Here is a 142,452-nt window from a genome sequence, read left to right as displayed (position 1 = left end):
TAGAACGAGAAGCTATATGTAAAGTTTAATTCAGATGGTATCAAAACCTTCAGAAGTGTCATTTATGGCACTTTGAACACAATAGGATTGCAAGTAGAATGGCACTTCGATTAAGTTTTAAACCATTTATGTTACCCTTTTTCGTTCCAAGTTTTTCAGATCCTCAAAGTCAATATATTGGTAATATGAAAGCATATAAAGATGCTTGATTGGATTCCCCTTTTTTCAACTTTGCAATTAAGAGTTGGAACGAGCTTAAAGAAATCAGAGCATATCTAATCCTCTACGCAACATTGTTTCCATTTATATAAACCCTGTTAAAGCCATCTATGATAGACATGTCAAGTTTTAATATCAAGTAGAATGTGAAGCTATATGTAAAGTTCAATTCAGATGGCATCAAAGACGTATAGGATGCATCATTTTCAACATTGTGATCCAGATTTTACAGACTTATATGCAATACATACATGTATGGATAAGCAAAGAGTTGAAAACTAAGAGCACCACACAGGAGCACTTGATTATAAGCATACACTTTAAGCGAAGAAGCATAACCCATAATATATGGCTAGCATGAGGAAAATAATTTACTTATGCATCATGATGCAGCGTCAACAATAATTATGCACTACAATTATACAGTATTTCCACTTGCATGGACCCAAATCTGTGGTGAAACAACTAGCAGCATCCATAAGATGGCTTCATTGAGAAACTTATGCGGTGTTGACAGATAAAATAAGAAATGGCGTTCCCAAATTTAAGCTAGTGAAAGTATATTAATGGATATTTCATTGAACAAACTCTAATTAAATTCAATCCCAGTGACATTATTAAGAAAGTTATAGTCAGGCAGTGGATCCCATGCCACTATATCCAAGTGTTTTCTTTTGAAACCAGCAAAATTTATCCACAAACTGAAAGCCATCATGATGAAACACCATGAACAAGACAAGGGAGTGGAGAACATCAACACCCTAAGTTTTTTTGCAATTTCAAATCTATCTGTTGTATAAAATAATGAACAACGAGGTGAATATATATACTTTTGCTGATGGTAGATCAAGTGGGATATACTTTTGGGCTATTCATGGCTGTCATGTTCTAGGAATTGTCAATAGTTGCCACATTATTATGAGGTGGGAAAATTACAGAACAGTAAGAAGGTCGGCTTAAGTGCTGCCGTAAGGAGCTCTCAGGCATGTAAGGAGATAGCAGTAGCAGTCAGCATGTTGAGGTGAATGTTTCGGAAAAGTAGAGTTTGACGGACTATATACAAAGGAAATTGTATAAAAAATAGAATTGATATTTATTGATGATGGTATGTCCAATAATATTAAAGAAGCCTAGGTCAGGAAACTGAGTGAAGAGATCAAAAAGAAAGGGAGAATCTAATGGAGAACTTTTTTTTTGATGGGAATTTAAAAAGGTGCTTGTTCGCCCGATGATGCCTGTAGGCAGTAGCAGGCGCATGGTGCAGCGGCCCGTTATTGTTCCACCATTGAAAGCGGGCAGTGATCGTGGCTCTGTGAAGCCAGCCTCACATGGTCCCGTCATCTTAAGGAGTGGCACGATCTACGCTTAAATCTAATGGAAACCTGAATGGCAGTCAAGGTTGTTAACGAAAGAAATAACAGCGAATGAAACTTTGATGCAAATGAATTGTGAAGGATCCACAATATCCAATCCAAATAGAAACAACATTGCTTGTTAGTACTGTCATTGTTAAACGTTGTAAACCAGTTGCCACATCAAGAATAGCATCTATTATATGTTAATGCTCATTTACCAAATCAAGATACTAGGGTAAATAACATAAAACAATGTGACTTTTTGACACTTGTATTGCACCTGTAGTATACTGGAAATAGAAACATGTTGAAACAAGCAAAACCAATGAAAACCATCTATATGATAAGAATATGTTATTAAATACGTATCTTCCTTCAACCACCCCAGAAAATATATATTCCAAAAAGATGCAATTAATAGTTTATGTATCCTAGTAGAACAAGAACAAATGGCTCATAAAGACATACCTCAGATTGGCCTTGTAAAGATGCAAGCAAATCTTTCACAGAAGGGTCATTAGGATCGACACCTGGAAGCTGTAAGAGTGAAATAGTCATTATATGCTGCCGGTAAACCATAACACTACAGAACTGAGATTTAACAATCATAGAAATTCAAGTAAATGCTATACCGAATTTAGGATAGATGAAACAAATGACTGGTCCTCCAGAACCTTGCTCATCTCAGACTGGGTTGGTGAGTCTTTTGCATTATCCTGAACAGACATTTGAAGGGCTGCAAACAGAGCAGTGCATGCATCAGAATCATAACACTGCAATTAGATCTAAAGGAGATAAAGTTTGTTAAGTAGTAAGGAAGCAAAAATGTGCAATTATGATAAGGAACCAAGTTTTTAAATGCAGAACAAAGATATCATAGTATTATTCCAATCATGGTCAGTGTTGTCAAAGGTGTTGTAGGCCTCCTAGGTACTCATGCGAGGCAAGGAAGCCCTTGAGTGCCTCAATAGTCATGCGACGTGAGTTTGCTAAGTCAATGCCTAGCCAAGTGCCTAGGACAAAGTGTGAGTGTTGGGCAAGCGCCTCTCCAATATCCAGCAGTATACATCCTATCCCTTTTTGGCTCATTCTTTTAGAAGCTTATTAGTTTTATTTTGAGGCTTATTTTGGTCTATTGGCATTTTTATAAATAAATGGCTACTCTACCATGTTCAATGATTTGTATTTTTTTAAAGTTGTCGTGTTCATCAAACATGTTTTAGGAAGTGATATTTTGCTACCATGTTTGAATTTTGAAGCTACTAAAGATATCCAGTGATTTATGTTTGCCGACTTTTGAGGGAAGTGGTATTTTGATGTGATACTTTGAAAGTTGTGAAAACACGACATGTAATGTACAAGACAATTATGTTTTTTTGATGTTGAAACTTGAATAACTAATCTTTTAATACCTGTATAATCTTCAGATACATACGTAGTTATTTCTAATACATTTATTGAACTTCAATTAAATTAGTGCCTCATGTTTTTCGAGCAAATGCATTTTTGTGCCTAGTGCCTCGAGCAATATAGGAGCCCTATCACCTTAAGTGCCCCTTTTTCTATTCACAACCTTGATCATGATAATGAGGTATGACTTGGTCATTTCTCTAGATAACTAGTGAATCTTTACTAGCAAAAGAGGTTATATTATATGAGTAGCCATATAAGGTACATAAAGGGGTCTCCATGAACTCCAAATCAACAAAGGCAACATGATTTCCTATGAATACATCATCTCTAATCACATCTTAGTGAGCAAAAGGAGTCCACCATCTTGCTTCTTTTCTAAGGCCTTGTTTGGTCACAGAATTGGGGGATATCCCCCCCACTTCCCGCACTTATTCTACCAAACAACATTCTTATTCCCCACTTATATCATCCCAGCTGTTATCCCTCTTCTCCATTTATGTCATAAGCCAATTTCAGCCCTAGGCTTAGATAGGCTTATTCTGCAGGACTAGGATCCATCCAATTACCATATTACCACTCGAATTATTCTTTTGCCCCTATTTACTCTCTAAATATACAACAAAGTGGGAGGGCAATTTTTGTCCTTGCGATAAAATCCAAGTCATCATGAAATACGATGCACATTATATGCACTTTATTCCCTGCACTTATTTCCTCCACTTATCCCTCCAACCAGCCGCTAAAAAGCTCCTATCCTCAGAATAAGTCCGTCCCATGAACAGTACCCAGATAACTTTTTTCTCATTCCCCCAAAATTTATTCCACAACCAAATGCTATCTAACGGTATGAACCAATGTGATTTCACGATGGTATGGATAGGCGCCAGACTATACATGGGCCAAAAATGCTTAAGCAAGCATAGAGTAGACTGCTATTCACATATATGATGCACAAAGACAGATGTATGCATGCAAATGTGTATATGTGTATACGTATCTTTCATCTTTGAGGTGTAACAGACTGGACTTCAAAGAGATATGATATTGTACTACAAAAGAATAGAATAAGTTAAATTAAAGTATCAAACAAGTGACTCCAAGAGGTCTTTACTCAAATATGTAAACCAAGTTCCACCCTCGAACAAGTTGCGAACTAAGTAACCTCCTCATCAATCTCTACAATTTGGGCTAAGACTACAATGAGAAATGAAGCTACTATTAGACCTGTCACAGCATTTAACTTTAGACAGTCATAATGAACTTTTAGTGAAAGATTTTTTCCAAATAAATATAATACAAATACCTGAAGCTGATATCAGAGCATATAATATATTATTAACTGAAATTCTGGCTTATCTAAAGTTAAAGAGAAAGTTTCCATTACATGATTTGACCAGCACATTAATTTCAGTGGCTTAATCTAAAGTTAAAGAGAAAATTAACTTTGAATTTAATTAGTTTGCTGCTTCTTACAAGGAAAAAAGGGGGGCTATTCAGTTAAAATGTTCAGGCATTCAGATAAACAAGTGATAATAGCATTCCTGTCATAGATTATGAGATTTTTTTAGCATTTAGATTTTTTAGGTAACTTAAATAAAGAATGTTCAACAAAAGCAAGAAAACATATGCCTAATCTTGCTGTTCATAAATGAATTGTTAGAGCAACAACAAAACAAACCAAGTGCTAATTCATGGTCATCTGCGGTAGCCTCTGACATATCAGTATCTGCCACAGCCACATTAGTGGACTTAGGGTCATCCATCGACATTGCAAGAGCCTGCTCTAGCAAGGCAGCCTCATCATCCTGTTACCACAAGAAGTACATTTGATATCTACAGTTGCTAGAATTGTTAGTGGAATAATATAATAATTATAAAAAATAAATATACTACACAGAGAATCATGCTTGCATATATTAAAATACTGATGAAAGCAAATTTTGGTTTAAATTCATCAATAATCCATGATAACATATAAGTATGCATATACAGCCCGTAAAGGAGAACTACAACATCATATGTCAGTGCTCCTGACACATTTAATCCATTTAACACTATTAATTCTGTATAACAAGCATTATATTTCACAATGGAACAACATCTACATATGGCCCCTTGAATAATCGACATCTTGAATAAACACTCATATTGAGTGTTCTTGGAGATTCAGCTTCCCGACAGATGAACTTCTAAAGGATGTTCTCTTGTAATGTGCACTCATGACTCTTAAGGTTCAGGGACGGAATAATCTGGAGCAACCCGACAGAGCACCTTCTTACTAAACGTTTGGACAGACAATGCCAATTCAGGTGCTTCCTCTAAAATAAGACCACTTCTTTTGTTATCTTAGAACAATGTAAAACAGTCGATATCTAAAAAAGATTCTCAGCATTGCTTTTGCTTCGTGTGTAGGGTACTGAAAGAATAAAAAGTTTATAAGCTACTTTTCTTTTCATTTTAATCAATATTACGCAACAATATTCAGAACCAAATAGTACACCTATGATCCAAGATTGCATAACAAGAGCAATACCAACCACAAAAGATACCATAAAAAGGGAGCCTTGTTCAAACTAGTTGTCCTCAGATTTACAAATCCTCATTTACCATGCATTCCTATTGAATGCTTTTCCCAATGTTATTTCAAGGTTTTCAGTATCCTTTCTTGTAACTTCCATCCATATTATTTTAAGTCTTCCCCTCATCCTAAGTTTTTTAAAATGATTAATGTACCCACTCCTTACTGGAGCTTCCTCATATCCTTGTTCTACATTCCGTGCCACATAAATCAATAATCCATCACTTTGTCCTTAATTTGCACACTTCTTATAGATCCTTCAACATACTCATTTCTCACTTAGTCCTCAATTTGGACAAGTCCTATAGCTTCTTTAAAGTGAACTAGAATAAAGGACTTCAAATGGAGCTTTTGTGTTGAGAAGTGGGAATTGAAATGTATGTTTGAACAGTTTGTAATATAGGTCGGTGCAAGAACAAGCTATGAAGGCCAATTTTGGGTCAGAAATGTAATATGAAGGTTGAAAGAGGGAAAAAAAAAGATAAAGGTAAATGATTATAAACTAGGGTCTTTGAGAGGTCACAATGTGTTAAGATAAAAGATGAAGGGGAGAAGTTCAATACAAATAAGAAATTATAAAGACAAGTGCCAATTTAGCCAGGCACCGCATATAGTGTTGAAGGAGCTGCATCTTCAAAACATACTTGCAAAGTTAGACCTTCAATAACTATATGATATTACTCAAAATTTTCAGCTGGTAATAATTAATGAGTACCCTAAGGTACATTCTAATGGACCACTTGCAAATTTAGAAGTACAAGATATAAAGAAAGAGAAAGTCCACTCCCCCAAGGATACGAGAAAAACTTCAAACATAAATACCCTTTCACAAGGATGACATAAAAGAGAATGAAGGAAAAAAAATAAATACATTGCAGGACTTAAATACCAAAGAATCCTCTAGACCTTCTAAACTAAATTCTAATAACTAATTCAAAACTTATATTTAAGTCGATTTATTTTAGATACTAATTCTACTTTATATAGGTTTTCTAAATCCAAAAATTACAATAAAGTCAAAATAAAATTTTGAATACTTCTTCAACTCAAACTTAAAAGGTAAAACCAGCGAAATCAAAACAATACTAATGCATCTACAATACCCACAACCAATTAGTAATAATACTAGTAAATGTTTTTACATCATCAACATGGGCCACCTTATAATTTGCCTCTACCATGAATGATCAAATTCCCTTCTTTCTTATCGCATTATACGGGTCATCAATTAATTGTTTGCTGATCCACGTAACAAGCACTCCATGAAGAATCAACACTTCCACCAATTGTCTCTCATTCTCCCTCCTTTTAATCCCATGGGATATTTAAAGCTAAAATCACTCACATGCAAGGTTGGCACTACCAATACTAGGACCGTACAACAAAACATGGTATGTACGCTCCATTGTGCTAATCAAGCACCAATACACCCTTTTCTCATGATAGCAACGCAATGACACCAAAATATTTAATGAAGCAAGCATTGAAACACCAAAAACTTGGAAGACCAAAGTGCCTTAAAGCACATCTCATCACTAGCCTAACATGAATCTCTACATCATGATGAGAGGACACTATGGAGCTGCTCGACCATCAACCACTCTGATGACAACAAATCCACCAAGCCATCAACCCTTGCAACCTTGCCCGTTGGTAAATACAGCAGATGGTAGTAAATACCATGGACAACAATAGCCAGCACCAATAATAACACCAGCCAAGGATAAAGGAGAGTGGAAATGAAAAAAAGGGAAGAAAAAGCCTGAAAGCATTTCATCAAATAGGCAAAGGCATACTCAACAGCCATCCCATAGAACAATAACCACACCCCACCACCATACACAAGGCATCCACCCTAGACACCCAACCGGGCCAAAAAAAAAGGCATGCTGCACAGCCAAGCCACTGCATGCTGCATGCACAGCCACAACCTCCACAGTGATGCCAAGGAAGAGAAGACCCCTGAAGACACGGGACTAGTGGGCCCCCAAACCCTAATCCACTTGCTCCCATAAAGAGAAGCCACCAAATGAGAAAAAGGGCAGGGGTCAAGACACCCAAGCAAATCGGCATTTGCTGGTCAGTACTGCCCCAAACCAGGTAGAACTGATTGATTCCACTCAATCCAACCAGGTTCAGCTATGGGACCAGATTGGAAGGTCATTTCGTCCTTGTTCCTCGCTAGGTCGGTAAAGCGTGAGGTGTTCCACCCATCTCAAGATGGTTCAACCAACCTTCACACATGCACAACTCCAAATAACTTCCTGACTCAAAAAAAAAGGGATACAAATGAATACACTCCCAATAAAATTGAAATCTGGTGGAAAGAGCAGGAATGCAATTGCATAGTGTTGTTTCAGCATTAAATGCAGATGAAAGTTAAAACAAAATCTCAAACTTAGATGTCTTTTGGGGTGGTTCTATATCCAGTGGATATATTTTCTATTCATGATCATGTAGGAAAATTATGGGTGGCAAAAGATCAGGTCCATGTCGAGTTTGGGTTGGACATCATATTGAGGTTGCACAGAGCTTGGATCCAACTTGGAAAACAAATTTCCGAAAATTTTTAGGACAAGGACCTGGCCTGCTTTAAAAAATGTCAATCTGGAAGTAGCCCAGTTTGACTAACTTGCTAAAAACTAAGTGGACCTACTAGTTAAAGAAAAAGAAATAGCAACCCCTCCTTGTCTCCTACCCCTTTACTTTGTTCCACTGATCCAAAGAGAGCCTAAACCAAATCCATCTCCCACCTTCCATAAAAATATAGTAATACATTGAAAAAATCCAGTCTCCTCCCAACTATCTAGGGTCAGCACACCTTTTCTCAAAAAAAAAAAACCAAAATTATCATAAAATCCAAGATGGTTAGGGATGTACAATGGAACTGAGAAGGGTTCTATAGTATAGAGAGAAGGCTTGTAATTTAGAGGCATCCACCACGAGTTGGATTTCAAATGTTGTTATTCCACAAGCCAAGTTGAACTTTAGTGATGATGCTCACTCAAATGCCCCTTTTTTCTGTCATATCCATGAACATGCCTCCCCCTCTTTTTATTTCCTCTCTCAATGGCCATGGGAGGAAAGCAAAGAGGGATATTAGGGATTGTGTGTGAGAGAGAGAAAGCTAAAAAGGGAAAGGAGTTTAGGAACTAGCTCAGTTGGTCATCTAAAGGATATCTCAAATCTCAAGCGAGAAGGCTATGTTAAAGGGTGGATGGAGCAAAGTCTAGTAATTTTTAACTTCTCTTGCCCCAAGTTGTCCAAAAATATAGACCTGGACCCAACAAGAACTTAAATTTAGATAGATGATCACATTTGGAGCCAAATTCCAGACAAAGGGATGATTCTTTTGAGCTATTATTTCTCAGATTAGAATGGGTCAGACAGAGCATCAGACAAAAAATTGCAACTCCTGAGGAAACTAAGATGTAAATGAATAAAATGCTAAAGATCAGCTACCTTCCCAAAGTGTCTTACTTCTGATTTTTGGAAATAAAAAATGGTCAAAGAAGAATGTCAAGAGTCCTAAGGTTCAAAGAACTAATATCAGGGAGTTATATAATATAATGGAACCATCATAACGTGATAAACAAACTAGGATGAATAAAAAAAATATCTATAAAACAAATTTAACAATTTATAACCCTACACATTTAATTAAGTAGTCATCTAAATTCAATATGTTTGTATATTATAGTGAAAACAATGAAGAAAGTATTTGAATGCACTAGGGAGTAGAGACTAGAAAGCTTCATAATTACTTAAAATGAACTTTTAAACAAATGAAGTTCAAAGTAAATACATATTCATGGTACAAAATACCAATATACTTTATGAACTTATATGTGAGCACTGACTCAGCTTAAAAAAGTTACACAATAGAACCTATATTTTACAATATTCAAACTTTTCTTGGCTACACTTATTTTCTTTTTTTCTTTTTTTGCAAACTTTTGGTGATTCTTATGCTGGAAATCCGATGTTTGGACCATAACTAGTGAAACCATTGATATCACAAAGACTGTAAATTCACAAGCCCAACCAAAACCAAAAAGGAAAAAAAAAGATTTTTCAAACATTTAATTGTCATAAATAGGACTAACATGTCAGGAGGGAAAACAACAATAGGAATTGTGGATTTCCACCACATGCACAATATGTCATGATATAATTTTCTAAACCCTTTAATCAGATGATTAGCACAATATAGAAACATTAGAGATGCATAGGCTACTTCCATATTTAGTCAGAAAAGGCAGGAAAGGAAACAAACTGTCAGATTATGTCTTTTATCATCAACTGCAGGTACTGAGCTACTGTTTGGCTCCGCCATAGTTGCATCGTGAGAGCTTGAAGCCTGTTCCCCTCCTTTTTCTTGTTTAGCAGCATCCTCTGCAGCCTTTTTAGCAGCAGCTTCTTGCCTTGCCCTCTCCTCTTCCATCGAAACCCTAAGTGCAAGAGCCAACTCAGGATCTATGTTAGGATCCACTCCAAAATCAAATCCAGATAAGCCACCAGCTGCAGCCGCAGCAGCAGCAGCAGCAAAACCACTTCCACCATCCCCATCTCCTGTAAAGACTGGTGTGCTGCAAAACAATAAATAAATGAGATAACTTGGGCATGATTCATGGATCTTAAGTTGTATCATGGACTTCTGGAAATTTTAGTTATACCTTATAAGTACATCAGAGAGAGCATTTGGTCCAGGTGGGACATGAACTATGTGACTGCTGTCATTATTGTTTACAGCAGCAAGAAGGGCCTCCAGTTTTTCAGGTTTGCCATCATCAGATTCTCCAAAATCAACAATATCAAGAGAAACACTGTTCTTCTTCAACTTTCTTCCAATTGCCTCCAATGTCTTCTTATCATATTTAATTGGACTAATACATGAAAGGTTTGACAAGAAAATCATAAATCCATATAATCATGCAAGTGCAAAAACACATCTTGACCATACTGTACCTTCCAGCAAATACTATGATCCTTTGTTGCTGCTTCTTATTTTGGCGGTGTTTAAGAGCCAACTGAGCAACCTGGATCCCAGCAGTCAAGTTCATCTCACCGCCAATTTCCAACCCTGCATACAGAAAGCAATCAACATACATGCCATGACATATGAGAAGTTAGTCAAATAGTATAACAAGAAGATGAATCTCTGCTTTACACCAAGCAGAGCTTAGGCTATTCTGCCTAGCATGTTTTGCCATTATAGATCTCAAGTTTCAACCCAGAATACAAAACAGGTAGTAATTGTTAGCATGTATATCTCTTAATATCTCTTCAGTCATGTGTTTTTCTGAAAGAACTCTAATAAAAATTTTAAGAGCAGGGAAAATAACCTATTGATTTTCAAGATGAACTTCAAAGAGTTGAAGATATCGGTGAACTGACATTTTAAAAATGAAAATTTTAGAAAACACTCTCAAATAAGAAATAGACTTTCTACATTGAAAAAGACAAATACACATATTAGCATGTATATACAAATAGAATATATGATTTGGTCATCATAAATAATACATGAGTGGAAAGCAACATGTTGAATTGCCATCAGTTGGCCATTCTGAATAGGAAACAAAGCCAAAATCTGATTGCATAGCCTCCTATCCATGGATGCCCTCTATGAGGATCATGGATGACCAATAGCTATGGCTCTAAGGTATAAATTGTAGCATCAAGGATTCAACAATTTAAATTGTAACATCATGATGAGGAAGAAAGGAATGCTAATCAAGTATTCTTGCCTACACCTTTAGCATAATGAAAGTATGAGGAAAAAGGATAATCTAATGATTAAGAAGAAATGAAATTTGTCATGCCATAACACAGCCCATAAGGCCATAACCATAACATTACACCAGCAGGTACCATAAACATGCTCAGATAACAGCTAGCTTATGTATAATGATTACATACACATCTAAAGCCATGATGTTCAAAAGAGTCAGGGCAACTTTGAATGAGCACAGAAAATTGCAGCCTCCATAGATTAAAATGAAAGCTCCAGGTAATCTATAATCTGTGGAAGAACTTTAACATGTTCTCCTTATTTTTCTTTAGTTTTCATCAGTATAATATTCATTATACGTAGTACTGGAGTAAATTTCCTATGTTTTCATTAACCATATGCAAAACAATTTGTCCATTTTTCCTTCTTTATGTTCCAAGACTTCTTATCAAGAGCCACTGGAAACAGGAAACTTTAAAAAAAAAAGCAATCATCATGAAACAGATAACAAGAACAGTGCAGGGATATATGTCCTATAATCCTTGCTTAAATTGCAGGATAAGTGCGTTTGTAATCCACCAAAATACCACTCAAAAGAGTGTTTCTTCAAACAAAAAGATGTGACTTTCTGCGGTGCCTTCATCTCCAATATTCCAAAATTCCTGAAGCTTCAGTTCACCAAATAGTTTATAGTGTAAAAAAGCGTGGAATAGCTAGATCGGAGAATCAATCTAATCCTAAAAGAAGCAAAAGCGGACTATCCAAATTACAATCTACTACTTGAATGATAAAATAGTTATTATGAAGAAATTGGGGTTCGTTTAAACAGAAAGTTTATCATAAATAAAGAGATGCAACGCTAAAAAAGAATAAATTTTGCAAAGAAAAATTCTACCATGCATGCAAGCTAGGATCTTTCCAAGATCACTGGTTGGAGTGACTAGAACACGGACCCCCTTGCCTGCCATCGTCAGGACGCCCACTGTATTCTCCGGATTAGACTGTAGGATCGGACATATATAATACATAAGAAGAAGAAGGCATATAATCTAAAACCCTAATAGTAGACCAATCCAATGAAAAAAAAGAAAAAAAATACACCCCTAGAATCCATAATTTCAAGCGTTGGTTTGGAGTAAAGATGGAGGCGAGATCGAGGGAAAGGTGAGTAATTACCTGCGTTTTAGCCCCGCATATGAGATTGACGGCGTCGGCTTGGGCTTGGAATCGGGTGGGCGAGTAGTCCCCATTCCGCATCCACTCCGAATTATCGATACAGATCATCGTCGCCTGGGAGAAACAAGAAAACGACTAGGTTTCAGCGAAACCCTAAAGATCCGACGAAATTATGCACACCGAGAGGAACGGAAAGAAAAAAGAAGGGAGGAAGAAGGAAGGGACCCAGAGGGAGAGATGTGACCTCAAGAACCATGGCGACAAGGCGAGATGGAGATCGAAGAAGAAATCGCGATGGAGGGAGGAGGGGAGGTCGGGAGAGAGATTTCAAGAATTTTTGCTTGCGATCGAGACAGCCTACGACGGTACTAGTTGGAGCAAGGAATAGATGTCCAGTCTGCCGCACGTCTACTTTGGTAAAGACAAATAAGAATACGACGCGTGGCTAAAGTTTAGATGTGCACGCCGGCCCGCATCAATGTAAAATAAATAAATAAAAAATATGTGCGTAAAATTATGATTTGCATATATGCTTTTATAAAATATTTATTTTATATGTACAATATATTTATATATTTATATATATATATATATATATATATATATATATATATATACACCAAATAGCATCATTAAAAAATAAATAATTTAAATTTAAAATAACTGAAATATTCTTACAGAAAGATACGCAAAAAAAAAAAATATAAAGATATGCATATAAATAGTAACTTTGTAAGAGTATTCATACAATTACAGATATTTAGAATGGTATACAAGTAAAAAATAATAAAAAATGATCAAAATTCAGTAAAAATAATTCATTTTTTTAATAAAAAAGATGGTAAATAATGATTAACATTATCGTATCACATGATCTCATGTTAATATCAACTATTATAAAATGAATTATGTTGCTTGTACGAAATTCTCGCTTCAAGAACAACAACAACTTAATATTTACAAATTACTAAAAAATATTTTACCAATCTGAGCATCTATAATTAATTTAAATATGATATGCTTGAACTTTTTTTAAAAAAATAAAGAATATATAGATGTCATAGATTCAATAATGATAATTATATTAAAATCAAATGAAGAATAGCATTACCAAAATGATCGTCTAATATTCTATTTTTGACTTGTCGATCTAGCTGAATCATAAAAGACTTACCAAGTTCCAGCCGAGTTTTGATCTTTTTTTAATTTTTTTTGAATATATATCCTTCTAAATATGAAAAATTGTATAAATATCTTTATAAGGTTGCTATTTACATGTATGCCCTTATAATTTTTTCTACATATCTATCCGTAAGGGTATTTCAGTTATTTTAGTTTTAAGTCATTTATTTTTTAAGGACATTAGATGGTATAAGTACATATATATATATATATATATATATATAAAAAGTAAAAAAGAAGAATATACATGCAAATAGTAATTTAATAAGCGTATTCATAGAATGCACCCCCACTCAAAAACTTTGATGTACTTTACATTTGATGCATCTTGAAGGTATAACGTTGTTGATGTTGCGCCAACGCACGCACTGTATCTGGCTCAGCGCACGCACTGTATCTGGCTCATCCGATTAACGTAAGAGGATTGAATGAACCTACATAGATGATTTTGACTTCCATATGTCCATGCCTAAAGTCCACGCCTGAAGGAATAAAAGCTTTGGTTAATGCTGATGCTGTCGAATCTGTTTTCTTAGAATCTAGCTCTCTTTTTCTTTTTTCTTTTTTGTTTTTGGGGGTCGTTGGACCCCAGATGCATTGGGGGAAAAATAGACTACATAGTAACATGAGCATCGCACGTATCATCGTGTGCACATTTCTCTTAATAAAATCAGTACTGATTAGATTAGAGTACTTTGAACTGCAGTAACCATTGTTTTGATACACCTTGGACAGCCGAACCATTTTGTAGGACGTAGCCACGTAGGTGAAGCATTTTTGGTTAAACAGGCCGCAAAGAAATATCAGAAGTTCCTTTGTAATCTTGTGCATGCAAGATTCTCCAGTGAATAAAAGTGAAGAAAACTTGGAATCTAGGAATATGTATACGAAGATGGTGGAACATGGAATGGAAGCACAAAACTCAAACAAAATATACCACAGTGCAAGCGAGCAAAACACAAACAAGCCATCACAACAAGAGACTCCATGACAGTGGCTTGCAGAGGCGGTTCGCTCCTGGAAAAAGAACCTGAAATATGGGGAAGCTCTCCGAGGAAGACATAACAGCTCTTCGAGGAAAGGTATAGCATCACAAACCCTACAAGGTATGCTGAATTGGCCATGGATTCAATAAACAATCCAGATGCAACCAGAACTGGAGCAAATAAAGCATACAAGAAGCAACTTCACCATCAAAAGATGTCATATTATCAGAAGAAATATGATTACATTACTTGTACAGCTGAGGAACAATCAATTTAGGTATCATGCAAGCGCTGATGATTTGGAGGCAAAAGATGTGCATGCAATTAGTTAACCTTCCTGGTGGCAGCAGAGCGCTTATTGCTCATGTCATCTCCATGAAATGACATTCTCAGGATTATACAGAAGGGTGAGAAGCAGATCATTATGCAACAAATGGAGTTCTGTCGTTAAGGAAGGCTCTACGATTTCTACTGACAGGGAGAAGTACATAAACCTCATGGACCTCCTGCTTACACGCTTCCCCTTTATCCCTGTCTATGGCATAGCACACATAAATGGTATCAATAACGTTATCCAACACATGAACAAAGTAACACAACACCACCATGAGCAGCAACCATGCAAGGGCTGCAACAAGATACGTTTCAACCCCGAGAGCACTAACAGCTTTCAAAATCGCATAAACCTGTTTCAAGACAATATACTGATATTCATCAGAACATAAAACAGAAATCCTTGGATTTCTGATTCACAAAATTTCACCAAATTTAGTTACATAACAGCATCTAACAAATGTGTGTTATTCATAACACCAAGAGAAACAAAAATCTTATGAAGGTGGATATGTTTTTTACTGGCAGTTTATTAATGTTCCAGTTTTAATATCTTGGCTCTTAGAAGAAGGCTGCTACAGAACAATTGTTATCAGACACTCCAGAAATAAAAAACTATAACCCACATGCTTAAATTTCTTGCATAGACAATAGATCTCAATATGGCATGTGTCATGATATAGGGAAGAAACATTGTTAAAAGGATCGCACTCTCATCACACGCACACACACCCCACCGTAAACAATCAAACGGAAATGTCTATCTCGTTATGTGAATATATACATTAACTTGCTAGTATTCTTTTATAACAATGAATACCCAGAAGTTCCTAGATTCAAATTCTTTGGAAGTCCATGTATCGCTCAGGAATGAAACATTTTAAAGTTAATTTTGCCATTAGACAGAGATTAATGAGTATTAAAAAGCAATGAGCAATAATTATAAATTTTCAAAAGCTAAATTTGTATTGGTGGAGTTCTTCAATGCTCCAGAACTATAAAGGATGACAAAACAGCTATGTAGGGATCACAGCCTAGGCATTTCTTAGTTTACCTAACGAAAAATGTTCTGGTTTGGGAAGATTCTTGCTATCATAAGATGAGTGTAACAAGGATGAGAATGCCAAATGAACATGACGTAAAAAATAAGACAAGATACAGACTAGATTTGTGCTGCAATGTTTTCAGTCTAAAATGGAATGAGCTGTGGTCTACACAGAGCCCATCAAAACATGGTTTCTTGCAAAAGTTAATCCACCAGAATGCAATTGCATGAAGTTTTCAAATAAATATAAGTTTATTTGTCCCTTTGTCCAGACTGTAACATCTTTCTTTTCAGCACACTAACAGATTTCTAGATTGAGAGTCAGAAAGACCTTTCTGAATGGAATGAGAATTTTTTTATCTGCTCCATCCTTGGTTCTTCGCATAAACAATCACGAAAACAATGTTACACATGATTAGAACACTGGATGCCCATAATCTCAACAAAACCATGCCCATGCCATCAAGCCTTCTCCCAACATTATCTAGAAGTTATATTCTAACTATAACTAAAGCCCCTTAGCTATTTACATGGAAAGAGTTTTAGCAAATTTTACACAATTTTCTAGCATATTTTGTGATAGAGTTTTAAATTATAGGTGTGCTTCCAATCCTCATCATCCTATAGCTTTTCAAATCCTTACAAACCTTTTTGCCGGAAGAGTTTCTTTCAATCTTTCCAGTTTCTTGTGAAACATCTAGTGAGTATGAAGGTTGACCAGTCTTGACCTTACAGAATGACATACAGTAAGGTTCCTTCATGACTTTAAACATAATATTAGGAGACATAAGGCTTGCCTCTGTTCAAGTTGTAATATCTCTCTCTTATGCCCCAAGTTTAATTGTTTAAGTGACCAAGGGATCTTGTGATAGAAGCGTGGAATCTTTAGGTGTCGCACAGCTCTCTAACAGCACGAACATCCTCTTGATGCCCAACGCCATAACCTCTATCCTTGGCCTTATCCTCTTAGTAAGAACTCTCAGCTTGGTGTATAAGTTTCATGGTACCAATTTGATTTATCTTCCTATAGTTGAGACATGTACAAGGTACAGGGAGATTAATAGATAGGATTATCAGTGTTTTAAGGGATTTATAGGTCTGCTATCCAGAAATTTGTCCTCCAATGGATCTAGACATATCTACAGAATTTGGGTAAAGAAGGGCGAAGAAAGGGGTTTCTTGGGACTATGATTAGTAGGAAACTAGGTTAAATTAGGGGAGGGGTGCAGGGGGGTGTTTAATTTTGGACTAAGAGCCAAGAAACAGCAGGACGTAAGAAAAAATAGAGAGGAAGAAGCGTGATATAGGGAAAAGAGAAAAGGGTAAAAGAGAAGCTAAAAATAAGCAGACATTACAAGGAGATGAAAGCTGGCTGAAGATGGCCCTTTCACTTCTTCCTTGCCTGGATAATGGAAAACTAGTCCCCTTTCTGACCAACCTCTGCACTTCTATAGAATTGATAGCTATAAAATATGGAGGATAAGTCAAAAAAGATTATAGACAAATGCCACTAATTTTCTCCCAAATTCTTGCAAAGGAAGAAAGAAATCTAAATTCATAAAAGCTAAATACGTCCCTTTAGTTTCTTGCTGAAGATTCCAAAAATTTCCATGATAGCATCCAAAGGATGTTATGCTGTCAACCACAAACATTAGACCATTTCTGGAAGAGGTGGGGGGAGGCCTGATCCAAGGATTACGAATGGATGCTAAATTAAAAAACTAAGGAGATTTTTGAAAATGCAAGCTCATGAATCAGTAGAATCAATTGTATGCAGAATCCAATTTCAATGAGATTTTGAACAAAATTGCAATCCATCCAAAGCATCTCAGTGTAAAACTAGACTATACATCTTTGTCCCAAAAATGTTCCACTAAAGACAACCACTAAACCTAGAGAGAGATAGCTGGGTGATAGCCTTGTTCACAGTAAAGATAATTTTCTAATTAGATGAAATATTATGGCCTAAATGTAAACACTTCATCCATCATAGGTATATGCATTATTTGTTGCTGACTGCAGACAGAAACTGAAGTTGTGAGATTTATGAAAAATAAATTTACAGGTTTCACATACCGCTATAGCATACAATGCTGAGAGAACAAAAATAATTCCAGCCAGTATGCGTGTGGAGACTGTCTCAACAAAAACAGCAGAAAGAAGATTTCGTTTTAGAAGCTCATATGTCATCTTAGAAGAAGAACAGTAACCTTCACCCATTATTGCAGCAAAATTTATGGTAAACTTGTTAACAAAGTCAAATGCTGACAGCAAGAAATTAGCACAGCACTTGAGCACTAGATTCACAAATCCTGGAGCTACATCTTCTTGCTTTGCACTATCTACAACAGCACGGACAACACGGATAGCACCCATTACCATTCCAGAAAAACATACTGTACCAAAGGAGGGACCAAAAGCATTCCTGCATATATTAGGAAAATAATCAAGAACAGCAATGAAATGTTTCCATGAAAGTATCCATGTATAAATATATTAAACCATTAATTTGAAGAGCAATAAAGAAAAGCTGAGGTTTCTGTTTGACAACATCTGCGACCCAGGTTCTACATCCAGGTCCTGGACCTAGTATCGGTCAGGGACCGGGTTGGGACTGGTATCATCCTGACACTTGGGCCAGGTTGGCATCTTGATAATTCACTGGGTACCTTTTTTTCTTATTTTTTCCGGTTGTTTGTTGTTTTTTTAATGTTTGTTTAGAGGGTTTTTAGGGTTTGCTTGTCATAATTTAGGATTAGGGTAGGTTTTCGGAGCCAATGATTGGATTTATGGTGCCCATACTGATGCCAATTTCATATTAGGTTTATGGTGTCACACAAAGATGTAATAGGCTATTGTATGATTATGAGTGTTAGCTTTGCCTTGTGAATTTGTTGTAAAAAAAGTGGTTAGTTTGACTCATGAAAAAATAAAAATTCTGATTTTAGATATTCTTCTTTCAACAGCTATATAATTTTATAATAAAAGCAAAGTAAGTATTGGTTCTCTACTTTCAAACCTTGCATGTACAAAAGATACATAATGGAGAAAAGAAGCTAAGTTTGTTCAGTGACTAAGTTAGATTACCAACCTTTTTAGGTTTTCAAATATTTTCTGGCCTCTAAATTTTTTCTAGAAGAATATTAGAACAAACCATAAAACAGAATAAAATTGTCACAGAAAATAGAATCATGAGTGCATATTATATTCCAGATCTAAATTTGAAAAATGTACAATACTCATTATCAAGTGAAAGCAAACAACCCCATAATCCATAATCATCACAATCAAGCCTTACTGCCTTACCAAATTATTTGGGAATCATCTTTATATCCTCATTCACCAATCTTTCCCATAAGCTTACTCCAACCAGTGTTACTGCTCCATCAATGCTAGTGTAGGCCGTCCTCTCCCTTCTCTAGACACTTCAACATAGATTCAAACACCTGTCACTATCAAGGACTCATCACTGCAACTCCTATGCCTCTAATATATGTTCTTAGCTCTGTCCTTCCTAGTTTTACCATTCTTCTACATCAACAATTTCATTTGTTCCATGTTCATCTTGTTCTCTCATCCTTCTTATTGCCCAATATTATAAAGCATACAGCAATATGGTCATATCCTTCTTATTGCCCAATCTTATTGCCAAGGAACACATCAGTCACATAACACACAATAAGCATCTCTCCACTTTATCCGCCTAGCTCTAACTCTATTGAATGCATTAGTCTATCTTGCCACTATGTTTTTACAATAAATCCAAGAAAGCAAAATCCTACTGCCACGTAGTATGTCTTGGCCAGTAACTAAGACCTCATTTTCATTTGTAGTCCATTGGATTTCATTCCATAAACTATATTTTGGCTTTACTGACTTTTAAGGCCCTCATTTTCAAAGATTTTACTCCATATTTCCAAAAGAACCACATCCTATTCTCATCCATATCATCTGAAAATAACACAACCTATAATATATTTTCCAAAAAAATAGCAGTAAGTTCATCTGCAAACTGATAACAAAGTTGTATATCTGGTCCATTAATTTTCATGAAGGCCTGACTCTGTATGTATTTATGTATGTACATATCTATGTATGTATGTGCATATCTATGTATATATGCACATGTGCCCATTTAAAGCGCATTCCAACTGAACAGTCAAATCTCATCCGCTTCTCATTAATCACATAATAATAACAAACTTTCCTGAATATTATCAATAAGTTCAACTAGGGATAGACTAAGGATACATAATATATCGCTAATCCTCGGCGTAAACTCACGGTGACTAAAATTGACTTTTCTCTCATCGTAACCACTAGCAACTGTCACTGCCTTAAAATACATGCCATCAACAATTTCAATGTATCATTTACTCTCAACTTACTTCCTCAATTCCCACCAAAATGCATCTCACGATACTCCATCATATGTTTTCTCCAAGTTGATAAACATGTCTAGGTTTTATGCTTCTCCCAAAAACTTCCCATCTATTACCAAAGCAAAAAGATAGGCCCCATTAGTTATCTGCCAAACATAAGGCCATATTCACTCTCCTTTAGTTTGTTATTATATTTGTTAATTCTTTGTTCTTTCTCTCTTTCCCATAATTCCCCATATTTTGTTAATAGTTGGTACAAATTTATGAATCAACTTAAAGGTCAGCAGCATGCAAGCAAATGAAAACTAGGGCATGGATTAGGTCCTGCTTCTATACAGATAACTAGTTTGTTAGTCGAGCTCATGAGCTCACAAACGCAATATCTTGACTCTTGACCAAATAATCAAAACTAATCACCAATCTACCAAAAAACAGATGCATCCTGAACAAGGGAAATTCCTGCATAAAGCAGCCAGTGTAAACAGCCACCATTAGTTCTAAAATGCTTTCTTTCACTTCAGGAGGTGCATGCTTGAACCTATTAAAGGTTCTACTTCAAGATAGCAGAACAAAAGATAGAAAAAGGGCCACCAAGGTGGTAGCTCAGTTGGAACGGGGCGTTTGCTTCCAACCAAGTGGTTACAGGTTCGAAATGCGCGGGCGTCGATTAAATTCAGGGACTGGATGCCCCACGCTTGGACACGGAGTCTGGAAGCGCTACTGGTCGGCTGGTAGCCTTGGTGGTGCTAAGTGTGACGTACTCACATGGTAGGTTCGTGCCAGAGCCCAGAAAGGTAACCGAGCCGGCCCACGGGTGGGAAGGGTATGAGTAAAACCGGTCGGGGTGCCCAACACACGGTCATTTCTGCCCGCATCGAATATTCTTCTGGCGGGGTGGGGGCCCAGTGGGGGTTGCTATGCGGGGTGGGCTCCCCCCTTCCCCTTTTCTTTAAGCAGAAAAAAAAAAAAAAAAGACAGAAAAGGGATAAGAACATCACCTTAAAGAGCTCCTTATGCTCCGGCTAGGCTTGGACCCCTCCTTCGAGAAATACCACTGTGCGATCGTCCCACTAATGACATACACCTGTGCCTCCACCATTACAGCTACTGACCACACCATCGTGATGATCGCCAGTGCAAAGTAAGCCGGAACCCACCCATCCTGCCTCCACACGCACAAATAATACTCCCCCCCACTGGCTCCCTCCTTCACCTTGGGCACCACCTTCCCGTTCCACGTGGAAAACACCAAGAACACCACGACTGGGGCAAAGTAGACCAGGAGGCCGAGCCCCAGCGCGGGAAGCACGGCGAGCAGGCTCATGTTGCCGGCGAGGGCGGCGGCGGCGATCCGGACGATCCGGACGGTCAGCTCGACGCGGTGCCAGTTGGCGACGATGATCCAGAGGATGATGGCAATGAGGAGGAAGATGAAGATAAGGGCGAGGATGCGGTAGGCAAGGGGAAAGGAGTGGCGGCAGCCGTGGCTGAGGGCGCAGGCGGCGAACCAGTAGACATTGACAAAAGCCGGGATGAGGATGAAGAAGGGAAGGGCTGCGTACACCAACTGTTTGGCGTAATGTCGGAGGAGCCAGAGGACGGCGAGGGCGATAGGGCCGGCGAGGAGGAGGGTGACGACGAGAGTCCAGCTGAGATCCTTCAAGAAAGGGGAAGAAGAGGAGGAGGAGAAGGAGAGGGAGTTGGAGGAAGACAGGACGCAGGAGGAGGTGGCCGGGTCGAAGACGAATGAGGAGGCGCGGGAGGCGGCGGGGTTGCGGCGGGCGACGGCGACGAGGCCGAGGGCGATGGTAGAGAGGGAGAGGAGGAGGAAGAGGACGAGAGCGGGGAGGTCGCGGAGGGGGCGGGGGCCGTGCTGGTAATTGATCGGGGGGTAACTCTCGTCGGCGGCGGCGGAGAGGAGGGGCTGGGAGGCGGAGGAGGGGTCGTATAGGATAGACGGCTTGGACTCGTCGCCGCTTCCCATAAGACGGGGCGGATTGTATGGACGGCTTGGTGATCTCTGGGGCGGTGGGTCCCGACCAACGATGAAGGGTCGGAGGGCCCGGGTTGGGTGATGAGCAAAAAGAGACGGCGATGTGCGATGGCGGAAATAGGCCTGCGAAAATTAGGCGTGTGCAACAAACCAACAGAATCAATCCAGAGCTGTAACGGGTGAAAAAATAAAGGGTTTGAATACGGTTCTTCGGCAGCCTGCATAAATACTGCAGGTTAATCATCCCCAAATCAAGCATAATCCTTAAGGAACGTTTAGTATAGGTGATCATCCCAGGATCAAGAATGATGTAAATGGAAGTGATGAGATCACCGCATTTAGTTGCACCACAATGATCCTACGTTGTGGTGATTCTAAATTACCTCTACTCCTCAAATCACCGTCCAACTCGGTGATGGAATATCCGTCCTTAAGATCCGAAATCCAATAACACCCTAGAACAGTGGTTCTAAGTTAAAAGTTAAAGACAAAAATACCTTTTAATTTAGCAGAAAAATTGATATGTCAATATACCATCAATATATTATGACAATGTTTATATATATATAATATTATGTTGGCATTATATATTATATTACGATTATCCAACAAGGCAGCATGTGATTGGAACAACAAGTCGTGGTTCGTGTGTTCACATGGGGCTGGACCAATCATGGGGAATCATTTTCCTTCACCAATCACGGCTATTACGCCTTGCAGTTTTGGCTCCCGTTACAGTCCATGAGAGAAGACCTTTTGAGCCATCCAAGGTATGATGTGCTCGCGAAAGCTAGAAATGCTGCAGCTTGTCTTTTGCAAATCAGGATTAATAACGAAGAAGGTCCAGTTCTAGGCTCCTTGATGTATGATCGACACCCCTGATCTCAAAGGGAAAGGGTTGTGAAAAAATATTCTTTGCTGCAAATCAGGAGACAAGAATGGGATGATGGAGTCTGCTATCAGGTACGAATAAAATGAAAACAAAGGTCGTGGTAAGAGTTAGGTTAAAAAAGTTACTAGTGCCATGATTTGAGTGGAAGTCGTCATCGGCCAGAGACAATCGCAGTGTTCCCATTACAAAAAAGTAACGGCTGAGCCAAAGGAGGACCTCTTGGATCAGCAACACAAACCTCCAAGGCATTTTCAAAAATAATGACATAAGACTCCAATATAAGATATTGGAAAGGAGTTATCAGGGAATTGACTCTTGCAGTATGTTCTCTCACGGGAAAGACCTGGAATCTTGCAATATGGAGCAGGTCTCCATGCATGGAGGCATTCCCAAATCTTACTCTTAAGTGCCAACATGGAGAGGAAGATGAGCTTTAATGACTAAGCCGCAGGCTCATTTGATCAGAGCGAGACAAGAGGTGTAACCTCGAGAGCAGTTTGAACTTGGATCCATTTGTATTTCAGTTTAGAGCGCTAAATCTTTAATTATTTATAATGGAGCTCGAGCATTTATTTCTCGATAAGTTTATAAGAGCAGCATGGGAAGGATTGAAGGATGCTGTTTGCCAGTTGAATGCCAGTAGAATATGATTGGAAGGGGATTCATTAACAGCCATTAATTGGATTAACAGCCCTCGGTTGTGTTCGGTTAGTCACCATCCTATTCTAAAAGACATCTGGATCTTGGAGAGAATCCTCCAACTATTCCATGCTAATCACATCTCACAAGGAAGCCAAGCTGAGACTGGCTGGCTGATACAGGAACAGAGGAAGATTACTTGTCTTCACAGGACAAGCAACCTCGTTATCATTATTTGTGCATGCTGATAACTTTCGTTGTTCTTTCTTGCCATTTTGAGTTCTTGAGATTTCAAATCCAAATCAGACAAAAAAAAAAAAGAAGAAGAAGAAGAAGAAAAATTCCTTGCTTAAGAAACTTGAAATGTACGACGATGACTCGAACTGATCATCATTTTGAACCAAACATCATCCATTCTAGTAATGGTTCCTGACTCAAATCCAAACTCAGCATAGATAGCATGATCTCTATTGTGGTTGAAATCTGACCTGAGAGTGACCACGCCGGAAAGAAGCTAAGGAGACGCCGGCCGGGATGGAGAAGAGGGCTACCTCCAATGCTCCGGGGTGCCTCCGAGAAGACGCCGGCTGGGACGGAGAAGAAGGGCCACCTTCTGCGCTCCGAGGTACTTGCACAGAGCCTTGGCCGGGGATTCCGACTAAGGCCCTTCGATAGCTAAGTTAGCCGGGCCTTTTTGTGGAGAGAAGAGTTTTCTGAGTGCCTTTGATGGCCTCTTGTAGCTCAAAATAGCTCGTAGAAGCTTAAGAATGCCTTTAAAAGCTTGTCCAGGCTTATCCAAACTTACTGAGGGCTTTTTCCTACCCCTTTTTTTATACGGTGAGGGTTTCAGCTGTTACTTGAAGTCTCGGGCCGATTTGTGATTGATGGGCCATTAGCTGGAGGCGGCGTGTTGGCAGGTGCGGCAAGATATGACCCTTGGCAGGTGTGGCAGAATATGACCCTTGACAGCAAGCATGGCTGGGACAACAAAGTGTTGTCCTTGGTTGGCACGTCATGGCATGGCCAACAAGTAATGGTTCATAGAAGGGGGCTGGCTAGGCTGAGGTGTTCGGCCATGTGTGCGAGCGTGGGCGTGCGTGCAGGTATGGCTGCGGGCGAGGTCGGGCAGGCTTGGATGCCGCGACATATGCTTGACAAAGTCGGCTTGGGCCTCTGGCCGAGGTCCGCTGGCTCTTGGCGGGGCTGAAGTCTACCTCTCCGGCCGACTCGGCCAGAATTGGATGACTCCATGCCGGAATGGGATGATCCATTTTGTCTCCCATCAATCTCTTTTTCGTTTTTCTTTCCCTTCTTTTCCTACTTTTTTGTGGAATGCAATTAGATGCATCGGCTATGAAATATCATGGGCATCTTGAGAGCTTTGTAGACTCTGTTCTAAATCAAGCGAGTGCGAATTACTTAATATCTCGTATTTCATGCATGCACTGCATCGAACTCGTGCAAGGGCTGGAACAAACTCTAGAAGGTGTCATGCAGCCTAACGATGAAGTATTTTGATCGTTGTACCGGACATGTTGGATCAAATCCAGCCCTGGTCGAGATCAGAGAAGAGTTCAGGTGGATTGAGATTTGAGAGGATTGCTAATGGGTATATGATCCTTAAATGCACGCATATATAATAATCAAATATAAATTTCTTAGGTAAAAAAAAACATTTGCTGGAGCATTATGAGCTTTAACAATCATGGATTTTAGGTGTGCTAACATGATTGAATTTAATGTGCAAATTCAACTCTGATCTCAGTATCAAAATAATACAAAAATTCCCAGCATTTGGAACAACAACTGGGGCTTAGCATGGCAATTGGACAAACTGTCAAAGATCCTTGCAGTCCCTCATGCACCATAAACATATCTACTTTATCCTAATCAGTGCTACTGAATTCGGATTAGGTTGTATCTTTTGCACGAAAGAATGATTAATTTTTTTTCATGATATCAACTGTTGGAACCCACACATGTCTCAAAGCATTCCAAACTTTTCCTTTCATCCATCGATATAGATCTTGAAGCGGCTACTACATGATCCAACAATCGACATCGACGTCGCAAAAGAAGATGAATCATTCCTTACCATGAAAGATACAACCTGAACACATTAAATTCAAGAATAGCACTATACATATTCTTAGCTGATATTTGTTTCAATATTATTTTATTTCTATAGACGTACATATGTGAATCAACTTAACACGAGCACTACAGCTCTTCTCGAGGTTTCTTCACGGCAAACCCATTCTCTACCCATGCGGCATACCCACCTCCCATGTTCTGAACATGCTTGAAACCCTGCAATTTAATTGAAAACACCACCTCAATTTCATATAAAAAACAAAACCATGCATCTCCACTCCAAAAGAATGGCCATGTCTGCTAGCACCACAGAGCTAAGGGTTGAAAGTAAAGTAACCATTTTTTTTTTCCCTTTCTGGTTCAAGCTGAACCTGATTGTATTCTTTACTAAAATCCACGGCAGTTCTATAGATTTGGCTTAGTTTTCTAGCCAAATTACAAGGTCATTGGATCTATAATAGATTAGAACAGCCATATAGATTAAATTATATATGGTTAGCAGATCAATTTACTCTATAGTGAAGGAGAAAGAGCAACAAGCTTGACCTAGTTTACCTCAGTGTGGAGGTTCTTAGCACAAATTAAGGTATAACAAATGAAAAGGAGAATTACATCAAAAAAAAAAAACAAATTAAAAGGAGATAACCTATAAATGTAGACACAATTTTCTTAGGCTATCTTTTTTTTTTCTTCTTGTTCTCTTTTTTTTTTTAATAAAAAAAAGGGAAGAGGGGGTGAGAAGAATCTCACCTGCTTAGCAACCTTCACTGAGCTCCCTCCCCACTGGAGAGTGTTCGATGCGGGTGGAATATTTTTTACTCATACTCTCTTCATCTGTGGCAGAGCCCCACCTGCTATCTCCGTATGAATACATCACACCAGCACCGCCTAAATAATGGCACGACTTCACCAGATAGGAGGGCATCCGGTCCCCACATTTAATCGACGCCCACGGGTTTCAAATCTGGGCCACTCCGGTTGAAATCAAAGCTCCATTCTCACCGTGCTACTACCTCAGTAATTTAGGCTATCTTTATGGTAGCTTACTCTTCAGATTTTTAGTAATCACATTAAAATACGGTGTCTTTCATCTAGTGGTATAATAAAGTCTAGACATGGCTCTTAGCTTTCTCTGTAACTTCTTATTTATTTCAATGCTTTTGCTTTTATTTCGCTCCTTCATTACCGAAATCTGTAAGAAGAAGGGAAGAAACCACTCACAGCGTCGAGAAGATCCACAGCAGCTTGGAGGGACCGCACTCCGCTTAGACATCCCTATTCAGGAAGAAGGAAAAAAAATTATTTTCACATGAAAGGAGAAAAGGGAAATAAAAGAGAGGAAAAATTGAAGATGAGCTACCACAACTATGTGATCATCCTTATCGCAAACCAACGAGACCTGCTCCACGAACTTGAGATTTTTCTCCTTTCCTGATCCACGTTACCACAATTTCAATGGCATGAAAGAAATCGATTCCAAGGAAAAGAAATTAGCAGAGGCTTACCTTGTGGGGTGAAGAAGAGATAGGGGACGTTTATGGCGTTCTCCAAATGGCCCTTGTTGAACTCCTCGACCGTCCTAATGAATTAGTAAAAACAAATTGAAGATTAGAATAAGGGGGAAGAAGGAAAGGCGAAGGGAGAAGAGAGGAAAGCGCACCTGACGTCCAGGTAGCGGTGGCCGGAGTACACGAGGCGTTTCGCGGCGTGGACGTCCACGGTCGCAATTGCTTCCGAGCTACCAGAAAGAGGCGGCCACAGGAAAAGAAGAAACAAGGCGATAACATTACAAGAACAAAACCATTTCAACGCCCAATGAGAAGCCATGGCCTTCTATTCTTTAAAGCTGGTGAATTAGAGATTAGAAAAAAAATAGAGGGGAAATTGGGAGGGAGAGTGAGGAGAGAAAAAAAGATTAGAGGGAATTAATTTGGTTACCTTAAAATGGGACTCGTCGAGGGATCAAAGTAGAAGGAAGAGGAGGCGAGAATCGGAGGGCGGAGGAGGGAGGGTCTGTGGGTGCCGCCGGTGGTTTTCCAGGCTCTGGTTTTCCTCTCCAACGGCGCCGACGGGGATAGAAAGGTCCCCCGATTCCATATTTCCGTATCATTTTTCTACGAGCAAGAAGGAGAGGTTTTCCCCATACGTGACCTGAAGTGGGAATTGTAACATATCAACTTCCAATTGAACGCGAGGCGCGACATCTGTCCAGTATTTTTCTTGTACGGACGTAATGAGCGATGGCACGCAACACCATTTATATTTTTAAAAATAAAAAAAATAATATAATTTAGAATTATTTCATTCTAAACTTATAATAATTTTAATTTATTTACATAATTTTTTTAATAATAACTTCTGATATTAGTCGTGTTAGAATGATGCTGGTGTTGCATGCAAAATGGCAAAAATTTTGGGCCTAAAAAAGAAGCACTACCACTGACGTGGTAGCTCAGAGAAATTGGCTTTTACTTCCACCCATGTGGTTCGAATTCGAAACGTGCGGGCGCCAATTAAATACGGAGACCGGATGCCTCTTGCTCAGATACGTGGGATGGGAGGGCTTATTGGTCCGTTGATAGCATCAGTGGTGCCGGGTGTGATGTACTCACACAGAGGTTCGAATCGGAGCCTAGAGGAGTAACCAAGCTGGACCACGGATGGGGAGAGTATCAATAAAAACGGCCGGCATGCCCAACACACGGTCAGTTCTACCAACATCGAACATTCTCCTAGCCGGATGGGAGCCGGGTGGAAGTTGCTACGCGGGGGTGAGCTTGTTCCTTCCTTCCCTCCTTGCCTTTTCGCCTAAAAAAAAAAACTCTAAAATTTTAAAAATATTTGAATTATATATATGTATATAATTTTTTAATTAAAAAATTGATATGTATTAATAGAGCACCAGCGAGATAGAGGAAATACATGTAAAATCTTAGTGGTGGCTACGAGACCTGATGCACTTTAGACTATGGAAACCGATGCCATAAATGGTGCTCAGCTGGTCTTATTCTGCCTTCCAAAGCAAGTTCAACAACAATATTCGGCAAGCAAACAAGAAAAGCTGTTCTCGTGCATGGTCAAATAAGTATTTCTATGGAGAAGCCCTGAATATTCAACATCACCATCATTATTCAAGCATTTTGTGATCAAATTAATGCAGGATTGGCTATGTCATACTTACAGAAAAAACATAGCTAATTAAGGATATACAAGTGTTCGGGAAACATATTTAAGGAACAAATTCAATTTGGTTGCTCCAAAATTATGATACACGTATTTGCAAACAGTGTGAAAACCAGGTTGTACTCAACATACTTCGGATATATCTATAACTAATGCGAGAGATTTGTTCAAACTAATCCTTTGCTGAAAGCACTAGAATTGAGAAAAAAAGAAAGGAGGAGACAATATTGGATTGGGCAAGATCTCATTAGAAGTGTATTATATATCCTTTTAATTATATATAGACCTCTTTTATGTCACAGTATATAAGATAAAAAAATAACAAACGATGGTGTCTGGACGCACACCAAGAGATTAAGACTCACTATAGCATAAGAGAAAAATAAAATATTAACAAAGAGTAAAGGTGTGTTTTAGCATGCATCCATGCACAAAAAGAGAACAAAATCAAGCCAACAAGAGGAATAGCTTTTGCTTAATTGGTTGACTAAAATTTAACTTATTTATAGAATTACCCTTACCTCAAAATACTCCAAGGAAAACAAGTAGAAACCAATTTCTCATTAATTTATATATACTCTTTATACATGCTTTTCTTTTATAGTTTCCACAACTAACATCCTTCGTCATTCTTTCCTGTTTTCCACTTTGCGGACTCTAGTTGTTCTCCCCGGTAGACTGAAGACCAAACATAGCCACCCGACTTCCATTTCTCTGCGTCAAATATATTTGTTACACAATTAGGTTGGTGTGTGGAAGCATTGCCAAACATCGACTTAAGCCTGACTCATCATGTAATACTCGTCAAAATCATTTTATACCGTGTCGAGACGGTGGTTAAGTGATACCGCTTGGAGGAGTCAATGACCTGCAATTTTTGGTCGTAAGATATTTCTAGATTTGGTACGCGTGAAACCGCGTCTAACTTTAGGTGGTTTAGGGTGGTGAATTTTTTTTTTTTTTTTTTTTTTTGGTATGTGTGTGTGTTTCAGTCGGATACACCATACTATTCTAATATGAGTACATTCAAAAAAATCAGAATAAAGAAGTGATGCAAAGGAGAGATGGAGCGAACTTTTAGCTCTTACAAAGCTAGCAGCTGAAATGCTGCACAACAAATGAGGCGACCCAATCAACTGCGTTGTTCATTTTATGATAAGCATGAGTAATCTGTAAAGCCACAGATGTTCCATAGCCGTGAGTGCTCATCTCCTACTCTCATACATACCTGGATCTATCTAATCATAGTAGCCGAATCTCTTTCTAGATGGTTGGATTTGAATGGAGAAAAAATTATCAGTATTTTTTGGTCAATCAAGACTTTCCATATGCTAAACTGAGATGGTTTCATTTAATTTTATTTTTTTGAATTTTTTGCATAGATATCCTTCTAAATATCGAATTTTGCATAAATACCATTTCAAAATTGATATTTGCATGTATATCCTCATAAAACTTTGTTATTGTATAAATGCCCCTAATATAACAATTGTTTTAACAGTGTTAAGAAAAAATATATTTATATTAATTAAAAATAAAATTAAAAAAAATTATGCTATTGTCCCTATCTTTTTATACTATCGGGATCGCGATCTATTTCCATATTTATCCATTAAGGATATTTTAGTCATTTTAATTTAAAACCGTTAATTTTTTAGCGTCATTAGATAGCATTGGTATACATGCAAAAACAAAAATAAAAATAGAATAGAATAGCAAAACAAGTATTTTACGAAGATATACATACAAATATCAATTTTAGAAAGGTATTCATGTGAAATCTAATATTTAGAAGGATATTCATGCAAAAAACTCTTTATTTTTTATTGGCTCGTTGTTTTTTTGGAGCGACTTTTCGTTTTATTCACTATATTCTCATCTCATTATTCATATTTTTTCATTTTTGATATCGTTTTATTTTTATTTATTTATTTTTATATGCGCAATGCGCACGCCAGTTTTCTAGATGATGTAAGGCTCCCGTTATTTAACCACCAAAGTGGAATCAACAAAACAGAAGCAAGCCAACCCGAGAAATTAAAAGACCAAAAAAGGGCAGGTCAACCGGAGAAGTTCCGCATGGCAGTCTGCCCTCCCACTCCTCGCCGTCATCATCCCCAGCCCCTCTCACCGTCGCCTCATCATCCCCTGCCCCTCTCGCCGACGCCGCGATCAGAAAAGCCCAAGGCCCGGCCCGACGTCCCAAGCTACCAGGCCAGATGGGGCTCCAGTCTAGCTAATTATGGTCATATGTGGGGCTTAGCCTGGGCCGAACCCGGCCCGGCCTGCCTGATAAGCAGGTCTAGTAGCGGACGTACCGTCTCTGCAATATCGGAGGTAAGGGCAGAGACTCCCATAAAAGGTTTATCACAATACAAAAAAAAAAAGAAGAAGAAAAAGAGGAGGAAGAAGAAGATTACAACAAACAGTCATTTTATACAGTCACTGTATGCTGACATCATAAAAATAGGTTACATGCTAAAAGCAGAGATCAATTCAGTGCCAGTTCCCGAGCAGCTCCGTATCAGCTCAACACCCCCTCATGCTCATCAAAAACCAAACACGCGAGTGAGACACATCCGCGTCAGAACACAGCTAAACACCGAGTACTCTCAGAAGGGTACACGAGAATACAGAAGATGCACAAATGGGTAGAAGGATTAACAAATGAGAGCATGACGAGGCAAACATGACAAGAAGCATGAAACAGATGGTTGGAAAGGACAGTTGATTGCTCCCAGCTTTTGCCTGCATTGCATTGTCCATAGAGAAGTGCATGCTCTAGATTCATATGCACACCCCTCGGATCTTACAGAAGGCACGAAATTCCATGAAGACATTCGAAGCGGAAGCGTAAGCTGCCAATCTTATTCCACTTACAGATGCAACACGAGTAGAAGATGGATAACTCGTAAATAGTTGCCAAACTTATTCCATCACTCAGCCCAATGCAAGTTGATTTGCTTAAAATCAAGTAGCCTATTCTCCCGAGCTCATTTCATGCTTGCAAATTGGGCAGAACGTTCCCCATTTCGTCAGCCATGAGTCCACACAAACTGCATGGAAATCTGTGAAGGAATTTATGAGTTAATGTTGACAAGTGGGGAAAAAGATGCAAATCGCATCCTCCATGATTAATAAGCTTAAAATAGTCACCTGCGTCTGGCTTCATGTAACCAAATTCAAATGCAGAAAGTAATTTTGCCAGGTCCTTATCATCAGGAACACAGGTTTTAACTAGTTAATACTCAGGAATTAAAAGATATTAACCGTTCCAAGGTTTGAAGAACACACGCTATTTTACAATTCACCATGCAGGGAACATCACATTTGACTTCAAGTGACAGTAGAATCTAAAAGTATAAGCTCTGGTGACAGCCCAAGAATCAAACATTCTAAAGTTGTCATGTTGCGGTTATAAATGCCAAGATTCTTGTCCAAAGAAGCATCTGGTTTTCAAGTGCACACAAGCCCCTCGGTTGTCATCCAACAACAGAATTAGCAATCAAGTAATGGTTCAACTAAAACAAGTATAACTTTTCATTGAATAGATTAAAACTAAATATGCGAATCCAGCTTACCATGAAGACAGGGAAGAACCCTCAGTCTCTCTCCATCTCTGTAATCCTCAAGACAAATGGCACAAGTTTCTGCCATGCGCTTGCTATTGACATAGGAACTTTTGAATGTGAAAGAAGGAAGTAGTTCCACTGCCTGTCTGTTCATACTAGGAGGCCGCTTATGGGCTCCATGCCTTAGAAGCCGACAATTTCGAGCAAAGAGAAATGCTGCAAGAACTGATACTATGACAACAAGTGAGACAAAAGAAATCACCAACACTGTTCCAGCAGTCTCATCCATAGAAGAACCTATACAACATTCTCCTTCTTCACCTCGAGCAAATTTCTTTAGTGTCTCACCTGCCATCTTTGAAACAAATACTGCATGTATATAAATGCCCGTGGAGTCCCCGATCACTACAGCCAAAAAACAAATGATTAATTGACAGTGTAAAAGAGGGACAAGAAACTGCACAAGAGACAAAAGTGTGCAGCATTATGAATGGACTAAAAGATGATATGGATCTGCCATAGTTGTCACAGTAGCAGTATAGGGCAAGCAGGTATTGGGATTGTTATATCAACCCAAGCAAGTGGAGCAAAAGCCTAGGATAAATTTAGCCTACAAGGTTGACAATAAAGTCAAGCATAAAATCCACATATAGATTCGCTTCAAGTCAACCAAACCCTCCTTGAACTAATCTACAAATATGGCAAACCAACTACTTCCTGACATCACAATCTGGCCAAGACTTAGGATTGAATGCCAAGCCCATCTCAATGATATATCCTTCATGAAGCATGAAGAATAAATTAAGTATATTAATCGTAATAACCAATTACACAGTCGATATATACATGGATTTGACATCGCACAATTGGATACCAGTGTCGAACATAACAGGTTCTCAAAATCCAAGTATGTTGACACAGGGGTTATAGATCTATGCACATACATATGCATGTCCTCATGTGGCCTATGCTGCTAATGTACATACAATTATGTATGCACTAAATGAAATGTTTGCATGTGCCATACACTGCAAAATGAAAACCTGTTCGACTAGATTAACAAAATAGGATTCTCAGTTTATGCTACATGAGACTCCTGTGGTGAAAACAAACCAAACTAAATTAGATAAACATGGAAATTTTCACTCAAGAAAAAAATGAAAACAATGAAAAGTTGAATTCTTTGTTTATTTGCATGTTATTGAGTAGTAAGGATTTTGATTTGGTGTATCAAGTGGAGAGAACCTAACAACTTATAAATTTAATTTTACCAATGTGCTAGCTTAACTTCTGGGGTGGACTCTGTAGTTTCCTAAAAGTTCTAGATCAGTTGCCTTTGGTCCAACTTCGCAATGCATGGTTATGTCTATTAAATTTAAGGGTCATTACAGATAGGTTGAGAGCCATCTATGATCACTGGAACCTTTTTCTGATGCATTTGGAAATGATTCAATGTGGAAATGATTTCAAATAAAAGAACTCAAAATGCTTAGATGTTCTTGGCAAGAATCTATAAGAGCATATGAATCAATCAATATTGTTTGGTTGTCAACTCCACATCTGTCTTCTTTGTCTTCTTTGCCTTTCTTCCACTTTCAACATCTCTTATTTACCACCACTGTATCAGACTATTTGCATCATGATCTGTTCCAGGGCCATCTGTTTTATGATTGTTTCTTTTGGCAGAAATTGGTAAAACTTGAGTTGTTTATCTGCCTTCATGAGGACTGTCTAATAAAGAAGATTTTTCTGTCATAACTTCTTTGAATAACAACTGAAGGTGTGTTAACCTTAAACAGTAATATAAACTTGTTCCATCAGTGTAACGTATCTCCTTACATTTAATCCCCGATATTCACAGTCATACTTCTATAACCTTCCCCCAACAAGATATACTACACATATAACCTGAACAACTCCATAACCACGGGGGGAATGAAAAATGTATATTCATACTTAGATTTATAAATCCAGCCTCTTACACATTGATCCCCAACCCTTACATCTTATTCATTTATACTACTTAGAGATATTCTCCCATTATCATTTTTGCTGACAATTAGTACCACTGTGGTCTTCTGTCTATCTGAACAGGTAAAATTACAGTCCAATTAGACCTTCCCTTAGGTTAAAACTCAATCAACCCTTTCATATTAGATTTTGCTTTCGACTAAGTAAAAAAGAGGCTGTTCAAAAGTTGATCGCACCAACATCAACTGCTAGATAATAGTAACAATATTTGAAACTTATTCAAAAGAGACTACAATTCCAGCAATTGACGATTAGAATAACAGCATCACTATCAAACTTCATGAAAGTTAACACTCACCAAACATGAGTCATTTGGTTACACCCTATAGGTTTCGAACATGAATCTTTTTGGCTCATGAACCTATAAGAAGGAGAATACTCTATTACAAACATAGGATTAATCCACTATCATTCAGCCTTCCCTAATTCTCCTGAGGAACATAAAAGACAAGAACACTTAGCCATCAAAAGAGAGGGATTTTGGTTAGGTGGCAGTTACGAGTCAAATGGACTGAATTAGGCTAAATGAAATATGGCCCAACAAGGTAATTAACCTAATCTAAGCTTGTTAGAATTAATAGGGCTTTAAACAGGTGCATCCAACCCAACGACTCTAAAGGTCCGTCAAATAAATGTTGGGCCTGAGATCAAAAGTTAAGCCCCATGATTTGGCTCCCACTTCATCATAAAGGCCTGAAGTAATCAGTGCCAGGCTTGGGCTTAAATAGGACAGATATTAGGTGATTAATTTTCTATTGTAAGAGGAGCCCTTTGTAATTATTGCTCAACCTTTTCAAGTTACTTTGAACAAAACTAGAACTTGAGATGATATGTAGATGTTTACTTTATTCAAATCATAAAAATCATAAACCTGAAAGAATTCATATAAATCGGAATGGGAGTCTTACATGTTCAAATTCTAACTAGGCCCAATTTATAAAGGACGAACCACCAAAGTTTAGCCTGCTATTGATGCCATAAATAAAATTTACATGTTCATTGTCCAAAACAAGTTGGATTCTGCTAGATTGAATATTCACTTCCCATTCAGATTGTTTCTGTTTTAAAAGACTTTTGATATAGCTAATGTTTATTAAAAATGATTGAGGATTTGTAACAACCTCTAGGGTATCAAGGTGACTTCTGTAACATATGTATCAGTATATACTGAAATGATGCTATAACATGGAATACTCTTGTCTCCTTAAGGTGAATTCTTGTTTTCTTAGATCAAGCCTTTGCCAGTGAATTTATACATCTATCTCTTTTTCTCTCCTTTTTTTCTTCTAACGACTCTTAACTTATGCATCTTAGTTATTATGTTGGATCAATTCACAGAAAATTTAATTATCCAGCCATACTAACTTTGGTTAGTTTGTACAAGAGATAAAGATCCAAATGATTGGAGGCAACACAGAATGACAAGGAAGTACATAACAAGATGAATTAAATGTTTTGACAAGATGCCAATGCCTTTTCAACATAAAACTACAGAAGATGATATCCATGTTAAAGGCACTAAGATTATCAAATCTCATTCATCACCACATGTCCCATACCTTGATCAACATGAATTTTTAAATCAGGCATGACATACGACAAACCGAACCTCAAAATTGTGTGGATATGCCTACTGTAAAGCTAACAGACACCCATTCTCACAAAAACTTGAAATCTAACACTAGATCCCCTCCCATCAAAAATATACTGAGTCACCCTTGGACACACTTCCTATGAAATACCCATTTCCACTCCTTCAAAAATTAATCTTACCACTCCAATGACAAACAAACATATATCAGAGATTTTCACCATCTCAAGGTTTGCTTAACCAATAAATCTCCACCACCATTTTCCCAACAGCACCCGAATAACCATTAACCATCCTGAGAATTTAAACATCAACATCACTGTCTCGACATAAACAACAAACTTATTACTGCATCTTTCACTTGATAATACCTTTTCAGGTTTGTGCAATCATATAGATGAATTATCGAATTGCACGTTCAGACTAAAGCATCCCTTTACCTTAACAAAGTATTCGCTTAAATTAGGAAACAATGATTAGACATAGCAAACCCGAAATTAATGGGTTAAAAATCCTATTCTGTTTTAATTGACAGTCAACAACGTGGACGCCACAGAAAAGCAATCCTTCAGAGATAACATTACATACATAGAGACATGAACAAATTTGGGAAAGAAATAAGAAAGACAACTTATATACTCACTCGAGTACAAGCTGCCCTTCTCCTGGTCGTCGTAGATGATTGCAGCCTGGTATCCAGCATCCTGAGCGATCCTGACCTTATTCTCGAAGCTGCAAACACCTCTCACGATAAGAATAAAATCGGAATGCGCCGAACCTCCGCCTCGGCCTACAGCGGTCCGATTGCTCGGGAGGGTAGAGCAAGCATCGATAGGATCGGCAGTGTGCAGAGCTCCACAGACCCCAGAGCCACGAACAGGAACAGCTGACAACAGGCAAAAGAAAGAAGAAGAAGAAGAAAATCAGGTCATTTTCTAATCTTTAAAGAAGGGGGAGAAAGATTTGAAAGCCCTAACCCTAGAAGTAGGAAGGAATTGGAGAAATACCGAAGCGGGCTGGGGCGTCGAGGAAGGTAAAGGAGAAGGACTTGGCACGGAGGTTGACGAGGGCGGTGGAGGGGCGGAGGAGGGAGGAGAGGGCGAGGAGGAAGGAGGAGTAGGAGACGAAGAAGGTGGTGGCGGTGCAGGGTTTGGAGAAGGAAGAGGAGGAGCGGCGACAACACTTCATCTCCTCATCTCTCTGTGTCTATCCTTGTAATCGTCTCCGTCGCCTCTCCGTGATGTGTCCGCACCGCAGGGAATGTGGGAAATTGGTAAAGGCCAGGCGGTCGGACGCATGGGATGATGCAACACGAAGGCGTGAGGATAACGCTTCATTTATCGCCCACGGCGCATACATCACTTCATTTGTCGCCCGGGGAATACGTGTCACTGAATACGAGAGTTGATGAGAAGCGGCCTATCTACAGTGCTTTTTTTTTCCCCCCTCTGCGGCTGATGAACATATACGATCTAACGTTAATATATTCAAAAAATAATAGTAATAAATTTTAAAATATTTAAAATATTTTTTTTAAAAAAACATAGACGGCCACAAACCCAATTTATAACCTTATTAGTCTCTTTACAAATATACTTAGTATGAAAGAATCTAATTTATCTGAGTTATTAAAAAATATTTTTTATATTTTTTTTGGGCATGGAGCCATGGACTCCGAGAAATTGATATCCCATCCACATCATCTGCAGTTAGATTTTTACCAACAGCTATAAGAGCACAAACTGGTTTCTGTTGTCCGCATAGTTGTGGACTATTCAATGCACAAAGCATACTAACTATGCAGAGAGGTGAAAAATTAAATATGATATGACCGTTGAAATCAAGATTTGGGAATGAAAATTTTTGTCAACCATGATCAAATGTAAAATTTCAGCGAATCCAAGATTTCATATTTGGACAGTGCAAGGAAATATAATTTATATGGATAGATATTTTGAATACCAAATGCATGTACTGGTGCGTTGCACACTTACACACTGGAGTATGTCTATGAAGCCAAGTTCAAAAATTTTCAAACATTGGATTATTCTTGAGAGAGGGGAAAAAAAAGACAGCACAAATCTGCGAAATGGATAATGAAGCAAGCTATTTTTGCAAAATACCCTTGTTTCAATTTTAACCTGAAGGTCGCAAAGGAATAATCCAACTAATCCAACAAATTTTCCAACCGAACAGCAAAGGATAACTAAGGATGTAGCCCTAAGAAGCCTTTGAAACTGTTTTATGTTTGTCTCCAGTTCTCTCTCAGAACCATCATATCACAAGAGTCCCTCTCTATTTGGGAAGCAACATAATTTACATGAGTAAGATGCAACTTTATAGCACCTTTATATTGAAATATCGCTTGCCTCCATTGAGGCAGCTATATGGCTATAATTTACAGCTAATAGGCACAATTTAAAAAGTAAACATTGGAGCACCTGAAATTGAATGGTGGGTACAAATTATATATATGCAACTCCTTACAAATGATACTGGTTCCCCCTGAATGCGCAATTCCAGTATGACTCATTTGGAATGGCCGTAATAGCAGAGAAACACTTGTAACCAAAGCAGCATCTGCTTCGATGTGCGAGAAAGAGATTGTGACTAATGAGTTGAAGCTTTCCAATTACCATTGGCTCTTTGGTTATCTCCTGAGGCATCAATGATAACCTTCTTGCTTGGTTTCCCATCGTAAGTCTTAGCGATCCCCTCCATCGCATAGACTCTGTCCATACCCTGAATGACTTTGCCAAAGGCAACATGCTCGCCATCCAACCTGGAATCCCATTAATGGAGCACAAATATGGTTTTGCACATTTATCTCTTAAATTAGGTGAGTTCTTGTAAAAGTTTAGGTAGACCTTCACCAGCTTGCATTGACTGTCGTTATGAAGAATTGGGACCCATTAGTGTTGGGACCTGAGTTTGCCATGGAAACGATACCTGGAATAGAAAGCAACACTGAGGCAACCAAGGATCATGAACTCAACAAGGGACGCAGTTTAGCAAGCATGCTACACAAACGACACAGCTTTTTAAGCAGACTCCATACGATACATGCTTCTGAGCTACCTCGGCTTTGTGGGCTGCAATGTAGGTTTATATTTTCATGGAACATGTCCCAATAGATTTAAAGTATAGAAACACTACCCTTCAACAAGATGGACAGCATTTGAAGAGGAAGAGGTGTAAAGCAGGAGATTCAATCTCTCATAGTTGCAAGACAAATAGTTTGTGCTTAGAAAAATAGTGTGAAAAGGCATGATTCAATCTCTCATAGCATGATGGACAGCATTTGAAAACACAGAGGTGAAAAGGCAGCCTTATAATTCCCCTGGAAGATCGAAAAAAGACAAAATAGTTTGAAAATAAACAAGGAATATGACATGGCTGTTGTGCTTAGATTTGATGAAAAACTGTGATTAGGATCCCAACAATTGAGACGTGTGTGATGTACATGATATCTTAGAGCTACTATTTGACATGCGCAATGCACGTGATAAATGTAAGGAGAATGTATCTGATTAATTGCCATGATCCCATCAACTGATGAAATGTCTCAAGTAATATTTTCTTATTTCCTAACGTGGTTGTTATATCAATTAAGGTTATTTTAGTAAGTTTTTAAATTTTTTTGTCATAGCATTGGAGTCTTATTTATGGTCGATGATTTGATTGATATTTTTTGAAGTTATGTATTAAAATATTGGATAAAAATAAACTGTAAGAGAGTAAGCAAAAGTTTTTCAAACTATTAGATATAACGGTAATTTATCACTAATTCTAGAAGAATTTTTGTAATTTATTTTTTAAAATTATATAATAAAAATTATATATCTTTTCAATTATATATCTAGTTAAATATTATTTTATTTTTTGAGTAAAATATTTTTCTTGATCTCTTTCTCGAGCATACTTCACTTGATTCTCTTAAATAAACACAACAAAACTAAGACTACCGCATTTTAAGTTGAGACATATGATTAATTTGAGCATTCATATGGTGAATAGAGAACTCAATATGAACCGAAGTTTATTTTAGTTATATATAATACATAATAAACTAGCATATAACTCATGAAATATGCAAGGTAAATTTTTTTTCCTTTTTCCATGAAATACCATGTAACAATGTAATATATTATAATAAATAGAAGGCTTTAAGAGACAAGTTTCTACCACACATTAAATAATGAATTTTAATGATTGCCTTGTAAGAACTCTCATCATTAATGAACTTTAATAATTACCAAGGAAAATTTTCATTATTAATACTACTGTTGTTAATACCAATGTCGAAATAAATGATTCTACATAATGCAAAAACTCTCATCATTAATACCAATTTCTTTAATATTGACCTCACTCAATGAGTGGCGCACATTTTTTTCCCTATTTTTTTAGTAATTTTTGAAATTCAATATGATAATGTAACAAATTTAAATAGAAGTTTTTAATAACCTAAATTTTGTTTCACATTAGGTAATGGATTTTAGTAGTGATCGAGCACATTAATATTTGTTGCATATTAAGTGATGGAGCACATTTAATGGATTTTAATTCTATTGTCATTAATATTTGATCAAGCATATTAATAAATTATAATGATGGTTGAGTATATTAAGATTGGTGTCGTTAATACTAGCATCCATATCAGGAGTCCTGTACTGAGCCTCTATTTTAGAGGAGATAATAATCCATTTCATTAGACAAATATTGCACGCACACATTATATACTAATCCATTTCATTAGACAAATATTGCGCGCATGCATTATATACTAATCCATGGCGTCAGATAAATAATAACCACTCAAGTTCCCCAGGGACAAAAGAAGAAAGAACGAAGGTTGGCACTCGCTTTTTTTTAAACTATTTTTTGAACTCAATATGACAGTGTAAGAAATTATAATAAATAAAATATGTTAATAACCTGATTTATGTTGTACATTTAGTAATAAATTTATAATGGCCAAGCACACTAAGACTGTTATCATTAATGTTTATTGCATATTAAATAATAAACTTTATTAATGACCGAGATACCACTACTACTCTTACAGTGTATGAAGAGCTGAAGAGCTTTACACAAGCTGAATATCTATTATATATATATATATATATATATATATATACTATTTCAAAAAGGTTTGCTTGGTGAAAGCTTGATATATATATATATATATATATATATATATATATTTAAATATTATTTCAAAAGGTTTGCTTGGTGAAAGCTTGCAAGGCTAGCTGCATGCAAACATAAATTATTTAACGGTCAAATTAGGAAGCGTCCAAGCGTTGTATACCAATCCACGAGAGTTCCCCCGAGAGAGAGAGAGAGAACGAATGGGGGTTAGCATTCTCTATAAAGAGAACATATGAACGAGGCATGGTGAACCATAAACAAAAGACTAGCAGCGCGCTCCTTGTGAGCGAACCATAAATGAAAGACTAGCAGTGCGCTCCTTGTGATCTCAGCCCTTCGATCTCTTCGAGAATTCCGCCGGCACCCGTCAACCATCTCCCCCATCATATCATCAACTTCTTCATGCTCCCAAGCCGCTCCTCCTTTAAGCTTTCCGCTCTCCTATATGAACACAAGCAGAGACTTGGATATAACGGACACTTCACAAACACAGCAAGCAACTTGCCAATGAGTGGGAGCATGAGAGGCTTGTCCCATGGTTTCTTTGCTCTATTTCTGAAACTTCTACCTTGGTTGATCTTGCCCTCACACCTTCTTGCTGCATCCTATGGTCAGTTTCTCTCTCGCTCTCTCTCTCATCTTATGTTTGATTGGCATTGACACGACATCATGTTGTATATTTCGTTGCACTGCAGAGGGACCGTGGTACGATTTTTCTGCTTATACCGAGGTATTTGTTATTGCCTTCGGCACTTCGTGATCTTTGGCTCGATATGTTCATTGGTAGTATCGGTTTATTGGCAGTGATATGTATCCGGGCCGAGCCCATCGTGTGCTACTTCTTTTATGCCCAAATGAGGGCAGACCGAATCCAATGCGAATAGAAAGTCTAAATATCAAACAAACTATTCTGTTGCCACCAAGATAGTAGCACAGATGGAACGGGGCGTTGGCTTCCACCAGGATGGTCCAGGTTCAAAATGCTCCAGCGTCGATTAAATTTGGGGACCGGATGCCCCACGCCTGGACGCTGCTGGTGGGAGTGCTACTGGTCCGCTAATACCGATGTGACGCTGGGATGACGTACTCCCACATGGGTGACGAGCCCAGTGGAGGAAGCCCATAAGTTGGAGGGGGTACGCAGAAATTTACGACATGCATCGAACATTTTCTAGTGTAAGGAAGATTCAGTGGGGGCTGCTACGCGGGTGAGGCTCGCCTCTCCCCCTCCCCTCCTATCTTTGACCAAAAAAAAAAAAAACAAACTACTCTGTTCCAATAGGAACGCGCCGTGGCAAGGCTGGTGGGGTAGGGTAGAGCTGCCCCTTGTGCCCGATGCTCTGAGGAATGGTCACGAAATTAAGGTCCATGTCTTGAACGTGGATCCCATGCAGTGTGCGGCCGCACCGTGGAGTGCTGTGTAGTTCTCTATGACCATTACCAGAAAATAGATGACTATCAAAATCTAACAATCTATAAAGACATACCATACTATATGGTGCATATTGTTTGATGGCTATCTATTTTTTAATCGTAACTATTGAAGGTTGCACAATATTCTGTAGTGAGGCAGGGAATCTTGGTTGCCCTGTCTTACTAAATGTTTTCTTTTTCTTTTTTTGTTTTTTTGATGTGGATACATCGGCCAATTGATGGATGGATCCCAGATTTCTATTTAATAAAGCTCTTTGATCTCACAGAAGTCTCCACGACACTTGACATCGATTTCATCTGCTAATATTTCAGTGCAAACCAGACCCTGAGCCTCCTCTTTACAATGGTGGGATCCTACAATCCGAGAATGGGGAGATTCCAATGGCATACGATACGACGGAGCCAGGAGCTCACCGACCGGCATTTGTGCTGGGCAACCTAACCGAGACCACAAGATACAGCTTCTCATGTGAGTCTCCAGCAACTTCACTCCTCATATATAGATGGTCCTGTCATGCTCTGCCAGATACTAGAATGGAGAGCCTGGTCTTATTACTGATACATTCATTACTTGTTTATCTTTTTTTTGGAAATTCTATTACTTGTTTATCAAACAAAGTCTTTGAAGTTCGAGGCACTGAAAAATCCCACACAATTATGTGATTCATATTAAGCATTACATTCTAGAGGCCTTTATCTGAATGCACATAAATAATCCACCCTTCTGTCAACTTTGCTCGATTTCCATAGGCGAGTGAACGTATTACATACTATGCTTGTCAATTTTGGCAAATCGTATTAGCTACCATGTCGAGCGAGAGTTCTTCACTCCGTAGTCGCAAAATACCCCAGAATTTTCATTTAGGTGATTCATCTTCGGCAGGTTGGGTGCAAATCCAAGGAACTGATTCAGCTCTCATAAGAGCAGTGTTAGCAACGGATGATTCGAAATTTAGATGCGTAGGAACAACAACGGCACAAAATGGCTGCTGGTCTTTTCTCAAGGGTGGCTTCATCCTCGATGCGTCCTCCAAAACCTCAGTACTTTTCCTTCAGGTGCCTTCAACTTTGACACTTTGGCATGCAACGTAACAACGATCCTGATTGCTCCCGAGTTAATTAACCGCACAAGTTCCACTTCTTTTTAAATTCAGAACACTACCAATGAGGTCGATGGGATCGAGATCTTGGTGGCAAGTGCTTCACTGCAGCCATTCTCGGTCGAGCAATGGGAGATGCACCAGCAAGACAACATCAGAACAGTACTCCCTGCTGCTTTCTATTGCTCTGTTCTTGAATATTGTAGCATTTTTAGGCCAAGGTTTCTCTTCACATCATGCAGTTGAAATCTCTAACAATGGCAGCGCTTTATCTGGGCAGAAAAGGAAGCGCATGGTGGTCATCCATGTGTCAGATACACAGGGAAATCGAGTGATCGGAGCATCCGTATCGGTACAGCAGCTCGCAAAAGACTTCCCATTTGGCTCTGCTATAGCCAGCACCATCGTAGGAAATTTACCTTATCAGGTTTACAATCTTTTGCACAACTTTAGTCTCTTTGCATTTCTACTACCGAAGTGCTCAAGAAGTATTTTGATCCAATATTGTTTTCTACTAAAACATATGTCGCTGCAAGGCTTGGTTTCTGGAGCGATTCAATGCGGCAGTCTTCGAGAACGAGCTTAAATGGTACACGACAGAGCCCCAACCAGGGAAGCTCAATTACACTCTAGCTGACGAGATGCTGGAATTCATCAGGGCCAACAAGGTTGTGGCGCGTGGCCATAACATATTCTGGGAGAACCCAAGCGTCACCCCATCTTGGGTTCGCAACCTCACCGGCGACGACCTCCGATCAGCTGCGAAGTCTCGCATCCAGAGCTTGATGTCCAGGTACAAGGGGGAGTTTGTTCATTGGGACGTCAACAACGAGATGCTGCACTTCGATTTCTACGAGCAACGGCTTGGACCCAATGCTTCTTTGGAATTCTTTGGCACGGCCCAACAAGCTGACCCCCTTGCTACTATGTTCATGAATGAATTCAATGTCCTGGAGACGTGTGATGATGTGAACTCAACGGTGGATTCCTATATATCAAGACTAAGGGAGCTGAAGGAAGCAGGAGCCGTATTGCAAGGAATCGGATTGGAGGGGCATTTCTTCACCAAGCCAAACCTGCCTCTGATGAGAGCTGTGCTGGATAAATTGGCTACTTTAGACCTTCCCATTTGGTTAACGGAGGTCGACATAAACCACATATTTGATCATCAAACACAGGTGAGAGGTTTCTCTTCATGTCTTAATATAGATTGCAACTATAAGCTCTTTTTGTTTTTTTTTTCATGTCTTAAACGTAGACTATGTTTTAGCATCGATCTGATCTTGTGTTCTTCAAATCTTCTGCAGGCTATATATCTTGAGGAGGTGCTGAGAGAAGGATTCTCCTATCCATTTGTGAATGGAATAATGTTATGGACAGCACTGCATCCATATGGGTGCTACGAAATGTGCCTCACAGACGAGGACTTTCACAACCTCCCTTCTGGAGACGTTGTGGACAGGCTCTTACAGGAATGGGAAACAAAAGAAACAGCGGGGGTGACGGATGACCATGGTTTGTATACCTTCAGTGGATTTCTGGGAGAGTACAAGGTCTCTGTGAGTTACGCTAACAAATCGACAGAGACGACATTTTCCTTGGGTCGAGGAGACGAGACAAAGCATTTGAACGTTCAGCTCTGAGAATTCTTTCCTCCTAGCAACTAATGATCCAAATGGCGTATGGGAAGCCAATGTTTCCGATGCATCAGTGTCCTCGTGCTCGCATTTTCAAGTGGCAGTGGGATAATGACAAGCCCGCCGTAGGCAAATTTGCTGTACAATGCTGGACCTAATAGGTTTTTAAAAATTGAGACTCTGTTCAGCCATGTAGCTAATTGTTCATTGCACCGGGGCATTTGCACATGCAAAGGGCAAGCGGATGATTCATGTTATAAACAATACATGCCGCAATTTGTGATTCTTTTTCCCCTCAAGTCAAGTATGATATGGGAGGACCCATGTCGAACACTTGGGGAAATATATTTTGTGATTCGAGAACTCCTCCCATCTGAAGATGAGTGCATATACTGTGCTGCAGTAGTTTAGTTTGTTGTCCTTGAATTGATTCTTTATCTCTTCTCTCTGAATTTAACCTGCAAAGGGGAAGTTCCCACCATTAATTATCATCAAAAAGGACTAAGAGAAAGACCGTTTTTGTTACTATGCCTGAAGATATTATGCTAATGCTTTCACTATGATTTGAGCCCCCCTCCCCCAAGCATAGCGGTCAGCTTCTTGTTATGGTAACGAGCCTTTCTCCATGAACTTTTTAACTTGCAGAGGAAGCTAAACACATGGAAAAATTGAAAAGAAAAGCTTGTTGAAAAAGACAAAATCTTTCTTATTAACTCTTTGATGAATTAAAAAGATTAAAAATTGATGCGTCGAAACTTCTTGATTGTTATTTGACATGCAGCTTAATGTGTCATACATAATTTTATATTGCATGATACAAAAATTGCATTGAACAGCCATATTTGTGCACCGACAATTGACATACAGTTATTTTACATTGATTTACTGAACTAATGAATAAGATTGACATGATGGAATCTACTATTAGCGCTGATTTGACAAATAAATGAACATGCATTAACATTTTGCTGAACATAAACTCCATCTCTTTGATTTTGAGACCGGATCCATGCTTTAGGGCATGATCTGGTGTTCGAAAACAAAGACTCGGGCTAAATCATGTTCCCTGCCGAAACATATTGAAATTGCCCTTGATTTAGGATTGGAGTTCTGCAAATATATACAAATACAAAAGGGGTAAGGAAGGCACCACCTAGCTAGAGGCAATGTTCTAGCTTCTCATGAATGTTTTACCTCCTAGTGAACTATCTTGAAAGGCACATGTCTTCATCATGAGAAACTCTTTACCACTTCTTGCTGCAATTCCCACCTTGAAGTGGTGAGGAAAATAATGAATAGCTTTTAAAGAGGTCCCAATCAGCACTAAACAATTCAGGCACATTATGGTCCTTGTGCATTTTCAGATCAAATGTGTAAATTTTTAATTTATATGCTACGGCATGCGAACACCTTATCTTCTCCAATATCTCCAATTTATTCTCAATCCATACTTGATTTATAAATGGGATGCCTCCAAAGAAATTGAGTTTTAGTTTTCAAACATTTAATTGTTCTCAATCTTAACCAGCAATTCGGAATGTCATTCGCATGCTACAATTCATACTTGCAGGGAAGTCATCCAACCCTCTGCCCCCTCCTCTCCCTTATGTACATACCTACGCTTGTCCGTATTTACGATATATTACGCATCATGTAAATGCGTGCACGTATAGACATGCATGTGTCAAAGGGATGGTTGTAAAGCTTTATTGTTCACAGGATAACTTTGTTAGAATAACCTGGTATTGAAATTCATGGTGATCAGCAATCTGCATCTGCCATCATGATGACCTTTGTTCAAACCACCTAGAGACCAGTTTAGAGATGTTTTGGAAACTCAATTATCTCTTCATCAATTGGTCACAAAATGAATAGCTAGCTTTTCAAAAAACAGTAAAGTTTTTCTTTCAGAAACTCCATGGATTTTGGCACTAGGACTTAACTATGTTAGTTGCACACTTAAGCATAAGCAGATATGGAAGAGAAGTTTTACGCCAAAGAAAGCAGGTCTGTGTTCGTTTTCTAAATCTTCTTTAACTGTTAACTGCTATGTTTTCAACTTAATAGGATTTTTGACTGAAACAAGCTTTATTATCAAGGTCCAAAAGTGTAATTGAACCTGGATGAGGCCATGGATTAGCTGGATTGGTTATTGCTGTAGGCTCAGATGCATGCAAGGTAGTAATTTCTGATGGAAATCCACAAGTTGTTGATTGAATCCTATCCAGCAAGGTAATACTTCATATTCTTTTATAGTTAAGTAGCATTTATGGTTATTTCCATCAAAATGCACAATTGTACTTATAAAGTTATATAATCTGTTGCTTACCTGAACTTTGCAGGTGCTGTAGTAGGATAAGTCTCTCTGGAGTCTGTTTTAATAAATATCATCATAACAGTAGTCTATAATAACATGAGTGTACATCTATCATAAAGATTGTTGCTACTGGCTGAAGCCCATAAGATGATCATTAAACACCATTTAGCTAAGAATTTTCTTCACTTTTGAATTGTAAGGCTGCTAGTTTATGTGTTGATTGCATTTTAGCAACACAATCCCAGAGCAGGAAGCAGCACAAACAAAAAAATCTCAGACCATACAGATGACCATCTTCCCTCGAGGGGGTCGCAAGACAAATAGTTGAATAAATAAATAAAAAGAAAAGTAAAAGACAGAAATTTGGACAAATTTAGTGGTGTCGGATAAGATCAGTGTGTAAACATTATTATTCACACCATGAGCCTGTTAATTTTGCTTGCCTTGGATGGCAGTATGAGATCTCCTCGAGGCTGGATATTGGAATTGCTATACTAGGTTCACATTTCTTAGAAAATTGTACTGTGCATTGCATGAGGTACTGAAGTCCTAGTAGTATGTTGATTACTCTATTTCATGCCAAGGTTTAATTTAGACTTCCTAGCGATCCCTTCTGTTGCTGCTTGTACATAAAGAGACGGCGACTCCCATGCAGTAACTATGGCTCTTGATCTAGTTAGAATCACAGTTTGCCACTCTGGGAAGCTTATTGTTGTGCCTATCTGTAATTCTTTTCATTATTACATAAACATGTTTCTTGAGGACATGCATGAGTGGTCCTTGCAATTATTCTTCCTTGTTGATGTCACATTGCTTTGCCACTTATGACTGGTCCTTGCACCTTGAACTTTCAAAGCAGCAGATGATTCCCTATCCTCTGGCCTTGCACAACGATCGCATATTAAAAGTTTATTAAGCGGCCGTCCGGAGACATTAGGCCAAAAGGAAGTGGTGCACAGGCATGCTAAGCATAGCCAAATAACAATATGTAGCAAGTATTGTAGTTCAAGTAGCATCAAGGTGATTGAGGAATGTGATAGGTGCTTTGTTATTTTTCAATGATACACTTCTAACGCCCTTGTGCATTGAAATCAACCGTGAGTTGCTTGGCACAGAAGGAATTGGAATCTTGTGGGGCAAGTGCCATTATTTCAAATGCTAGGTTTTGTTTCTCTCAACAACTTAATGGAATTCCCTCATCATATCGAACATAAAACATAGTTTATGAATGTCTGCAACTGATTTTGGAATCCGATCTAGAGATAGCGTAGATTTAGGATGCTAGTGTTGCATTGTTTGGTGTGGCATCACTTTCACTATGTGGTCGCTTTGATATGCTTGATGATCCTTTAGTGGAGTTAATTGCTATCGATGATCCCTTTGAATTCCTTTCTTATTGATGCACAATAGCAACAGCGGAGAGTCCTTTTGCCCCTTCTTGTATGACATGCACTCAGGCAAATGGTTGTTAAGAAGACTTCAGCAGTTCATCTATGCCGGTGATGCTCTGAAAGGGTACACATAAAGCTTTAAGAGGGAGAAACTAACAACATGGTAAAAGAAAATGCGTAGTTCCACTTTCACTATGCTAAGCAAACTATAATTCTCTCTGCTGGTCGGGTGAAGTAAGTACTTGTTCGGTTTGACGCCCACCCTATATTGATAGATGCCACAAGTTAGAACATGTTCTAAACTCTTTTCCTAGGCAGCAAACAGAAAATAAATAAATAAAAATTTAAACTAAATTTTTGGTCGCCGGGACTTGAGCCCTAGGTCTCTTGGGTGAGAGCCCGGTGTCCCAATCCCAACTAGGGGTGTCAGTTGGGTCAGGTTAGATTGAATACATAGTAGATCAAAAATCTATCAACTTGAATCTAAACTATTAATTAAACGAGTCAAAAGTCCGCTTCCGAATCGGACTATTTAACTAAATAGATAATCCAATCTGATTTATAATAGGTTGAAACAACTCAAACGAGTCAAATAGTTAAGCATTGTCAACCCTAATTCCAACTCATGGCTTCACCAACTGGAAATACGCTGCAACAAAAGAGAAAACTAACTTATTCCTTGTCATGTGAAATCACATGATGGTAGGACTCAGAAAAAGGGCTTTCTGTCTGCTAAAGTTTTTTCTTTTGGTCTCCGGTACAGTAGCAAGGTAGGTTAGTATAACACTATCAGCTACTAAAGTATCGTTTCTTCGATTGTTTCTAAACCCTCGCAGGCCTCCAGTGCACACAAGTTGGGACAGCAGAGTCGAGCACCACACGAAGCTGCTGCCAAATAAGAATAAGAATCCCCCCCTATCCGGAGTCCTTTGAGGCTACTTGCCCGAGCTTTTCCTGGGTTTCTTTCACTTTATCAGTATTCTCTTTTTTCTCTTACTTGCATATTGCTGGGGACTTTGGCAAAAGGCTAGAAAACTGTGTCCTTGAGGTTGCTTTTGAGTATTAGACTCTTTTGAAGGCCAGCATCTGCAAGTGATTGAGAGCATAAACTTAGAGGCAAGCATGTGAATACATTTGGGGATAAAGCAGATTGGGTGGGAGAGCTGTTCCCTTGTGGATGGTGGCAATTTTAGGATGAGGAAATATGGATAGACAACATAGTACCTCATAAGGTAACGAAAGCAGCGACTTCCATGTCTCGGTGCCCAACTCTATTTTGCTTAGGCTAAGAACAATATCAGGCTGTGCTCAGAAAAAAAAAACACCTTTTTTTTTTGTTGTTTTTAGATACAAATGAAGAGGATGCAAAGTTCCCAAAACAACAAAATAAGCAGTTACAGAGTAATCCAATTCTTGATGGATGCTAAAGTCAACCTGACATGCCTGAACAGCTTACTGATCTGCTGCATAATTTCCTTCCCATATATGTCATACCTCAAAACCCCTACCCGGGTTGGCCACCTCACACGGCTGCATAACCCCCCTAGAGCAAGACCGAATATGCAATGCTTGAAATTTTTTTATAATCTCAATATCCATGAACAAAAATTATTTCATTTCATAACAAGTAAAAAGCTTGTATAGAATTAAAAAATTATTCATCCAACCAGAAACAATTATGCTCATTCCATTCATCCATTTTTCCTGCGATCTTAATCATAGCCAAGCAACTATAATGAAGTACTAAACAACCTGCAACTTACAACTCTTAAAAAAAAAAGAGAAAGGAGGTTGTGACTTGTGAGCTTTACAGCCTAATAAAAATAGCTGCAAATTTGCACCAATATAATAATATAGTTTGAAAATAGCAATAAGCGACGCCAAAATGAAAATATAAATTATGAAACCTCTTTTCAAATATCTAATATAATTCAATTAAACCAACAAATATCCACATACACATGCATAAAATATCCGGCTTGTCAAAAGAGATAAACATCATAAATACGAACAAAGATCCTCTATTGGGGTTAACCTTGGTCTACAAAGAAAACATCTAGGACCCTCCTACTGGATTTATTAAACCATGCAAAGAGAGAGAAAGAGAGGAAGAGAAAACAAAGAGAGAGATGAAAGAAAAAAAGAGAGGAAGGAGAGAGGAGAGAGAAAGTTGAGAGGGCTCTCTTCTTCTTATCCAAAATAGGGGAAGATCCCATCTCTCTCTCTCTCTACTTTTCTCCAATCAAGGATAACGCCCACCAAGGCAGCCCAGCCAGCCCCGGCGACGGTGGCCATGGGCGGCCTTGAGCTGCGGCACCACTGGCGATAATGGTCGGCCAGTGGGAGAAAGAAGAGAGGAAAACGAATCACAAAGTGCACGGGATGATCAACATCAATCTCGGCCTAAATCATGGCTGATTTTGCAGACCAATGGTCACACGATCTCAAAGGTCTTCGGAGATGGCAAAGCTCGACCTATTCCAATGGTCGGTGGCAGTGAATAAGGGAAGAAAATAACTGAAATAGAGCATCCTATTTTAGATTGAAAACTCGGCGATTTGCCGGCCCAAATAAAGATAGCAACAGCTACAAAACTAGAAAAAGAAATTGAAGGAGACGTAGGGCAATTACGTTAGTTCGGCGAGGTGGTCCAATGGAAGAGAACCTTGGGATTGGCAGCTATTCCTCGGGGGATAGTTGTGGTGTTCAATGAAGGAGGAGGATCTTTAATAGATGAGTCCCAGAGTTTTAGATGAACTCGAATTGCCCTGGGAGTCTCTGATTCTGCCGAGATCGAGGGAGGAAGAAGACTCCAACCGAAGTCTCTTCTCTACCTGCTTTGTGCCACAGAGCGTGATTTTTCTGAGGCTTGGCCTCTTCGGGCTGGGCTGCTACAATATATGAGTAACTTTGGTTTCGCAAATAGAAGCCATCCACGTGTTAATATACTACAACAATGGAAAGTTTGCATATTTAGAGGAAGAAGGATTAGTAATCCAACTTATTACTCTTGTGGAGTCTCCCTCTATCTATAACTGCTGAGCTTCCAGCTTATGTACAGCAATTTGTATACCATTGCAGACAGCGGCAAGTTCAGCAAAAGCCACTGAACAACACAAACGCTTACCACCAGCTGTAATCAACTTCCCCTGAAAATCACGGATTATGAAAGTAGACCCTGCAACATTAGCTTGAACTTGAGCCATCAAAGTTAAGTTTCAATACTCCAAGGGATGGGTGCAGCCAAGAAACAGATATAGTATTTGCTGAGTTAACAAGGGTTATTCAAGACACTACTCTGGTACCTTGGTTGAGCATGAAACAAAGATTTTTGCTGGATCTGAAACATATAACAAGGTTTATTCGAAACACTACTCTATTACCTTGGTCGAGCATGAAACAAAGATTTTTGCTGGATCTGAAACATATCCACTAAAAACACAATAGAAGACTGAAACAGCCTCTCATTTCTAGTATTCCAAAGCAACCAAGTAAAATGGGCAACTAAGGCTCATTGCTGCAGTCCCATATTAGGTACAAACCAATCCGTAGCCATACTAGTTACTATGAGAGCAAACCGAGGATTACAAACACATTCCATGATCCACCGTATAAACCTGCGATGAAAGCCAAAATGGATGAGGAATTGAGATAAGTAGTGCCAAAGAACTTTATCATATCCTGAAACAAATGCATATTAATGACTTGATCTCTAATATATCTAACACAGCTAACCTTGGCGCATATACCTGGCCTCATGAAAAAAAAGAAAAAGTATGTCTTTTTAATCATATATTAGTTGCCCTATGTTTAACTAGTCTCATTATTCTTTCTCGGTCTTGATTCGTTCTTTTCTCCAATCTCATATCACCCTTCCTCAAAATGAGTTTCTCGCATTCATTTGTTTTATAAACCCTCTCTTAAGGAATAAATTACAGCACACAAATAACACAAGAAACAAGAATGGACAAAGGCCCGTGACAAGTAGCAGAGCTAACATATATCAAGTACAATTTGCTATAAGATGTGACTAGTGCTGTCCCTAGCATAATGTACTAGTGCCTAACAGACAATAGTGCACTCAACAAAATTGGACTACGATAAATGCTTCAAGAGTTATAATTAGATTAGTTACATAAAACATATGGTTATGGCTTTTTCCTTCCTTTTCTTATCCTCTTTCTAGATATTCAAAATAAACAAGTTATCTAAAAATCTGATAGCTACTAATTTATTCAATTTCATTTTGCATCATGTGGTCATAAAGTGAAGGTTTTGCACTTTGCTGGTATAGTCGTAAGGGGGAAAAGGTAGTCTTTTTATAAATAATGCGAACCTTTGCAAGCTTGCAAAGATACTTAATGTTACGGTAAATGATTAATTGGGATCCTATGTTTGGATGACTAATATTGTTACCTCATATCATTAAAAAAAAAAGCATGGGAGCCGTGAAACTAGTTTATATTTTAACTTTGTTGTCTCCATCTGCTCGCGTTATGGATATGCAGCGGCTCTATTTTCTGCTTCTAAACCAAGATTTCTAGCGTGGACGGTAACTGCTGACCTTGACTGCGACTTCACACCAAGCATCACGTTGGCTCCGTCTAATTAAGTAATGGTCCCCGAAGCTGATGATATAGATATTCTTGCATGAACAAATAAAAGATACATAGGTATTCTTGCACTTTGAATTGAAGCGTAGATAAATGTTCCAAATCGCATGGTCAAATGCTTCAGTATGTCTCAGAAATAATCCGAGAAATTTTATTCTATACCGCATGCACCAACATGACCATCTACCATATCAATCATCTAATCTTATTTCTATGGGCCAATTTTAAAGACGAACATATGATCAATAGAATTTATAGGAAAAAAATAAAGTGATTGACATGGTGCACGATCACATGGCACATACGGTGTACGGTATAATTCGAGGAAAGCAACCTCTGCTTTAAATCTCTTCGTTGATAGACAATAGGTAAAGAATGGTGTTTTGCTTCCAAAAAAAAACTACTAATTTAGTTGGTTGGCCATGCATTACTTTGCTTGATAATAACAGAAAATTAAAGATCCGAAAATATCGCAATCATTGCGTCCTCTTCTTTTTCTTTCCCCTTTCGTCATTTTCATGCGCTTCTTGGACGGTACTCGAGTTCTCCATCACCATAATTGCGTCGCAAATGAATCCTTTTTACATTTCTCCTACTTAATTACTGCTTATAAGTGTAGCAATAACAATTTATTTTTTGGTTAGGCTGTGATTTGATAAAAAAATATTACTTCGAAAATAAAATGTTAAGATCTTTGTTCAAATAAGAACTTTATTTAATTGTTATTCTATTATTTCAACGGATATCCCACTTTTACCCACATTGAATTATCTTACATCAATGTTTCTGTGAATATTTAAATATGTAAATTTAAAAATTATACTATTATCCACTAACAATTGGCATTTAAGATGAAGTATAGCCAAGATCTTATTTAATTGTACGTCACTATTATTTGAAATGCAATAAATTTTTTGGTACCTGGGCACTTCTATTTTTTTCTCGCGTAAGTGTTGGATTAGATTGTCGAGAGATAATTTAGGACTCTATGGAGAAAAACATTAGAAAGTGAATCAATAAAATAAAAGATTTAAAAATTATAATTAAAAAATATGGTTAAAATTATAACATTATATTATATATAAAAATATGTATAGCCGATTAGATTTACGAGCTTTTGAGTCGAATATTGTGCCGCTTGAGCTCGATTGGAGCTCGCTAATAGTAAAGTCGAGTCGAGTTTGAGCAACTCACGAGTAGCTTGCCTCATTTATATCTCTAATCTAAGCAAATGATAACTAAAAAATTATATTATTATTCTATTCTAAAGAATGCTAAAGATCATCTATACTGTCGCCGCTCGCTTCACCATATATGTGAAAGCCACCATCAGAATAGAATATAAGGCTTTTGACTAACGCTCTTCTATTTTTGGTCTATTGCATGAATCTTCTATTATCATCCAGCAAAAGCTACATGATAATATAGCACAAGCTATGTTGGCCTTCCTTAGAATCAAAAGAGCAAAAGAAAATGCAGCACAAGCTGAATTGGCTGATCTGTAGGAGAATCTCCTTAGAGAGCCGTTATAATACTTGTCAACCGAAAAAAGAAAAAAGAAAAGAAAAAGAGCCGTTATAACGGGATAACGGCTATTAATGAACCGTGGGCATGCTCTCCGAGATATCTGCCATGATAATATCTCCCATTGTTTAATATGAAAAAGGCCCACTCGGTCTGACGATTTTTCTCACCTAGCTATCTATCGCAAGTTCCTAAGCGGCCAACTTTATTATTGCCCCAAGACAAACTCATTAGTGGTGCCAACTTTTTTTTTAAAAAAAAAAAAGTTTTTCAACAGTCACCTCACATTCTTTCTTGCTCACTCTTGCCTAAACAAGAAATTATATAAAACAGGGAAGAGACATTAAACCCTGACAGCTGACCTACCAATAGCCCTACTTCTTTGCCGTTCTGGAGACGAAAAGCAGCACCGACGGCGTTCCTTTCGTGTGTGCACAGTTCCAGGCTATCTAGAAGTTGGGTTCCAATAACTTTTATCAAAAACAAACAAGCCTTTTTATTTTTCCCGGTCGAGTTACCTAAAATAAAAAAAAAAATACCTAAGACATCTGACAACTGCATTTCCCAGCTAAGCTGGATTCAAAACACCTAAGACATCTGACAACTGCATTGAAAAATATTGACTTACAAAAATTTGGAGCCATTAATTCATCATACAAGTTAAGTTTTCACTAAATCTGCTAATTGATTTGCAATTAGTAGCTCAAAAAGATAATTGACGCTATAAGGAAAACATATACATAGCTCCGGGCCTTTTGCAAGCAAAAATAAAGTTAGGGGGGATGAAAAGTGCAGTTTAGCTGCTACAGAAGTCTATAAGGGAGATCATTGCATCCAGCCACCAAAGCGTCCCACTGAAGCAAAGTAACGAGAGGTCCAGCTCACCACCATCATCATCCTAGTCACTAAAGTTAATAAAACTATTCTTTTCCTCCGCTCTTTAGAGAAAAAAAAGGAATTAAAGAGTAAAAAGCCATCCCACATAATTCCTAGATCCCAAACACCCCCCGTGATCATCAAAACAACCATATGAATTAACGAGCATTCAAATGAAATCTATAAAATACAATACAAAACCATTGGGTTACATCACTTGGCTTCAGTCAAACTTCCATTCCTTGAGAAGGATGAGAACAGCCTTGGGTCGCCACAAGGCTTTTTCTGTTTGGAACTTGGAAGGCGACCACCTATTCCTTTCTGTGTCTTTTTTTTGTTTTTTAACCAGTCCTCTGAAGTGGGAGAGAAAGCAGTGTACAAAAAAAAAGGACTGGAAGAATTTTGAATGCTATAGCAACAATAGGATGAAAGCCGTGGTGGAGAGGATCAGCAAGGATTGGTGGAGGAAAGAAACCCTCGTTTTGGTGTTAGGAGCAGCCCCGGCGGCCAGACTTGCAAGCCAAGAGTCGTCTTCCAATACCACCCCTCCAGTTCTCGGAGTTGGATAATCTCTAGAGGATTTCTGACTGTTTTGGCTGTCAAAAAACAGAAATTAGTAAGTTAGGCTTGATCAATATATTGGTTGTGTCTAATTTTAATAAATCAACAGTTAGGGCAATGACATTGAAGAAAAAAAAAATTAAGTCCAGTTTACTTAGAGTGCTGAAGAGCTAACATTACAAAACCTTCTATTAACGGGATCGAGTTAAGGGAAGGAAAGCAAGAAATTTAATTTAATAAGCTAGTAGTTAAGGCAGTGATGTTAAAATTGACTGAAGAGGACCTTTCCAATTATCTTGGCTGATTAATGAAATCAATCACCAAACAAGAACTTCTATCTAAAAAAGTAAAAAGTGTGTTAAGGAGTAGAGTTAATTTACTGAGCTACCAGTTAACGCAGTGATACTTAAATAAAACAAAGTCCATCTTTCCAATTTACATGGCCGAATAATGAACTCAACACACCCCGATGAAACCAAAGAAGAGCTTCGAAACGGGTGCGTGGGAACAGAGCAAAGTAAAAGAGAACAAGAAAGCAGAACAAAGCGGAGAAGACATCATTGTTTCTCTTTTTTTTTACTTTGTTATTTTCCTCTTCTCTTAGCTCTGTGAAAAAGAAAAGGCAACAGTTTGCCAATTTGCCAAAAAAAAAAAAGCGAGAACCAAAAAAAAAAAGTATGCAAAAGAACCACCATTTGTGCAAGCAAGTATCCAACTTGGCAACTAGTCGTTAGAGATACCAGCTTTCCACCATAAAATTCCGTCAGAAGAAAACTTCCACCATAAAAACTTATCAAGAAAACCCAAAATCATAAAACTCACTCCGAGTTCCAGTCCACTACACCATCCAAAAGTTAGTGAAAGGCACTTCAAAAAAAACCACAAAAATATTTCTATCTAGCACCATTCTATACCTCTCAATTGCGACATCAATTTGCAAAAGAGCACCTAACAAATACGAAATTCAAACACGGACAAATGAGAATCAAATTTACCTCATAAAAGCCTAGGAACCTGAAAGCAGAAAACCATCCATGCAAAAGATCGGTATGCTAGCGTACCTGGGTGCCGAATCCGGGCAGAAGGTGACGGTATAGTCGGCGCCGGAGCAGGTGAAGGTGCTGGTGGCGTCGTCGAAGGCGTAGCTGTAGGACTTGGGGCACGCCGACTTGAACATCTGGGAGTAAACCGAGGGCCGGCAGGTCCCCGGGCTCGCGTACGCCCCGCTGCAGCAGAACTCCGGCTTCCCGAATGCCTCGCACGCACTGCGGCACGCCTCCCCGACCCTCAGCTCCGCTGGGCACCGCCGGCTCAGATCCACCACGCATCCCGTCGACGCGCACCCCCCGGTGCCGCCTCGGACATCCACCACCATCGGCAGGTTGTACCCGTCCACCAGGCTCACGTCGTAGAAGTCCTTGGCCGACGCCGGCCCCGCCAGGGTGAACTCCGCCAGCGTCGCCGGCGGCGCCGCCCCGCTCCCCTTGCACTCCACCCCGCCAGTCCCGCAGTCGCCGGTGGCGCAGGACCCCTTGCCGGCGCCGTCGAAGCTGCACTCCGTCCGGCCCCAGAAGCGGCCGGACCACCCGGTCGGGGCCTGCAACGACCGGGAATCGCCGGTCGCCAGCTCGAAGCCGGTCGTCCCCAGCTCCGGGCTGCCGGAGCCCGACAGGATCCCCGGCCACACCGTGTAGCCGCACTTGTTCACGAATGTGAATGCGGTGCACTCCACCAGCATCTCTGCATGCATACAAATCCCAAAAAAAGAAGAAAAAATTAAAGACCCGGACCATAAGTATAGCCTAATTGGGTCAAAGGAATCGTGGCAAGAATTAATACCGCTTGAATGGAAAAATATGAGGAAGAATGAGAGGGAGAGAAAGTGGACTGGGGATGAAAGCATGGGATCCATTAAAATGAAACAATTGGTGGGCTTTGTGCCTCCTTTTCTTTCTACTTCTCGATTTGGTCTATTGCCTTTTTTTTCGTTCTTTGCTTTCTTGTTTCTTCAAATTTGGTGGGTTGATGTTCTTACAGTTCTTGTCAGGGTTTAGATGGATGGGTACTGGGAATGGTGGAAGTGGGGGATGGGATGCTGGTTATGGGAGAAAGGAAAGGAGGAGGGGGAGAAGTGAAAGATGGCAGTGAGAGAGGAGGAATGGAAGACCCAGTGCAGGGCACCAACATCCATAAAATTATCGAGAGGGGAGGGAGGTGGAAGGGGGAAATCTAAGCACAGCCTCTTGGCCTCTATTTATAGAGAGCTTCACTCATTCTTTTAGTGGAGAAGACCACTTTTTTTTAGTGGGTAATTAAGCAAGGTGACCTTGATATCTCCTCTTCAACCTTTTCTTTTGACGGAAAGCTTGAGCCCTTGGGTGCCTGGCTTTCATCTGCTGACATGATAGGAACATGGTGATGGGGAATGATAGCTGAAAATTAACCAACTTTGATAGGAAAAGCTAACCTACTGGATGCAATTTGCATTCATAAGATGGTAGTTAATTCTTTTGTTATTATTATTTTTGAAACAATTTGAGCAATATTGAACATTCTTTTTGATTATATGATTTGCAGTGGGGGCATAACAATAATTGGAGCGTTATATCACCATTAGGTGACTCCTGTGTGCTGCTGGCCGCAGTGGGATTGGGCCAGGCCAATCCACAGCTATTTGCTCCAACAAGCGTAGCAAATGGGTGGGTTACAATACGTTCAGCTGACAATTGGAGAAGCCCTTCCATACCGTATATTGAGCCAGATTCTCGGCTAAGCGGAATCTCACCTGGGTCCAGGTTCTATCTTTCGTGGCAAAGAATGATTCACCTCCTTTTGCATTATCCACCATTAGATTGCGCAATAGCTACTCCAAGATTTGTGAAGACGGTGCACGAAAGAAGTTGGATTGCTTTGAAAGCTATACAAGATGCGATACGGTGGTTGATGTTGCAAAAGTAGATCGATCGTTCGTTTGCATGAAAGATGCAACCGTACCATCTCACTTTTTGAAAGTTTAGGTTACACTTGGAAAGATTAAAAAATGTTTGAGTTGGGCCGGGGTTGGAGTATTGTTGGCCACCCTAGGCCGCACTAAACCTCAGTGGGGTGTCAAGGGTATGGGCTAACCAGTAGATAATCTCTGAAGTGGCCTAGTTCAATGGATATCAATTGCTAACATTCGTTGTACGATAACATTCTAATCGATGGACGAGTCTAGTCTCTACAGGATTGACAGCACCATTATAAACTACTGCTCAAGTTTCGTTGGATTGTGGCACAACCGAAACAAATATACGTTTGGGTTTTGATTAGGTGGTCGTTTTGATCCATAGTAGAGCAATCTAAGATACATATTGCCCTAATTTAACCCAAGTTTAATGGTTCTGGTTGCTTGGGTTCAGGTCGACCTGGCCTGAGATGTACCCCATGTAATGGATCAGTCAATAAGTTGAAACACCAATTTCCGCCATAGCACAACCATTGCAAATGTATGAAGAAAAAAATTATATGTATCTATTAAGATATGATCACAAAAAATCTGATATTTTCTCTACATTCTAAAACAAGCACGAGGCCATATACAAGCTCACAAATTTGTTGACCTAATTGCATTTAGCACTTAAACTATCCAATATTATAGAATATATCATGGAGTCACATTCACTGAACGACGCAATATGTTTCTCATTGATCATGACCAAGTTCTAAGAAATAAAACCTGCCAGGCCTGAACAAGATAAATGCACTGCAACTAATTAAGCTTGGATGGACTTGACTTGAACTTCGCAAACATCTTCATAGCATCCAAACTTTGACAAAGGAAAGCATCACAGCCCCTCACATGTAATGCTAATGGGCTCGTCCATTATGATGCCTATTAATTAAATTAGGCTTACATCAATATTCATGATACCGCATAACTGAACTATTAGGATCCAAAATAATTGTATGATCACAAATTAAGTACGAACTCTTTAAATATTTATTTAAACAATTTAGTCTTTATTATATAATAAATTATATTAGAATTAGTTTATAATAAATGAAAGCTTATCTTATAAGAAATTTTAATATTATAACATTGGAAGGACCCTTCTTGGAAGATATCTTGTCTCGTGCTGCTGCAACTGAGTGGATGGTACCCGACTCTCAAAAAAATAAAAGAAAAAAAACTCGTGTTACTTGCGTGGAGGCGTCGTGATGAAGTGGGGCTGCCACATTGCGTGAGACACGCATTAGATGCCGCCGGTGGGGCATGATGATACGAGCCCGTGTCGGCACGTGTCGGCGCGGTACATGAAAGGAACTTAAGCACGTTCAACGACATAGTTTTGATGGGATCTGGTACGTTAGAATAGGTGCCATGTGCATCGCTTGCCGACGCTAGCCCAAGAACTGGTTACTGAATCGGGGATCTGGTACGTTAGAATAGGTGCCATGTGCATCGCTTGCCGACGCTAGCCCAAGAAGTGGTTACTGAATCGGGCCTTAAAAGGCCAAAATGCCAGGTTGGACCTACTGGGCTAACCTCCTGGCCCAATGACTACATGTGCAGTGGTAGATATTCAGGCCACAACTGAGTTTACAGTGTAGGTTTTGCAAAAATGGCCACTTTACTTTTCTTTGAAAAAATAGTCTAAATGGTGACTAAAAGCCTCCTGCAACACTAGAGGTGCTAATGAGTCGAACAGCTTGAACAATTTTTTGAATCTTACAAGCCTAGTTGAGTATATATTCTTAATAATATTATATTTTAATATATATTATTAATTTAATATTTTAAAATATAATATTTTGTTTTAAACATATTTTAGTTATTACAAATGTTTGAACATGAGAGAAAGTATGGCTCGACTGATATTTGAATCCATTTCGAGTATTATTATTATTATTATTATTATTTGATCGAGACGAGTTTGAGTATTAAGGCTCAAATCGATTTTGAGTTGAGTTTCAAACCCACGTGTTTTGAATTGAGTCGAGCTAAGGCTCTAGCTACTTGACTCAATTTGGCTCGATTGTGTCCTGCATGCAACAACATAGGGCATGATGGGCTGTATTTAGGGCTACTATCCTGTTGGAAAATCCAATTGAAAAGCCCAAAAAGTGCACCATCATCCTATAAGTGCCTATCTAACTCTAGTTTCTACTTTTTTTCCTTGGAGAATAACAATAGGATCGCTACCAAATAGAGTTTGATCTAACTAGTTATAATGCATATGCAAATGCGTACAATTGCTACTAATATACTGAATATAACTTAAATTTGAGAAGATTTCAGTGTGGATTAGATGGCAATATAACTTCTCTAAGAATTCTTTATGATGCATTTGCTATATTATATTTTTAATCTAAGTTAGTTTAAGTTCTGTTGTCCAACTGTATACGCTGCTGCAAAACAAATAAATAAATATATGTTGTTTTTTAAAAGAGTGAATTAGATGCTTATATGCTGTCTTCATGAAATTGTGTATAATTTATTCTGTATGCTATAATTGTTTTGTAAATAAGCTTAAGTTTTATTATGATCACAAATATCTATGAATTTCGGTTGAGGATCTCGGATTTTTATTATGCATAGAATTATGGAGATCTCTAATCTCAAAAAAAATTATGGAAATCTTGACTTAGTAAGATGTTTTTCCTTGGCACCTGAATTTTAGGTTATTTTCTAATAAAAATTAAACATGGCTTAAATCTTTAAGTGAGAAATATAACTAGAATTATTACGAGAATCGAAAAAGATGGGAATTTAACTGCTCTTGTAAAGTGATAGGATGATTAAAAAACAATGCAACTCCGATTCTTCAAAACCTTTCTCCGAAGGATGCAGCTATTCAAGCATAGTCGCGTTCACGTGGCTGCAATACTTTTGCCACGCCATTAATGCATCTTTTTACGCGAGAAGAAGAAAAGAAGAACAAAGAGAACTCTTGACCTCCAAGCCACGACTTCAGGATAGACCTCCATTGATTGATGGACGTCGTGTAAAGTCCCTAAGGATGCTGTACCATAAAAGAAAAAAATTCCCTATCGATAAAGGGTCAAGGAATGAAGTCTTTCTCTTCTCCATCTGATGTCATTCTCCGTCTCTCTCCTTTATAAAAGGTTTTTTGTCACTGCCCACTACGTTTATACCTCACGTAAAGGCTTTGCAGAATCTAGGGGAAAAAATGACTCTCTTCTCCGTATGGTTCTTCTATCCCTTGCTTATTTGTTTGCTTTTTGGGCATGCATAAGATGATAACTTAAAGCGAAATCGACCACGAGCCATGTCGCATAGCTTATGGAAGACAACAAAGATGCCAAGTAAGCTTTGCCAACGCAAGAAAAGCATGCGCGGACGTTAGAGTGGATTCATCTGAATTGGGCCGGAAGGGGGTAGCGACCTCATTGCTAAGGTGGCAAAATGGCAATCTATGTAAAAAGGATTTAGTGTTAGTGTTGCTTTTGTCGGGTACCAAGTTCCTTGAAAGCCTGTTCGGATAATTGGACCGAAAATCATATGGGATTCATGGGTTGGGCTGGTACAATTAATAAAATTATATAATTTATAGGCTAGACTAGGTCTATAATTATAAATACCTATAGGATCGGGCTGGCTCACTCTAAAGCTACTCCTAGATATTTATGAATATAGGCCGAGCTCGGCCCGTAATTCAATGATTTTACTGGTTGTACTAAGCCAATTTGTGAATCTCATAGAATTTTCAGCCAAATTATCCAAACTAGCTCTAAATGTCTTTATTGCTTTCATTTTGATATAGGACACCTTTTCAAAGAATTTTATTGGTTCTTAGTTGCAAGGAGGCAATCAAATGTACATTATAATGAAGCTAAGGAGTTTCCTCCTGCCTGCGACATGAACAACATGAACCACATAGAAATATTCGTAACTTGAGGATGGGCCTTTGTTTTCTACTAGTTCTTGCCCTTCGGCATTGCCTTGATCAAAAGGTTCTTAAATAGAAAGAAAAGATGGGACTCATATATATCTCTTCATGAAATGATGGGTTTTTATCACCCATCGGGCTTTGGCCTATTTTTTGGCACCACTATCAGTGGTGTGCATTCCTACCGAGTGGCTCTACTCTTGAACCAAGATGCTGGCGATGCCACCATATTTTCTGAGAAAAGAAATTTATGCTTGAGCTCAATCTTAGGTCCTGTCTGGGATTGCTATTGACAGTAAAACTTTTAGATGTAGTGCTTTCGAAAAGAAGAGCTTTTGAAGGTAGAATTTTTATGAAAAGCTATTTGCTATTAATCAACTATATTTCTAAAGTATTATGAAATTTTAACATATGTTTGGTATCAAAATGAGAAAGTACTTTTAGCATAATAAAATGACAATAAATAATATTGCATAGTATGGCATGGTGGAGTATAGTACAATTAAATTTTGCATAATATTTTATATTAAAATATTATTATTTTGTATAACATTATTATAATATAGTGCAATATAATATTGAATACCATAACATAATAATATGACATAATATGATATGATGTGATATAGATAGTAATGTTTTATTAATAGAATAATATTACTAAAATATAATATAATGTAATATGATGATATAATATTACATTATTATAATATAATACAATATAATATAATAATATTGTAATATAATATAATATATTGGATTAGAACCTAATCTAATAATGGATTATACTATTTTATAGTATCATAATATTATATTGTTCAATATTATTATATATATATTTAATGATAATATAATATTATTATAAAATAGTCATACAATAGAATATAATATGATGATGTAATCTAATATATTATCTTGTTATATTATTAATAATACTAATAATATATTATATTGTGTTTATAATATAATAGAAGAATATATTATTTTATAATTATGTATTACTACAATAATATAATATATTATACTATTATAATATAATACTGAAAATACTTTCAAAAGTATTTTTATAGTGAAATTAAAATAATATATACTATTATACTATTATTATACTATTAGGAAACACCACAATATTACTTAAAAATATTTTTGGAGGGCTACAAAATACTTTCTCTAAAAGCTTTGCCAAAGAAGACCTTGTCATACTGAAATTTGTTTTATTGTGCAAGACGCCAAGACCCAAACTAAGCCCATTTAAAGCAAAGTCTCTTAAAGTTTGGATCACATTTTATGGACCTTAAAGACTACTTATGTTCGTAAAGACTATTTATGGTTAGTGTATTTTTTTTCTTTCCCATCTAGTTTTACTTAAAAGTCCAATCTTTTGCCAACAAAAGAACATCCCAAAAATGCGGCCGAAGCGGAAAACATGCAATGAACTAAGAAGACAAGTAGTTCTTGAATTGTGTCCCGATCATGATGACTAGGCCCCAAGCGCTTTATATGTATAGGCCAAGTGGCAACATGTGAGCGAGACACCGAATGGCAATTGTGGATTAGAGTGGTAGTGGGCTAAAGACCAATTTGATAGTTACATTTCCAAAATTCGCATCCCAAGTGGTTCCAAAGCAATACACTAGATACACATTTAAGAACTTTGGCTAACTTAGTAAACAATTGGAATTCTTATTGCCCGGAGAAGACAAGGCAGCATTGTGACCTGTCACACTTGCTGCCTCCTTCCAAATAAACGTGTTCTCTGAAAAAATTTCTTTAATCCTCTCCACTTAATAGCTTGCACCAAATCATCACGAGTGGCCGACCAGCCCTCGTCCCCGAGCGGGACCTCCACCCAGCTAATGACTCAATACCAGCTATACCTGAGGACAAGAGAATGATTCATCCATTAAGTCAAACTGAATCCTTTTTACTGACTAGAAGAAGAACACTTCACTGCCGAAGCATAGGCTATATTATTCAATATTTAGCCACCATCACTACTTAATCTATACTTCTTCCTGACAATGCATTCATGCTTTCCACCTTACTTGACTAAGCAACTTGTCCTATCTCATTGAAATCGATATGCTTTTACTAACTATGCTTTGAATAAATATGGCCTCCATCATTTTTGTTTGGCCAGGTCATGAGCACAAGAAGCATGTGCTCTATGGAATGTTAATGAATGTTTTTTTTTTTTTTGAGGAAAAATCTTAATGCATGTCATAATCTTCAGTATGTTGGGAGAAGATGGTCAGCATACGCAGTTCAACCTAGAAAAGGATTGGATATGGTAGCCTCTAAGGTTAGGAGAATTAATAACCAGGCAGCGAATGAACGATTTGCTCTTGCGACGGATTACCAAAGGTTAGTGGACTACTCTCCACGCATTTTACATGTCATGAGGGGAAGGTTGATTCAATTTTTACGACCTTAGTTGGGCTCATTGGATTCTTTGTTTGTGTTAGCTGGTGGATCACTATCGAGACTTTGCTGCAGAAATTAGGTGCAGAAGAGTCCTTATCTAAAGCCAGTTTGTGTATTAAAATTGGTGGGTCTTCCATAGAAGGTGGAATAGTATGAGAACAGGAGATACCAACCCTCTCAAAAGGGAACCAGATTCGACATTCGTCTCAGACAGAAAAAAGGAGTTGGCAACCAACAAGTTTGCCGAGCAGATGGCCATCATCAGGAGATGAACGACTATCAACAATAATGCATCGTGTATAATACATAGAACTGTCGTGTTTAAACCGTGCATTGCATAGGATCCTAGATCTAAAGGAGGCCCTACACTTAGTTCAATGCCCACTTACACTGGTTCCTGTGCTTGGCCTTGACTCAATTCAACAAGAAGGAAGGGGAAGGGGGTGCAGCACGCCAATAGAAAAGGATGGATAAAGTGGGTCCCAGGACTTATCCTGTGGTGTCGTGGCGCCACCTCACGTTGGTTGATCCATCAACCTCGGCACATTTTAATGACGAGCTCCGTTCAGTCGGTGCCGCCCATGCGGGCTCTATATTTTGGTTATGTGGTTGTCGCCAACTCACCAAGTAGAACTAATTAGCGTGGTCAACAAGCATATCAAGCATTGACATGGAGGCAATTAGCAGTTGCATTTCCAAGCGGGTTAGAGGAAGACACGTAGAAAGCTAAATTAATGTCTAAAACATGGTGTGCCGAACCAAATAAGATTCACCGATGTTAATCAAACTTGGTGAGGTTGATCCATAGGTGAAGTGAAAAGGTTTTTCATTTCAACCACAAGAACCTCGCTATTTTTCAGGTCTATGAAATAGTGACAGGATAAGACCATACACATAGGGTCATATTGCAGTCAAGACTACTAAAACATATATGCTCTTTCTCCATTCTTACTTTCAATTGTAAAACTACAGCGATGATGCTCTGCTTTTTTTTTCCCTCGTTGTTGTGTTCTGGTTTTTGCCATTTAGATGTAATCTTGATCCTAAATCTTTGCCTTTGTTCTCAGCTAACATAAGAAGCTTTAAGAATGTAAGTTTTTCCTTTTGTCGAGGATCCCCTTGCACTATACTTACTTAAATCCTAATACTGGGGATATATCATCTAAACATTCAAACCCAATTATTCTTGTTCTTAAAAATGTTAATAATGAAATTGAAATTATCTATCTCTTGTGATTTATGTACTCATCTAACAAATTTGCATGCATCATTCATTTGGAAGGAAGGTTATCTACTGCTTTTTTTCCATGTTAACTGATTTTTCGAACAGCAGTCAAAATTTTTAATTGAGAACAAATATTAATTCCATTAACCTATCAACTTGGAAGGTTTTTCCCAATCTGTTGAGTTTGCTAATATTTTCAGGGGCGCATGTATAAATAATTTTGAAATGCACGTGTGCCGTTAAAATAGTTAATATGCATCTCAAAAAGTCTAATGTGTATACTTTTTTTATTTAGTGACTCGGCAAATCAGCTAGCTAACTAAAGCAGATCTTGACACGCAGGACCATTGACCAGATGATGCTTCTTTACGGACAACGAAAAAAAAGGAAATAAATCCACTGCAACCCAAGCAAAAAGAACACAAAGGGCTTGTGCTATCTTTACTAACATCACAAGATTTTACTAGGAAAACTTAGTCCTTTCAAATCACTTCATTCACATCAGGAAATAAGGGACCTCATGAGTACGTGGTGCCCTCTTACCCCCAACCTTTTGCCAGTGAAAATTGCCGCCGGTGATTGGCAGTTCCTTTTGACTACTTCAACCCCCTTTTTAAGTTACACGCTTTTGGTCACGCACATACAGGTCAAGATCAGATATGGTTTTACTCGATTTAACTATTGGACTATGCCATGCGCCATCGACCCTAGACCGAAGCCATCGACAAGCCATGCTGATCGACTCACATAAAAGTAACCTTCGAAGACCTATACAAATATAAATATATATATAAACATAAGAAAAACTTTAAGATAACAATATTTCATCCTTGAATTTCACATCACGGAGAACGACGTGCCATCGACAAGCCATGCTGATCGACTCACATAAAAGTAACCTTCGAAGACCTATACAAATATAAATATATATATAAACATAAGAAAAACTTTAAGATAACAATATTTCATCCTTGAATTTCACATCACGGAGAACGACGTGCCACCTCTAGGCGTGGCGCAAATACGGTACATAAAATCACCATGTAATTAACTATAAAATCGATTGCGACCACCCACTGCGAAGCATGTAGAAAGATAAAAAAATATAAAAAATCATCCAGTATATTTATTTCGTACAGGCGGAAGCCTGAGCCTTTCTGCAAGAGAGAAAAGAAAATAAAAAAAGCCGTATTCAAACTTCGGTCATTGTCGCACTATCGTCACCCTCGCCAGCAGTAGAATCTCCCCTCAAAGAGAGACAAAGGAGCCCGGCCGAGTAGAGAAAAGGTGGTGCCACGTCTTCTCAAAAACGACAACAAAAAAAAAGAAGGGCGGAGAAGTGCGGTGGTTGTGGCGGTCGGCCCTCTCATGTACGATGCAGCAAGACGGGCGCGGAGTGGGCGAGCGAAACCGCAACGCGCGCGCCCTTCCGCACGCAAGTTACGTATGGGATAGCGCGTGGGCGGTTTAGACTTTTAGGTGGGCCGCGATAGCAGCGAGGACGGCGAGAGTGACGGGAAGAAGCGCCGCGTGCGGCATGGAGGGCGAGGCGTCGCCGCTCAGGAAGGCCATCGTGCTGTTGATCAAGGGCAGCCCTGCCGCGGCCTCCGGATTATCGGCCGCTGATTTCTGACTGTTAAGATATCAAAAAAAAAAAAAATGTTAGGTTAAGATTTCATAAAAATCTTAGTAATCTATTAGAGCAGGCCACGGAGAAGTGGGAATGGGTTCTGTGGACTGGTGCGCGAGGAGGCAATTCAACTACCGCGAGTGCAGACAAAGTATGGGAGGAGGGAGAAGGAATATGGGAAGAGAAAGACGGCGACTCTTGGAAGAAAGATGATGGAAAGAGAAAGACGGCGATTCTTGGAAATCTGGATGTAAGGCTCGCACCAGACATCAAGGACACGGTTGCCGACTTGATTTAATAAGCTTTTTCCTCAGGCCGCCATTCTCCGGGGCTTAGAAAGGCGGTTGGCAGATTAGATATTTTAGCATCGAGTTGCTGATGTCTCATGACGTTTTTGGCGTTGTCCAATAAATAAACTAATCATAACCTGCCATGTCATCACGTAAGGTTTGACCAGCGAATGAGCGACAGCTTAGCGAAGCTCGTCAGGTACAGGAATAGGAGATGCCAAAATGTCACGTCTAGTGGTCAGGACATCTGCGGAAACAGCCAGAAAGTTTGAGACGAAGGGCAAGGTGCAGCACCTGTGCACGCATCGTTGCACGCAGCCAGAAAGGAAAGGAAGTCTTCCTTGCCGCGCTCGTTTCCAACTCTCTTTGCCACGGATTGACGCAAAGGTAGCAAACTCAGCGTCTCGCTCAAAAATTCCCATATTATCCTGATGAAATCACTATTCGTAGCTGCCCGAATCCAAAACACTGGGCTACATCTATAAGGCCACAGCGCGGCCTTCTAGTGCGAACCACCGGACCAAACTCGATTTAATTTAAAGATTTTAAGCGAACGAATGTAAGAAAGGAAGAAGCAGAGCTTTAATTTTGCTGCCGCGAGGAAGGTTAAAATACCATACCTGGTGGTGCTGGGGCAGAAGGTGATGAGGTAGTTAGCGTTGTAGCAGGTGAAGGTAGAGGAGGCGTCGTCGTAGGCGTAGCTGTACGCGCGGGGGCAGGCATTCTTGAAGAACTGAGAGTATGACGACGGCTTGCATGTGTTCGGGTTCCCGTAGGCCCCGCTGCAGCAGTACTGCGGCGACCCGAATGCCTCGCACGCGCTTTTGCACGCTACGCTCTCGCTCCCCCCGTCGACACCCGCGAGCACCACCTTCAGGTCCGACGGACAAACACCGTTCAGGTCCACCAGACACCCCGTCGCGCTGCAGTTCCCCCCGGGGGAGCTGGCTCCTTGCGGCACCACCAGCATCGGCACGTTGTAGCCATCGACGAGACTGACGTCGTAGAAGTCCATTCCCCCGCTTCCGTCGAGGGTAAACTCGGCCAGGGTCGCCGGGGGTGCGGCGCCGCCTCCGGAGCACTCCATGGTGCCAGATCCGCAGTCGCCGGTGCCGCAGGTGAACTTGCCGGTTGCGGAGTCGGTGGAGCATAGGGTGCGGCCCCAGAAACGGCCGGACCACTTGGCCGGCGCATTCAGGCTCCGTGACTCTCCTTTCTCCAGCGCGAACCCCGTCGTCTCCAGCTCCCCCGTGCCCGCCCCCGACAGCGACCCCGGCCACACCGTGTACTCACAGTTATTCGTCAGCGTGAACGCCGCCGCTAAACCCCCTGAAACACGAAGAACAACCCATATTTATAACTATAAATCCTCAAAACAAAGGAAAACAGAGGAGAGCAGGGAGTAGATCTAAGAATGCTTATTACCTGAAACAAAGAAGAGAAGAAAAGAATGAAGGACCATAAAAATTAGGAATCTGGACATCTTATTGGATGGAGAGGATGAGTCTGTTAGTAGTTTTTCTTGAGAAAGAATGCAGTGGAAAACCAGCGAGCATTTGGGATTTATAAGGAAGTCCTACGGGAGGCGACGGGGGAATGTACCATCTGGGAGTCTGCAGAATGGGGCCCGCAAGGATCGCAATTTAAAATGCTTTGAGGTAATTTCGGCAACCTCTTCCAGATATTTGCTCGTACTCCTGGTGCGCCGCTCTGTTTTCGGAGCAGGGAGGGGCATACGAGTGTTCGGGACTAGAAGAGCCGGGGCAAAGCGAGTTCCAATAAAAAGCGATGAATATGGACGACATTGACGCTTTTACCCCCTTTCTTCTATCGCTTGCCTTCTTTTGACTTGGCACGGTGTATTCACATTAAAGCTTACAAAAAAAAAAATGACTCTTTAAATATTCAAACAAAAATAATAAATAATAAAATCATTTTTTTACAAATTTTCTAAATATCAAATTATATATATATATATATATTGTGAATCGGCAGCTCACACTATTCTAGCATGAGAACTGCCAGCTACATCACCATCAAGCAAACAACGTAAAACAAAAGGAACAGAAAAATTCTGAGTCCACAAAAACTCTCCAGAGTGATGTGCAGCGAAAGAGGCGACCCAGTCAGCCGCGAACCACAGAAGAATGCTGAGTCCATAAAAACTCTCCAGAGTGATGTGCAACCCCCTAAAGGCCGAGGCCTCGAAGGAGCGGCAACCCCCTGCTGCAATCAGCCTAGCGCCATGATCTCTGATGACAAAAGCTACTCCCGCCTGATTGCCACCGCCGGGCAAGCTTCCATCGAAGTTCACTTTTAAATAGCCAGGGGGTGGGGGCTCCCAAGCGATAAAGACAAATCCGGACACTGTGGTAGCGAAGAGGGGGTCCCAGATGTCCCTAGCTATTCCAGATGAATCAACCTCAGTGGCCTCCAAGATCTCTACTGCCTGACAGAGAGCTCGCTCTACAACGGACCTCAGAGAAGCCCTTCTCCCCTCAAAAACTCTAGCGTTCCTGTCCAGCCAGATATAATATGCCAGGAAGACAGCAGCAGTACCCCATCCAGCAGTGCTCGGCGATCGTAAGGCGTTCCTCACCTGCTGTAGAAAATCTCCCACACCAAAGGTAAGCCCTGGGAAGGATGCCCTCCTCCAGATCTGAGCTACTTGCGGGCACTCAAAAAGCACATGGCTAATAGTCTCCACCGCCTCCGGGCAATTCATGCACATCGGGGACACCTCTATCCCCCTCCTGGCCAGCATCCTTCTGGTTGGCAGACAGTCCCAGACCACCTTCCAAATGAAAAGTGCCATCCGCGGATGAGCTCGCATCCTCCAAATCCATCTGCCCTCACAGCGCCTGACCGGCTCACCCCTCAACAACGCCTGTACATCAGCTGCCCTCACCCTAGCTGACCCAAACATTAATGTTCTTTCAAAATTAATATTTACATATATGTTCTCTTAAAACATATATTTTATTTTTTTAATTCTCATTTTTACATATGTACCCACATCATCTAACACTATTAAAATATTAACGGTATCAAATTAAAATAAATAAAATATTTTTAATAGATAGATATGCAAAAATATTCATTAGACTATTTCATTGGAGGAAAAAAATAATTTTAAAATTTTATTTTATTTTTAATAAAAAATAAATATGGTTTTTATTAACGGTGTTAGAAAAACCGTTATATTGAGGATACTTGTAAAAAAAAGTGTTTTATAAGGATATAGAAATAAATATAAATTTTAAGAGAATATTTATAAAAATTTAAATTTTTAGAAAAATATTTATGCAAAAAAATCCTAAATAATAATATATTTTTTACTATTTTTATTTTTTTAATGGTGGGTTTTGGAATTCGAATGGACCGGTTGTTGGTTAAACGGTTTCATGGAAAATTTCCGGGGACGTGGTGAAAGTGGGGTTGAACCTCGGATAGTTGCAGGTCCCAGGGGATTTTAATATATTAATGTATTAATATTAATAAATTTATTAAAATAAGGACTCGTTTTATAAATTTTTGAGTCTAGTTTTTGATTTTTTTCTAACAAATCTTCTCCCGATTTTAGGAGTTCAAATTCTTCCCTTCATGAAATAATTCGAAGTGTAATTTGTACAAGGATAGGTGCCACCCGAATCGAGAAAAATATGTACCCATTTTAATGGTCGTACCCATGTCAATGAGAAAATAAACGAAACTGTCCACTACTAGCACGAATCGAACGGATTCCCAACTCCCATATCCATTGCCTAACTACTACCCCAACTAAATGTTTGGGTCTTGTTGATTGGGTGAGCCTATTACTCTATATCACCCCAGGTCCCCAGCTAAATGCATTAGTCTTCGCGTCTATGAGTTGAATTTTCCAGAGTTTCTTTTCTTGTACGTACTTCATGTTTTTTAAATTTTTCTTGGGAAGATCAGTATCGATATAATATTACTGAATTGCTGACTGTCAAATTTGGTCCCTCGTGAGAATGTACCTAACGAGAAGTAGGTGGGATTCGGCGTTAGCTACAACCGCACAGCCGTAACCCAATATCACAGTATGATTCACCTAGCCGGCTAATGGTGGCAGGGTTTGACATACTGATTTAGAATGGGAAAAATGTCTCCTAGTTGGTGGCCGTCTTCCCCTTGCAGTACTATTGATAGGTAAACAAATACCGGACTCCAAATAAAAGTGGGAGACAAACCTTACGTGACACAATGGACATCTCTGCAGGCTCTGCAGTTCAATTGATATTCATAAGAAATGCAGCTATCCAGTGATGGCCCGTGGAGGAGGTTAGAATGGTGGAAAAAAAGGTGATCGATTGGATACCGAGAATAGATCGACATGGGGACGGTCACCTAATGATTTTTGAGACTCATAGACTGGTTAGAGGTTTGGCTTTTTTTTAAACAGTGCACATGTCGACGAACATAGTTGCAGACTAGATCACCTCCTACGTAGTTCAATACTTTGGAGAGATTTTTTGGACTAGTGTCATAGAGATTCCTTCTCCTTTATATTATTTTATTGCTTTTGACTTGGTAAGCTATACTCATGTAAATCCTATATGAATGTCGTTTTTACCAAAAAAAAAAAAAATTCAAAGCTATTTGGTGGAAAAAAAATTCCAGCACAAGGGTCTAGGTCTAGGGTGATCACAAGAGCTCGCTAGCTAAGATACTCTCGGATACATTTTAGTGATGATATGTACGGTTTGAACACGATGATAATCTAAGAAAATGTACTGCACATCTTGTACCACCTATTCCAAGACCAATAATGTGATTTGTCCGATAATTGTAATATAACAATAATATTGAGAATTATTAAATATTTTCTCTTTTATATAAATAAGATTATCTTTTAATTCAAGTTTGAATGTAAGAAAATAAATATTTCATTTGATTTGTTATTGATCAATATGCAGAGTTCTTTTATTATTTATTATTTTATCTCAGTATTCAAAAATTATATTTAATTCAAAATAAAAATTAGTGCTAAATAGAAATGTAATGATAATAGTTTCTTGATAACCAAAAATTTGATTTGCAAAAGATATTTTTTATTTGTTGGTGGCAACTCTGCATTATAGAGGCCTTATCTAAAGCAACCATAGAGGGTTACGTACTCACACGGAAGGTAACCATGCCGGAGCCCAGAGAGCTAACGAGCCGGACCATGGGTGGGGAGGATACGAGGTGCCCAACACACGGTCATTCGTGTCCGCATCAGACATTTTCCTGACGGAATGGGGGCCCAATAAAGGCTTGTACGTAGGGGTGGGCTCGTCCCTTTCTCCTCCTTTGCTCTTTATCTAAGCAGGAAAAAAAAAGAAAAAAAAAAAAGAAAGAAAGAAGAAGAAGCAGCAGCAGCAACCATCGAGGATAAAAAAGAATATTCTGCAACATGGTTAATCGTAGTTCTGATCACTTTTCTGAATTTTTTTTTTTTTTTTTTGCTGAAAAAAAGGGAAGAGGGGAGGAAGGGACAAGTCCACCCCCGCGTAGCAGCCCCACACTGGGCCCCCGCCCCGCCAGGAGCATGTTCGATGCGGGCAGAATGACCGTTTGGTATAGGCCCAGCTCACCAGGCCCCAGCCATATATTACTCATACCCTTCCCACCCGTGGCCTCGGCTCATTACCCCACTGGGCTCTGGCACGAGTACCTCGTGTGAGTACGTCACACCTGGCACCACCCAGGCTACCAGCCGACCAGTAGCACTTCTAGACCCCGTGTCCAGGCGCGGGGCATACGGTCCCCAAATTTAATCGACGCCCGTGCGTTTCGAACCTGGAACCACTTGATTAGAAGCAAACGCCCCGTTCCAACTGGGCTACCACCTTGGTGGGAAATTATTTTTTGTATGTACTATCTGGCTGTGTACATCAATTATAGTTACTCTTTTAGGTAATAATGTATTAAGATATGGGTTTGATGAATGAGTTTATAAAAATGAATGGTTGTGATTGATGTTACGTATGGTGGTGCATGTAGTTAGGAAACAAATTCTCCATTTTCTTCCCCCCGTCCGCGTTACCCTTTGCCGTGCGCTAAATTCTCTTGCAGTACAGTGTACGAGGGAGCTAGCAGTCGTAGCATAGCGTTGTCCTCGCCAGCGTTTTCTTTCTTTTGGTGACACTCTCGAGAATTGGAGGATAGTACACGGCCCAACGCATGGTGACAAAAATCAAACCGTTCATTGACTTCGTTGAGCAAGCTTGCAAGATTCCCTAACTTTCTTGCAAATCTGGCGTCCTAGTTTTGTTGCTTTGTGATTTCGTCTATTGTAGGAAACAAAAGCGTAGACGCATGGTATCTACGAATTGATGTCTTTGAATACGAAATTAAAACTAGCGAAGGATCGCCGTCGAGTCTTTTAGGAAACAAAAGTGTAGGCCATCCGCCTTCCAAAACAAAATTAACGTCTACAAAAGATTGCCGTGAATAGCAGTTAGCCATTAAGACTCACCTGGGAGAGGAACTTCATCAAGACAACAGAAGCCATCTACTCATTTTTCACTAGAGAATCTATCATAACTTGAGATGTCTGGAGTTCCACCTCAGCCTCAGTTTTTGTAGCAACCAAGATGACTTTCATCACTTGGGAGCCTCCATCTCAAAGCTTCCACCAAATAAACTCTGACGGCAGTATGAGTGAAGATGGAAATAGAGAAGATGATGGGTTTATGATTATAGGCCTTGATTCTCATTTTATCATTGCTGATGGGAGTTGGATCTATAGTACTATTATCCATAAAGCCGAGCTAAAAGTTGTTTGGGCACGTGTTAGCTATGCAAAACTCTATTTCTAGACAAATTTTATTCATCTCGAGGATGACTCAGCTACTATGATTTGATGGATTCAGAAGTAGTCTCTGCTCTAAAATATTTAGTCGTGTACATGTGACTATACCATCTTTAAGTCATATTGTCGCAATACCAATAAAGCTACAGATTGCGTTACATTTTTTATGGTAGAGCATTTTAGTGAAATATCGTGGAGTAATTAAGCCGCGGTGCCATTATTTTAAAAATATTTTTAACTTTTTGGTTTTTTGGATGTATTCAAATGAGCTTTACGTGATTCTCGGGTCCCATAAAAAACAAGAATCAATCGCCGTCGACTGTTCTAGAAAACAAAAAGGGGGACGCATGGTATCTATGGATCGCACCGAAGACCAGATCTCTTACGGAAGCCTTGGACGCCGGTGATCTTGATCGTTCACACTGGTATGATTAGCCCTCGGATCTGATCTGCTGGGCTCATTCAAATGATTTGAACCTGTAATACCCATTAAAAAAAAAAGAAAAAAAACAAAAAAAAAAGAAAGAGAGACGGGCCGGCCCAAAAAGACCGGGCCCATCCCTCTTTTTACGATCGTGCCCTGGGCGCGATCATGGATGAAAGGAGGGTGCAAAGGGGGGCGGCGACGGCGCTAGGGTGATCGTTGGAGGGGACCAAACACCGGAGTGGAGACGGAGCGTCGAGATCCGGCCGGCCGTGGGGGTAAACTCTAAAGCCTTTCCTTCGGAGAAGACCCTCCATAGATCGGTGATTTGTTCACGGATTCTTTCATCCATCACTCGCCGGAAAGCTCGCCGGAGCATCCCGCCGGACCGAGGTAAGCGTGATTCCTCTTGTGCTGCCTTTGCTAGGGTTTGGGCCGTGTTGAGTTGGTTTTGGCCGACGAGACCGTCAGAGAAGGATCCGAAACAGGGTACCCCTGTTTCGGCTTTTCTCCTTCGAATTTCGTCGCCACCGGCCGCCGGTTGGCCGGGATTCATGGCAGATGGGGTGGATTGGGTTTGTGTGGAGATTTGTGAGGGATTTTAGAGTTCTGTTGGAGATGGGGGATGGCGGATCCGAGGCCTTCTTCCTCGTGATCCCGCCCCTTCCTCCTCTTCCTCGCGTCGGTTGACCACCGCCGGCGGCGACGGTGGTCGGAGGGGGCTGCTTGGGTTGCCGTCGGGTGGGGGGGGAGGCCGAGCCACCATGAGGAAGGCCTTCGGCTGATGATGGGAGAAAAAAAGGGTGGATCTTCGGTTGGAAAGAAGAAGAAGAGGGGGGCTCTTTCGGGTGTTGGGAAGGAAAAAAAATGAAGAAGAGGGACCTCCTCTTCTCTCTTTCTTTTGGCCGACTACCATCGCCGGCGACTGCAGCAGAGGTGGCCGGCGATGGTTCGGCCAGTGGTGGCCGAGGGTCGGGAGGGTGGTGGCCGAGGATTGGGCAGGTGGTGGCTGCTGCCCTTGGGCCAAGAAATGGGGAAGGGGAGATGTATTCCCAACCATGAAGAGAGAGGAATCATCCATTCTTTTGGTCTTTTCAACGGGACCGATCATCGTCACGGCGTGGCTGCGGCCACGGCTGGCGAGCAGAGGTGGCCGGCGATGGTTCGGCCAGTGGTGGCCGAGGGTCGGGAGGGTGGTGGCCGAGGATTGGGCAGGTGGTGGCTGCTGCCCTTGGGCCAAGAAATGGGGAAGGGGAGATGTATTCCCAACCATGAAGAGAGAGGAATCATCCATTCTTTTGGTCTCTTCAACGGGACCGATCATCGTCACGGCGTGGCTGCGGCCACGGCTGGCGACGACGTAGGCTGGTGGTACGGAGTGGTAGTCGGGCCACCCCGACTGCCCTAGATCTGGAGGGATTGAGATGTTTGGGGACCTGGTGATGGACCCCATAGTAGATGTGAATTATGGTTTAGAATATTTAAATATTAAATAATTTAGTTATGATTTATAATTGATGTTGTAGAGGAAGAGTCGGCGGTGCCAGGAGATTTTGATCAGGGGACTCAGCACCCCAGCGCGTAGGTTGTGATTCGGATCTGTGCTTGTGTCAGTCCACAAATTTCTGTAAGAATCCCTACAACTGAGCACTTTTATTTATGCATATATTGGATTTATCGTTGGATATATTTTATCAGTATGTTGCTATTTGTTTTTGAGCTTGTATGATACTATGAGGTGTGCATTTTGTTTATTATGAAAGTATTAAAATAATTAAATTGGGAAGGAATAACATTTTTTTGAGAAATTATGAAAATATGTGACGTGATTGAAATGTGATTAAACATGTAAAACTAGACATGTAAAATGGGTTGGACTAACCTTGTCATGAGATAGCCTCTACGAGCTTATGCGTAGGATAGCTGCCACGAGCTTATGCGTGGGATAGCCTCTACGAGCTTATGCGTAGGATAGCCTCCACCGGCTTACGCTTAGGATAGCCTCTACGAGCTTATGCGTAGGATAGCCTCCACAGGCTTACGCGTGGGATAGCTGCCACGAGCTTATGCGTGGGATTTGTGCAGTCTTGGACTGGGTCATGAACTTGGTTAGTCCAACGCCAGAAGTAAAAAGTCTGAAGACTTGGGAATCATGGTATTACGTGAATGAATCACGAAATGTGAAAATGGATTTATGTATACAAAATGGTTTGTATATATATTTGTTATTTATTGAGCCTTTTGAGATGATGAAATGGCATATATTTGATGCATTGATTATTTTATGATTTTTACTGTGTGTGGCTGTTGGGATTCTTACTGGGCTGGAAAAGCTCATACTACATTTACTTTCTTTTTCAGAGGCACTGGATTTGTAGAGACTATTGGGTGGGACGAGAAATAAGATCAGCATGGAGTCTGATTGCTGGATAGATAGGAGTTAATCTATCTTTTATTTATGGACATTTAAAATTATGTAATAAATCAGTACATTTTAGTTGGATTCGATTGAATTACATTAATCTTTGATTTTGGCATATATGTGAATATTGTACCTTTTAGGCCTTGCATGATCTTTAGGGCACTGCTCTAGGGCTCATGCGGCCGGTCACGTGCCAGACCCGGGTGATGGGTTCGGGGCGTGACAACCCTTAACCTAAGGAGAAGAGCCCTCCTGGGAAACAAGGTCATTCAACTTTATTTTCTTTAAATGAGATCCTAGCAAATTCTTTTTCTCTGGGTATGGGGTTTGTTCATCACCATTTATATTTGAACCCGAAATCTCTTGCAAGGAGAGGAAGATACTAACTAATTGATCTCAAAACTACCGGTATATGGTAATGGGACACGACTAATAGCTCGTCAAAATACTTAAAAACCAAAAAAATCAAGAAATTTAGTCTGGCCTAACTATGGGTTTAGGTGAGAGAGTGCAAGGAGACAAAATATCTTTGGAAAATTATATATGAAGGGGAAACCCCACCAAAAACGAGCGAGGATGGAAGTAAAACTCATAGACATTGACACCAATCCTAAATGACGTTACCAGCCACCTAGTCGGCACTCTTTTTGACCGATGACATAATGTTAAAGTTGAAGATTCTACATTAAGGTCCACATCATTGATAATAATCTAAAATATATAAGATATCTAAAAACTAATAAAAAAACCGTATTCGTTATGATGTATATGACTAATATAATATTTTTAATTGATTGGGAACCACCGATGTCAGATTGATTACTCCACAATTAATTTTAATTGCTTGAACAAAGTGTGCACATGGGAGGTGTTATGTTCATGCTAAGAAATTATAATTTTCTATTACTCTCTAGAAAAGAGAAGCGTAGAGATTCATTTGAGCTTTTAATTAAAGGAATTGATGGAGTACAAGTACAATTACTATATAGAGACATACAAGAACAGAAGTTATGATTTCTAGAGGTTTTCATAATTTTGGAATTTAAAATATAATAGCATGTTTCGAGTATCAAGGATGTTATAAAGGGCGAAGAAAGTAGTGGTGCAAATGACTACAATCAGTGTCTTTTCTGAGCGCATTGTATTTGTCTTCCATCTGTAATGGAGGGGGAAAAAAACAAATCAAACAAGAACAAGAATATCTATTAACATATACAAATACCTCTTTGCAAGGGTGTTATTGCGAATTTTTCTTGACCGTATGATAGCATCGAAACTTTTGAGTAAATCAATCTCGTGCATAAATATTATTATGCTTGAGTATTCAGGAACATAAGCATCTTTGTAGCACCTCCGTGCAAGCATTTATGACACTTAAGACAATTCACCTTTCTCCTGATATTATCGTTACACAGCTAACCTTCAAAGTTTCCATTTGAGTGCAAGTTCTCTCCGAATAAATCTCTATAAAACCCACGGAGTATACTTGCATTTGAGTGTAATTCAGCACGAACAGGATCCTATACAAGGATCCCTTGGGTGCAATGTGACTCTGGCTCAACCATTTCGTAAATGCCATGTTAATACCTGATAATTGGGATGCATGGAATTAATGGCAAACTTCAGCAATTTTCATTATTTTTTGTACCAAAGCACAAAATTTTATTTAAAAATTAAAGTTAAAGAGGATATTGAAGCTTAGATTAAGAATCCAAGAAGGTTCGAACTTTGCTTCTTCATAGTATATATTGAGACGTAGCATGTGGTTTAAGAATGTCAGAAAATACCATAGTTTGGCAACGCTTTTTAAGTTGTAAGGTGAATCTAAACTGCAGCTGCAACGGTCTATCAATCCGGCGGCCGACGAGTCTAATGCGGATAGTAACTAAAGTTGGTAGGACGCATGAATACAGTAAGGAAATGTAAAATATATAAATAAATTTATGCTGATGAAAAAAAGTATGGGAGCCAAACCAACACAAATCTCCCTCCCTCCGCCTTAAGATCGGGCCCGCCACCATTGCGGCTGCTTTGCCATCCAACGCAGCGCCAGATCGGGCGTGACACGACGCGGTGCCAACGGCACGCCCGGACGTGCATTGGCGAGCCTTCATCCACGCCTCGTTCCATCGCAGTTATCCGTTTTGTGTGGATTTTAGTTGGGCCGCGTTGCCGTTCGCTTCCATACCAATTCCAATATTTGACGTGGGATGCGAGGCCGCGGCCGCAGGATGTGGGATAAACTTATTCCATCGGGTGCATGCCAATTGGCCGCAGGTTGTGGGATAAACTAATTGGCATAATTGTTATAATTGCTTAGTTAGCATAATTGGTGAGCCCCCGGTTTTGCAATCCCTTTTTTATCACTGTTATGATTAGATATGACTTGGCTGTCTCTTACGGTTAATTTGGAATCCACGTAACACAAAACCGGGGGCTCATTGCAGCATCTCTAAACTCTTAAAGTGGTTCAAAAAGGAAAAAAAAACGATATTAAGGGATGCAACCTGCAACGAACAAGTACCTCAACGCACAATAAATGCAGAACTAAAGACACCATCACACCACTGTTTGGTATAATCGGATATTACAACCAGTTTGGTATTAAAAATAGATGCTTCTCAACCATTCTTGTCAGATACTAATGCAATCATAAATACCGTGATAGATCCTGATCACCATCATCATCAAAAAAAAATTATATTATAATATTAATGGTAGCCTAGGTTTATAAACAATGCTCCATCTCGCTTTAAAATATAATCAATATGGCATTAAATACATATCCATACAAGTCATCATATAATAACAAATATTTTATCAAGCTTTGAATAAAAATTAATTATACCATCTACAGCCCATATAAAAAAAATATTGTTGACGCTAGTATATCTAATTCTACATGCCATAGATTAGTCTTACTTTAATGTTTTAGAAGGTATAACTAATCTGAAACTTGCGACGTCTTTTCTTATGCACTGCGTTACTTTTTATCTTAGGTACAAAGCTAGCACTATATATCATGCAACAAACCATAACTATTTAGGCCCATATAAAACCAAGACGTACTATCCTCAATCAACATGCCAAATTAAAACATCCTATCCATTTTTCACATGTATATGCAGCACATCCATATGCTTTGCTCTTGAACCTAAAACCACTCGTCTTTCATGAGGACCGCATATGAAAAATTAGAGAATACCCCGGTGTTCGCATAGAATTAAGTTCACACGATTTCGAAGCATTGGCAACGATATTCCGCCGGTAGACGGTCCGCCCACACAATCCACGATAAAGAGGGGAAAGTCATGTTCCTCCTCAATTGGGAAATCAGCAAACCAAATCCCTGCACGTTAAGAAATATAACATACTTAAATACGTAGATGATAAGTAATAAATAGTGATTTAAAAGTATAATGCATTGAAAAATGGGCAATATTGTTTCTTCCCCCCTTGACATGCTTGAGAGTATGAATCTTTTAGAAAGATCCTTCAAATTCAGAATTCTTTTTCTTTCAGTATATAACAAATAAGATACATCTGTTGATTATTAATTTATTACAATGTAGATCGCTCAACAGGACTTATTACCTAAAATTTAAGCAACAAGGCCATCCATCTTCTACATCACAAGCAATTGAAAAAAAAAAAAATAGTAGTATAGCCTACATGGTGTCAGTGCCTTGCATTGATGTTAGAGTTGGGTACCTAAAACGTTAGAAAATTGAAAGAAGGACAATTATGACGTTGGGGAAATTTTAACGTTATCCCAAGTCTCGACAAACCAAATTCCAACGCCCTACGTCTGCAGGTTAGGTGCTTGTGGCCCAACGTCTTATACCGCCCTTAGCGGCCGTTGTTATGTGTCGTTCAACGTGCCCTAAGGTCCCTTTTCCTTATTCCGCGAAGACGTTCACCGAATTGAGATGTTTTAATTATACTGTTCGTTTTTATATGGAGGGAAGATAAGGTTTCACGTAAAGGCGTTCTGACCACTGACGAAAGCTCCAAAAAATAGCTTCCGAAACAATCATGCACCTTGGATTCCTTCCACACGAGATGGCCCAAACGACTTGCAAACTAGGGTTTTAAACTTTATTCATTTTTCCTCCTCCTCCTTTTCTTTTCTTTTGGATCATAGTTGCTTTGAGATTTATGTACATTGAATCTATCTTATTGATACGTTACAAAAAACTCCACTTGAATCATTTGATTCCTCTTTACCGACAAAAGCCCGTACTCGATAAAATTTATTATTTCGAGCACGGGTTTTTCTGGTCAAAACATATCTTGTCTTTATCACGAGTTATTTTCCTTGGTTAACAATACTTGCTGTTTGCAAAAAATAAATAAAGTATAGCACTAAATTCAGTAATTTGTAGCGAACAAGTATTTAGTTCATCATAATAAAAAAAATTAAAAAGAATGGTGTTTTCTTTGGATGGCAAGTATCTTGACATCTTTATGCGATATGATCTAATAATGATTGACGTTACAAAAAAAAAAACCTATCATTCTTTTATGCAAAAGATACAATTCAAATCCTTTGATACCGCTTTTTAAAAGTTGGTGACGTATAACATTTGAAAGTTTCGAGTGTAAAGCATTTAAGTATTTTACCAAAAAAATATAAAAAAGCACCATTCAGAAGGAAAATATACAAGCTCAGAGCAGCACGATGAGAGCCATTGAATATATTGGATTTGATGGCATGATATGTGGCCAATCACACAGAGGATATCTTACAGATTATTGTGATGGATGTTTGTTTTGAGTTTTTTTATATTTTATTTTTTGATTCTCATGATTGCGTTTATATTAGATGGCAATAATGAATCTGATTTACAGAAAAAAAAAGTCTTTGAATAGGTTTAGGTGGTAATGCACAATGTGGAGAATGTTGTTAAGAAAAGCAACGACCGAATCCTCCGCCTCACCAAGGATTCCAAGGCTTGCCAATGTGAAAACTGCCCATGGAAGCAGGCAAGGCTGGCTTATCTTGCTTCATATAAAAATCATGGAAATGAATGATTAATCAACAAGAAAAAGGTGCCTCAAATCATTCGTCAAAAAAAGACACTACGAGTTGTTCCTCTCGCATACTTATCAGGAATCTCCAAAGAAAAAGAAAAAAAAAAAAAGGAATCTGATTAAATAGTAACCCCTATCAGAGTTCTCAAAAGTACTTGAATAATTGATGCCAATACGAAAGCTTCCAAAAATTCCTATCACAAACCACATCAGCCCACAAGCGATCCACGAGTGATGCTGGCAGAATGTTTTCTGAAGAGTGACGACTAACCAGAATTTTTCAAGTCATGGTTTGTCATATCACTGACCGACAATGTGAATAAAAGATCTCAAGCAGTTCTCCATCTGGCCATATTTCACAGTTTCATTAATAGTGGTCTGTCTTTATGCTAAACGAGATTTTTGGGTGACCCACTAGCACTAGCAAACAATTTAATTTCCGGACAAAACCCACAAAATGATGCAGTTTGAACATGCGCATAGTGTGCCATTCTGTGATGTCTTCCAAGATGCTCCAGCTGAGGTTAATGAATAAAATTTAGATTGTTTCAAGGCAGCATGGATTTTATAACAGTCCAAGGGTTCAGCTATTTTTGGTCGGTTTAGGCCGGAACCAGCAAGAGGTTTCAAATTGATCTCGACCAAAAAATCGAACATTGCTCCAATTTATAGATCTTGTGCTTTAGTGAACCCCAACCTTACTCAGGAAGTACAAGTCCAACTCAACAAATCGTTAATGCATCACCACCTTGAAGTTAAATTGTTACTAAGGGCTGGTAATGGGTTGGCTTGGGCTGGATTGGGTCTAGGGTTGAAAGAAACATGGAACTTAGAGATCAAGCTCGAGCCCAACCTGGCCTCAAACACGCCCAACCCAAGTAGAGCTTATTATGGGCCGAGTCTCGGGCCTACACTTTTCATTTTAAGTCAGAATTCCTGATGGGCCTATGTCATTGTTGATCCATGCTCGGCCCATGATAAGCTCTAAACCCAAGGGTCCCAAGCGAAGGCCCGGCTCAACCGTGGGTAATATTTTGGACTGGGCCGGGCCAAGTCAAGCTCATATTTATGTTTAGTGGACAACTGAACCCAGGCTCAGCACAGAATATTTCAGGATGACGCGGCTTCCAAGTTAAAATTACAGCCCAAGCCCGGATTTTCTCAGGTTGGATCATCGAACCATGCGGACTAGCCCAACCATGGATGCCCTACCTGTTATCACTTCATCTTCTGCGTGCTTGATATGGAGGATAATGAAGCCTTCAACTCATAAAGATATTAATTATGGCTAAATGATGGAAACTTAGAGAACCATGCATTTAGGATCCATTTTCAAAACTGCTAGAGTTTATCTTCTTTTGAATAAGACACGTCATAATTGAATAAATTGATATTAACATGACGAAGTCAAAACGTAGGTACTACTTATTATTCTATTTCATGTCATTTAGGAACCAAGAGGTGTTTATTAGAGTAAGATCCGAGTCAAGTTTAAAGTCAGCAAGTGCTTAAATGAAGCAAGATGACGGGCAAACATTCAATAATATATATATATATATATATATATATATATATATATATATATATATATATATATATATATATATATATCATAACAACAACCAAAAGCTCCAATAATATATATATGAAATCGGCTGTGCTCCTCTCGGATCAGCGTACCTGGTCTACAACTTGGGTTTTGACTAGGCCTAGTCACCCATTTTGAATTAGACTTGGATACAAAATCTGGAATAGAATCAATTTTAGGTACTGTTAATCTCCATCTTGGTAAACAAGAGCTCTCTAATTTCCTTAAAAATCCCGTTTGCCTTGCAAAAAATTTTATAACACCTTTTGATGTATCAAACACATTTTATTCATACTAAGCTTACAATTTTATTCAAATAAATAACTATTTTACAAAAATATATATTCTTATGAATTTTATAATGTTATCATTGAATTACAAAAGAAAATAAAATGAAGAACCTCACTAATCTATGGAACAATTTGATTTTTGGCGCATGCCATCTTGACTTTTCCAGTCACCTTGCTTCTAAATCAACTTGGCCCAAATAAAACCTGAACTAAGGTGAAGAATCGAAAGTCTATGAAATTTTGTCGAGTTTGAGCTTGAAGCGACCTAACGAGTAGGTAGTAACGGCTCTTGGGTCGAGTTGGGCCGCCAGACGTCAGCCTGTTCAAACTGGGATCTTGACTTGTTCATTGGGTTCAAGTCGAATGTGGCTCTGGCTCGTGTCAAGTCTTGGTTTGCCTCCAACCTAATTTTTAACACTGGATACGCTTTGAAGCTTGTAGCTCATTTGAGTGAATGAGCATCTCCAATCTAGTCTAATAAACTCGTATTGATTCGAGTCCTCTACTCATTGGCACACACTAGTCCAGGCATGTGCTTCGCACGTGAATTTACTTCATATCGATGCAAAAGATAAGTTATTTTATAAAATTTCAAAATGCTTGTTAAAAAGGATTACAATATAAAATCTAACATATCAATATGTTGATAAATAGAGGTATTATCTTGAGCAATATCCTAAATTGGACGCTTGCATTTATTTACATCTTGCCATCAAGAATTTTAAGCTATATTGCTTAAAATAAAATTTACTTCGTCACCCGACAAACAAAGATACATCTGCTGATCAACCAAACTGTATCATCATCTTTCAAGATATAGAGATTAAATATTTTTGCTTGTTGTTAAGTTCGCAGCCGAACATGCATTTCTAATCAAGTTGCAGTGTGTACAAACTATTATTGTCGTAAATTTTAATTAAAGGGATACTAAAACGTATTTTTATTTTGGAGTCGAAAAGAACTTTGGGAACAATCTGTCCATGGCCCAGGCAACAATAGAGAATCCCAACAGCGTAGTCCACGGCCCCATAGTACTATTGTCGCTGGAAGACAGCCTCACATGGTTTTCTTATGTTGTTCTTCTATTCCTCAGCAAGTGAGGGATATTGGAGGGACAAGCATAAGGAAGAGAGAAAGCTGTTGCAGTGTCAATGCTTGCTAGCTTTTCTATTAGATTCCTGCATGTGTGATAACGCTCATGATCTCCTTGCACCACATTATCCCACTCCTGCTCTCATGGTCTCCATATGGGTCCCAATGGTGATGCAAGCCCATTGAGTACAAAGTTTAACGAACCACTTAAACAAAGCAAATCTTTTGCCACCTTTTGGCTTAAATGAAGGCCTCTTTACGCAATGCTGATAAAGGATGGGATCACAATTCATGAAAACTAGAGAGCTTTGACCACATTACTCTCGACCTCTACATGTTAGATAGCTATAATGGGAACTTGGTTTTGGTCCCTTCATCTTGGGGTTAAAAGGAGGAGGAAAAAGGAGCTCCTCAGGAAGACAATATGATGTTGGTTCTGGTGGGATGATAAGAGATCTCATCATACTCATACGGGCAGAGGCACAGTTTGTGCTTTGCTATGGAATTTGGGACCATCATGGAGTCCTATAGCTACTGTTGGGAAGTGAGAGGGGGGATCTCCCGAGTCCCACAATTGCTCCTCAACCCCTCATGCTCTTCTGTTGTTCATTGCTCTGAGATGGTGGTGCACTAAAAGCTAAAGATCATTTACCCCATGCCCAGCGCGTGAAAACTCTGAAGAAATCATGAGAAGGTCTGCACTTTACGATGGCTTCAATAGTTCGCAAAGGAAATTAATGTAGAGTCCTGCTCTCTAAGGCTGGACAAAAGGATCTTTCTTTAAAATTCTTGAAGCTTTATGTGTCCATCCTATCCTTTCTCTGCTTTCAAATTTGAATTAATGCTGTCCCTGGTTTGTGACTTGACCGGGTCTTTTAAATAACTGAACTAGGAAATAAAGGTTCAGCAAAGCGTTTGTTTGGTCAAACTTTTATGGTCTGTAAAAGCTTTTCTTTCAGAAGCAGTAGCACTAGAGCAATTGGAAACCAGTTCTCTTATATACTTTTATGATGGAAAGCTTTTAGTATATCGATGTTGAGAACTGGAATAAGAAGATAATATGAGTAGCAACTGAAGTAGTGGGACTTCAATCATTGCTAATCATATGGTATGAACTGCCAATCTGGAACTAGTTACAAAAGAGCATAAACTCAGCACAACACTTCTTGGTTTTATGGACTGGCCAAATTTATAGGATTGAGCAGGCATGACCTAATGCTTGAACTCTAACAAAAGGCTGAGGTAGAGCGATTAGAAGGGGTCTGATTTGAAATGGAAGAAGATTCATCAAATCATGGCATGTGCAGGCTCATTATTTTCACTAGGCATACTGCTTGAAACAATACATGAATAATACAAGAGGTGCATGGAATTCTTGATGTCAAAATGGCCAAATCGTTTAAGGCATGCTATCCTGCGATAATTGCATAGACCTACCATATAGCTAAACCTAAAACTTCCTCTAATGTTGTCAAGTATTCTTATAATTCCCACCATCATAAGTGATGGGAGAAAAAGTGGATCACCCAATGCATAGGGTTAAAACACCCACATCCGATGGTAAGCCTAGCCTCGGCGAATGTGATCTCGGTAAGCATAGCCTCTTCGAACGTGATCTCGGTAAGCATGGTCTCGGAGAACGTGATCTCGGTAAGCATGGTCTCGACGGACATGGTCTTAGCGAGCGTGATTTCGGTCTCGGCTAAGCAAAGCTTGACTGATCTCGAGGCCAAGAAAGACCTAGTCAGAAGCTGAGACCAACCCCAACTCTACCGAAGGTCAAGCCGGTCTCTAAATCGGGGCGTCTGCATAAAGAAGGGGTCACCAAATCCTCCATATTCGGAATCAAATCCCGCAGTCTCCATCACAACAGCCGTCAAATTTGAATCCTTGCAATCTCAATCGATTGCCAGCTAGCCTGAAATTTCGTGCCATCTAAGGTAATTTATTTAACTCAAGATTTGTGCAATTGCATCCGATTGCGAATAACCGCCACACCCCCTTCTATAAAGAGGGTGGAACTCCGGGGAGAGAGGGACTTCCCCCCTCGACAAAAAGATTTCTCCATTAAAATTTCCAAAAATCCTCTCTGATTTAAGCATCGGAGGGCCTTCGCCGAATCTCCCGGCCTGAGCTTTTTGCAGGTCTACCAAAGACAGCCATCTGCCACCGCTTGCGGCAGAAGCTCCTTCTTCTGGTTCGCGATCACCTCGAAATCTGATTTCCAACAATAACAATAAGAGTGCTAGATGAGATAAAATATGCGCTGCTATAATCACCATTGTTGACACAAGAAACTAATACTAGATAAGAGTAGAGTAAATAATATATAGCATCACATTGGAGGGATTGGAGGCTTTTTTTTTTTCCGGAGGAAAGAGGTCATGAGGAATTTTAATTGGTAGCTCGAGAAACAAAGAGTTCATGCAGTGAAACAATAGATGTGGTTAGAGAGCCTTTTTTTGAGGGAATATATGGTTAAAGAATTTGATTTTGGCATATTAAACTGCGTTTGCTGGTCCCCTTTTTCTCAAGATGATGTTGGTCTTCTTATTTCCATACAAGTACTTTCAAATGTGAAACTTAATGCCCCATAGTTGAATTCATTATCAAACTTGACCTCTTCCCCCTTCTGAATACTTGTGGAAGAATCACGATTTGTTACGTATGAATCATGGAGAACTAGCCACAACTTTTTTCTTTTTCTTTTTCTTTTTTTCTGTAAGAGAACTACCCATAGCAACAACCCTTCCAGCTATCAGCCTGACATTGAGCCTTGTAATTTGTAAATTCAAAGCCGTAGTTGTGCTCGAAATTTCTTGATCATCTCTGAATGAAATTGCTCACATCACAAACAAAATGTGACGGGCCGACCGGGGTAGAAAACCTGCCGACTATCTTCTTTAAAGAAAGGGCCTCGTAAATTCAAATTTACAGTTATACTCAAAATTTCTTCGCATTTCTCTGATTGAAAATGCTTATATTAGTTTAACCAATTAATAGCTTTAAGGTATAACCATCACTGCATATTCTCATTAGTTCCTATTGTTTTCCATATGAGATATGGAACTCGTTTGGTTTATGGAAATAATTTTTATTCACTAGAATATTTTTTTCTAAAAAGCTGATGCCTGATGCCTAACTCCTGGGTATAATATATCTGAAAAAGTGGTTTTTATATGTTTGTTGATCATAGAAAAATGCCATATTTCAAAATAGCTTATAGTTAAGCATTTACTTTCATAGAAAAGTTATATAAAATATTGATTATGCCCTTATTAAAGAGAAAAACCTTACCATATTCTATCAAAAAACTTAGGAGCACTTTTGGAAAAAAAGAAATTCTAATTTTTAGCCAGTAGGAATTGAACTTTTTCATGTCCCATATGAATTTTTCTTTCTTATCAGATATAGAAATCTTATTTTCATAAAAAATTTACTTTCTATATCTCTTCTTTAAAAACTCCAATCAAATACAAAGTATTTCTTTATTTCTCCCTCGACCATACTTGTTTCTTCCCCTCCTCTGCGGACCAAACTAAGTTCATATGGGCAAGAGAAGATGGGTATGACAAATATGTAGCAAGATGGTTTAGAGCCAAAGGGGCGTGTATCTCTCTCTCACACAAACAATTTGGTGATAAAAAGAATTCCAGCATGATGGGGGTGTGGGATGCGTTCCAAAAGAAAGTGGTGGAGCAAGCACTAGGCCTCGAGAGAACAAAAGTAAATGGAAAACAGTAAGGGAAAGGAGGGAAATGTTACAGAGGAGTTTGCCGTTTCCCCGGGGCACACGGCCCAAACACTCGATCCGCCTGTCGGCCCTAACCTGACACATTCGGTGGGGCCCAAGCTTCTCCAACCTCATTGTTTTGGTTTGTTTTTCTTCCTCGACTCCACCGGCCCCCATGTGGTAAAGCGCCTTTGCGGCCCCTCCCCTCGCAAAAGCGAACACGCTCGCCCGGATGCAATAATGTGGTCTTCCTCCTTCTCAGCGAGATCCTCCTTAGGAAATTCCTCTCTTCACCTCCGAGATTGCACATTTTAAACCATGGATCGAAGCCACATATAAAAGATTGGCAATCATAGCCGTCCATCGCCATCATGGACATGCTAGGTAAATAAGTTAAAAGCTTCTGCTCGGTTTGGATTCATCTAAACTCAACCTAGACCAACCCCAACCCTGGATCAAATTAGGCGGCCATGTATACTTTTTACTTTAAGAAAAGTTAGGTGGCTGTATGTCAAAATTGGACTAGATGTTGACTTGTAGAATTGGATCCACTGGATCCATTTATATTTAAGGTTGAGAATGCCGACAAGCACGGTTGGTAAAATCATTGGATGTTGAAATCAGAGAATATTGGCTTGAATCTTGACTTCATTTGATTTTATATCTTAGTTCTTAATAGTAAAAAAAATATTCTTGAGTTGGAGTTGGACCGAACGATGCCAATACTGTCTATAATTTTCATCTATACTTTGATCTATTTATTACTGCATGCCAAAGCTGCTCGACATGGTCCGATTTGGCTTACGCAAATTTAATTCGATGATCAGTTCAGTCTCTACCGGTGTTAAATTTCAATAAGAAGCAAAAAGAGGGAGAATGATAGAATGATAAATATGCTAAGAAACTGGTTTCGAGGCAAAAGTGGAGAAGTAGACAGAAACTAAACCAATCAGGAGAGACCCCTCTCGTCCCGGAAGTCAATGTTCCGGACTGAACTTGACATGCTTAATTAAGATCTTGTCAAAAGAATCTAGAATAAACCGAACCCAAACTTAGACCACGATCCAACCAGGCCTACAATTGGTAACATCTAATATTGAACGGGTCCGGTATGCGAGTACGTGAGAGTAGAGCCAAGCGTCATGGGAAACCCACGTATAATCCAAAATTAGTTAATACTCTTCATGGGTGCGGCGCCACACACTTCAGGGCGTTTCAGTAATTTTAGCGGGCGGTGGAAAGCTACCGGGAAAAGAATTAATTAATGTAATAATTTTAATATGACTTTATTCTTAATTAAACATAATAATAATAATAATAAGGCCTTTACTCTTAATTAATCACGATTGGCGAACCCTCGTGGTTCGGGTGCAGAGGACTCGCGAGTGAACCGGGTAGGGCCGCTCGCGTGGAGCAGGAAGGCAATATAAATAGAAGGCCAACCCGTTTCTTTCCCAGCGGAAGTCCAAACGGTAGCTTCCTAGCCGTGCCATTTCGTCGGCTACAACGCAAACAAGGGAGAGAGGGAAAGGACGAAGGAATAACGAACAAGAGAACTTGGAGCTAGTAGAGAGAGCACGCAAAGCTAAGGAGGGAGATGGGGTCGACCTCGAACGGGAACGAGGACAAGGTGGTGGAGACGGTGATGGTAGGGAGGTACATAGAGATGGAGCAGGAAGGGGACTTCAGGACCGTCAAATCAAGGCTCTCCAGCCTCCTCTGGCATGGCGGCTCAGCCTATGACGCTTGGTTCAGTTGCGCTTCCAACCAGGTCCAACACCCCTTCGCTACTCCCTTTCGTCGTTTCCTTCCCTTTCTTCTCATTTCTCACCACAAAATGGACTGACATTGGATTGGTTTGGCACTCAGGTGGCCCAGGTGCTACTTACACTCCCGTACTCTTTCTCACAGCTGGGAATGATGAGTGGTATCCTGTTCCAACTGTTTTATGGTCTCATGGGTAGCTGGACGGCTTACCTCATCAGCATTCTCTATGTGGAGTATAGGACTCGGAAGGAGAGGGAGAAGGTGGACTTCAGGAACCATGTCATCCAGGTATTTCTCTCTCCACTGATCTTTGTTTACTGTCAACTACCGTCCAAGGCCATTTTCTTGGGTTTTTTTTTTAATTGTTATGCTTTTCGCTCTTGTTTTGTTATGAAAAATAGTGGTTCGAGGTGCTAGATGGGATGCTAGGGAAGCACTGGAGGAACGTGGGATTGGCCTTCAACTGCACTTTTCTTCTCTTTGGATCCGTCATTCAGCTCATTGCTTGTGCTAGGTATTAGCTGCTCTTTGCTTGTTCCTTCCTTTTTTTCCAAAGATTACTACAGGGAGGGTAAAGAGCACACAGAGGGCTGATCTATGGTTGTTTCCGTGTCTCCTCGGTGTCAGCAACATATACTACATCAATGACAAGCTGGACAAGAGGACATGGACCTATATTTTTGGGGTTTGCTGTGCCACCACAGTGTTCATCCCATCCTTCCACAACTATAGGATATGGTCCTTCTTGGGCCTCCTAATGACAACCTACACTGCTTGGTATCTCACCATTGCTTCCCTTCTTCATGGCCAGGTGTGTAGTCTCCTCTTGTATCACAGGAGCCCGAACCTATTTATGTTTTGTTCTCTCTCTAGCTTGTCTCTTGAAACGCGGGATGTTGGGTGATGAAATGACGACAGGTGGAGGGAGTGAAGCATTCGGGACCAACGAAGCTGGTTCTCTACTTTACAGGCGCCACAAACATTCTCTACACATTCGGTGGGCACGCTGTTACAGTGTAAGGCGACAGCTCTTGGGTTCCCCACTGTACGCGACGTAAACAAACACAACCCGCACATCAAACCCATGTGATGTGATCTGTCCCCCTCGTCCTTTCTTTTCTCTGATATTTTTTATTTTTAGTGGTGCATGCATCATCCGGATCTGTATTCTTCTTTGACCAGCAAATGGGACCATTAATTATACTCCTCCCACCACTCGCCCTCCTTCTTATCAACTTACTTGGAAGACCTTCACAATGCACACTTTCACTATGTTAGATAGAGTCCCTAACGCTTTAAATCTCACGTACACATGTGCTTCTTTCTCTTTCTTTCTTTTATTTCAAAATAAAGAAATTAGAGACAGCTGCTTGCAACATTTGTTCTCTTCTGCAGCTTCGCTCACTTCTTTGTTATCTTTATCCATCCACTCGATCACATAAACACTGCTACTAGCTAGCTCTTCAAAGTAGAGCGCCAAGACCCTCTCTCTCTGTGAAAGCTGACAGTATTCGCATGCTTAATTTTGACGGGCAAACAAGTTATCATTGACTGCCTTTAAGGCAGGAGGCAGTCGCATCCACTGATGCATGCCAACTGCATGCTCGACTACGACAGATGCATATGGACCAATCGACGTCCTGCATAATCCTGTTTTTTTGCCCTACAAGTAAAAAAAATAGTTTGCTAATAATACTAATAATAACACTAGATAAATAGCCATCTAGGACTAATTAATGAGAGAAAACATATATCATCATCAGGGAGATCATGCATGCGATGTGGAAGCCTCAAAAGTTCAAGGCGATCTACTTGCTAGCGACGTTGTACGTGATGACGCTGACTTTGCCGTCGGCGGCGAGCGTCTACTGGGCGTTCGGCGACCTACTACTCGACCACTCGAACGCTTTAGCTCTGCTGCCGCGGACGGGGTGGAGAGATGCGGCGGTGGTGCTGATGCTGGTGCACCAGTTCATCACGTTCGGGTTCGCGTGCACGCCGCTCTACTTCGTGTGGGAGAAGCTGGTGGGGCTCCACGACTGCCGGAGTTTGTGCAAGCGGGCGGCGGCGCGGCTCCCCGTGGTGGTGCCCATCTGGTTCCTCGCCATCATCTTCCCCTTCTTCGGGCCCATCAACTCCACCGTCGGCTCCCTCCTCGTCAGCTTCACCGTCTACGTCATTCCCTCCCTCGCCCACATGCTTACCTTCCGCTCCGCCGCCGCCCGGGAGGTAATTTTTTCCCCTTTTTTTTCAAAAAATAAAATCTTCAGCCTTTTCTATTCTTTTTCTTTTGGTTTGCGTTTAACCCCTTGAAAAAAAATTATTATTGCATTATTTTTTCTTAGAAGATAGACAGTAATGAGAGGAACTCACATTACTCACTAAATTTTATTCAGAACAAATGAAAAAAAAAAAAAGTATGCAGTCTGCATAAATTACATCGTAGAAGAAGAAGAAAAGAAAGCAGATAATAAGTTACAGAATGAGAATTTATAACATCAATGCAGGATCAAGATAAGTGAAAAAACCCACCCGGCAGACAACTGGGGCGTACGCAATAGATCTGACCACATTAAATATAGTAAACAAATGGATTTGACTGTCTCCAGAGTAACATGCCCCTTATGCTTTTCTGGGGAGAGCAACTTGTTCCTCATGCTAATTTGTAGTTTTGTACGAAAATAAATATTTTAAAAGGTAAATTTCTGTAGCTATATTTCATGCCTACATTGTTGCATCATTCGTACTAGAGTGATTGATGCAGTACAATATGAATATTAGTGGTGAAATCAATTAACTAATAATACCTGTATTAACCATGGACTAAAATGCATGCAACATGTAAGAAAATCGCATTTCAAGAACGAATTTCGAATTTAATAGAATCAATTGAATCAATACCTTTTTTTTTTGCTAAAATAAAAAAATAAAAAAAAAAAGAGGAGCAGGGGGAGGAAGGGACAAGCCCAACCCCGCGTAGCAGCCCCCACTGGGCCCCCCACCCCGCCAAGAGAATGTTCGATGCGGGCAAACCGGGTCGTGTGGTGGGCACGCCGACCTATTTTACTTATACCCTCCCCATCCGTGAGCCGGCTCGGTTATCCGACCCGACCCTCCGTGTGAGTACGTCACACCTGGCACCACCCAGGCTATCAGCCGACCAGTAGCACTTCCAGACCCCGTGTCCAGGCACCATGACAATAAGCAAGCATCCCAAATTCGAGGAGTTCATAAGTACGTACGTTGCGATAAATATTGCTAGCTAAACACTAACACGTCTTTTGTTGCGCTTTGCAGAACGCGGTGGAGCCACCGCCGAGGTTCGTCGGGAGGTGGATTGGCACGTACACAATCAACTCATTTGTGGTGGGTTGGGTGCTGGTGGTGGGATTCGGGTTCGGGGGTTGGGCTAGCATGGCCAACTTCATCCACCAGATTGACACTTTTGGTCTCTTCACCAAATGCTACCAATGTCCCCAACTCCCACCACCACCACCACCACCATATGGTCTTCCGCTTCCTACCAGCACTCAGGCTCCTTCCACTGCTCCATTCCCCACTAATGTTCATAACCACACCATTCCAACCATATCTAGCAGCATGTCTCCCTCTCCCTCTCCATCGCCTTCTTATATTGTCCACCACCATCTTGGCCCATGAGCTTACCAATGTGAAATGAGACCAAGGTATGGCCTTTGAACTACTAGGCTAAGCAGTGAAAAAGAGGAAGGCAGGAAGAGGCAAGTAGTTCCATGTAGGCAAGTTGTCCCATGGTCGTTTGGTAGAGAGAAGGTGAGAGAACAAACGCTGCCAATGTTTCAGTACTTCTTGTTCTTTTTCTTTCTGGGGTCAATTCAGGAATGTGAGTTGAATGGAATTATCAATGCGCTGTGGCAGCAACAGTTGCATCTAACTTTATCTTCTACTCATGCTCTCTCTCTCTCTCTCGTTGCTGCATGATTGCTTTACTTCATTGCTAGCTAAGAGGAGAGCACTGCCATTTCTTGGTTCTTGGAAGCTTTATTCCTTACCGATACCAAGCAACGCAGTTTTAGACAGTGATACATTCTGATTTTAAGGGAAAAGAGTCTGATGAGTACTGAGGGGAAAAAAAAAAACACACATTGTTGCAGATCTAACTATATATATTCCAAATGCGCCAAAAGATGGTAGCTGGTTTAGATTGTCTAAAACCTGCCCCTTACGGGTTGCAAGCATATATTCATCATGAAACTCAAGTGGAAAAAATTAATGTTGCAGTGCTATATTCAAGTGCTCACGATTAGATGACTATCATCAACGGGTGGATTCTTGGTGATCTTGGAGAAGAAACATGCAAATAGGGGTATAATGTTACATTAAGAGGTGACACTGTTCATCTTACAGTAAACAACACTATATATGCTCCGTCCGCAGTGTTCTGCGAAGTCCCAACAAAACCATAATTAATATCCGTCTTAATTTCATTAGCTAATCTTCGCATTTAGGTAATGCCTTGTCACTCTAGATACTTAATGTGGTACCTGCTTCTTGGCCCTATATCAACTAGAGAACATCGGACAAATGGGGTAAAAAACAGCAACTTTGTGGGAAAGTTGTCTCCTCTAAAAATGCAAGACCAAGAGGAAGAATTTGTCCTTTGCTATTGCAGTGTAGTTGAGAGAACCAGGAAGGGAAATGACATATGGCATGGCCATTACTTTGGACTAGATAAAGCCATTGCTTTATCCATGGATTGGCATACATCATACACTGGAACTATCAATAAAAAGAAGAGATACTTTGCAGCCTTCTTTTGCTTAGCTTTCTTTCACTTTTAGAGTAACAGGTAGGATACGAGATAATTTGCACCATGCATCCCTCTCTTCAGCTACGAAATATGGGTCAATGGAGAAGCTAAACATAATATGACTATCTTACTTCCAAAAAAAAAAAGAAAATAACACACTATCAGAACCAGAAGCATCAATAAGTTTGTTAGTTTCCTGATCTCAAAATTTGTAAATTATCTATCAAGCAAGCCCATAATTATCAAATTTCATTCCAACTATTTGATAAATTCTTATTTCTATCAAAGGCCACATGTGAATTATCTGATCTGACAAACATAATAGTTTGTTGGATGTTGACAAGCATAATAAAAAGAAGTGAATCTTTGCAGCCTTCTTTTTCTTAGGGTTCTTCCACTTTTAGAGTGGCAAGTAGGTCCAAGATACTTTGCTCGATGCATCTCTCTCTCTCTTTCCAGCAACAAAATATGGGTCAACAGAGAAGCTAAACATAATACGACTCGGTACGAGGTTAAGAATTAATAGGTTCGTTGCTTTTCCGATCTCAATATTTGTAAATTATCTATTAAGCAACCATAATTATCCAAGTTTGTCCCAACCATTTGATAAATCCTTATTCCTAGCGAAGGCTGCATGTACATTATCTGATATGACAAACATAGTAGTCTGTTGGACCTTGAACAACAAACACCAAGCATCACCAGAGGACTATCAGAAACTAACCCAGGTTGTTTCATGTAAATAGGGTATTTTGGGGGGTTATTACCATTGAAGTTTTTTAAAAAAGAGCTGAAAACCAGGTTATTTAGTGATTTTAAGTAAATCCAAGTAAAGATAACAGATGACCTTATACTTTGACACTATTGATGTAATCAAAGAATTGAATAAAATGATTTACAAGCACAACTTTTGTGACAACAACAACTCACAGAATATCCACATATCCCACACAGAAACAAGGATTCTTCCAAGACAACTTAGGTCCAGATGATTTTGTAATTGTATAGTAGAAGTCCAGATATCGATAACTTCTAACAATATCCGGGTATTGTTTCACAGAGAAGCCTAACTAGTAACTATAGGAGTAATTTAAAGATTCTAACCAATAATTTCTTTTGGTATCGGTAGCTGCAAACTGATGATTTCTAAAAAACTAGTTTGATTTGGGATTGTCCTCACCCCAAATACACATCAACACCATAATGTCGCATTTTCGTCACTTCTCTCCATAATAAAAATCTGATCAGAGGCAAAGACAGGAAATTCAGGAGCAATGATACTAAAAATTCACCAGCTTCCAAAAGAAGGATGTTAAAACTTAGAAACATAAAATTTGATTAAAGAATATAAGATAGAAAACAAGAACTAATGAGCTAAGATGTTACCTAGAATGTTTCCAAAGGCTGCAAGAAAGCAGGGACGTGCCAAGCAGTCAAATACTATGATGCGTATTTCCCATCAAGACAGCACGGATATCCATTGGAAACAGAGCAGTTGAATGGAGGTAAGAGACCCAGGCGCTTGAGAATTTCAAGTACCTACAGCCTGCAAGACACAACCATAGATTTATTAGGCAGTGTTAGACAGATATAAACTCTGAGTTGAGAGGGAAAGTGGATCAAAACAGTATCCATGTCACAGGTATATATATATAAGAGAGAGTTTCATGACAGTCATCTACCAACTCTCTTACAGGAAAAACACTTAGGATCATTGTGCATGAGGAAATCCTCTCTTTGTATTTCCACGTAGAACACCATTTCTTCAGCTGCTCCTTGCAGAAAATTAGCAGCGAAACTATAACGGGAGCCGAGGTTCATTACATGATATTGAATTCAGCTAGAATTACAATTTTAAAATTCCTCCTGAATAAAATTTAAGAGGCCAGAATAATACAGTTGCCTCACAAGAAGCTAGCATAAAACACAAAAGAGGATTGCCCATCTACATACGAGTATAGTATAGGAGTAGGCTCCATGGAGGAGAAACACAGCATGCACAAATGCACGGACGTCCACATTCCACTGCTCTGCCCTCTTCAAGTTCCTTCTGTATTCCGACCAGTCAATACCTGCAAATTTAGCAACAGAATTAAGAAAATTAGTGTGCATAACATATGACTTTCCCCCCTCAATTTGTCACACATACCAAAGATACCATAATGTTATCAATACCAAACATATATACATAGGTATTACCATGTCATACGAGTCTGTATGTACATTTCTTCTCCCATCTCATTCGTTTGCTCTCTACCGACAGCAAAGTCGACCCTAAAATTATTTGGTGCCTTCTCTTTCATCTTCTCAAATTCCTACACATTGCAAGAGTGTGAGGTGTTAAAATCACCACTTGTTCTAAAAAGCTTAAACTGATAGGATAAAGTAGATTTATTTATATATTTTATATTTTCTTATGCTCTCCTTCATATGTTGGCTGGAGTTTTTTTTAATGGGTGAGCTCAACATGTGAAATTTTTAATAATGAAATTAAAAAGTGCGAAAACATGGTTCGAACTCAAGACCTCTCCTCTGATATCATGTTAAAATCACCACATGAGGTCCATTAAGAACATAAATATAAGCAGTAGCTGATTATGAGATTTAATGACCAAAAGAAACATAAAGGAATTTGGAATACAATGATTATTTCTTTTTTAGAATTGTAAATACATAATGATAAGCCTACCTCTTCATACAGCAATGAGGTGCTTGTAGGAACTCCCAAGAAGAGCCATGCTGGTCCATTGAACTGCATAAGAATTTTAATAAATCAATCTTGCTCATCCCATGACGAATTATTTGAAACACCATAAGCAAGTAATGGAGCATGGGTAGCAAGCAATCCAAACTGCGATTTTCTAATAGTTTAGTCACACGCATGACATAATTCATCTAGAGCCTTTTTTAGGCTTATAATTCATTTACAATTACGAGACATTTACTATAGCGGATGACATCAATCTCCCATGTAGATTAAATTTCAGAAGTAAATTGCCACTAATATTATCCAATGGCTTGCCTAATAAGTTGCATTTATGAGACCACTTCACTTCTTGTAATGCAAAGCCTGACTTGAGCAAATTCTTCTAAGCATTCGCTGTCGCATTCATTGCCTTGCAGTCATCATGCTTCTCAAAGAACATTTTCCACAAGAAGGAGCGGAAGGGTGCAATCCCAGTTCCAGTTGCAGGCTGCAGCCTGCAAGGCTATCGGTAAGCCCTACAAAATCTATTTACAACATGTAATGGGCCAATGGATTAAAATACGATGCAGAACTCAACATCTCCAAGTGCTAACAAGAATAAAACAAGGTCACCAGATTGCCATTATAATATTTGCATGGGGCTCCTTAGGCATAAGTATTTCTTTCCCAACCGGTCCTGTAAGCTTGACTTCAGCACCAGGATTCACGTCACCTTAAATACAACAGCATAACATGAGTGGAATATGATCAGTCAATCAAGAAAACAACAAAAAATTGGGTTGGTCAAAATTATGACAACAGGAGTAGGGGAGTTAAAGTACCCATATAATAAATTTGAGCAGACTCCTTTCACTATTTCTCCTTGCTCATTGGTATAAACAAGCCGCTTTACCCACAGAGGAACCTGTAAAGAATATACTTGCATCTCGAACTAATTGTAGTGATGACACAAACATAGCTATTAGCTTATAACTCGGACCAATTAAATTAAACATCACACAAAACACATTTCCTTCAAAATTAATCATCAAGCAGACCCATGAAATTATGAATTACAAGTTACGAAAGGACACATCCTAAACATTGATAGCGAATACTCATGGCCAATGGGACTTTGGTCCGCTTGTTGGCACCTCTCTCCTCAGCGCTTGTGCTGGCAAGAGTTCTGATTGTAACTTGGAAGTGTACGTTGTTCTTATAAAAGAGAAAGAAAAAAGAAAAAAAGAGGTAATGATTAGGGAAAGAATGGTGGATTAGAAAGTCACGAATTGGAACTACTTAAACAAATAATTTCTTATCATTGTTGATCAAACCTAGAAGAAAGATCATCTATGTTGCTGGTGGTCCAAACCGAAAACGATTGGCACTGCGGTGTGAACGGGGTTCCGTCTGAGTTGTCTTGGTTGGTGTTGGTTGCGCTCCACCTTCCGCCAAGAAACCTGCAAACAAGCCTTGCACCACCACCAGGGTGGTGATGGCCTCCGACGGTCAAGTCAGAGGAGATTGGAGGAGGAGGAGAGGTGATAATCGCAAGTAAGAGAGTGCTCTGGGAGATATTGCTCACCTCCCCCCTTTCTCCCCCAGCCGCATATATACCTGGCTGGGGGGTCTCTCAGGGGGGTTCGTTATCGTGGGGCACGATGGTGTGGCCACTGACATGGCCGTTACAGGGCGTCGTGGAGCAGCACCGGGTACGGCCACGTCAGGGCATAGTGGGGCTCCGCTTTGTACGGCTGATGCAGGAGATCGTGGAGCAGCATCGGATACAGCCGTTGCAGGGAGTAGCGGAGCAGGAGGCCGCGGCGTGCCTCTGGGGAATAGCCTGTCGTTATCAAGAGATCTCCGACTCGGGGTCGGAGCGCTGGATCAAAGGGCAGCCGACTCGGGGTCGGGCTGCGGAGCCGAGGACGTCCGACTCGGGGTCGGAGCGCTGGATCAAGGGCAGCCGACTCGGGGTCGGGCTGCGGAGCCGAGGACGTCCGACTCGGGGTCGGAGCGCTGGATCAAAGGGCAGCCGTAGTCTTCCTGGGCGCGCGTGCCGGTCACGTGGGGCATGGCGGCTTAGTTCCCCCGTAACAGTAGCCCCCCACTTCCGAGCCTGGAACCAGAAGGGGAACAGGTGAAGGGAGTGATGTTTCGGGATTGCCGCCGTTCCTCGGAGAGGCGCGCGCGCTTCGAGCTCCCCGCCCTTTTTATGGCGTATGGCGGTTATTGCTGACCTGGCAGTCTGAGGATTTCGGCGGACATCCTTCCCTAATGGTGTCGATTCGCCTTTGGGGCGCGAGCGACCCTTCGGCAAGCCAGGCGTCCTCTGGCGTCATCGAGGCGTCACTTGCCTTTCCGCCTATTTAATCGGGGGCCTTTCCCCGTCCGTCTTCTTCTTTACAGATATTTTCAAGTTTCCCCTTTGCGCTGCTGTTGCTGCCGTCGGACTGTTCACTTGTTTCTCCTTTGGCGCTCTCGGAGCCGTTCTTACCTCTTTTCCGGTGAGTTTTCCCCATTCTTCTACTTAGGGCTCTCCATACTTTCCCCTCTTATACTAGTGTACTCCAGTCGCTCCGGTCTTTCCCCCCTTCCTGTCCCCGTCCTGACCGTAGGTTTATTGGCCATTAGGAATGGGCGAAGTGAGGGCAGACCAAATTAAGTCGGAGCTGGTCGCCACAGACTTAGACAGACTCGTGGCTCGGTACCACCTTCCCGAGGCCTGCAACGCCACGCTCCCGGGGCCTGAGGAGAGGATGTCCATCCTCCTCCAGGGAAGATCGCCATCAATGAGGGCATTCTCCAGGCCGGGTTCCGCTTTCCCCCTTCGGACTTGGTCATGCAGGTGCTACGGGGTTTAAGAGTGGCACCGACGCAACTGGTGCCGAACTCGTGGCGGGCCCTGACGGTCTTCCAGGTTCTCTGCCGTATGCACGAGATCCCCGCCACCCTGAATGTTTTTTGGGAGTTCTACAGCCTGAGCGGCCACCCCCAGGACAAAGGGTGGTGGTGCTTCGCAGCGCGGCGAGGATGCGGCCTTGTCAAGGAGGCTCCTACCTCCATTCACAAATGGAAGGAGCGCTTCTTTTTTGTTGATGCAGATCCCTCTTGGGAAATCAGGGCGACCTGGGAGACCCCGATGAAGTCTCCGATCGGCCTATCGAGACTGTCAAGGGAGGAGTCCGATGGCTTGGCCGCCTTGAAGGGGTTGGTTGCCGAGGGCCAGCTCCCCCCGGTGGCCCGCCTTATTTCCGAGGATACTTTGGTGAATGTCGGTCTGAGCTCGGTCCCCACCGACCGTGAGTCCGCCACCGATTCTTTCTTGACTTTTTCCCTTCTTTCGTCCCGTTCTTTCCTTTGGTTTCTCCGTCTCCGACTATCCCGTCCTTTTTGCAGAGATCGACGACGTCATGCGGTCGGTGAAGACAAAGGCTGTTGGTAGTGCGTCCCTGCTGGAAGCAGCCCAGAGGAGGAAACGAGCTCTTCCGAGCGGGGCCCCACCGGCGAAGAAGTCCCGTAAGGAGGTGCCTCCGACGCCGACCGACGAGTCCGGGCCCCACCGATCAGGGAGACGTCATGGGCACGGACCGGCAGCTGACGCTGTATCAGCCCTCCGGTGGTAAGATTGCCGCTACTCCGGAGGTATCATCCGAGCCTGCCCGAGACGGACGGGTCGGACGTGATCGGTCCCCGACCCGGCCTTCGACTCGGTCGGCTCCTGATGACTCGAGGAGGGACGCGCCGAGGCCCCGACCGAGCGGGACCCTATCAATTCCTGGGGTGACCCCCGCCCCGAGCGCGATCGGCCGGACTCTTCCCCAGGCGATGGATAGGGGTAAGGCTGCAGAACCACCGTCCGGCTCTGGGGAGAAATCGGGGTCTGCCTTCACTACCGATGGCGCCCGAAATCTCATCGAAACAGTGCTGCTGGAGAAGGACCGTCGGCGGGTCCGGGAGTTGGAGGTCTCTGACGTTGGGGCTGCCAGCTGTGTCTGTCTCATGTCGGTGAGTGTTCTTCTGGCCGCTTTTCACCATTTATTGGCTCTGTTGTTCTCCGCCTGACTCCCTTATTTTTCCTATTTCTTAGCTCGCCCAGTACATGATCCGTCTGGAGGAGTGCTACAAGGAACAGGCGGGGCTTCTGGCGAAGGCCGAGGACCGGCTGAAAGCAGTGGAAAAGGGAGGCCAGGCTGTGGCAGGCAGGACGACCGGGGACTTCGAGGCGAGGCTCCGGGAGGCCGAAGAGCGGGCACTCGGCTTTGCTGCCCTCGAGAAGCAACTGTTGGAGGCTCAGGAGCAGCTCAAGGTTGCCTCGGGTCTCGAGGGCGAGGTCAAGAAGGCGGATGAGCGGGCCGAGAAGCAGTCTCGGAAGGCTGCCGACTACCGGGAGAGGTGGGAGAAGGCCCAGCGGTCAGCCGACAACGCCCGCAACCGAATCCGGTCTCTTGAAGCTAAGCTGGGCGAATTGGAGTCGGCCTTGGAGAAGTCCCGTGCGAGCGATCAGGAGCTTCATTCGCGCCTGACGGAGGCTGAGGCTGCTCGCATTGCTGCCGAAGCGAAGCACAAGGAGGCTCGGGCTGAGCTGCTGAGGGTCTCCACCGAGGCGGAAGGCCGGATTGTGGCGAAGGTCTTGGAGGCGAAAGCCCAGATTATGGAGCGGGCAGAGGCGGCGCTGGCCAAGAGGAGTGCGGAAATCGGGCGTCAGGCGGTAGAGGCTTATCGCCAGTCCGCCGAGTTCGCTCATGATATGTCGGAGGCAGTACAGACCTATCGTCAGTCCGACGAGTTTGTCCGTGACGCGTCGGACGCGGGGGCCGAAGCCTTTATCTTAGGCTTCGAGGAGGGCCTGGCAAGGGTGTCGGCTAAGTACCCCGAAGTTGACCTGAGCGAGATTTCCCTTCTCGACTCCTCTCCGGCGCCATTGCCTGCTGGTTCTCCTGCTGCTTCCCTACCTCCTGCGGACGAGCCCGACGTTCCCGACCCGGGAGTTCCTCCAAGCTGACCTCTTGTACCTTTCGTTGTCTTCTCTTTTTTTTTTGTTATACCGGGGTTTTGCCAAATTGTATGGGCCTCGGCCCTGAAACAATGAAAATTAATGCAAGTTGAATGTTTCTTCATCTCGCCTTCGTCCTTCTTTTTCTTTTAACTCTCGGTAGCGTCTTGCTGACTCCTGGCTCCCGAAATTCTTCCGGCGCTATGCCAGACATCCGAGGGTTAGGCCTCGGGAAATTCTTCCGGCGCTAAGCCAGGCATCCGAGGGTTAGGCCTCAGAAAATTCTTCCGGCGCTAAGCCAGGCATCCGAGGGTTAGGCCCCAGGAAATTCTTCCGGCGCTAAGCCAGGCATCCGAGGGTTAGGCCTCAGGAAATTCTTCCGGCGCTAAGCCAGGCATCCGAGGGTTAGGCCTCAGGAAATTCTTCCGGCGCCAAGCCAGGCATCCGAGGGTTAGGCCTCAGGAAATTCTTCCGGCGCTAAGCCAGGCATCCGAGGGTTAGGCCCCAGGAAACTCTTCCGGCGCTAAGCCAGGCATCCGAGGGTTAGGCCTCAGGAAATTCTTCCGGCGCTAAGCCAGGCATCCGAGGGTTAGGCCTCAGGAAACTCTTCCGGCGCTAAGCCAGGCATCCGAGGGTTGGGCCTCAGGAAATTTTTCCGGCGCTAAGCCAGGCATCCGAGGGTTAGGCCTCGGGAAATTCTTCCGGCGCTAAGCCAGGCATCCGAGGGTTAGGCCTCAGGAAATTCTTCCGGCGCCAAGCCAGGCATCCGAGGGTTAGGCCTCAGGAAATTCCACTCGTTGGTCGACCCAAGGCTGGCGCATGCCGAGGCAACTGGTCGGGGCTTCAGGCTAGTCTGCTCCCGGATGGTCATCGGGTTAGCCTGGCATCCGAGGGCCGAGCCTCGGGACCTTCCACTCGTTGGTCGGCCAAGGCTGGCGCAAGCCGAGGCGACCGGTCGGGGCTTCCGGCTAGTCTGCTCCCGGGATGATCATCGGGCTAGCCAGGCATCCGAGGGCCGTCAAGCCTCAGGAAATTCCGCTCGTTGGTCGGCCAAGGCTGGCGCAAGCCGAGGCGACCGGTCGGGGCTTCAGGCTAGTCTGCTCCCGGGATGGTCATCGGGTTAGCCTGGCATCCGAGGGCCGAGCCTCGGGACCTTCCACTCGTTGGTCGGCCAAGGCTGGCGCAAGCCGAGGCGACCGGTCGGGGCTTCCGGCTAGTCTGTTCCCGGGATGATCATCGGGCTAGCCAGGCATCCGAGGGCCGTCAAGCCTCAGGAAATTCCGCTCGTTGGTCGGCCAAGGCTGGCGCAAGCCGAGGCGACCGGTCGGGGCTTCAGGCTAGTCTGCTCCCGGGATGATCGTCGGGTAAGCCTGGCATCCGAGGGTTGTCAAGCCTCAGGAAATTCCGCTCGTTGGTCGGCCAAGGCTGGCGCAAGCCGAGGCGACCGGTCGGGGCTTCAGGCTAGTCTGCTCCCGGGATGATCGTCGGGTTAGCCTGGCATCCGAGGGTTGTCAAGCCTCAGGAAATTCCACTCGTTGGTCGGCCAAGGCTGGCGCGAGCCGAGGCGACCGGTCGGGGCTTCAGGCTAGTCTCCTCCCGGGATGATTGTCGGGTTAGCCTGGCATCCGAGGGCCGAGCCTCAGGACATTCCGCTCGTTGGTCGGCCAAGGCTGGCGCAAGCCGAGGCGACCGGTCGGGGCTTCAGGCTAGTCTGCTCCCGGGATGATCATCGGGTTAGCCTGGCATCCGAGGGCCGAGCCTCAGGACATTCCGCTCGTTGGTCGGCCAAGGCTGGCGCAAGCCGAGGCGACCGGTCGGAGCTTCAGGCTAGTCTGCTCCCGGGATGATCATCGGGTTAGCCTGGCATCCGAGGGCCGAGCCTCGGGACATTCCACTCGTTGGTCGGCCAAGGCTGGCGCAAGCCGAGGCGACCGGTCGGGGCTTCAGGCTAGTCTGCTCCCGGGATGATCATCGGGTTAGCCTGGCATCCGAGGGCCGAGCCTCGGGACATTCCACTCGTTGGTCGGCCAAGGCTGGCGCAAGCTGAGGCGACCGGTCGGGGCTTCCGGCTAGTCTGCTCCCGGGATGATCATCGGGCTAGCCAGGCATCCGAGGGCCGAGCCTCGGAAAATTCCGCTCGCTGGTCGTGCGCTTGTCGCTCGCTGCCCGACGGGGTTTCTCCGTGGCCAGCCGCGATCATGTTTCTCCTTTTCTCTAAGCGTTGCCTGGGGGAACACGAGAAGGGCATTAAACGCTAATTAATGCGTTACCTGGGAAATCGGATCGCCAGCTGCTGCTTGCGAGGAGTGTTAGTTGAGCGGCCGCGATACGCGGGTTCTTCGAGGAGGATACGGCCTGGGCGCGAGCGGAGATATGTGGACCTAGGGGTACATGACACCCGGATTGTCCTGCACAAAGAATGCGGTTTAAGGAGAATGACGCTTAGGAAATCGCGGGGAGATACGCCTCGGGAGCCGGAACGGCTCCGGTTTCAATGCGCCTGCATTTATTGGAGCCACCCGCGTCGGAACGACCAGGGGGCCGCAGTTTGGCTATAAATACAGGTGCAGGTACGATGGAGTTTGCCAAGCCGGAGCTGTTCAGGTTGCCATGGATCGCGGACCTCCTCCTTGGCATATGACTGAGAGACTCCTGTTGAAGGAAAGGGGAGGCGCTCCCCTTGCGACTTCAGCCAACTAGCCGTTTCATCTGGGATCAACAAGGAGGGTCTTCCCGGCGGAACTCCGCTCTAGGCGTTTCATCCGGGATCACATCTCCCCTCCTTGAAGTTCAGCCTCCCGATTGAGCTCTGCACCAGACGCTCAGTCCGGGACCGCGCCTCCATATGCTCTTCCCCCTCGAATTCCTTCTCTTTCCTACCACTGGGGAGGATGGGAATATCCTTTGGAGGCGGCGTTCCCCTGGGGGCAGCGGGAGCTTCTTCTGCGGCGGCTCCTCGTCTTTTTGGTGAGGTGCTGGATGGCGCCTCCGGTTAGAAGCACCCACTTCCGGTGGGATTACAGCTGCTTTGGGTTGAGGGTTTGGGATCCTCGGTCCTCAGCTCCACGGATTCTCCACCTCTTCTTTGCTTTCTTTACTCCCTAATTCCCCTCTGGGAATTCCTTGTAATCACACGAGCACGCCATTGTAACCAGAAATTATTGAAATGAAAAGTGTTGCACCTTTTCAAATTGTCTTTCTGGCCTTGTTGTTCTACTGGTAATACATCCGCAGGTTAGCGGAATTCCAGCCCCTTGGAATTTCTCGGCCATCTAGGGCTTCCAACTGGTAGGAGCCAGGTCGGTTTACCCAACGAACTTTATACGGGCCTTCCCAATTCGGCGCTAGCTTCCCACCTTCCGTAGGTTGAGATGCCTTAGCTCGCCTCAGCACCAGATCTCCAATTCTGAAAAGCTTCGGTCGGACTTTGGAGTTGTAATATCGGGCCACCCTCCGCTGATACATTGCCATCCGAACCTGCGCCATTTCTCTTGCTTCTTCCAAGAGATCCAGGTTTCCTCGGAGTTGCTCCGAGTTGGCCTCGGGTCGGTGTGCGGCTACCCGAGGTGAGGGAAGTCCGAGCTCTACGGGGACAACGGCTTCCGTGCCATAGGTTAGGCTGAAAGGCGTCTCCCCGGTTGGAGTCCGATGCGTGGTCCGATACGCCCAAAGGAAATTCTCGAGTTCCTCGACCCAAGCTTGCCCCGTCCGTCCGATCCGCACTTTGATACCTTGGAGGATTGTCCGATTTGTGACCTCGGCCTCGCCGTTGGTTTGGGGATGCGACACGGACGTGAACCGATGTTCGATCCCGAACTCCTCGCAGAAGTCTCGGAAATGCTTGTTATCAAACTGTCGACCGTTATCCGAGATGAGGACCCGAGGTACCCCAAATCGGACAATGATGTTCTTCTTTACGAACTTCCGGACTTGCGCCTCCGTGATGGTGGCCAGTGGCTCTGCCTCCACCCACTTGGTGAAGTAGTCGATGGCGACAATCAAAAATTTCCTCTGGGCCGAAGCGATGGGGAATGGTCCGAGGATATCCATTCCCCACTGTGCAAAGGGCCAGGGGGCGGTGATTGGCGCCAAGGGAACAGAGGGGACTCTCTGGATGTTGGCGTGGCGCTGGCAGGCGTCGCATTTCCGTACGTGATCCTTTGAGTCTTCCAATAAGGTCGGCCAATAGTAGCCTTGCCTCATGATCTTATGTGCCAGGGACCTAGCCCCCAGGTGCGATCCGCAGATGCCTTCGTGGACTTCGCTGAGGGCGTAAGCCGCTTCCGAAGGGCGGAGGCACCTTAAGAGGGGGGCGGTGAACGAGGTCCGATACAGCCTCCCTTCGTAGAGTACGTAGTGGGCGGACTTCATAACAAGTCGCCGAGCTTGATCTTCATCTTCGGGGAGGATCCCTTCGGCGAGGTAAGCTACAAGCGGGTCTATCCAAGATGGTTCCGGATCAATTGCCATTACCGCTTCAGCCTCGCCGATGCTCGGGGCATCTAGGGTCTCCAGGTATATCGCCCTTGACAAGTTGTGTGCCTCAGCGCCCACCAAGCGGGACAACCTGTCGGCCCTAGCATTTTCGCTCCTTGGGGCCTGCTGAATGTCAATACTGCCGAGGTCGGGAATGAGTGCTTGCACCTTCCGGACGTAGCTCTGCATGGTCGGGCTCCGTGCCTCGAACTCCCCTCGAACCTGCCCGACCACCAGCTGGGAGTCGGTGAAGACCTTCAGACGCCGGATGCCGAGCTCCTTGGCGAGTTTGAGTCCCGTGACTAGGGCCTCGTACTCCGCCTCATTGTTGGTCACTGGAAATCCGAACCTCAAGGCATACTCGGCTATCACTCCATCGGGATTGGTAAGGACCAGCCCAGCCCCTCCACCTTCAGGGTTCGACGACCCGTCAATGTGGAGCGTCCAGATCGGGAGATCGAGGCTGGGTGTTTCCGGCGGCCTAGGTTCCGCCTCCTGCACAGTGCACTCAGCGAGAAAGTCCGCGAGCACCTGGGCCTTGATGGCGGGCCGGGGCTGGTAGCGGATGTCGAACTCACCAAGTTCTACTGCCCACTTCACCAGCCGTCCCGCATTCTCAGGATTGCTGAGGATCTGCCGCAGTGGTTGATCGGTCAAAAGGGTGACAGAATGAGCCTGAAAATAGGGGCGAAGCCTCCTGGTCGCAGTCAGCAGCGCGAAGGCGATCTTTTCAGCCTTCGTGTACCGCGTCTCGGCATCCCGGAGGACTCGGCTGGTGTAGTACACGGGCTTCTGAAGTTTTGCCTCTTTCCGAACCAGTACTGCGCTGACTGCGGTTGGGGAGACCGCCAGGTAAAGGTAGAGCATCTCCCCCTCTTGCGGCTTGGACAGCAGGGGAGGAGACGCCATGTACTCCTTGAGCTGGTCGAACGCCACTTGACATTCAGCCGTCCAGAGGAAGTCTTTCGGGCGCTTCAACACCTTGAAGAACGGTTGGCAGCGTTCGGCCGATTTTGCCACAAATCGTCCGAGCGCGGCGACCCTCCCAGCGAGCTCCTGAACCTCCTTCACTTTGGTCGGAGGGGACATATCTTGGATGGCCTTGATTTTGTCCGGGTTGGCCTCGATCCCCCGCTGGTTGACAATGAAGCCGAGGAACCTCCCGGCCGAAGCACCAAAGGCGCACTTCGCTGGGTTTAGCTTCATACGAAACTTCCGCAAGGTGGCGAAGGTCTCCTCCAGATCCGCAATGTGCTGATCCGCATGGTGGCTCTTTACCAGCATATCGTCCACGTACACCTCTATGTTCCGGCCGATCTGCTCCTTGAAGATTTTATTGACGAGGCGCTGGTAAGTAGCGCCAGCGTTCTTCAGACCGAAGGGCATTACCTTGTAACAGTACAGCCCCCTGTCTGTTATGAAGGCCGTTTTCTCCTCGTCCTGTGGAGCCATCATTATTTGGTTGTAGCCGGAGAAGGCGTCCATGAAAGACAGCAGCTGATATCCGGAAGTCGCGTCGACCAGTTGGTCTATTCGCGGAAGCGGAAAGCTATTCTTGGGGCACGCCTTGTTCAGGTCGGTGTAGTCGACGCACATCCTCCACTTCCCGCTCGCCTTCCGGACAAGTACGACGTTTGCCAGCCACTCGGGGTAGTTCACTTCCCTTATGAAACCTGCCTCCAAGAGTTTGTCTACCTCCTGGCCGACCACCCGGATCCGATCCGGGGCACAGTGTCTCTTCTTTTGCTTTACTGGTCGGTGGGTCGGGTCGACGTTGAGGGCGTGAGAAATGACCTCCGGGTCGATCCCAGGTACATCGGCCGCCGACCAGGCAAACACATCAGCATTGGCTCGGAGGAATTCCACTAACCGGAGCCGAGCTTCCAAGTCGAGGTTGGCACCGACCCGGACCGTGCGGTCCGGGCGGCCTTCTTTGAGGGAAACTTCGATTACGCCCTCGGCAGGCTCCCCGTGCCGCAAGGCCACTTCGTCTCTGGCGTCAAGGGACTCGACGCTTAGGGCCTCCATGGGCTTCTTCCCTTTGAGAGTTGCTAGGAAACACTGCCGTGCGGTTGGTTGGTCACCTCGGACCTCTCCAATCCCGGCCGCCGTGGGGAACCGCATGAGCAAATGGTAGGTAGAAACCACCGCGCGAAGGGCGTTCAGTCCGGGTCGTCCGAGGATAGCGTTGTAGGCCGAGGGGACACGGACGACCAAGAACCCGAGTCGCACCGTGGCTTCTGCGGGTGCAACGCCCGCAGTCACAGGCAGCTCAATGACACCTTCGGCCGAGATAGCGTCTCCAGTGAATCCTATGAGGGGGGTGGATGTTTTGTGCAACAATTGTCGGAACAAGCTCATCTTTTGGAAGGCCTCGTAATACAAAATATCAGCTGAGCTTCCACTATCCACAAGAACACGCCTTACATCATAGTTCGCCATAGTGAGAGAGATCACCATGGCGTCATCGTGGGGAGTCTGAACCCCCTTTACATCTTCATCACAAAAAGTGATTACATTTCCGACCCGCTGCCTCTTCGCGACGGCCACTCCTGATGCTCCCGCCGAGCCCCCTGCGTTCCTCACGGGCCGAGAGCAGCCCCCAGTGATGGTGTGGATCACTCCCGCAACGGGTCGATTCTGTTCCCGAGGCTCCTGAGGGGCCGGGTCGGCCGGACGCGGGTCTGCCGGGGGACGTCGGTCGTTTACATATCGACCGAGACGCCCTCGGCGAATGAGAGCCTCGATCTCGTCCCGAAGCTGGAAGCAGTCTTCGGTATCGTGGCCGTGGTCTCGGTGGTACTCACAGTACGCCCGAGAAGGCCTCCTCCCAGGGATCTTCTTCATCTGCCTCGGGACCGGGAGGTCCTCCCGCCCCTTGACCTCCATGAGGATCTGGGCCCGGGGGGCCAGGAGTGGGGTGTACCGGTTGAAGCGTCGGTGCGGAGAACGAGGGCGTGTGGCGCCGTGGTTCCTTGCTGGTGACGGGCTTCTGCGCCGGCGTTGAGGCGTCGGGCTCCTCCTCTGGGGTGCCTCTTTTCGCCTTTTCTTCCCGGGCTTTAGAGGAGCCTCGGCGGCCTCCTTGTTCCGGTGGGATGCTGCCTCCTCGGCGTCTGCATACTGGTTTGCCCGAGATAACAGCTCCGGGAAGCTCCGCGGCAGGCGTTTGTCCAGGGAGAAGGTGAGTCTGCCCTTCCGGAAGCCACGCTTCAGGGCTGAGAGAGCCACTTCCTGGCTCAGGTTCCGGACCTCCAGTGTAGCCTTGTTGAAGCGGGTGAGATAATCCCGCAGGCTTTCTCCCTCGTTTTGCCGGACATCAAAGAGGGAGTCGGAGACCAGTCGCCGCCTGCTACTGACGGCGAAATGGCTGATGAAGAAGCGGGTGAACTGGTCGAAGGACTGGATGGAGTTAGCCTCCAGGCCGGCGAACCATGCCCTTGCCGGGCCACGGAGGGTCGCCGGGAAGGCCTTGCAGAGGAGCGGATCCGATGCTCCATGGAGGAGCATAAGAGTCCTGAAACTCTCCACGTGGTCCCGCGGGTCCGCCGCCCCGTCGTAGGGTTCGATCGCCGGCATTTTGAACCCCGGCGGGTTCGGGGTCCGCAGGATCCTCGAGGCAAGCGCCGGCTGGGAGGAGATCTCCAAGTCAGCGAAGGGATCTTTGGAGTGGCCCTTCAGGACCTGGAGTTGTCTGTGGAGATCGTCCACCCGCCGGTCCAGGGAGCGCGACCGGTGGGTGGGGGACGAGGAGCGGCGTGAGGGGGACCGACTGGAGTGCGGGCCCCTCGAGGACTGGGGTGTCTGAGAACGCGCCCGGGTCCGCCTCTCGTACCCCGCACAGCTCCGATGAGAAGGTCCTGGCAGAATGGACCGCACTCGAGAATCCTCCTCGCGCCGGCGCTCCTCTCCATGGGAGAGGAAGGAGCGCGGGTTGTGAGGAAGAGGCGAGTGCTCGGGGGCAGCGGCTCCTGAGCCCGTTGCGGCACCCGAGAGATCACACCCTGCAGATTCTGCACTGCCTCCGCGAGGGTGCGAACCTGCTGGGCTAGCTGGTCGAACTGAGCAGCTTCGACCGTCTGAATGGGAGAAGGGGCGGTGGAGTGCTGCTGAGAGTGCGTTGGGGACGCAGCAGCCTCTCGGCCGGAGGCGCGAGAGGCTCCGCGACCGGAAGCATTGGAAGCTCCACGACCACCTCGCCGTGCCATTACGATCGTTCTAAGATTCGGCCCTTCCTCTAGCGCCAACTGTTGCTGGTGGTCCAAACCGAGAACGATTGGCACTGCGGTGTGAACGGGGTTCCGTCTGAGTTGTCTTGGTTGGTGTTGGTTGCGCTCCACCTTCCGCCAAGAAACCTGCAAACAAGCCTTGCACCACCACCAGGGTGGTGATGGCCCTCCGACGGTCAAGTCAGAGGAGATTGGAGGAGGAGGAGAGGTGATAATCGCAAGTAAGAGAGTGCTCTGGGAGATATTGCTCACCTCCCCCCTTTCTCCCCCCAGCCGCATATATACCTGGCTGGGGGGTCTCTCAGGGGGGTTCGTTATCGTGGGGCACGATGGTGTGGCCACTGACATGGCCGTTACAGGGCGTCGTGGAGCAGCACCGGGTACGGCCACGTCAGGGCATAGTGGGGCTTCGCTTTGTACGGCTGATGCAGGAGATCGTGGAGCAGCATCGGATACAGCCGTTGCAGGGAGTAGCGGAGCAGGAGGCCGCGGCGTGCCTCTGGGGAATAGCCTGTCGTTATCAAGAGATCTCCGACTCGGGGTCGGAGCGCTGGATCAAAGGGCAGCCGACTCGGGGTCGGGCTGCGGAGCCGAGGACGTCCGACTCGGGGTCGGAGCGCTGGATCAAAGGGCAGCCGTAGTCTTCCTGGGCGCGCGTGCCGGTCACGTGGGGCATGGCGGCTTAGTTTCCCCGTAACAGTCTAAAATTAGTTGTTGCAAGTACCTGATGAAGCTACTACAGCAAATTAATTTATGCAATTGATCACTGGGATCCTACACAGATTGCACAAGGAGTTGGAAACTACTTCTAAGCAAATTGATATTGCTAGGCAATGTAACAGCACCACAGCCAGTCCGAAGTCTGGATAATTAAGAAAGGTGAAAAGTTGATGTCAGGTTGACGACCAATCATAAAAGTATGTCAATAATTATAAAATAGATTCTAATTTGATGCACCTGAATTTTAGGGCATCCATTGTTTTATGTAGCAAGCTACAAGTTGACCCAATTGTGGTGAGAAACGTGGATGATTGGACATGCCTCATGAACTAACACATTGTGGGACTTCGCATTATGTAGTAGAATAGAAAAATTATCGAAAATTGATCCCAAAATGAAACAGAAAAGAAGGATTAACAGCTAGTTTTGGTAAAAGCACTAATATTGCACTAATGGAAACTGCCTAATTCCTGAAATTGGGGGTTACTCTCAGTTTGCTCTTGACCAAAACCGATCCACATTAGGCTATGCTCATATCTGAGCTTTGGGCCTTGAGCTAAAAGGCTAAAGGGCTATTGGGCTTGGCCTGTTTAGACTCTACCCCATTTTTCGTTTTCAATTAGCCAGTCTTAAAAAGTCTCTTGAAGTAGTGTAAGCATAGTCGAAAGAGAGCAGATGACCGTCTTCTCAAAGAAATCAATGAAGCAGCAATACAGTTCTTGGTTGCGGAGGAACACCGTCATTTTCGCTACACACATAAACTTGATAGAGATAACCTGTAGCTCCAGAAGAGAAAACAAATATAATTTTTTTTTAATAATCTAAGATGTTTGGTTCCCAAGACAGGTTTGGAGTCCGTATAATATGAGACCACAGACCCCATGCCTTTTGTAGTCCTAGCTAACTACTTAAAGTAATATTAAATTTCTAGTCTCACACAACTAGAACTTCACTATGAGTCACCAACTTGTGCCACCAGTTCACAGTGCTGCACGCCACATTGAGGAAAGGAAAACAAAGAAAACTAGTATATCAAATACAGGAGTCATGTATGGAAATTTTGAAAACTTTACAACCTGGACACCCGATTTGTTCTCTGTGATAAACTTCGAATCTAGCTAGTATAACTGTTAATGGGCTATCATTAGCCTGACTAATTTTGTTGACCTTTTGATTCTTTATTTTGTATTTTTCTACTAGCTAGATTTTTCTTAAATTTTGTCCAATTTTCTTCTCCCAGCAATCTCATTTCTTTCTAGATAGCATAAGGCCTTGCAACTGGATTCCTGAGGCTTGTGGCTATCGCAGCGACGCTCAGCGGGTGGAGATTGCCGTATCCTGGGAGAACCTGGTCGATTAAGCTCGTTCAATAGAGCGCACTGTTCCTTTAATCGCAATGCCTTGAGCATGCTCCACCTTTATTTCCCTCTATTTTGTTTTTTTGTTTTTTTTTTCTTTAGGTTGGGGTGCGGGGGTGTAAAAAGGAAGAACTCTGCGTAAATGGCCTCAATGAAACCGCATATAAGGAAGTCTCATACAATCAATTTGTAATAACAAAGCCAGCTCAGGATGAACATCATCATTTGGATAAATATCATAATTAGAGTCTCTACTTGCCAGCCAATTTGCCGTGGAGTTAGACTCTCTAAAATCATGATTAGCAGCAAATAAATCCAAAATTGCAAAAGGATGGCGGACATCAATAAGAAGAGGGCTGGATGATGTAAAAGAAGACTTCATAATAATCCAATTAATGATAACTTTGGAGTCACATTCAAGCAAAATTCTTGTGCACTATAAGTGAAGATTGCAATGATATGCCCTTTCCATGCTGCTCTTAGCTACAGATGTAGCTGCAAATCGCCTAGTACAAGCATTGGATGAGACGGCCATAATGATCTCAAATAAGAAATCCAGCAGTATCTTAATTATCTCTAACAAAGCCATCAAAGTTGCGTTGATTTTCAAAGTTCCAAGAGGTGGAGACCGGTACCCAATGAACTTTTAATGGAGAAGAAGAAGAATTGCAAGAGCTGCAGGTTTCTCAGTACCTCGAAAGATTGAAGCAAGGAGCAAAAAAATTCTTCCACATATTCAAAAGCCAAATGAATGGATTGATGGACAATCAATCTTGGATTTGAGGTAGCTTTTTTTTTTTTTTTTGCTGAAAAAATAGGAGAAGAGGGGGAGAAGGCAAGCCCACCCCCGCGTAGCAGCCCCATACTGGGCCCCCACCCCGCCAGGAGCATGTTCGATGCGGGCAGAATGACCGTTTGGTATAGGCCCAGCTCACCAGACCCCAGCCATATTTTACTCATACCCTCCCCACCCGTGGCTCCGGCTCAGTTACCCCACTGGGCCCTGGCACGAGTACCCCGTGTGAGTACGTCACACCTGGCACCACCCAGGCTACCAGCCGACCAGTAGCACTTCCAGATCCCGTGTCCAGATGCGGGGCATCCGGTCCCCAGATTTAATCGACGTCCGTGCGTTTCGAATCTGAAACCACTTGATTAGAAGCAAACGCTCGTTCCAACTGGGCCACCATTTTGGTGGTTTTGAGGTAGCTTTCAACAGCGGGATTATAGTCGTCTACGTCATGCTCATATGCATTGCACCTGCGGAACAGTAGTTGATCATTGCAAAGTCTCGATTTGTTCTGCCAGCCAATGCAATTTTCTTCATCACTGCTATTTTGGTACAGAGTTCAGAACGAAACATGATCTGGATTTTCAGTAGTTCAGAAATCCTTTAAATAAGATTGCATTGACGTCACTGCTGTCTGTTGTCCTTTACACTGGTGCATTAGCAGCAACGCGACATGATGACAGTCCTGTGTCCCCATAAACGACGTCCCAAGGTCACAAAGTTTCCTGCCGTCTGGTGCCAGTGGGTCCTTCATGCGCTCTTCTTTGGAGCCTAGCGCTTAAGATTCTTGTCCCATTGGCCGTCTCTTGCAGTCCTGCGATGATCACCGGCCATGCCCCCAAAGCGACGACAGTCGGCAGCGCATGAAATGCTGGCCAACTTGCACCGATGGGATGCACACGTGCGTCGGCAGGAAAATCTAGCGACCGCATAAAGGACAAGAAGGTCTTGAGAAGCCATTTGCTATGCTTTTATTTGAGCCTCATAAATATAACTGAGAGTCCTTCAGCGATCAGTGACGCTTTCGGTGCTGGCGATGACAGCGTGCCGAGTACGCCCGGAGCCGGATTGTTTTCTCCGTTTTTCTAGATGGATTTTACTGCTCTTCTCCACTTGGTTACAGCTGATGGGCTGCAGGCGACTTTTCAAATGTTGTGTATTCCTTTTCGGCTTTTATTAAATGTCGCCCATGACTTTATTCTTTTTTATATTTTCACGAAGTTCATAAATTTTTTTTTTTTTTGATGAAAAAGGAGAGAGAGAGAGAGAGAGAGAGAGAGAGAGAGAGAGGGGTAGTGGTCGGCATCTAAAGTTTAGTCAAAAAGAAAGAAAGATTTACAAGAAAAAATAGGGGAGAATGTACGGAAGAAGAAACATGGAAGACACAGAACTTACTAGAACAGCTCAATATAGTAGTGCATTTATCGAGACTTCAAATGATCTCAATTCATGAATCAAGATATCCTTGGTCTTATAGTTCCATATGATACTGGCCTAGGTTTAGGGGAGACTTCTACAAGCCTTACAAATGTGATTATAGTATAGCATTATGGAAACCACTCACAAGCAGCAACTACGCAAGAAGTTCTAACCATTTTCTTATCGAAATATGGATTCTGTTGCCGCCGAGAATCGGCCCGACCAAGCATCGAGCTGGCTGAGCTGCTAGAGCGCTCAGATAATTGGCAGTTCAAATCGCAGAGATTGGTTGAAGATCACGAAGTGCCTCTAAGGCGGCGAGTTGATGGTCATTATGCTCGGATGACAATGGTTATGATGCTGGCACTTCCGAGACGGTGCTGGTAAGAGAAGATCGTGCTCTGATCTTGGCTCCGACGTCAGATCCGACATTAGGTAGCAAAGACGAAGAAGTCGTTTTGCTGGAAGATTATCCGACGGGAGACCCTCTGATAACTAAATCAAACGGATTCTCAGAGAACAACGAAAGTGTTGTGAGAACAATAAAGCGTCAGCATAGGGGCATAAGAAGGCTCGAGAGCACTCATTTGGAGGGTCCCCCTGGAATGGTTTATACAGAGGAGAGTTGACGTCTGTCGTTGAGGAATTTTGGTGTGCAGATCCATCGTTTTTGGTAGCCTATCACACGTCCCGACATCTCGCCCACGTGGTTATGAATCGCTAGTGATCATAACCAAGATGTCGCCTACTAGGGAAAGAATTTAAAATTTAAAGGACTCTTTATGCATATCTGGATCAGCCATGTAGCGGACTGTGACTGATTGATTGGAGACTTCGTGGCAATCTCTAATTGGTCAATATGCTACCCTGGTTGTTGTTGGTTCGAAGGCGTATCATTTGTTTACTACATTTGAGGCTGAGCTAACTTGTTGGCTCAGGCGATATAAGTAGACTTGCCGAGCTGAGCTAAGCAGTGAAGTCTAGAGGTGATTGGGCACATTGATATGTGCCCACCATGCCTCTTGATTATTAGATCATGGTTGCACAGAATTTGGCATCAATATTAGATCCAATACAAAGAATTCGTTACGATAACTCACAAAAAAGTCAATAAGAACCGGTCAGTCTTTTTGGCAACAAATGTTTGGTGAGGAATAAAGAAAGAAGATGACGACGGAGATAAAGCCCCAGTTACAAAATAATATATGATCGGCTCGATACACTTTCAAAAGATATCCAATGGCCAATTAGAAGCATTGGCCATGCGTGAAAAATCCTACTGAAAAGTCAAGATTCTGACAACCAATTGTAGCTTTACATGATGTCCAAATTCGAGCTACAGCCTGCAGAATCTCAAGCATGGAGAAACACACGTTTTCAAAGCATTTCCTAACAATTAAAACCCCTCAATTCGATGTTGCAGCATCAGTAGAAGCTGCTGGCTCCTGTTTAATCTTGGGTTTCGGTCCTTCTTGTGCCAAGAAGATAAAAAGAAAAATAACCTACAATTTCAAATAAATTTAGAAGATTTAAATTACTGATTTAATGGAGCAGACAGGAAGGATATTGGATAGGTTTGGGTTTGAGGCAGATGCAAGAACCATTGTCGGATTCCTTATGCGATCGTTTGAATGGCCTGGCAAAACGAGTTGGGTGATATGTTTGGAAAAAACGAACAAATATAAATAATTTAAATAAAACTAAAAATAAAGTTTCTTTCGTAGATTAGCTCACGAAATATTTTGTATTTACATGTTAGTTCCTGTCTTTTCCATATTTATATAATTATATTACAAGACCTGAAATCTTGTAACTTAATGGTTATACATGCTTTACGTTAAGCTAACTAGCGAGAATAAAATATTCTACCTTTTTTTAAAGTATTATTTTTTTTTATTTTCTGGATATTTTTGTTTTTGATTCTTCAACTTAACGAACCTTTTAACTCTCAATGGCCAAGCCTCGGACGACAAGACGGCAGCATTAGAGGGAAAAGACTAAGTTTTGATTTTTATTTGCTATTAAAATGAGGATATTTTTGGTTTTCATAATCCTGGTTAATCTTAACCTAGATTCAATCAGCCAACGCTAGTGCAAGAAGTGATCCGTATAAACAGAAAATATTATAAAATATATATATTAGGCGATGATAGAACGCTCACAGCAGACAAATCCACTTCATCTATCCAGCTCGGCTTACAAAATTCCTTAAATCGGAACAAGCATTTACGGGTCATCCCTACAGCAGCCGCGCAAATCACAGTAGAGGTGTACGCGACCGATTGAAACGGTAACAAGAACTTGGACGGAAAAGTTTGATGTATCTACACCGAGCAACCCTCTGGTTTTGGATTGCCAAGAAGAAATCTCGCCCTGCATCAATGTCGTCGATCATCGAGATCCTCTTGACTGATAGAGCTCCATCCGACCTCTGGCCTCCGGTAAGGAGGAGTCCACCCTGGAGTCCTGCACCAAGTGCCCCTGCTTCGAAGCCCAGGCGAGGACCGCAGGGACCCCTGCCTGTGCGAGATCCTCACTCTCCGGTACGTTGAGGGAGATGTAACACAAGAGAATCAACGCCTCCGTCTGGAGCTGCTCCCCAAAATACACCAGCTGGACGAGGTGCTTTGCCCCTCCGGCTTCGATGATGGCCTTGGAATGCTCGACGCGAAGGAAATTTTCCTTGCACACGAACTTGGTCAGGGCAATCACCGCCTCCCTCGACACGATGGCTTCCCTCTCGTCCAGCAGCCGCACCAGAGGCCCGATGATCCGCGTCTCCGTCGCCCGGAAGGTCTTCGACAGGCAGCCGAGAGCGGTGATGCTGGGAATCAGAAGATCGTCGAAGACGCCCTTGTCGGCGATCCGGAGGAGCTGGTCGACGACCGCCTTGGCGGCAGGCGAGGTGGGCTTGAAGGCGGAGTGGCGGAGGTCGGGGTTGTGCTCGGCGACGCGGGCGATCTCCATGATGGACATGGCAGAGTAGTAGCGCACGTCGCCGGAGCCCTTCTCGAGGAGGACGGCGAAGCAGAGGAGGGCGCGGGACTCGGTGATGCTCTTGCAGATGGAAGGGTTGTTCTTGGCCAACTGCCACAGCGCCATGGCCGCCATGGCCTTCATCTCGGCCTTGGTGGCGGGGTCCTCCGCCTCCCTCCCCTTGGTCCCGAACCCGGAGGACACGTGGGGCTTCCAGGAAGGGACGGCGCCGTTGGCAGTTGCGGCGGCGTGTTTGGAGGATTTGGCGGAGGCTATGGTGGATTGGATCACGGAATGGATCTGGGACTGCGCATTGGGCTTCGGGAAGGGGTTGCTGCTTCTGTCTTCCGGTTTGGTGGTGTAGGAATTGGGGGGTTTGTTGTTGGGGGTGGTGGCGAGGACGACGGAGTGGATGGACGTGGCCTTGGAGGAGGGGATGATGGAGTACCTGCTGTGCTCCTCAACGGTCTCGAAGGCGAGGTGGCCGACAAGGAGGCGGATGACGTTGTTCTGGGCGAAGAGGTCCTGGCAAGCGGGGTGGTTGGCGGCGAGCTCGGCGACGGCCCAGGCGGCGGCCGCCTGGGCTCTCATCGGCCCCCCGTCCTTGAGGAGCTTGGTGAGGGCGGAGCAGACGCCGGCGTGCAGCATGCTGTTGACGCCCTCCGGGTCGCGGCCGAGGAGGCCGAGGGCGCGGGCGGCGTTCTCCTGGCCGTCGGCCAGGCCCTCCTTGACGAGGCGAAGGAGGTACCCCACGCCGTCCTCCTGGATGATGAGCTTGGCGTAGTGGAGGTTGTCGCGGGCCAGGGAGGCGAGGGCGGCGGCCGAGTCGGATCGGGCGTCGAGAGAGCCCGTGTGGAGGGTGGCGATGTGGCCCCAGATGAGGAAGAGGATGGGCTCGTTCTGGGCGATGGGCGGCAGCCCGTTGAGCTGGTCGTCGTCGGCCGCGGCGGTGGAGACGCAGAGGAGCCACGAGACGTCGGCGATGGAGTTGTCGAGCTGGGTTGACATCTTGGCGAAGGCGGTGGTAGGGATGATGGCGAAGACGCGGCGCATCAAGCCGTGGGCTCGGCACTTGGACGCCAGGGCCAGCGCCTTCTCCAGGACCAGCTCGGTGTCCAGCATGATGCGGTGGGCGGGACGCTCGTAGAGATCCGCCCGCGCGGCCTGCCGGAGGAGGGCCGCCAGCCTCTCGGTCTTGGCCTTGAGCTCCAGGCACTCCTGCCGGGACGTGGGCGCATCGCCTGCCAGCTTGATCACCTGATCCGCCAGCTGGATCAGCTTCGCCAGGATCTGCATCACCCCGTCCCCCATCATCGCATCTCCACCTCCGCCCTCCTAATTCCCCACCACCACTTGTTGATCCGCCGATGTGGGGCTAAATCGAGGACCTAATTAGTTCTACCCTTCTCTTGATCTTTGGGGAGGTCAGGATGGGATATTTTCTCCTGCTCTTGTTCTGTTATCCCGAGAGGAGAGGAAGGGAGAAGGGCAACGGGTCAAACGCGTCTTTTGTCATTCAACCGATTTTATTTATTTCTTTTATCGACATCTTTGGAATGGAAAAAGAGAGGCGGAATCCGCTATTCCGCTGACCAGCCATTACTGCCGGGGCGATTGGAGAGCCACCTCTGACAGGGGGTCGACTTCGGGTCATCTCCAGTTCACGACGGTCATCACCAAGAACCGGGTTCGCCAAGTCATCCAGCCGCCCCCGGAGAGCCCCAAAATCGAGCCGGCACCGGTTCATCAATGTCCATGCGAATGTGTGGAATTCTATTTAGGCATTCTCTTGTTATATGAGTGGCTCTAGCTTTTTTCAAGATCTTTCGCTCCGGACTCCCGAGACGCCCATTCAGAGCTACAACATTTGCAGGTGAAAAGAAAAAAAAAAAATAGAAAAAAGAAATCATCCTCACTCCCGCCTCTTTTTCTTCTTTTCTTTTTCTCTTTCTTTCTATCGATCCTTTTCATCCCCGTTAGAGAGGATTGACCGACATATAAAAATGAAATGGGGCGTTCATGCAACTCTCCATGTAAGAAGGAAACCATATTTAAATAATAATAATCTTTACTCACATGTTGCATTAGGAAAAAAAAAGAAAAACCTTATCCGTTGCAACAAACTATCAGAGCCCAAACAATTTTTTCTCTTGGAGAAGAAATGGAACATAATAGTTGCAGCTTCCCTCTAGTTACATATCTAAATAGAACACTACGATAAGAGATGGAGTGAGATACAACTATATAACCAAGTCCATCTATATGCATGCGTCTGGACTATGCGAGAATTCATATGTGCCAAGAATTCTCGTGCAAGAATAGTAGTTTAATGCGTCTGGACTCTGGATGCGCGGTCCTGATCGTGCAAGAATTCTCGTGATCAGCGGTCCCAAGCTTCCTCATGCGCCGGTGGATGGAAAACGGACGAACTCAGCTTGGTGGCTGTGCCCCTAAAGGTGCTCGCGTGCAGTCAACCCAAGGTCCCTAACTCTTGGATGGGGCAAAAAAGTAAAAAAAACCTTGTTGACGGTAAAAAAAACCTTGTTGACTCCCTAAGAGGGCCTAGCGCGACTGGACTGCGCTTACTTCAATATTGGTGTGGCATTTGGGGCCTTTTCTGGAACACTTGGGGACTCCAAGGGATGGGCGATTGGAGCACAAGAGCAACAACAGAGGCCATAGCACAAGAGCAACAAGATCGGCCAAGAGGGCATCTGGTAGTAAGGATTGGCCACTCCCGAGAGTGACCGATCCTGAGAGTGGCCAAGACCAATCCCTCGTGGTTGATGATGGCACAGGCTCCACCCCAGCAGCCGGCGTGGACTAACCACAAGATATCAGAGAAACTCAAGATCCTCCAACGACACTTCATAGAGATCCTTGAGCTGCCATCGGAATGGGTGGAGAAGTCCAGAAGAGCATAGAAGTTCAACGACGATGATAGTACGCAGCCTAGGGCAACGAGTCCCGGCAAAATGGGTTGCTCAGGAGCTACATCTCAAGGGCACGCTGGACGACAATATGGAGGTGTCCCAATAAGCAGAGGAACACCACACCTGCCGCTTCAAGAATGAAGGCGACCGAAACTCGACGCTGGCCAATGGTCTGTGGTTGGTGGCAGGCCAGCTACTGACTATGGAGAAATGGATGTCGAACTTCGTTTCAGGCATCAACTCGGTGAATGGTGGTGCAGATTGAGCTCCGATGTCTCCCTCTGGAGTATTGGGACAGGGACTCGATCCTAGACATCGCGTCGGTGACTGGTCGGCCGCTGGCCTTGGATGCTTCACTGACCAACTTCAGAAGCTCGGCTATGCTATGGTCAAAGTGGACACCAGTAGCATAAACCCCCTCAAATCTAGCATCTTCATTATGGGGTAGACGCACAAGTTCTAGTAGGCCTTCGTCTACGAAAACCTGTCGGTGTTTTGTAACGTTCGTGCCTGAATCGGCCGTGGAAGGTGAGTGTCGGCATTCCTCCCCCATGTCGGCTTCGATGAAGGAAGGAGCTAGGGTTTCTCTGGCGCCCATGGTTGTGGAGACCCCTACGAAGACATTGAGTCTACCAAAGCTGGATGGGGGTTGACCACGACTGCCGTCCAGTCTTCGATTCCTGGTTGACCACCAATCGAATCCGGCAGCCGAGGGCAGCCAATATAGAGGTATAGTCGAGGAAGATGATCAATTCCACCCTCAAGATCTACGTAATATGGTCAGTAGGAGGACGACTCGACGAATTGATGGAGGTTGGGTCTAGAGGATGTGCATCCACTCCCATGTTATCTTGTTCATCTAGAATGTGGCATGGGGATGTTTAGCGACCATGAGTGTGTTGGCCAAAAGAGGAGTGAGAATCACTACAGCTTGCAAGGGATGCCCTGATGTGGAAGAGTCTATTATCCATATTGTTTTTGGATGTCCATGGGTGGCCCAGATTTGGAGGTGCGCTCTAGCTTCATCTAGCATGCCGCAGTTTGTGTCATCGACAGAGAACTTTTTAGGCCATCTAAAGGAGTCCCTATAGAGTGGGTATCAAATATGCCTATACGACCTTTCATATTTGGCTTGACAGAAATACCTAGATCTTTGAGAATAGAAGGATGTATCCGAGGATAGTGATGAACAGGGTACTACTTCATGCTGTTGAGATCACTAGGACTACTGCGGTAGTTTCATTTAGAATGGCTAAGGATATTTGGAACTCCCACTCAGTTTTTACAACGACCAGGATTGCTTTTGTTTTCTAAGAGCCTCTACCTCCTAGTTTTCTTAAAGTGAACTTTAACGATAGTGCGTCCGAGGGTGGAGGCAGAGGAGGAGTGGGCTTTATGATTAGAAGTCATGACTTCAGACTCGTCATAGCTGGAGGACGACATATATTCGACATGACTATCATCGGAGTACAATTGAGAGCTACATAGGAGGCAACCTATGCAAGGGTTATTCTGGGTGCGGACAACAGCTATGTTGAAGGGGATTCTATTACGGTGATCGAATGGATTCAATACTAGCATAAATATGACAACGAGCAACTGCTGCTTTGGAACATACACAGGCTTTTAAAAAAATGTGGCTTTTTTTGGGCCATTTATATCTACCGGAAGGCAAATAGTACTGCTGACTAGATCGTCTTCATTGTTGTACAACACTCACGAAGGATCTTTGAGAGAATCACTAATTAATTCTATTTTTTCTTCATTTTTTTAATTATTTTATTAGCTATATTCATGTGAGTCGTCGTTGTATATATAAAAAAAAATTATTGTCACATGTTATGTATATCGGTTACCGAACCCTTGGGTACCAATCACCACGGCAAAAAGCGAGGCCTAAGTCAAAGTTGAAGCCGTAGAAGCAAACGGAGTCTTCTCATCCGTCCCTCTCAGCACCATGCTGGCACCCTCTCATCCCTATTATTTTTACCTTTTTTCTATCTTTCTATCCATGTGCTTCGCCGTCGTGTAGTGGCCACATAACAGATAGACCGACACTAAGTCTGCCCCGATTTGGACGGACTAAGTCTCCCCCGATTTGGACGGCTATGCTCTAGAAGCCTAGCTGATAGAAATTAGAGTGGACTCATTATAAATCCATTCATATAGCGTACCCATTTCTTTAAAAAAAATGCAACCACTCGGTCACAATATACATAATTACCTAGATCCTCTACCGTGGCTTTGCAAACACCGCATATTTTTGGATGACCGTTATCAAAAGATGGACCGCTATCAAATAATATACACCAAAAACAATGTACGGTGCCGTGCCGGGCCACAGCCATTCCGTCTCGAAGGAGCAAAGCCAAAAGTCACCCCACCCGACACAACCGGAGCCAATGGGTCCCCACTAGCTTTGAAGTCCCATGCACGCCGAGAGCGATGGGGGCCCGGAAACCCATTGGATAGGCCATGAATTGAATTGGTAAGCACTTTTGTCATCGTTGCAAGACTCGTTCCAAAGGCTCTTTATTGCGCAGGGCAATTTCTCCCTGCCTGTTGACTTGGCATTCACAAAGGAAGCTCCAATGCTCCCCACCGTTCTCTGCATCTCGCACGTTACTCCATCATACGCTACTATCTTATTAGTTTTCATCCTCGTCATAATGGCTTGATGAATCCTTGTCTTTTTTTTTTAATATATTTCTCAGATCTTGGGTGATCTCTGTGTCACAATAAGTGAATATCACGCGAAATTTGGATTCAAAATATGCCAAGATATTCTGGATCGGATTAGGCCTAAATTAAGATCTAGTACATGATCCACCTTTTTTCATAAGAAAATAGTCTATGATCCATTATTTTTTACGAGCTATTGTGGAAATAAAAATTGGATTTAAAATTTCCAACATTGGATTTGCAACGGGATCGGGCTTGTACTCGAGCTTTAAAAAGCAAAAATTGTAGCCACTCGAAATAGTTCCAGATAGATATAACCTTCTGGCCTCTTGAAATAGTACCCACTAGATATGACAATTTTGTCATGCTGCGTTCCAACCTCACCTTTCTCTGCCCGTGCAATCCGTCTTTGCTTCATTTCATGCGGTAGATGATGATGGTGAGCGTAAGAACTAGTAGCAGAAAAATAGAAAAAATCCTAGAGACGTCAAGTGTTTCTCAGTGTTGATTGATATAATGATGTGAGAGAAAAAAATTACCACACCACAACACTGCCTCCCAGTTTTTCGGAAGTAACTCTGTTTCGGTGGGCTATCGATGTAAGTCACGACCACAAATGTAATGCTCTTAAATCTTTTTCATCGAAGAGAAGTTAATTACCATGATCATATGTCTTGTAGGATTAGCAGCATCAAAAGTCTGCAACTGTTGCGATATCGCCTAAAGCAAAATGTTGAAACGAAGTTCCAACAAACAATTTTTGTGAACATATAAGTCCTCCAACTCCTCATGTTGAAACAAAAATTAGGTTTCTGGCAGCCTAGTAATCTCGACCGGCAAAACTTCAAATTTTGAAAGTTTTAGACTCAGAAAAGAAATGCCCATTAAAGAAGAATACATCCAAAGATTCCTACTAGCTAAACGGAAGTCGTACCTTTCCACCAAACTAATTCAAACCATGCACCTAACCAATTCCAGCCAGGAAAATTAAAAGCCAACACGAAACGCAGACAAGAAACATGTAACATCGCTACTACGTTATGTTAATAGTATTTTACATATATCAATTTCTCATGGATGAGAAAGTGTGACAAAACCTGAAATTTTTTTACAAGCAAGTACCAGAAGAAACAGGAAGAAGAAGATGGCTGTGGCAGCTTTACATAATACCTGGCTCCATCCACACCCACGCCTTAAGCTAACTAGATCCGACCAAAGCCCAACGATATCAACTCACGGCGCCGGCGGCCGCAAGTGACTACGGATCCGTCAGTAGAAATGATGGAAATCTTTAGAGGTTTAGATCCACTCCGTCCGAATCCCATCGGACGGCTCCAGCGATACTGGATCCCGCTCGGCGGACCTACCAGCACTGGTCGGTCTCCCAGGTCCGGCGGCCGTAGCTGGGGAAGGACGGGGAGCGGGAGAAAGGCCGGAAGGAGGAGGAGGAGGAAGGCGTCGGTGGTGAAGAGTGGCGGACGGTCCGGCGGTGGCGGCCGAGGAGGAGGAGCTTGCGGTCGTAGTCAGCGCGCTTCTCGGGATCGGACAGGGTGGAGTAGGCGGCGTGAATCCGGATGAACTCGTCGGCCGAGGTGCCCTTCCGGTCGGTGGCCACCACGTCAGGGTGGCGTGCGAGCGCCAGCCGACGATACGCGGCCTTGATCTCCTGGCCGGTAGCGCCTGAGGGGAGGCCGAGTACGTCGTAGAGCGAGGCGAAGGATGATTGCAAAGCCGGGGGTAGGGCGGCGGCCGGGGGCTGGCGCTCCGCCGCGGCCGTGTACGCGGCGGAGATGCCCGGCGAGCGGAGGGAGGTGGCGGAGCGAGGGGAGGAAGGCGCGACGGAGCGAGGGGTAGAGGGGGTGATCCGAAGGCCGAGGAACTGGGAGGACGTGGTGATCATCATAGCACTAAATCGATCGGGGGACGATAGGATCGGCATGGGGCTGGGGAGAGTCCCTCTTTTATAGAAATATGCTTGGGTTGGGGGTTGAAGCGGGGTTGGTTTAACCGTGGTTAAGAGTTAGAAATAGAATTATTATAAGATCTCTGACTCCATGAGGAGCGTCGGTAACTTATTCCCGGTTAAATGAATTACTTTGTCCGCGGATAACCACAACTTGGCTTGGCCGAGTCAGCAGTGAAGGGGCGGATTAGTGGGATCGTGGCCCTTTTTGCCTTTTTTATTTTTCCCCGATGAAGTCGGATTACGTTAGGCAGTAAGAACAACTCGGGACGGGGTCTGTATCTTTTGCCTAAAAGAAGAATTTCCTTGCTTCACACCAATCTACTATTGGATCATATAATGACCACTTTGAGATCCGTACAGATAGCAAGCGAAAAAAATAGTGTGCTTTGAGATCTCAGCGGGCTACGATCCAATGGTTGGCGTTGTGAAAAAATTCGATCATTCTTTTGGGCGAAAGAGACAACCCTAGGGCTCGGATTCTTGCAGATCCTGTCAAATATCAATTAATTAGCTGTGGAGCATTGGAGAGTTCAGATATAATGGGTTGTGTACGGTTCGACCATCCATAGATGATTAGGGGGACTCACCCGCATGGATGACAAAGATGGACAACTAGACTATACGGTTAATTGAAGAACTTGAAAGGATCTAAACTTGGCAAGAGGAAGAAGGGTAACTAGCGTCTTCTGATTAATTGCTTTCTTTCCCGCAGTATAATGGAGGAGGAAGAATTGAATTTAAGAGCTTGCAACCTAGGCAATAGAAAGGGTTTTGGTAAGGAAAGTGGGGTTTGGATGTGTCCATGATGCTCATATGGTAGTTGAAGATCGATCCGATATACTATAGGACCACCAGTATCAACCAAATCCGTCCTCCAACTGCTCAGGCAATCACCGAACCCTATACTGAGCTGGTGAACTGAGCACTAATCTGATGATGTACAGTATTTTCCTCATTTGTGGGGTATGGAATGCACTAATTGTCGAGCAAAAGGCGTGATGGAGCCATGAAGGAGTTCATCATGAGAAGAATAGGAATATTTGGATGATTAGTGAGTTTTGAGAGGATTCCCAATTTATCATATAAATATCTAATTAAGAGAATTTCTTGTCCTTTATTGGCTATCTAGTCTTCTAAAATTTTATATTAGACCTGCTCTTCTTCAAAGTTGTATTCTTTAGACACTGTGACACAAATTCAGAGTTTGCTGCAAATTAAACTGGGTCATATAAATTTCTTCAACTTTGAAGCATGGATCAAAGATTAATCATTATAATATCATTCCCATATAGATTTTTTAGGTTATTCCTTGACCGTTGAAATGGCTGTATCTTCAACCTATGCAAATACTATAGATTGTCTCTTGGTTTTCCATGAGACTAGGCAAAGCACGATTAAATAAGCAAATCCAGAGCATCGAGACATAGGCCTCGAGCAAACTTAATTTAAACTGATAATGAATTAAATTTATCATGCAAAAGCAAAAAAAAGGTCTTTATGGGACAGATTTTAAAATGCTACGCGTAGGTACCAACTTCTATGGTCTTATTATATGTTACAGTAATTCACATAAATGAAAAAGCTTTTTGTTTCTTCATTTCTGCTAGTAACTAGGGAAGCTTCGTTCTGGCATGGCAATTTTAACATGTTTTTGGGAAAAGAAATTAAACTTTTAACATGTCAACTGTATGAATCTTCTTGTCCCAATTGAAAATCAGGAATGCCAAAATAGATTTCTTTTCTACTCCGGATTTCATTTCAAGGTTCGCAGCACCGAAATAGATTTCTTTTCTAATTGAATGTCAGGAATGCCAAAATAGACAACGTTTGCATGCAGCCTGAACCTCGCTAGTTACACACGCTTGTCATCCGCAGCAGGTTTAAACTGCTGGCCGGCCATCAACTGCAAGTTAATGTATCCTCACAGCGGCACATCCCATGCCAGCTTCTGTGTACAGTATTTTTTTGCATCGTCCTCAAAGCAACAAGCTTAGGTTACATTGAATGTAGACCTAACTACGGAAACAAGCATTGCATCACCAAAAGAAGAAAACATGTACCCATAAAATTTAGTTTAATGTTCCCTATCGGTTGAGCAGTTATCATCTATCTGCCTTTGTGGCTGGGCTACCTTTGTATATTGAGCTGAAGGCTACCTGCGGGATAAGCCAAAAGGTTGTCGGAGAAGGATATATTAATATGGATAAGAGGTCATTAGATGACAATATTTTACTAGGAGGTGTTACAGATTTTTCAACAGCAAAGACATATGAGATTGATATACCAAAGAGGACTGGGCCCCGGTCATCCGTCTAGAAGCGAAGGAGGTTGGGACTTCAGCTGTCACTGGACTAGGTTGGATAGTAGAGGGATAACTACTAATTTAGTTGTCCGATTTCAGATACTTGCATGTGGTATTAGGTGATCAGTCCATTGTGCCGGACTTTAAAAGCGAAACCGTGGCAACTCCACCTTTAAGCTGACTCAATGTTGCATTCGATGTTCTTGTCATCTTCTGCAGATCGCTTCCTCTTTTTCTCTCTCCCATAAACATAGAGATAACGCCACATATAATAATCCAAGATTTCATCCAAAATATCTAACTGAGATGTACTATTAGGATTTCTTGATTTTTTATAAGTAACTAAGATCTACTCAACGAATAATTGATGTGGGACTAAATACACGTTCGTACGAATCCTCGCATACTCTACTGTTTAAGTACTGACGCTCTCGTCAGACTAAGAATTTAAATCTAATTAGGATCACCATGATCAGCCCGTAGTCAGCCTCAATGGATCTGTGCTGTAGCGTTTCCTAGTTGATATAGGCTATAGACTGAGTTTGCTCTAAACCATTTGTCACAATTCAGGATCTTACCGAAAAATACTAACTGGTAGGATTTTTTTTGATTCGTTAGTCCTGTATAAGTATCCACCAATCAAATTGTAATAATCTCCGACGTTCAGGCATTTGGCAAATACACCATGAGCTATGGATGGAATAGCTAGTATCGCATGATTGAGTTAACATGACAAGCGATCGGCCTCAATCATGGTTTCTTTTGGTTTCTTCGTAACAATATTGATTTGTTTTAATTCTACAGTTAATATTTGGAAGGTATATTACGCTAAAAATTATTTTGGCAATCCTCTGTATTGATGCATTACTTTGTATCCATGTCGGGAATAATATTGCAATCCTTCGACAGTAAATTGTTCTACTAGATTTATCTTATATAGGTCTTTGCACCCCTGCCATGAATGCAGCGAAATCTAGCGGATTGATGCAAGTTAAGGTCACTCCAGCCACATAACTTTCTTTATGTTTGATCAAATAATAGCTCGCCACACTTTTGGTGATAGAAAAAAAAACATTACTAATATCCCTAAAAATCATTGTTAGCCCTTTTACGTGTTTCGAACCCTCTAATCAGCCAAGACATATCATATAGTTGTTATTGTTATACTTGTAGAAACTATATCTTTGTCTTTAAATGATAATTATGTTAAGATATTTTAACAAGCAATTCTATTCTATTTAAAGGAAGAAAGTGGACGCACCCACCATTTACCATACGTGCTAACTGTTTCTCATTTTATGTTTTGATACGATAAGAGAGGAAAAGGGCGTTACCTAATGTGAATTAGCTTCAATTAAAAAAGTAACCAATCATGCAGCCTGAAACATGTTAATTGAAGTGGAAAGCCCACCACACGCTTTAATGTCTTCTTGTTGAGTGTTTTAGTTTTAGTTTTTATTTTTTTTAAAAATCCTTTTTTTCTTCTTTTAAATAACACCGACCGTAGCTTGAAGCAGTAGGTTGGGTATTACTTGGATGTCATGTAACCTGTAGCGCCATGACACATGCCAACCTTGATGGTTTGCTTTTCTTTGCAACCTCTCCATATGAAATTTACCGCAAGCATTGATGATGCAACATCCAGTATGCCTTCCACCGATAACGCCCTCATTGGACTCACATGCAAAAATAAATAAATAAATAAATAAAAAGGCCCAAGTGGCATAGGGTGTAAGTGAGCTGAGTAGCTCGCGAGCTAGTGGAGCTCGATTTGGATCCAAATTCATTTTAACTCGATTATGACTATGCTTAAGTCGAGCTCGAGTAGCAAAATACTCATCTCAAAGCTTGCGAACCTAATCATATGTGTGTGTATGTATATATATATATATATATATATATATATATATATATATATATATATATATATATATATATATATATATATATATATATATATATATATATATATATATATATATATTATTAATTTAATATTTAAAAAATATAATATTATGTTATATTTTGTTTTAACTATATTTTTTTCAATTATGACTAAAGTTCGAATTCAAGCTCAAGAATGGCTGGGTTGATATTCGAGTCCAAGCGAGTCGATCCTGAATATTGATTTTTTTTTTTTTATCGAGTTGAGTTCGAGCTTGGATATTAAAATTCGAACAATCTCGAGTCGAGTTTCAAACTCGAGTGTTTTGAATCAAGTCAATCTCGAGCTTCGAACTACTCGACTCAGCACGGCTTGATTGCACTCCGAAATACAGTTGATCGAGAGCTGAATAAAGAAAGACTCGTTATAAAGCCATATAGATTAAGTAGTCACCAACTTCATTTGTGGCATCAAGAAGTAGAGAGCATGACGCTCCAAGAATTAAAAAACAAACTTTCTAGAAGGAAGATACCGACCTCAATCAACTTTATCTATTGAAGCCGGCGAGCACCTGTCCATTGGGCGTGAAAAATGGAGGAGGGGTCATTGGATAACAAATATATAACAAAAGGTTCTGTTGGCTTCTTTTTGCACTACTGGAGGCATCAAAGTTTAATAAAATTAAAGGGGGAAGGGACCCAGATCGTTTCTCTAGAAGCTAAGGTGGTTGGGATCTAAGTTGTCATGAAGGTCACATTGGATCCCTGGCCTTGCGACCCTACGAGGTTGGTAGTCCAATTATAAAGCCTTGCATGCAAGTATATTAGGTGAGCAGTCCATTTGCCCAACTTTAGAGCGGAAAGGCCGGCGACGCCAGCTTTAAATCGACCCTACCGTTACAGTAGGTAGTTGTCTGGTGCCAGTGATGCGGGGACCTGCACCAACGGAAGTTTCCTTTAAAGCTCCTCTATTTTATCTTTTCATCTAAAACAAAATCTTACACTCATTTATCTTAAAATTAGAAATTGGTACTTGTCTGTCGAGGGCATAGAAACTAAAACTTGGACCATCTTTAGCTTGGGAGTTGGGAGTGCCTCCAAAAAAAGGCCGTGCATTCACATGGGCAGTGAGTGGATCCAACAACCCACAGTAGATTCTTTTTCGGTTACTTTTAACCAGTTTGACTGTTTATTTTGTACTGTTTTCTTTCATTTTCTGAATGAAAACAATTAAGCTCTGTTTAATCTTTTTTCCAATATATATTTATTCATGATAATTGTTGGACCTTCTCCACTGGCTAAGCGTCATGCATGGCATATTAAATTCTTTTATTCATCTTACAAGGTAATGTTCACAAAATCATTAATTATAACTTCCTGCAGATTTCAGATCCAGTAAAACGTTTTATCAAGAGAGCAACGACCAAAGTTCGTTGTACTAGCATATTGTATTGATTCTATACTGATATATATATGGTACGGAGAACGTATTAATACTGAGTACGTCGAACGGATTCTGTATCATACCGTACGGATATAGTGATAGTGTGGCACTGATATAAAGTTCGGTATCAAGATAGCGTATCTTGGTAATGATGCTATAATATAGAGATTTTACATAATAAGATTCTTATGCACTGATTGTGGATCTCTCTCTCTTCCTTGGTGAAATATGTTATCACTAAACAAAAACTGACTATACTCTATTTGCAAGGAAAACCTTGGAATCTCGATGGCCAGGAAACATATCACGGATCTTATACTAACAAATGCTTGGCCTGAGACTGCGGCATATTAAATCGAAAATGATCACCCCCTCAAACATGTCAAATACTCCTCCCAAGCGTGAAATTGGTGGAGATAAATGACCCAATCACTCTATGGAAAAAGAATGCATAAAAATAGAATGCAGGAGAAAGAAAAGGCAACTCACCGTTCAATCCATCTTCACGAGTTCAATCCATAGTGTAGAGGCTTAGGCTCCACCTCCACACCAAAATATTGGGAGTTCAACGAGCACAACCCACCCCCATCACCGCTTGGCTCAGTAGTTGGGCTGTACTGGGCAACAACGACTCCACCTACTAACCATGGTATATATATATATATATATATATATTCATGTTTATGCATGATTAGTTAGTGGATTTGCAAGAGGTCTTTGCAACACCATGCAAAACTCTCCCCTAATGTAGTAAGACGATGAACATGTTCAGCTTCGCCAGTTTCTCCCTAAAAGGATAATCAATGTAGGGTTGTTCTTTAACCACTTTTTTCTCTCTTGAACTGAATGCAACTAAAAATTCATGAGCTACATTTCATTTACCATTCAGTATATCAACCTGCGTGGAAACAATCATTTGGGAAAATAAAGGACAAGGATAATGAAATTGACGGGCAATCAGAATGCCCATTAACAGTACACCTACATTTTCTCTTCATCAACATATTGCCTACTCTCATTTTCAAAATATTTTTTAACCTATCAGGAATCTTTGCTGCTTCACTAATATCCTGTGAAAGTAGAAAGCTTGTTTTTGGTTAACATGCTCATCACTTTCTGAGAGATATGATTAGATTGCCCTATATTAGAGTGATGATTCAAGGTGATGGTTTATTATTATAGGCACATGGTGGGCTTTATCACCTATTTAACTGGCCCACTTTTCACATTGGCTGGGCCTCATTTTTACACATCCTACTGAGTTTGGATTAGATGGGCCAAAGAGCCCGGGCAAGCAGTTTTAAACCATGAGCTTAGCAGCTAAACACAACCTGGGGAGCAGACAACCAAGAGATGCATGTTCTGCATAATAATCCACATATATTCCATATATATTTGTTGTACGATAGATAAATGTTTTGTTTACTTTTTTTAGTTTTTCTCTCTTTGTTATCTATTTTATATGCAATGAAATGAATATGGTACTGGTCTTTCCTAACGTTTGCTGGGTCAAAAAAAAAAAAGAAAAAGATTGCACTAAAATACCTCACAAGTAATTATTTGAATAATCAATATCATACCACCAAGCTCTTGCTCGATGGTACCACCCTTGGGCTAAAAAATGTTTTCATTGACCGTGTTTCAATGTTACCACCCTTGGGCAAATAACAAGCCATTTTATTTCTCTCGAATAACCAGAGATGACTTCAGGCCAATAAAAATTTTACTATTTTACCATCTTATGAACTATTAAACAAGAAAAAGTTAAAAAAAATATAAAAATTATATCTAAAGAGGACTTCAAAGACCGGAAGAATAAAATAGATCCTACAATAATAAAACTCTATTTAAATATTAAATATAACAAATATTTATGCTACATATAAATATTTATAAGATATTAAATATAAATATTTAATCAAACTCTATATATATATGGGAAATTGGAGATCAGCATACTGCCTGATACTAAGCATCAAGTGGGATGCTTTTTGATCCGTGCGAATACTCTTTCCCTTATTGATGGCCTGTGTTCCAAGAAATCAGGTTGTTGCCACCAAGTCCAATCTGTTTGCTGTTCTTTCTTCTGTTTTGTTCTCTGTTGGTTTTCTCTCGTAATTAACTTCTGATTTATTCGATAAAGGCTGGCTGGCTCCTTTCGCCCCCCTTATCATCAAATACTTTGGCAGCACATAATTCCCCATTAATTCATTCTTTAAACTACATGCATCTGGACGCTAAAAAATTCAAGTATTTTTTTTCCAAAGAAGATAAGTATTTAGTATTGCAGACAGAAAAAGGCAATCCCCGTGCAAGCTAAGCTCTCAGATACATCAAGCTCCCACGAAACCAGCGCACGCACCTCGCTGCGCATTCATGCATGCTTCCATTCCCTAAGTCCCAAATACATGCCCTCATATCGTATCCTCAAATTGATGCTCGCAAATCCAACCTGTTACGACATGCATGCATCTCTCTCTCTCTCTCTCTCTCTCTCTGAACAATGCCGTTCCACCACCGCCGTCTCCTTGCCGACCAACGAAATGAATCCGCGACCGCCGATTGGCCGGGCCGTCTTTTTTTTTTTTTTTTTTGGTAAATGCGGCAATTTATATAGCTCTAACTAGAGTACATCCTGCCCAGTCACGAGAAAGCAAAGAGTACAAAGGAGAAGGAATATCTCCTGCAGATGTCCATAAAAAGTCTCCGGAGTGCCGGGCCGTCTTTGGCTACATGGGATGGCTGCCTTCGTTGTTGCCTTGTCCGCCTTCGCTGCATTCCTCATCATTGACAGGATCATCAGGTGCCTCGTCGGACCCGGGCCGCAGCCCGGCCGCAACGCGACGGCCAATCCAGAAAACAGTCGCGCTGTAACAGTGGGTGCCGGCCAAGACCCGCACTGCTCTTGCCAGCTCCAAGCCATCCCGGTACTCATCTACGTCGACCTGCCTTCTCGCTCCACCACCAGCCCAGAGGAGGAGATCTGCCCGGTGTGCCTCGGGGAATATGCGGCCGGAGAGGAGGTCCGGGTGCTGCCGAGGTGCGGCCACATGTTTCACAAGGACTGTATCGACCGGTGGCTCGCAATTAGGTCTTCATCTTGTCCCATCTGCCGCGCCCGTGCCATCAAGCAGCATGGAATGCCAACAGAGCATTTTTAATTAATTTTTTGATTATTGAGATGTTACGTGATTCCTCAACGTAGATTTTATACCAACAGTTGTTCGACCAACCACCTTCCCGGCTTCCCCCATCCTTTACGTTTTTCCTTTTTTTTCCTTCTCTTTTGGCATATCCAAACACTTACTTTACTATTCTACCATTTTTATCCTTATTTTTACATATATATCTACGCTATCTAACATCGTTAAAAAATTAACAGTTTCAAATTAAAATGACTAAAATATTCTTAATGGATAGATGTGCAAAAGAAAATATTTATAAGATGGTCATGATAAAAAAAGAAAAAGTAATTTCAAAATTTTATTTTATTTTTAAATAAAATAAATATGTTTTTTGTTATTGGTGCTAGAAGAATAGTTATATTATAGATATTTGTGTAAAAATAATGTTTTATCATAATACAAAAATAAATATAAATTTTAAGGGATATTTATATAAATTTGAATTTTGAGAAGGATACCTTATTTTTAATTCGCTTCTTCCGATAGCTTCCCCCGCGGGGGGGGGGGGGGGGGGGGGAATAGTCAGTGTTTCGATCTCGTTTTCCATCGTCAGGTTCGATCTCGTTTTCCATCGTCAGGTTCGTCGTCTCTTCCCCTATTTTATCTGAATCCTTTAATCTTTGAATTCATAGATGGAAACGCTAGGTATTAGAACTGATTTTGATCCGAAGTTTGCCTATTTTGAGCCGGATTCTGCATTTCATGAAGGGACCTGGCGCTCTTGATTCGATCATCCTGCTGTCTTTGTACGCTTTTGTTTGGATATTTATGTGATTTGTGGTATTTGATTCAGTAATCTCTGGAAAATTGGGTCCTTTTGACCTCTGGTTTCGTCTGGGATTTTTGAGGATGGCCATGGAGCCACGGCAACCCGAGCGTTCTGATTCGCAAGATTTTGCTGTAAATGAAGAGGGGATTGGAGAAGCGCCTGAAGGTGAGGATGGAGATGTGGATCAAGGGTTCGAGAAGTTTGTCGAGTCAATGGATGCGCACGAAATTGATCGCGGTCCCGACGAACAGGAAACAATTGGTGTGGAGAAGTATGATGAGGCTGTAGATATGAAGGTAAACGATCAGAGAACTGAGGAACAGGAAACGGTTGCTGCAGAGAATTTTGATGGGTCAGGTGATGTTGGGGCCAATGCTCGGAGTTCTGGGAAACAAGAAGCAAGTGTTCCCGAGAATTTTGGTGAATCTATTGATATGCAAGTAAATGATGTGAGTCCTGATTCCTGAAGAGCCAGGGCAGCTGGTTCTGAAGGTTAGATGAAAGCTTCTATGGAATTGGTCCGTTCTCTTCCACTCAAAAAAGGAGAATATGGGAATGAAGCCATGCATATTGAATCGAATGGTGTGGAAGCAATTAGTGTGATCAGTGAAGGGGTAAGAGATGCAGTAGAAATGTCTCCTATTCCAGTGGATGATGGAGATGTAATTCTCGAGGACAGCAAAGAAGAGTTTGCTGGTGAGTCTTCCAGTGACGCCGAGCTTGATGGGATGAATTCGGATGGGCCTGATGTAGTTGTTTATGAAGACCCTGAAAATGAAGGATCGGCTTTATGTTGTTTGCTTGATGCTGATGTAGCTGGCTGTACTCATGCTAGGTTAGTGTGAGTTGCGGTTTTCACCAAAAAAATAAAAAATTGAGGATCGCTCGAGGTGATTTTCGATTTGAACAGTGTGAGTTGCAGAACTGACTCGAAAAGAACAGAATCTGCATGATGATGGGCTCGAACAGATTCAGGATGTTTCTGTCTGCTGTAGTATCTGTCCCAATGAGCAGACCATAAATCAACAGATTGTATTATATTATATATTATATTATAACATAATATTATATTATATTATATTATATTATATTGTAGTAATATTGTACTATTAATAATATATTACTATATCATATCATATTATGTTATATTATTATGCTATGGTATTCAATATTATATTACACCATATTATAATAATATTATACAAAATAATAATATTTTAATATGTAATATTATATTGTATTATACCCTGTAATATTCTTTATAGCTATTTTAATATTTTAAAAGTACTTCTTATTTTGGTTATCAAATATATATTAAAGTTTTACAGTATTTTAAAAATTTTTGTAAAAAATCTACTTCCAAAAGCTCTAATATCCAAATTTCTACTTCTAGGAACTATAAAACTCTACTACCAATGACAATCCTGCATCGTACCTTTTTGAATTGAAAAGATCCATAATATTATGTTAAAGATTCATAATAATATTATTATATTAAAGATTCATTCAACATTCAAAGTTCAAAAGGTACGGATCGCGAGCCTAGTCGTTGGTCCTGGTTGTGGGTGGGCCGGACTCGGCCCTTCGCGGTCTCCGCTTGTGGGTGGATCAGCAGCCCATCCCCCCTAATTCGTCTATATGTTAGGTGATAGTATTGTCCTATTACAACTACGTCTAAACTCGAACGTCAGAGCAGACTCTCAAATTTATCTCAAGAACTAGCTCGCACTTGCAAATTATCCAACGAGGAAGACTGTGAGATGCCACTGTTAGGTTTTGCAAATTCGTAATAGCGTTAATGCTGGAGAATTTGCTGGCAATCGGATAAAGATCCGCTGAAACCTATCATACGTTCATAAGGCTAATAGTCAGACTAAAATTGAGCATGGTTTTTAATTGGCTGCTGCTCTAGATATTTTACTAAACCAAATATAAATTAAAGAATAAAAAATCTATGCAGCATTAAATTAAAGAGCAAAAAATTATTGGAATAAAAAAATATGGAGGACTAATCAGTATGATTGGACTGGATTTTTTGGCGGATTCATGAATTGACGATCCATTGGAACGTGGCCAATTTTGGTTGATATGGGTTATGAACCAAAATTGGCTGCTCAATCAACGAATATAACGAAAAATCCCAGCCAGTTTAGTTAGATTATCAAAATAAATTCTAAAAATTAATACATACTTCAAAAACTCTATAGTCATACAATATTGCTAGATTTGCTCATATAATTATGTTTAGTCATACAATATCTGAGCAACTGATATGTGCTTTCCCTAAAAAATAATAAAAAAAACTCTTTATCTTTCTTGAGAGAAATCCTGTTCTAGATTTCCAGGCTGAAAACGAGAAGACCGCATATAAGGAATCAGGCTATAATTAAACTTAATACCTTACAGAATCAATACTCTTGCTACTACCATATTGTTTCACTGATAACAGAACCAGTCAATGGAAGATGTCTTTAGAGCTTAAAAAAAAAAAAGGTAGAAGGGACAAAAAAGCTAAAAAGATGCTACGAAGTAATGAAAGAGAGGATCTCATGAGTGGGAGACCATGATCTCAAAACAGTGAAGCCCATCGAACTCTGGTGCGAACCATAGCTGCATTGGCCCGTTCTGCTGCTGCTCCTGCTGCAACTTCTTTATCGACCCTCCGGAAGATTTTGGTTCGGCGTTCCCTATCTTATTCCAATCTCTTCCCTTCTTCATCCCAATCCAGCGACTGAAAAGCCTTCGTTGGGGCTGCTTATCATCGTCAGAGGAGAAGTTGGGACTCGGATAAAGAGAAGACGACGCCAGAGGCTTCTCCATGGCAGAACAGAGTGATTTGAAGCTTTCGACGGAGAGGAGTAAAATCGAAGGCGAAGGCAGCTGTGGGAGAGAGAGAGGGGAGCTTCCTTTTTATAGGTTAAAAATTTCAGTGTTGCAATCCTAGTCTGAGAGGGACTCTGGGAATTGAAGTGCCCAGCAAACGTGTGAACGGCACGTGGGACCGGATCCGTTTCCTTTCACGCAAGCAGCGCCGTCGTTGCTGGGCTTTTGTGCCTACTCTGAGTTGGCCTCGGAGAGCACGGAAGGCTTGGCTATCGGCGAAGCAACAAAATTTCGGTCTAGCAAAGGTACTTTTTGAGTTTCTTTTGGTTCGTATTATTAGGATTAAGCATTTCTGGCTTACTTTTTTTAAAAAAAAATAGTTATCTTTAATTTTTAATAATTATCAAAACTTATTTTTTTAGTAGATATTAGATTTTGAATTTAGTAGGGAATCAAATATTCTATTTATATAATGCTCTATGCAAAGCGATTTTTGTATCTCCTTCTATGTGGTGTGAGAAGCGGGCAAAAAATTGGAAGAAATTTTTTGTGTGGCACAATTTTTTAATAAAATATTTTTTCTTTCTTAATTATTTTTTTAACATCTCTTTGTTTTGGCATTTGTCCTGAATCATAGGCCGCCATGGTCGATCTACTTTCTTTTAGCATTTATTTGTTTTGAAATTTGTTCGGGATCATAGACCGATACGGTCGATCTACTCCGCATAGTGTGCCGTTCTACAGTTATACATAATACTTTGTTAGTGTCGGGTACAAATTTGATTATACAAAATCATTCAATAAAGTTAACTGGGGTTTCCTCAACAATCTACACGAAGCTACAGGTTTTGGGGTTAAATGTTGTCCTTGCATTTCTCTCTACCTGCAAACTAGCAAACTAGTAAACTAGTACAACTGATCAATGGCGAGGATGGAAAATGGATCGACGATGAGAGGGGCCTTAAGCAGGAAGACCCACTCTCTCCATTGTTATTCATCATCATTGTTAATGTATTAGACTCCAACAGGATGCTTCTGAATCTCTGGAAGTGGCTCAGCCACGTCACTGGATATTAGCATCTTCATTACGCTGTTGACACTAATTTTTTAGGAAAAGCTGAGGCTCTTCGTCTCTATGTTGAAGTTCATTCTATATTCCTTTGAACTAATGACTGGATTCCAAATTAACTTTAAGATGAGCAAATTAACTAATTGCTATGTAGAAAAAGGACAATTCTATCTATTGAAGGCCATTTAACCGTTGTTAATGCTGTCTTGAGCTCCATTCGAAGTTAGTGGATGTTAGACCTGGCAAATGGGTCATTTGCAAAATTGGCATGCTTCAAAGAACTTTCTTATGGAGGGGCCAAGATCAATGTACAGGAGGTCAATTT

The 142,452-nt window shown here is 42.0% G+C and overlaps 11 protein-coding genes and 1 pseudogene across 16 annotated transcripts in view; 2 read left to right on the top strand and 10 right to left on the bottom strand.

The window, feature by feature from the left end:
* LOC120105896 (26S proteasome non-ATPase regulatory subunit 4 homolog) overlaps positions 1–12,864 on the bottom strand; it is a 13,655-nt gene extending 791 nt beyond the window's left edge. Inside the window, exons 1-9 of the mRNA XM_039118658.1 lie at positions 12,720–12,864; positions 12,476–12,589; positions 12,195–12,300; positions 10,534–10,648; positions 10,242–10,451; positions 9,842–10,154; positions 4,666–4,792; positions 2,207–2,310; positions 2,043–2,111 (exon numbers count right to left, since the gene is read on the bottom strand). Of these exons, the coding sequence (XP_038974586.1) occupies positions 2,043–2,111; positions 2,207–2,310; positions 4,666–4,792; positions 9,842–10,154; positions 10,242–10,451; positions 10,534–10,648; positions 12,195–12,300; positions 12,476–12,589; positions 12,720–12,731 (1,170 nt within the window). The 5' untranslated portion in view covers positions 12,732–12,864. The remainder of the gene's footprint in view (positions 1–2,042; positions 2,112–2,206; positions 2,311–4,665; positions 4,793–9,841; positions 10,155–10,241; positions 10,452–10,533; positions 10,649–12,194; positions 12,301–12,475; positions 12,590–12,719) is intronic.
* Positions 12,865–14,791: 1,927 nt separating this feature from the next.
* LOC120105895 (CTL-like protein DDB_G0274487) lies at positions 14,792–22,443 on the bottom strand. The gene is made up of 3 exons (XM_039118657.1): positions 21,402–22,443; positions 18,098–18,446; positions 14,792–15,329 (listed from the first exon to the last, which is right to left on the bottom strand). Exons 1-3 carry the CDS (start codon positions 22,385–22,387, stop codon positions 15,066–15,068), a joined length of 1,599 nt encoding a protein of 532 aa, XP_038974585.1. The 5' UTR covers positions 22,388–22,443; the 3' UTR covers positions 14,792–15,065.
* Positions 22,444–25,657: 3,214 nt separating this feature from the next.
* Positions 25,658–28,143, bottom strand: LOC103700882 (thiosulfate sulfurtransferase 18-like). 2 transcript variants are annotated; one of them, XM_008782778.4, is made up of 6 exons: positions 27,960–28,143; positions 27,682–27,867; positions 27,527–27,600; positions 27,382–27,452; positions 27,243–27,296; positions 25,658–26,237 (listed from the first exon to the last, which is right to left on the bottom strand). In XM_008782778.4, exons 2-6 carry the CDS (start codon positions 27,846–27,848, stop codon positions 26,148–26,150), a joined length of 456 nt encoding a protein of 151 aa, XP_008781000.1. In that variant the 5' UTR covers positions 27,849–27,867; positions 27,960–28,143; the 3' UTR covers positions 25,658–26,147. The 2 variants fall into 2 exon arrangements, with proteins under 2 accessions (XP_008781000.1, XP_017696745.1); XM_017841256.3 differs by lacking the exon at positions 27,960–28,143 and having other exon boundaries at positions 27,682–27,953.
* A 3,463-nt stretch (positions 28,144–31,606) lies between these two features.
* Positions 31,607–37,748, bottom strand: LOC103700883 (receptor homology region, transmembrane domain- and RING domain-containing protein 1). 5 transcript variants are annotated; one of them, XR_005508147.1, is made up of 6 exons: positions 37,406–37,748; positions 37,042–37,284; positions 33,125–33,181; positions 32,786–33,001; positions 32,361–32,678; positions 31,614–32,272 (listed from the first exon to the last, which is right to left on the bottom strand). XR_005508147.1 is itself a non-coding variant. In XM_039118656.1 (5 exons), exons 1-5 carry the CDS (start codon positions 37,584–37,586, stop codon positions 32,184–32,186), a joined length of 792 nt encoding a protein of 263 aa, XP_038974584.1. In that variant the 5' UTR covers positions 37,587–37,742; the 3' UTR covers positions 31,607–32,183. The 5 variants fall into 5 exon arrangements, 3 of the variants coding, with proteins under 3 accessions (XP_038974584.1, XP_008781002.1, XP_008781001.1); XM_039118656.1 differs by lacking the exon at positions 32,361–32,678 and having other exon boundaries at positions 31,607–32,272; positions 32,786–33,007; positions 37,406–37,742; XM_008782780.4 differs by lacking the exon at positions 32,361–32,678 and having other exon boundaries at positions 31,607–32,272; positions 37,406–37,741.
* A 4,311-nt stretch (positions 37,749–42,059) lies between these two features.
* Positions 42,060–45,828, top strand: LOC120105880 (endo-1,4-beta-xylanase 5-like). Its single transcript, XM_039118621.1, has 8 exons — positions 42,060–42,162; positions 42,248–42,282; positions 43,299–43,455; positions 43,870–44,042; positions 44,141–44,248; positions 44,367–44,513; positions 44,623–45,264; positions 45,394–45,828. Exons 1-8 carry the CDS (start codon positions 42,060–42,062, stop codon positions 45,727–45,729), a joined length of 1,701 nt encoding a protein of 566 aa, XP_038974549.1. The 3' UTR covers positions 45,730–45,828.
* Positions 45,829–56,479: 10,651 nt separating this feature from the next.
* On the bottom strand, positions 56,480–59,259 carry LOC120105894 (thaumatin-like protein 1). The gene is made up of 3 exons (XM_039118655.1): positions 58,845–59,259; positions 58,067–58,745; positions 56,480–57,040 (listed from the first exon to the last, which is right to left on the bottom strand). The coding sequence occupies exons 1-3, from the start codon at positions 58,915–58,917 to the stop codon at positions 56,854–56,856; spliced, it is 939 nt and encodes a 312-aa protein (XP_038974583.1). The 5' UTR covers positions 58,918–59,259; the 3' UTR covers positions 56,480–56,853.
* A 9,214-nt stretch (positions 59,260–68,473) lies between these two features.
* On the bottom strand, positions 68,474–71,195 carry LOC103700885 (thaumatin-like protein 1). The gene is made up of 3 exons (XM_008782782.4): positions 70,893–71,195; positions 70,088–70,796; positions 68,474–69,180 (listed from the first exon to the last, which is right to left on the bottom strand). The coding sequence occupies exons 1-3, from the start codon at positions 70,948–70,950 to the stop codon at positions 69,015–69,017; spliced, it is 933 nt and encodes a 310-aa protein (XP_008781004.2). The 5' UTR covers positions 70,951–71,195; the 3' UTR covers positions 68,474–69,014.
* Positions 71,196–71,463: 268 nt separating this feature from the next.
* LOC120105879 lies at positions 71,464–72,282 on the bottom strand. The gene has a single exon (XM_039118620.1). It carries the CDS (start codon positions 72,280–72,282, stop codon positions 71,464–71,466), a length of 819 nt encoding a protein of 272 aa, XP_038974548.1.
* Positions 72,283–92,338: 20,056 nt separating this feature from the next.
* Positions 92,339–96,547, top strand: LOC103700886 (auxin transporter-like protein 2). The gene is made up of 7 exons (XM_008782784.3): positions 92,339–92,638; positions 92,737–92,922; positions 93,036–93,148; positions 93,262–93,445; positions 93,553–93,650; positions 94,398–94,863; positions 95,932–96,547. Exons 1-7 carry the CDS (start codon positions 92,465–92,467, stop codon positions 96,292–96,294), a joined length of 1,584 nt encoding a protein of 527 aa, XP_008781006.2. The 5' UTR covers positions 92,339–92,464; the 3' UTR covers positions 96,295–96,547.
* A 2,407-nt stretch (positions 96,548–98,954) lies between these two features.
* LOC120105878 lies at positions 98,955–101,055 on the bottom strand (annotated as a pseudogene).
* A 19,149-nt stretch (positions 101,056–120,204) lies between these two features.
* Positions 120,205–122,591, bottom strand: LOC120105893. Its single transcript, XM_039118653.1, has one exon. It carries the CDS (start codon positions 122,382–122,384, stop codon positions 120,486–120,488), a length of 1,899 nt encoding a protein of 632 aa, XP_038974581.1. The 5' UTR covers positions 122,385–122,591; the 3' UTR covers positions 120,205–120,485.
* A 5,103-nt stretch (positions 122,592–127,694) lies between these two features.
* Positions 127,695–128,639, bottom strand: LOC103700887 (chaperone protein dnaJ 11, chloroplastic-like). Its single transcript, XM_039118652.1, has one exon. It carries the CDS (start codon positions 128,622–128,624, stop codon positions 128,049–128,051), a length of 576 nt encoding a protein of 191 aa, XP_038974580.1. The 5' UTR covers positions 128,625–128,639; the 3' UTR covers positions 127,695–128,048.
* Between the last annotated feature and the right edge of the window lie 13,813 nt (positions 128,640–142,452).

This window comes from Phoenix dactylifera, unplaced genomic scaffold, assembly GCF_009389715.1.
Source record: "Phoenix dactylifera cultivar Barhee BC4 unplaced genomic scaffold, palm_55x_up_171113_PBpolish2nd_filt_p 000388F, whole genome shotgun sequence".
Lineage (NCBI taxonomy): Eukaryota > Viridiplantae > Streptophyta > Magnoliopsida > Arecales > Arecaceae > Phoenix > Phoenix dactylifera.
The sequence above is the reverse complement of the archived record's forward strand: the minus strand, read 5'-3'. Positions and strand labels throughout refer to the sequence as shown.

What these genes read in the sequence shown, in the direction of transcription:
- LOC120105879 (XM_039118620.1), bottom strand. Translation starts at nt 72,282, where the DNA reads ATGGCACTTTTCATTTGGAAGGTGGTCTGGGACTGTCTGCCAACCAGA.
- LOC120105880 (XM_039118621.1), top strand. Translation starts at nt 42,060, where the DNA reads ATGAGTGGGAGCATGAGAGGCTTGTCCCATGGTTTCTTTGCTCTATTT. An exon ending in CCTTCTTGCTGCATCCTATG is followed by an intron (nt 42,163 to 42,247) that starts GTCAGTTTCTCT and finishes GTTGCACTGCAG; the next exon opens with AGGGACCGTGGTACGATTTT. An exon ending in CCTCAGTACTTTTCCTTCAG is followed by an intron (nt 44,043 to 44,140) that starts GTGCCTTCAACT and finishes TTTTAAATTCAG; the next exon opens with AACACTACCAATGAGGTCGA.
- LOC103700885 (XM_008782782.4), bottom strand. Translation starts at nt 70,950, where the DNA reads ATGTCCAGATTCCTAATTTTTATGGTCCTTCATTCTTTTCTTCTCTTC. An exon ending in TCTTCTCTTCTTTGTTTCAG is followed by an intron (nt 70,797 to 70,892) that starts GTAATAAGCATT and finishes TTCGTGTTTCAG; the next exon opens with GGGGTTTAGCGGCGGCGTTC. An exon ending in TTCTGCCCCAGCACCACCAG is followed by an intron (nt 69,181 to 70,087) that starts GTATGGTATTTT and finishes ATATCTTAACAG; the next exon opens with TCAGAAATCAGCGGCCGATA.
- LOC120105895 (XM_039118657.1), bottom strand. Translation starts at nt 22,387, where the DNA reads ATGGGAAGCGGCGACGAGTCCAAGCCGTCTATCCTATACGACCCCTCC. An exon ending in AGCATAAGGAGCTCTTTAAG is followed by an intron (nt 18,447 to 21,401) that starts GTGATGTTCTTA and finishes TAATATATGCAG; the next exon opens with GAATGCTTTTGGTCCCTCCT. An exon ending in CAGCATTGTATGCTATAGCG is followed by an intron (nt 15,330 to 18,097) that starts GTATGTGAAACC and finishes GTCTTGAAACAG; the next exon opens with GTTTATGCGATTTTGAAAGC.
- LOC103700887 (XM_039118652.1), bottom strand. Translation starts at nt 128,624, where the DNA reads ATGCCGATCCTATCGTCCCCCGATCGATTTAGTGCTATGATGATCACC.
- LOC103700882 (XM_008782778.4), bottom strand. Translation starts at nt 27,848, where the DNA reads ATGGCTTCTCATTGGGCGTTGAAATGGTTTTGTTCTTGTAATGTTATC. An exon ending in CACCGCTACCTGGACGTCAG is followed by an intron (nt 27,601 to 27,681) that starts GTGCGCTTTCCT and finishes CTAATTCATTAG; the next exon opens with GACGGTCGAGGAGTTCAACA. An exon ending in TCTCTTCTTCACCCCACAAG is followed by an intron (nt 27,453 to 27,526) that starts GTAAGCCTCTGC and finishes AACGTGGATCAG; the next exon opens with GAAAGGAGAAAAATCTCAAG.
- LOC120105894 (XM_039118655.1), bottom strand. Translation starts at nt 58,917, where the DNA reads ATGGATCCCATGCTTTCATCCCCAGTCCACTTTCTCTCCCTCTCATTC. An exon ending in CATATTTTTCCATTCAAGCG is followed by an intron (nt 58,746 to 58,844) that starts GTATTAATTCTT and finishes GTATGCATGCAG; the next exon opens with AGATGCTGGTGGAGTGCACC. An exon ending in TGCCCGGATTCGGCACCCAG is followed by an intron (nt 57,041 to 58,066) that starts GTACGCTAGCAT and finishes GTTTTTTGACAG; the next exon opens with CCAAAACAGTCAGAAATCCT.
- LOC103700886 (XM_008782784.3), top strand. Translation starts at nt 92,465, where the DNA reads ATGGGGTCGACCTCGAACGGGAACGAGGACAAGGTGGTGGAGACGGTG. An exon ending in TCAGTTGCGCTTCCAACCAG is followed by an intron (nt 92,639 to 92,736) that starts GTCCAACACCCC and finishes TTTGGCACTCAG; the next exon opens with GTGGCCCAGGTGCTACTTAC. An exon ending in GGTGGGCACGCTGTTACAGT is followed by an intron (nt 93,651 to 94,397) that starts GTAAGGCGACAG and finishes TATCATCATCAG; the next exon opens with GGAGATCATGCATGCGATGT.
- LOC120105893 (XM_039118653.1), bottom strand. Translation starts at nt 122,384, where the DNA reads ATGATGGGGGACGGGGTGATGCAGATCCTGGCGAAGCTGATCCAGCTG.
- LOC103700883 (XM_008782779.4), bottom strand. Translation starts at nt 37,586, where the DNA reads ATGAAGTGTTGTCGCCGCTCCTCCTCTTCCTTCTCCAAACCCTGCACC. An exon ending in GAAGGGCAGCTTGTACTCGA is followed by an intron (nt 33,182 to 37,041) that starts GTGAGTATATAA and finishes TTTTGGCTGTAG; the next exon opens with TGATCGGGGACTCCACGGGC. An exon ending in GGTTCTTCCCTGTCTTCATG is followed by an intron (nt 32,273 to 32,785) that starts GTAAGCTGGATT and finishes ATTCCTTCACAG; the next exon opens with ATTTCCATGCAGTTTGTGTG.